Below are 143,643 nucleotides of genomic sequence, written 5' to 3'. Positions count from 1 at the left end.
AACTCTGCTACAGTCTCAGGTGCTTTGGGGTGACAGCCTGAGGACAGGAAGAAGTGGTTTGCTGAGTTCATCAGTATGTTCTGTTAGGAAAGTTTTGCCTGACAGACACAAAGCTGTTAAGTCAGGTTCAGAAACTGGTGCTAAGTGACTATTAAGGGGCTGAAGGCAGCCCAAGGCCACTTTGGCTCTCAATCTGTAGCGTTCTACCACCCCACATTCACAAAGTAAAATCAACAGTCTGCAGCATCTGTACCACAGAGGGGGGTCTTTTCAGAGAACCTCAGTCCACATCACTGAGGATAGCATTCCGGTGCCCCTGGAGGCTCTGTCTTGCTCAACTTGAGAATCGGTGCCTTCCCACCTCCCGCAGCCATGCTCTGGACTTCCGTCCTGCCCTCTTCTCCTCTTCCTTTATTGTTGTCATTGTGTGGCTTTGACTTCGGGGAGGTTTCCGGGAATTGAATCCCTTCCATTCTGCTCCCCATATCTGTTTGGCTCCAGAGGGCTTCCTGTGTGGACAGCGCTAAGGCTTGAGGACTGGAGTAGAAGTCGGGTTCTCTTCGGCCTGGGTTCTAAGCCTCCTTCAACCATTGTCACCCATGTCCCTAGCACTGGGTGCCTGTAAGCCTATCATCTATCTCCGAGGATCCATCCCTCCTGCTGGGACGCAGGGGCCAGAGGTTTGCCTTGCACAAAGATGAGGTGAGGGCTGAATGAGAGGATGTCTGCAAGGGGCACTTTGGAGGGCCTGCTCAGTAAAAGTCTCCCAGCATCGCTCCTGTTCTGATGAGACAGCAGTCCTTAATGAGTGGGCCCCACCGCCACGTTAGGTAGCCAGTCAGTGTTAACGTGGCCGAGAAGAGAATAGCTGTGGAAGGCAGGATGAGGGTGTTGGACATAGCTTGGGGTAAGAGGCTGCTCAGTGGACTGGACTTGGCCCCTGGTGACCACCCCTTTCTCGGGGGGGCTCTGAGCTATAGAATTGTGTTGCCTGCTTTCCTGCTCTTCTGGCTGGCAGCTGCTGAGAGGTGGCTGGCTGCAGAATGAAAGCTGATGAGCCTCCAGCAAGTGCTGGAGCCTCTTAGGAACAATCTGTATCACACCAGTGAGCGTGTGCGGGCACTTTGAGAGAGACGGGAGCAGGCTCAGCCCAGCCCGAGTCCCTAACTTGGAACCAGAGGTCTCCTGGGAAAACAAAAAGAACTGAGTTGGTGAACGTCACTGTTTCTTTGTGTGTCGGGACATTCCTAGAAGGGCAGTGGTTTGCAACCATCTGCAAAGAGCGCGAGGGGCAGGGCCTACCTTAGCCCTGCGCACCGCTCTAAGACCATGATCGCCTGATGAGGTAAAAAGAAAAAGAAGGTGCAAATGGCATTGTCAGGAAAGGGTATTGAATGGCTACTAATGGGCAGGGCCCAGCAGCCAGTGTGCTGACTCTTTTCCAACACAAGCTAAACAGAACAGACCATTTCTCTGGAATCCCAGAGAAGTGCAGATTTGACCCCAGGAGAGGACCACTGTGCAAGGCAGCGGGGTGTGGACACCACCCTGGCTGGCGCCGGAAGCCTTTTGCTTGCCAGCATCCCTGACAACAAGTGTGCTAGGACAACAAGCGTGTAGGGCCAACGTGGAAGGTAAGGGGCTTAAACTTGACTCCCTAAGACAGGGAACTGTTCAAAAGAAATGACTTAATCAGATCTTGAGACACAGGCCACACCACAGGCATGGAGGTGGAGTTGAGGAGCCCAGTGACTCACCGATGCAGTTTCCAGCGGGGTCATTTCTTAGAAACGCTCTAATGGGCTACAAATGGTGCCTGGTGAGCATTAGCCTCTGACCCGAAACACTGCAACGGACCTAAGCTGCCTTCATGCTTATTATGGCTGTGGCACGTTAGAACAGATGCAGGCCCAAGAAACTGCACTGTCCAGGTCCATAGCTGGTTCCACATTCAGCAAAGCAGCTCTTCCTACAGGGAGATGGAGCCATTTCTGTTTTCTTTCTTTTGTGTGTATGTGTTCACACAGGCTCACCCATGTGAGCAGGAGTGTACATGGATTCATGCGCATGTGAACAGAGGCTACAACACCTTGGGAATTGCTCAGGGTGCTATCTTTTTAGTTTTTATTCTTTTTTTATTATTTATTTATAAGATTCAGTCTCTCAGGCCAGCATGATAGCCCAGCCTGTAAGGGTATTTGCCACCAAGCCTGATGACCTGAGGCTGACCCCTGGCATCAACCCCTACCTAGTTGAAGAAGAGAACCGGCTTCCCCAAGTTACCCTCTGACCTCCTGTAACTGAATATGACCTTGAGATCCTGATCTTCCTGCCTCCCTCCTCCTGAGTTTGGGAGACCGCATGAGTACACCACCATGTCTGGTGTATACAGTGCTGAGGATTGAACCCAGGACTCCATGCATGCTGGGCAAGCACTCTACCAACTGAGCTATAGCCCCAGCATGGCAGCTTCCTATCTTTCCTTTTCAGCTTAAATAAAAATTTGAATACTGGGGCTGGAGAGATGCCTCAGAGGTTAAAAGCACTGGCTGTTCTTCCAAAGGTTATGAGTTCAATTCCCAGCAATCATATGGTGGCTCATAACCATCTATAATGAGATCTGGTGCCCTCTTCTGGCCTGCAGGCACACATGCAGGCGGAATACTGTATGAATAATAAATAAATCTTTAAAAAAATTTTAATACCATTAAGGAACATATTCTCTATTAAAAGTAGTATACTGACCCAACTCCTGTTGATAAATTTTGCTGAGCCAAGTAACACTGAATAAATATGAAAAAAATATGAAGCCCGGTGTGTTATATACTAAATTATTAAATTTTAATATGTATTTAAAACCATGAGTTTAATATGCTTTTTTAATGAACAGTGAGCCGTCTATGAAACACAAACCATTTGTGTCTGAACACATGAGGGAAAAAGGAGGATTCAGATGTGCGAATGGGACTTGTTCCAGAGGCAAAGAGCCCTGCCTTGATGTCGTCATCTCCTCATTTCTCCAGGGCGTCTCTCCTCTGGCATCCGGGTCCGCTACAAGAGTCATTTCTGGAACGCCATGTTGGCGTGGGGACTAGTCCCCCCCCCCGGTGTCTGTCACTGACTGTGTCATTTCTCCCCATAGGAGGATGTATGCACATGAAATGTCCACAGCCCCAGTGCAGGCTGGAGTGGTGCTGGAACTGCGGCTGTGAGTGGAACCGAGCCTGCATGGGTGACCACTGGTTCGACGTGTAGAGGGATGGCACCAGCACTGGCCACACATCCTCACGGGAGACACCGCAACTCCAACCCTGTTGACCCATCTCTTCTACGCAACGCACATACGCACATACATGCACAAGCACAAGCACAGGCTGCAGATTCCAGCAGCAGACCCTAGATCCTTTCCATGGGGCCCAGGGCAAACAGCAGCACCTGCTGCCCCCCGGCAGGAGGCACTTTCAGCCTCTGCCTCATGACAGTTATCAGAGCTGGGACGAGAGTGCAGCCCCTTGTTTTGGATTCTCATCCCAGAGAGAATTTGAGTCCACCTGGATCATCACATAGGCTTTCCAGGCTTAACTTCCTGCCTTCACCGTCACTAAATCCATGGGATGAGGTGGGAAGTGCTTTCCAGAGATGTTGCCTCGCTCCGTATGAGTTAGAGCGCCATGGATTCTCAGAAGCACACTTGAGATCTGAGGAACTCAGTTCTTATGTAACAATCATCTATTCCCAGAGGGCCCTCAGCAATAGTCAAAAATACTTGTTTATCCCCCAAATCCTATCTTTATAAATGGTGCTGATGAGAGTACAACCCCACTGTAGAGAAATCAGCTTATCAGCCAAGTGAGACACTAGGAAAGCTAATTGGATTGCCGACTGTTGAAATTACAGGGAGGGCATGGAAGCAGAATTTGCTTCCATTCGTTTAATTATCTGCAACTTTAGAAAGAAACGATTTTTTTTTTCCTCTGAAAATATTACAAAGTCTGTAATTTGGTTTGAAGTATTCCTGGTTCAGCCTGGAAGTTTAGCTCATGCATTTGGCTTCCCTGTGAATTTAATGGAGAAAGTGTCTATAAAGGGGATGTTTTTAGAAACAGTCCCATGACGCTATTCTAATGCTAACAACAAGGTCAGGAAACAGAATATTTATAGAAGAAACATTTCTACATCATCTCAATGAAAACATGCCTGACCTCTCCATCAGAAGTGGGGATACCTCCTCCTCAGCTGTTAAGGGAACCCCATGCACCCATTGGTCCTACAGGCAGGACCCCTTGCATGGGACAGTAAACATACAGAATATTCATCAGGGTAATATACATCACATTTGAATGTTAATTTTTCCATGTTTTCTTTTCTTTTTCCTGTTTCTGTTTTGTTTTGGTTTTGGTTTTGGTTTGGTTTGCTTTGTTTTTTTGGAGGGAGTCTACCAGACATGAGTCCTGAAGCCAAAAATCATATAGAAATGATGGCATTGGCATCTTGCGATGTGAGGACAGGCTAGCAGGGTGACATCCACTCCCGCATGCCAGTGGCCCAGGTTTCCACCCCAGGTCCTGACCGAGTGCCACATGCCGAGCCAAGGTGACAATGCCACCTGTCCTGCAGCATTCAGGGCTCTATGTCACCCATCACTGTTTCTTTCACAATGTTGCTTTTGCCACTGTCTCCTTCCATACCTGTGTGCTGTGGTGGTTTGGGGAAGCCAGGACAATGTTTGCTGTTCTGCTTTGGTTTCAGGGACTCCCTAAAGCTCTGTGGCTCTCCAGCATGGTCTTTTTTCCTTTCTGGGGATCACTGATGTTTTCTTCAGAATAGAATAGTGATTCTTAAAATAACTTAACAGAAAAACAACCACAGTGTGTGAACATGAATCATAGCTTCTGTTGTATGAGCACAAACAGTGAGGTAAAAAGTGGATGTCAAAAGAATGGAAATCAAACCTTTGCAAGGCAATCTTTCCTTAATACATTAAAAAATGTATTAAGAAATACCTGAAGACTGTGTCTATGGTGGTACACAGACTGTCAATAAAAGATTCAAAAGAACGTTTGAGCCTATCCTTGGGGATGCATTTTTGATAAATGTTGGAGATGTTGGGGAGAAGACAGGCCACATTTCTCTGTGACCTCTCACACTGCTTGGAAGCATCACACCCTGGAAAAAAGTGGCCCCTTTTCTTTCCATGATTAATTTTAGGGGTTCTGCTTTTTCAATTATCAAAATTTCAGAACAAGACCCCATTCTGAAATGTAATGGTTACTCTCTTGCCTTGCTCATAGACTGGCCAACTGAGTGTCCATAAGAGAAACTGGGCTGGAGAAATGCTCAGAGGCCGAGAGCAGTTGCTTCTTTTGCAGAGGACCTGAGTTCAGCTTCCTGCACCCATAGGGTGGCTCATAGCTGCCTCTCACTCCAGTTCCAGGGACTCTGATGTCCTCGTCTGATTTTTTGCCAGGTCCTTCAGGCACATGGTGCACATACATGCACTCAGGTAGACACACACACACACACACACACACACACACATGCACGCATGCATACACATTAGCTAGAAAGACAGGCAGGCAGGCAGGCAGATATTTTAAAGAGGAAAAAGAAGAAGCTTGGGAACAGGGAAGAAGATGGTCCTGTCCAGTAATATGCTTGCTACAAGAATATGAGGACCAGAGTTGAGGCCTCCAGAACCCACGTGAAAAAGCAGGATGCAGCAACACACACTTATAATCCTAGCACTAACAGGCTGAGACAGGAGGATCCTTGGGTCTCACTGGCCAGTCTCGTTGGTTGACGATCTCCAGGTTCAGCAAGAGACCCTGTCTCAAAAATAAAACCACAACAACAAAACCTTTGTAAACAATAGAAAATAATCAGCATTGACCTCCCCATGCAGGCGCATCTATGCATCACACGCATCTAAAATAAAACGTCAGGATTCTGTTGTGCTGCTCTGTGTGTTTATTAGGTACACCCCCTCGTTGCTGTGGTGAAAATACTTGGCAAAGGAACTCCCAGAAGGAAGAGTTTATTTGGGCTCATAGTTTGAGGAGTGTGATGATTAATGCCGAGTGTCGACTGCATGGGACTTAGCATCACCATGGCTTGACCCTGTGTGGGTCAGGGGGAGGGGATTCTAGATTGTGTTAACTAAAATGAGCAGACACTCTGTGCTGGAAAAAGTGAGCTGAACATGCCAGCATTCATCTCCCATTGCCTCCTAACTGCAGATACAATGGGACCAGCTGCCTCAGGCTCTTCATGCCAAGCCCCTCCCACCACAATGGGTGCACTCTCAAACTGTGAGCCAGAACAAGCCCCACTTCTTTAAGTTATTTTTGCTGGGTATTTTGTCACAACAATAAGAAAAGTAACCAACACAAAGCTAGGTCTCCTCACATCTGGGCAGATGAGCAGCAGACGGCAGCGAGTGTTTCCTGTCAGCCACCTTCCTCCTTTTCTTCTTTTCGTCTAGTGTGGAACTTCAGGTCCTGAGATGGTCTTGCCCACACCCAGGGTGCCTCTATTTTCCCTAGTTACTCACTTTGGAAACCCCCTCACAGACACAGCCTCCATTGAGATGACCGATCAAATCAAGCTGATAGTGGAGCTGAGTCTCAAAGGCAGGAGTGGGGACCCCTCATCTTCTCGAGACCAGCACAGTGGTTGTGCCTGTCTCGTTTCAGTGTCTTCTGAAACCCAAAGAGACCATCTCTGAGTAATCTTGTATATCTGCCAGGCCAGCAGCATGCTGAGGACCCCATTGGACCCCATTGGAGCCAGAATCCAGAATCTAAGCGCTAAGAAAATGAAAAGGTCAACTGGGCGTGGTGGTGCACACCTGTAATCCCAGCACTGGGGGAGGCAGAGGGAGGAAGATCGCTGTGAGTTAGAGGCCAGCCTGGTCTGCAAAGGAAGTCCAGGATAGCCAAGGTTCCACAGAGAAACACTGTCTAAAAAAAAAAAAAAAAAAAAGGAAAAGAAAGACAATGAAAAGGTGAGAGACCTATTCCCTACCCGGGGCATCCACAGAGCAGAGGCTGCAAAGAAAGCAATGTATATGTGTGAGCTCTGGGTTTCAGAGCTCAAACCCTGACTCAACCACCCACATGGGTGTGAGCTCTGGAAACGAAGACAGCATCTCCCTTGTTGGTCTGTTGTCGTGATTCACTGAATGGATTCCAATCCACACTTGGTCGCCACTATTAATACACGAAAAGTCAATGGAGTCCACAGAGAAAAGCACAATACCGTGGAGTGAATGCACAGAAATTACAACCGCGGGGTGTGCAAATGTTACCATCAGAGATGCGTGACTCCATGTGAGTTGCGGGTGATGGTGTGTGTTGGTTTTGAATGTGTTGGACCGCCTTCTTCATACTTCCAGAAATTTCTCTGTAAAGGTAAGTCTAGTTGTCGTTTCTAGCTGTGTGTGCTGGGCGTGCAGGTCGTATCCAAGGTATGGGTTAAGGAATTCCAAGTAGGAGTGGAAATAGTTGAGTAAAAGTAGTGAACACACATACAAAACATGGGAGAAACCAACTACCCTTTTGTTCCCCCATACCCTATCATACTATCATACCCTACATCATTTCTGATAGAGTAATATATATATACATATTATATATATAAAATATACATATAGATAGATAGTAAATATATGTATAAATATGTATGTACATAAATTTACACACACACAAATATCTGTAAGTATATATGTATAAAGGGGATTTTTTTAGAATGGCTTCCAGGCTGTGATCCAGCCAGTCCAGCAATGACTGTTTACAAATAGAATAACCTAGTAGTTGTTCAGGCATGAGGCTGGATGTCTCATCTGGTCTTCAGTATGTATTGGAACCCTGGAGAAGTAGGCTCTAATGCCAGTAAAGGAGTAGACTTACTAACCAAGGCAAGAGCAAATAGGCAACAAGAGAGCAAGCCTCCTCCTTCCCTGTCCTTTATATGGATGCCAGCAGAAAATGTCCAGATTGGAGGTGCATCTTCTCACCTCAAAAACCTAGATTAGAAGTGGTTCTCCCCGCTTCAAATGACTTAAAAAAAAAAAAATCCCTCACAGATGTGCCCAGCCATTAGGGTTTTAGTTAATTCCAGATGTGGTCAAGTTGATGACCAGGAACAGCCACTGTGCAGCGTAACACTGGACCTTCTTTGGATGAACACCTGTGGATAAACTGCCCAACCACAGCGTTTGAGAGCCGCTGTGGGCTTGGATAACCAGGCAAGGAGTGTGCATGGAAGGGACTGCTGGACCACACGGAACGGTGGCGCTGTCCCGAGGGATGTGCTGTGGTCCTGTCTCATTCTCAGCTCTCAGGCTAAGAAAATCAGTTGTCACTTTATGAAGGGGTAGCTGGGACCCGGAAGACTGACTCACATAAACCCAGCTCATAAGAGAGCTAGCTGTGAAAGTTAAAATGTCTGTGCTAGCAGCTTACCTCCTGGTCTCCATGCATGCTTTTCTGACTGGCTGTAATCCTGTAATCACCCCTAAGTGTAAGCCCAGCCTCTGGAGGACAGGCAGGAGAACAGAGCTGTGTACATGCCGTGGGGCACCCGGCCCTATAGTAGACAGGTTCCAACCACTGTTGCTATGGAATTTCATCTTTGAATTCTGAACAACTCAATGTAAAAAACCCCACTGTAGGGCTGGGCTTGCCTGTGGAGCCTGCCTGATGCTGTTGACTATGTCTAACCAGATGCAGCTATTCCCATTGCAAAGACAAGGCTGATTCGGGCTAGAAAACCTTGCTTTTAGATGTGTGGAACCTTTTCCCAAAGGTTCCCTGAGATATTTGGTCAAAGGTTTCTCTGCCTTTGACCCCTACCCCAACCAGATCAGAGAACCCAGGTACCCTCTTCTTCACAAAGCCTGCACACACAGGCTGCCCTGCTCTTTCCTCACAGCAGATGGCTTGTGTCCCCACAGTTCTTGGTTCTGAATTTCAAACTCCAGAATGATTCAGATGGCATTTTTGGAGAGATGCTTTTGGGCATCAAATTACTCAGTGTATCTCCATGTAAAGTTTTTACCTGTGTTGTTTTTATTTTAATTGTAAAAATAATCGTATTATTATATGCTCATCATAGAAACAAAAAGAAAAATATTTATTTTTCATTTGATTTTTACTTAGTGCCAGGCCAATGACATGGTTCAGTGCATAAAAGAGCTTGCCACCGACCTGATGACCTGAAATCAGTCCTGGGAAACCCACACGGTACAAGGAGAGAAGCAACTCCCAAAAGATGTCCCCTGACCCCCCCACAAATACCACGGGACACCTGCACCCATACATACACAAAATTAATTTAGAAAAAAAATGCAGTACCAATTGATTTATTCATTTGAGAATGTCCCCAGGCTTCATCATGCTCTAATATCACATGTGCGGATCAATCCCTGTTTGTTTTAAGTTTCTAGATCTGGTGTAACCATCTAAACATAACACAATTATCTGAAAGTTCGGATATAAAAGCTGTTATGTAACAAGGAAATTGGGGACACTAGGGCTGGAGCTGGAGCTCAGTATGACAGCACTCACCTAGCAAACTCAGGACCTGAGGTACCTTCCCAGCACCACACACACACAGGAGCAAAGAGCCAAACATGTTTACAATGTAACTTAACAGGAAAGGGGTTCACGAGCTTGAACCTACTACGATTACCATCTTGCAAGAGCAACGGAAGCTTGATGGGAAGACTCACGAAGTCTGATTGTTCGTGCCCTCCTACCCGATTTCACATCTTGAAATCCCAACTCCCAGTGGGAGGTGTAGACTAGGAGATGATTAGGATGAGATCATGCAGGTAGAGCCCTGGTAAGGAGACTGGTGTTGTAAGAAGCAAGCTCTGAGAGAGGCCTTTACTCCCTCCCACATGTGAAAAGGCACATGCATGCAACAGGAAGAGGACTTTCAGCAGACATGAAGTCTGCAGCATCTTCATCTTAGACATCCAGCCTCCAACACTGAATTGTGTGTAGGCAGCCCTCTGGGTGGGGTTTTGTTAATAGCAGCCCAAACGAACTGAGAGCAGGTATAGATTAAAATACACTATGTTAACAGTTGTATGAGATGTTTACTCATTTACACTTGTTTTGGGTAATAAGAGAATGTGATTTTATAATGAAAAATGGTTGGTTTTTGTTTGTTTGGGACGTTTTCAATTTTTAGTCATTACCTGTTGCGATGTAATAGCCCATAATAGTTTACGGTTTCTCTACTGTATGCAACTAAATAACAAAGATTTTCCAGTCACTCCATCTGTTCTTTGACTGACTAAACTTTGTTGCGGTGGTGGCAAGTATGTCTGATTACTATCTACAGCCTCCAGAGGGTTTTACCAAGTGACTTTGGACAACTTGGGGCAGGAAAAAAAATGAGTGAACTGAATTTCTGGGGTACTCAGTCAGACTCTCATCCCTGGCGCAAGCTTTATATTTCACAGACATCTCACCACAACCTGCAGTGAGGCCACCAACCTTCCTGATTTACCCAGGACTGTTTGGAGCAAAGCAGGATGAGTTAGTCAGCCCTGCCTGAGCTTTCGGGTTCCAACTAAACACTTCCAGGCTCCGGGCTGGGAATCAACTTTGGCCCTATGAAGGCCCTTGACAAGCTTGCAACTGCTCCTGTGACACCCCTCAATCCCTGGTGGCTCAGCTGACCAGGAGGTCCACGGCCCCAACACACTGATGCATCCTACAGGAGCTCACCCATTCGGAAAACATCCACAGCAGCCCTGGCAAGCCCCAGATTCTCCCCAGGGAGCTGCCACGTGGTGTCTGGGAATCTCTGAATCCCTGTGTGCTCTCCTCCATTAGCACCTGGCTTTGTCTCCAGGGCCATCTCTCACACTGAGGCATTAAGCTGTTCTGCTGTCAGAGAGGTTCGAAAGGATTTATTTCCAGCCTCTCCTCATCTGCTCCAGCCTGTCTGCCCCAGGTTTGGCACACTCACTGTCCCGACTTGCTGGCCTGCCTCCTGCCCTCCTGGATGCTTTCACTGACCCATTGTCTCCTCACTTCAGCAGCCATCCTGGCTCCCTTCACAATGCTCACCATCCCCTTTGTATGTAAACAAGGTCCACATTTGCTTGGCCTGTTTCTCTAGTGCTGTGAGGACCCAGCAGGGTGGTTGTGCTTGTGGTTTGGATAGGTGTCTAGAGCACACCTATGGCCCTAACACACACACACACACACACACACACGCACACACACACACTCTTTCTCTCTCTCTCTCTCTCTTTCTCTCTCTCTCTTGTTCACTCTCACCCACACTCTACCTACCTTGGGGCTATGCACAGTCCCGTGACACTTTGCCATAGCCTCCAGCTGTCCCCTCAAGCCCACCCTTAGAAAAACTGTCCTGTCCCTCTTCCCACCCAGTGTCCCAAGTGACATGTTTGTTCCTTCCCTTCGTCCTGCAGCCCACGCAGTTTCGGTCACTGTGGGTGTCCCAGCTGATCTGCGACCTTCACAAGGAAGCAGGCTGCACAGAGCCTTTCAACAGGTGCACTTCCCACCCCGAGCGCAGCCTAATGACAACAGGAGCAGAAGCGTGGGCCCCATATGCAGGTTCAGGAAGGCTCCATGGAAGGGGTCCCCAGCCTATTCACCACGCTCAGTCAGCATAGCGTGTATGGATGGCCTGCCTGTGCTGGTTGGGTCGTGTCCCTGATTCCTAGCTCAACGGGGAGGCTGTTATGGAATAATGCTCACGGAGCTTGCCACACTGTTGGGGAACCATGCTGGTCTGGAGAACCTCCAGAATGAGGGTTATCGAGTCAAGAAGCCTGGCGCTGTGCTGGATCCTGAAGACTTGGAGCCAGGTTGGCACACTGCTCCTGTAAAGTGCCAGAGAACAAATAGGTTGGGCTTTGTAAGGCCATAAAGCTCCGTTAAGCTGCTGTGCTCTGGCTGTAGTGTGCGTGATATGCTCGTGTGTGCAGGAGAGAGAGAGAGAGAGAGAGAGAGGCAGGTGCATGTGTTGCATGTGTGTGTGTGTGTGTGTGTGTGTGTGTGCATGGGGGGGAGTGTAGCAGGTACACCTGTGCATGTATGCCTGTGCTTGTGGAAGCCAGAGAACAACCTCACTCCTATCCCAGGCCCTGATTACCTTTCTTGAGACAGGGGCTCTCACTGGCCTGAAACTTACCAAGAAGAACTAAGTTGGCTGGCCGTTGAGCTGCCCAGTGCTGGGGCAACAGGGGCTTCCCACCAGACTCTGCTTCTCTTACATGCAGAGACTCTGCTTCTCTTACATTACATTCTGGAGCTCAAACTCAGGTCCTGATGTTTGTGAGAGATGAATTTTACTGATTGAGCCATCTCCCCTGAGGACTTGCTTAGCAAAACAAATAAATCATAGACAGTATACAAGATGTGTTTTCATGGCTCTGTCCCACTGAAAAGTTTTAAGAAGTGTAGGTGGTAGCCAAGGTGGCCCACAGGCTACCAGCCACTGGCCAGTCAACCCACATTCCAGCAACTGGAAATGGGGCTGGGTATGCTACTGCATGGTGGAGCCATATTGCTAGCCATACTGCTAGCCCAGGGAAAATGAAAATAATTAGACAGTAACTACAAAACTTAACAGAGTCAGATATGAAGTCATGAGAATAGGGAAATGCTAATGATCTTTTAACTTATGCTATCTAGAGAACAATGGTTACCGAGCACCATACAGGGCACAGGATAGAGCTATGAGAACAAAGACAGGAAGGCAGGGTTCCTCTGCTCAGGAGGCGCCTCTGCTCGCAGACCAGACAAAGCAGGAGAATGTTCCAGCAGAAGTGTGAAGAAGTATACAGGGGCATGTGCCAGAGGAAGGTGGAACAAGAACTAGGAAGAGCCTGCCAAGAGGCCTGGGTGAGGGGAGACACCCTGTACCCCAGAGCGCCAACACAGCCTACTGTCAGTGAGGGCTGGCACCAGGAGACATGTCAGATAAAGAACAGACATAAGTCTGGTGTTCTCCTCTTGTGGGTTATGGGAAGACATTGAGGGTACAGACAAGGAAGACGTGTGTGTGTACAAGGAGAGGGTGGCCATTGTAGAAGCTCCCTCTAAAGCTCTGGGAGAGGAACTCAGGCTAAACGCTGGGGAGTGACCCAAGAAGCAAGAGCCATTGTGTGCTTTGGCCTTGAGTCGCTGCCTTTGTGGGTCCTGGAACAGAACAGAAGCTGATAAAAAGGTGATAAAACCTCTCACTTGTGCCACACACGCCAGGCTGTGCTGGGTTGAGCAGCTGGGTGTACCTTACTACAATGCTCTCACCTTCCTCCCTGCATATCTGAGACAGCAAAGCAAAAGCCAAGAATTGGGGACCTGGCTTTCCTTTCAGTTCCATAGGGCAGCAGAGGTAGACAGTAAACACTAAAGCAATGTCTGGAAGAGGAGCACACTTAGCACACTCCATATCCATTTCTAGTCAAAATGTATAACCTCTATACAAGATATGCAAATAGATATGTACATTTCTATGCATTTTATTCACATTTTACAATAGCGTTCTAAAATGGCATCTTTTGCTTTCATCAAAGAGAAATAAGGTGATTTCTGTTACATTCATAGAAGTCTGCTTGTTTTCATTTAAACACTTTTTTATAAAAATTGGGTTGTTTTTTGTAAGATCTACTTATTTGTTTTATGTATGTGTGTGCTCTATCTGCACGTTCACCTGCTTGCCAGAAGAGGGCATCAGATCACATTATAGATGGTTGTGAGCCACCATGTGATTCCTGGGAATTATACTCAGTACCTCTGGAAGAGAAGTCAGTGCTCTTAACCTCTATCCCATCTCTCCAGCCCATAAAATTATTTTGTAATGACACATACATATATGTGTATAATATATATATATTCAAAAGAATATATACATTCAAAAGAAACAGTGTAGAACATTCTAGAGTTCATAGAGCTGATTTGGTAAGACACCATCATGGGCACGCATATCTCTACAAATGAGTGAACTGCCCAATGAGCTTCATTTAGGATCTTAACATCTCGAAAATGAGACCCTAAAATCACTGTTAACGAGCTGTATGTTGTTTCCAGGGTGCACTTCAACTCCCTGGATAAGGAGCAGAGGCACAAGAGAGAGCAGTGGTGGGAACCTGGAGGTAGAGTGGAGACTAGAAGATGGGAACCAAGCATGCAGGTGCTGCTGTCGCCGGGCAGAGTTCGCGAGCCGAGAATGGAAGGGAGAACAGAGCAGACGTCTCCACATCACCCACATCCTGGTGCGTATTCCCACTTGGTCCTTAGCAACCCTAAATATGACTTATTAATCCTATTGTATAGACAATAGGATTCAGAGATATGATGCTGACCCCAAGACCACATGTTATGGTCTGAATGGAAAATGTCCCCCTCTTACTCATGTGGACCACTCAATCCCCAGATGGCAGCACTATTTGGGGAGTAATGGAAACTTTAGGAGGCAAGGTCCAATTGAAACAGAATCCTGGGGCATATCTTTGCCTGTGCTCTCTCTCTCCCCCTCCCTCCCTACCTCCTTAACATCCTCCCTTCCTCTTTCTCTCCTTCCTTTCTGTCTAGTATGAAATTAATGTCTTCTGGCCCGTCAGCTCACCTCAGACTAAAAGTAGTGCATGGAGACTATAAGCGGTGCATCCGGACTGAAGACGGGAGCTAAAGCTAGCTTTCTCCTTTAAAATCCCCGGTTCTGTATATTGACTAAACACAGCTTTCTGTATGGAAAAAAAAAAAAGCAAACCTTGATAACCAGAGACATGGGTGACAAAGACAGAATCTAAGTATAAACATCACTGACAAAAATAATATGGGTAAAAGCACAAGACAGGGCTTAACTCAAATTCAACTCTACCACAGTGTATCACAGGTCCATGAGTCTGCCTATCCTACCCCAAGCAGGTCACCTGGAATTCTCCCCAAACACCCCAGTGTCCAGGCAAATCAGTGATGAAGGCTCTTCCACAGACCTGTGTAGCGCCTCGGGAATGCATGGTGTGCATGGAATGCACTTTCCATGGAGAGACCTTTCCCGTCCTTGTCAGCTTGTCTTCAGCCCTGCAGTTCTCCTCCGCCCTCCTCCACCAAGCTTATACTTGAATGATCCCAGAGCATCACTCTGCTCTGCCTCATTCCATAGTCCATCCTCTAAGAAGGCCCTCTGCCTCCGAAGTCAGACGGCAACCATGCCATCTAAAGACAATGTCAGACACAAACTGTGCATAGCCCCCAACATTTACACAGAGAATTTGACTGGTACAGAGCAGCTCTCGGATGTTCCAAAGTTTCTAAACTGAGGAGCTGATAGTGTCCTGGTAGCTGTTAGGTTTGTAGTATGTCATAAACAAAGGAATAAGAAAGCATGTTTTAGGGCTGGAGAGATGGCTCAGTGATTAAGAGCAGTGCCTGCTCTTCCAAAGGACCCGAGTTCAGTTCCCAGCACCCACATGGCAGCTCATGACTCTCTGTAACTCCTGTTCCAGGGGATCCAACCCCCTCACATAGACATACATGCAGTCAAACACCAATGTTTATTTAAAAAAATAAAATAAATAAACATTTTAAAAAAGAAAAGAAAGCATGTTTTAGGGCTGGAGAGATGGCTCTGCAGTTAAGAGCACTGGCGGCCTTTCAAGGGACCCAGATTGGATTCCTAGCACTCACATGGCGGCTCCCAAACATTGTAACTCTGGGAAACGTGAGGCCTTATTCTTCTCTGTTCTCTCCCTCCCTGCACGTGGCACACAGACACACAGGCAGGCAAGACACTCATACCTGTAAAATAAGATAAATAAATAAATCTGAAAAAATAAATTTTAAGAAAAATGTTTTGAAAACCATACAGGTTAAGCATGCCCAGGGTGGTGGCACACACCTGTAATCCCAGCACTCAGAGGCGAGAGGATCTCTGTGACGTTGAGGCCAGCCTGGTCTACAAAGAGAGTCCAGGACAGCCAAGGCCACACAGAAAAACTCTGTCTTGAAAAACAACAACAAACTCTAGAGGTTATAAAATGCCCAGGATAATTGAATTAAAATTTAAAAGGCTTCATTAAACTCATTAAGATTCCCTGTTGACAAGTCTAGGGACAGTGCATAGACGTCCAAAGGGGCATCGGTGGATCCCGCAGGAAGATGGACCTGGGTATGACACTTTGGACAAAGCCCCGGGTGCATTTGGGGGTGCCTGCCAGCTACCCCATGAACAGGAAACGGTGTCTCACGGCAAGTAAGCCCTGCAAGTCCAGTCAGTCTAACCCTGGCCCCAACGCACTGTGCTTTAGTGGGGACTAAGCATGCCCTGAAACGGAGACCCAGGATTCCACCGCTATAAGTGGTCATATTCACTCGTGATAAAACTGTGGTTTCTTAGGAAATGAACCCAGGCTGAGGGTCTCCTTTCCCTGGCAGAAATTTTCATTTCTGCACTCGGCCAGTCATTCCTAATCACTGCTATGATTTTCCGTAAATTAGGAAATGACTGAGAATATTTTTTGTAGAACTCCAAGGGTGCTGTCAGATCTGTGAACATTCCATACATCAAACCTCTTTTCTCCACACAAAACGATGGCCTTGGTGCCCAGCGCAACACCCGGGTCCTTTCGCCCTGCGTTATTCTCACAATGCCAAGTGCATTGCTTTTCTATTATTCAGGAGCGCCTCTCACTTTCCATACCTGGCAGGCACCCACAGCGTTTAATTTCCTGGTGTCACAGGCCTGCTTAACCACCTGTATCTTCCACTCCCTCCGAGTGTTGACATAGAAACCTCCCTCTGCTGAAGTCAGCAAGGGATTTTTCTCCAGATGTAACTCAGACTTGCCTCCCCAGGGTCTTTGGGTTGGTCGTCAGGAGATGGGCACCACAGTCAAATTTCCCCATTTAATACAAACTCAATACTTGACACTTGGCTAGAAAACAGAAGAGCAAACACCAACAAAAGCCACGTTCTGTTGGTTCTCCCCCACCCCCGCCCCACTCCACACAGATCTACGTACTTCAGGCAGCTGGAAACGAGCTTGGCACCTCGCCTCCCTCAATTACCTCCACTTACCTTCGCTCCGAGTGTGAGCCTACCATGTCATTCGCACACTGTGTCCCTGTGTCAGTTTTCTTGTCACTGTGACAGAATGCCTGTGAAAATACCCTCAGCCATGATTCCCCCGTGGGGGAAGACTGCTTCCGATCTTTGCATCCTTTATGCTTGCAGTTCTACGTCTACGGATGGAGACCCTATGAATTTCCTCTTCCACCTTACTATGTCTCTACGGTATTGTCCTTATTGTTGAAACGTGATGGGTGAAACCTCCCTGTCCTTCCCAGGAAACAGAATCTCATAGCAGACTTCCTGGTCCTCTAGCTCTCATACGGTTTTCTCTCTTTTCCCACAATGTTCCCTGAGCCTTAAATGCAAGGTTTGTTGTAGATGTATTGGGGCTGAGCACCCCATGATCACTTGTTCTTTGTATTTGGAGCAGTTGCGACTTCCTCTAGTAATTTGTGTCTTGTTGAAAAGGGAAGCTTCTTTGGTGAGGGTTGGGAGCTACCCTTAACTGTGGGTAACAGTGGAAGTGTTTAGAATGCAGCTAAGAACATACTGGTTTAGCGAAGTGTCGGTAGCAGATCTGTGACCACCCCATCCCGAAGCAGTTGGCTAGGTTTCCTGTACTCGGCATGATTTTGTGCCTGTTGATCAGCTCGTAAGTCCAATTAGACAACTGTTGGTCTCTGCCAAGATACAGTGCCACGACTGTACCTTTACCACGCAGGTCTGGTTCATAGGAGTGCCAGCTGGGTAGGAACGGTGGTTGCTTCCCTAGAGTGGCAGCTGCTTAGCACAGTCAGGTAAGGAGGCTCTCGGGTCAGATCTCCAGTCCTGTGTCCAGGTCTGTGGCATCTTCAGCCATAGGGACTTAGCTTCAACCTCTGGGAGGTATCCAAGGTCAACAGCCATATCCCATATTGTTTTCGCAGTCTTTTGGACACCCTCGACAACTCAACAAGGGGTTTCTCATGCTTGGGACTGGGGGTTTTGTTGGATACTCTATGGCTTGCGGAAAGTATTGTCGGCCCAAGTGGCTTAGCTTCATTTAAACTATGTATGCATGAGTAGACATATATACTCACACGTGTTACATATGATTTTAGGCAAATAAAAAGTAATATTATTCCTTATGGCTTTTTCAAACATCTGAGGAAACAACTTTTTAATTTTAGGTGAAGGAGCTTCACCAGAACCCTTTGGATTCTGCCTAGGATATCAGGACCTACCTTCAATGTCAAACATTAGAATTCAGGATCAAACTAAAGATTTGAGTTTTGGGTTGTTGTTGTTTTCATTTTTAATTTAATTTTTTTAATATCTTGGTTAAGAGAGAAGGAAAATGGAAAAATGAAAAATGGAAAAAAGAAAAGTTCTCAGAACTTTGAGCTCCTAGAGTGGAGCTTTGCTCATTTCATGTCCATAGAGCAATCAGCACAGGATGTGCTGTTTCTAGACCATTCTGGGATGATTGCTTTGCTGGCCCAAAGAACTTACTTGACAATAGCACCTTGGGATCTGTTTATACAAAACCCAAAAGGCAGAGAGTCTTAAAAGGACATATAGGAAGTGTTGGGATAAAAGGAGGAAGCTGAGCTGAGGCTGTAGCTCCGTTGGTAGGGAACTTTGCTAGCTGGCCTGAAGCCTTGGGCTCCTTCTCTGGTGCTGTATAAAGCCGGGCATGGTGGTACAGGCCCAATACTCAGAAGGTGAAGGTGAACAGGTGAGAGCGCCAAAAGTTTTATTTCCCTAAATGGTAAGCTCAAGGCCAGCCTACAGCAGCTACAGGAGACCCTGTTTCCAACAAATGAAAAATAGTAACTAGAATTAAAAAAATAACTAGAGTAGTCATGATTATAAAAGGGATTTCTCCAGTGGGCTGACTGTTCTGAGACACCAAACAAAGGTGTGGAAAAGAGGAGGCAGCTGAACTGTGAGCTCGGTTTCTATCTGCACAGCCACTTGTGTGCCTGTGATCTTATTTCAAGAGGGCTCCGAGTGGAATGTGTGCTGGAGGTCTTCATCAGCGAAGACGAGAGGAGGGATGGCGGGCTCTGTTTGCATGTGGCGCTGTGCCCCTACAGCCGTGGAGATGTTCTACACACACACACACACACACACACACACACACACACACACACACACAGCCTCTTTGTGTGGATCCCTCCCTGCTGTGCCCCCTTCTCCTGTGTTGCTCTGTGATAACTGGTTAGCATTCTCAGGCCTTGCCTGTGTTGTGCTGTGGGACTGTGGGCCCCTCTCAGCCCGAGAATGCACAACAGCAGGAGTTGCCATACTCCTGCACTCCTGTGCTCATACCACAGGGAACTAAAATTCTCATCACTTCATGACACACAAAGCCTCAGCCTCAGGCTGTTGTGGTCAGGTGTAAGGCTTTTGTCTCAACCATCGAGAACAGATTGGAGGCGGTTTGTTTGTTTTATTTTAAGTCTCTGTGTATGTCCGTTTGTGTGTGTGTATCTGTGTGAGTCTGTATAAGTGCAAGAGTGGAGGGGGAGTAGAGGCAGAAATTAGCCTTTGGTGTCATTTCCTCAGGACATTGCCTACCTGTTTTGACCTGTTTTTATTAATTTTTTTTTAAAAAATATTTATTGATTTTACACTTTTTGTTTTGTTTTGTGTTTGAGACAAGGCTTCTCTTGTAGCATATTGATTTTACTTTCTGTGTGACTATTTTGCCTGTGTGTGTGTGTATATGTACCACATGTATGCTTGGTGGCCGTGGATCTCAGAAGAGGGCATCAGATCCCCTCAAACTGGAGTTGCAAATGATGACTCGGGGACACCTCGTGACACTGGGCGTCAAATCCGGGATCTATGCCAGGCTAACAAGTGCTCTTATCGCCGAGACTCTGTCTAGCCTCTGTCTACCATGGTTTTTTTGAGGCAGGGTCTCTCACTAGCTAGCCAGTAACCCTGGGGATCTATCTGTCTCACCTCTCCAGGGCTGGTGTCATACATATGTGCCACTGCCACATCCACCTTTTTCCTTTTGCATCCTGGGGCTTGAACTCAGGTCCTCATGCTTGCACTTTACTGAGCCACCTCCCCAGGCCAGGGCAGTCACTCATCTTTTCTAGGCTGAAAACCCGTCCTTCTAGCCTTCATTATTCAAGTTAGTATTAATTAATTAAATTAATTAATTATTATTTTATATAATAAATATTATTACTTAATTAATAATTAATTGAATAATTATTATTTAATTAGGGTTCTGGCTGCATCACCTTGTTCCGATGATGACTGTGAGTGTGCAGTGTAGAAGGCCGTTTTTCTTGAGCTGTGTATATTTAAGGGTGACAAGCCATGATGACTACGACTATCAAATAGTTTTTCAGAATTTCCACATAGATGTGTGTATGTCAGTATGCACTCACAAATATGCACATATGTAGAACGGACCCACAGATATGCATAGATAGTATGCATATCTCTATAAAAAGAGAGCAAATGTATAAAATAAGAAAAACTGATGAATTTAGAAGAGTTTAGAGATATTCCTTGTCCTTATCAAATGCTTTGTCTGTAGTTTCGAGGTTTTTTTTCACATCACAAAAAGTCTATCATTATCATCTCCAACCTCAAGAATCTCGCACATTGTTGACAACGTGTGTGTCTCTCATAATACGGGAAAGGAGGGGTGAACCCAAAGGCTATAGCCTTTGATGAGAAGGATCTTGATTGGCCTATAGCTGCCATACCCACAAACTCCAGCATCAAGAAGAAAGCCCAAGCTGATCAGCAAGGCCTGCTGAACCCCAGCATCTCCATAGACATCCATGTTTTCCTGAGACCTGGGTTGACCCTGGGGGCAGAGGATGGCTTTGGGAAAGCCAACTCCCCAAGAATCCAAGGAGCTGATTGCAGGTCAGGCCTTGGACATAGACTGAGAAGTATGCCAATCACTGTATCTCAGTTATGACTGGAGGATGCAGGGAAAAGAAGGGGCCAGCAGAAGTCTGCGCTGAGATGGGTCACTCTCAGCTCTGTACCGACGCAGCCCTGGGTCTCAGCATTGCTCAGGGCTCGCAGTGCTTCTTCAGTTCACATGGCCTGGCACGAGCTTCACTGCTGGAGATACCCAAGATCACTGTTTCCTTATGACACGGGCACACACTCTCCTTCCCTCATTCTTTACCTCCCTCTCTACCTCGCCCATCATCACACTCGGGTATGGAGCAGCCCCAGCACACACCCCTACCTGAGAGACAGTATCCTTGTGCTGCTGTAACACGATACCGGAGATTAGGGAATTGACAAAGAGCAAACATTTATTTCTCACAATCCTGGAGGCTGGGACATATGAGGTCCAAGTGCCAGAAAGTGACTTCTAGGGGGGCCATGCTGCTGCGCCCTTGAGTGACAGAAGGTGGGAAGGCAACAGGGACAAACCGCTTCCACTTAGTCCATCGACAAAGACACCAGTCTCATTGACTAGAAAGCCCTGGTGGTCTTGCCACTTCTTAAGGGTTGGCTTCTTAATGTTATCAACCAGTGGTGAGACAGATGAGGGGGCACCCTGGGGAGGCCACTGGGCAGATGATAAATATTATTAAGCATTGTTAAAGTCTCTTAATGTTGATCAGTTCTGCAAGTTTATATTGTCAGCACGTACACCATGTCACTGAGAATGGTATAGTTTGACCACCGATTAGCAAGCAACCAGAGCCGCAAGGACCAGGGCTGTCCATACCCATCTCAGAAAACCACCTGCTGTGCCCTGTGGGGCAATGTGGGGAATCAAAACTCCTGGCAAGCATACCCACTGTTCAGGTAGGGAATACCTGGGGAATGTTCTCATGCCAAACTGGCCTCAAACAGATTAAAGGAACCAAAGAGGTGTCTGAGAACAGAGTCTAGGAGCCTGCCTAGGCCCGGGCCCTGGATTCTAGACTCTGCTTCTCTTGGCACCATTTGCCTCCTGTGCATTCTGTTGGGAGTGATCCCTTGGGGCAGTGATGCCTTTGAAAACACACATCCACAAATGTCACAAAAACAAGGGTGTGGCTGATTCGGCCATCATGGAAAGCTGGTATATCTGCAATTATTCTAAGTAATGGCAAAAAAAAAAATAATAATATTTTTTTCTTTTTTTCCTCCTCTCTTTATATGAAGGTGTTAGGGCAATCCTCTTTATGACTGAAAAATTTTCCGCATATAAACACAGTAATGATTTTCTCAAATGATCACTCAAAGCTATTGAATTATTTCAAAAAGATTTTCAATTTTCTCCCGTTCTTCTCTCAGGCTTGGGTGAACCACTGACATCATGAGTGGGTGTGCTCTCCTCTCAGTAAACAGGTCCTGTATACAAGACTTGATGTCCTTGATTGAAGCATTTGAGTCCAAGGAGCATGAGGAAATAAAAGCCTTTCAGGGCTGCAAGAAAAGCCACTTCTCACAGAAGGGAAAGAGAGAGATCCAGGAACGTGGTGGTAAAGGAAGCCAGAAAGAGGGAACAGTCAAACTTAGGAGTTAGAGAGATGGGAATGGGAGACTGGAAGAGAGGCGAGAGAAGGTGACAAGAGCTTGTGGGGTGGGGACATTCTCCCTTGGAGCATCCTTCTGACCCCCCTCTTAGCTCTTATGAGCTAAGAGTTAAGAGTGACTTAGCTCTCATCTCCACTGATCAAGCATGCATAGGAGGTCATTTAGATTTCAAAGTACCTTTCCCCTCTGCGTTTCCTCTTCTTGTGGTTTCTACAGGGGTGGCTGGTGACAGCCCACTTCCTGTTTTAAAAGCAGTAAATTTTAAAACGTTTTAAAGTGAAGTAGAATTACATCCCTCTCCCCCTCCCACTCCTCCCTCCAGCCTGCCCTCTCATGCCCTCACCCTCAAGTCCAGAGCTCCCCACACACTTGGCTAGATGTGCCATATACATGTGTGTACAGATATACATAAACAGAACCTGCTGAGTCTGTTTCTGTTGTGGTGGTGCATTTGGTCTCAAGGCTGACCGCTCTGCACTGGACATGGTTGCAGACTCATCCTTGGGGGAGGCTATTTCTGCTTCTTCCAGCAGCCAGTAGTTCTTTGTCTGTGGGGTGGGGTCCTCCCTTCCTTATGAGCATGTCCAATGAGAGTGCCATTGTTTCCGTCTTCTCTCTGCAGCCAGACTGTCTCACAGCAGACCTCCAGGTATTCTGCCTCTTACAGTCTTTCTTAAGCAGCAGTTCTGTGCCGGTAGAGGACTCCAGGGCAAAGGGAATCACGCAGTAGCATCTGTGGTTCCCCCGACCTCCTCTTAAAATTCAGGCAACACTGTTACTCTGAGCTCATTTGGCCTCAGGTGTTCCAGTGATCCTGGTAAGATAAATAAGAAAGCAGGAGTGGGTGGGCTTGAGGGGAGCTAGGAGTGAGAAAGGGGAAAGGAGAGCCAGCCTTGAGGACTGAGGGATAGGGATGCAAAGAAGTAGCTCTAGCCGCCAGCGCCAGCGTGGGCAGACAGCCTGGGAGGTGGAAAGGAGGAGGAGTCAGCAAGGACAAGAAAGGTAAGCACCCCTATTCTGGGCTGGGGAAGCAATGGCAAGTGCTAAGCATCCAGGAAGCCTTAAGGCGACACAGTCCCAGTTCAGTAGCCCCCGTTCCTTCAAGGACCTTTGTTCTCCTCAGGCATAGAGTGTGTGCCTTGCTCTATTGAGTTTTAATCACATCTTAATACCAGGTGACTGCCATGTTGTTGCTGAAGAAGGAGAGGCATGGCACTAGAGACAAGTTTGAGCACAGATGGTCACTGTCAACCCCAGGAGACCCCCTGAGTGGCCTTCTACTGCCCTGTGCTCCCTGCTCTGTGGCCTGGGGACCACCTACACAATTCTGCTCCTGCCCCTGCAGGCCTAATGGGCAATCTCTAGGGCTCTGGGCAGAGTCCATCACTTCCTTCCTTGCACTGATGTGGGAAGAGTGAGGACCGACCAAGCAGTCCTTATCCAGGGGCTAGCCTTGAGAACTGTCCAGAGATCCCATACAGACATATATATGTGCGCGCACACACACACATTGAAATTTTGCTCAACTGAAAAGAAAAATAAAATTATGAAATTTTCAGGAAAATGAGTAAGTCTGGAAAGTATTTTATTAAGTGAGGTAGTCCAGACTCAGAAAGATAAGAATTTATATTCTCCAGGAATCGATGGCACACACCTTTAATCCCAGCACTTGAGAGGCAGAGGCAGGAGGATCTCTATGGGCTCAAGGCCAGCCTGGTCTACAGATCAAGTTCCAGGACAGCCAAGGCTACACACACACACACACACACACACACACACACAAAAAAAAAAAAAAAAAAAAACATATTTTCTCATGTATGTGGATCCTAACTTTTATTGTTCTGTTTATGCAAAAAAGCATTGTGACAGTGGTTATAGACTATGGAAACAGCAAGGATCCCACAAGAGGGAAACAGGAAGTGTTAAGGAAGAAGAGGGAGGACAAAAAGTCACATGCAATGAAAGCAGGAAGTTACAAGGGGGAAGGAGGGTAGGGAGAGGAGAGGAGAAACAAAAATTTGTTTGGAAAGTGCCATAATTCAACTTAATATTTGTATGCTAGTAACAAGAAATTTTTTTGAGAAGTCAGTTGTCTGTAAAAGGGTCATTTGTACATTAAAAAAAAAAAAAGTCCTGGAACCCTCACCCTGTCTGCCTCCCCATCCTGATTCACTGTAAACTGAGCCATGAATGGGATTATTATGGATTTAGTGGTGTTCCAACCATCAGAGTCACTGTATTTGGGGAAATGGCCTTTGAAGAGGTAAATGAAAAGGGTGACATTAGGATGAGGCCTAAACATTATGACTGGTGTCCCAATAAGAAGAGGAGATTAAGCCAGGTGTGGTGCCACACTTATTTAATTCCAGCACGCAGGGAGGCAGAGGCAGGCAGATCTCTGTGAGCTCAAGGCCAGCCTGGTCTACAAAGGGAGTCCAGGACAGCCAAGGCTGCAACAGAGAAACCCTGTCTCACAAAACAAAAACATACAAACAAACAAAGAAAAAGATTAGAATGCTGACAGGCACAGAGGAGGGACCACGTGGTGACATAGGAGAGCAGTTTGTAAGCCAGGGGGTTGTCTAACCTGAAGCCACCTTGCTCTTGAGTTTCTTCCTTCAGGCCCTTGACAAATACATTTTGGTTATTTCAGGCCCCAGCTTGGTGGCCAGTCCTAAGTGTGAAATGGTAAGGGAGAGAACTTGGAGTTCTTACAAAGAAGGGTTCCATGGCTGTCCCAGAGGCTAGAGACAGCCAGGCAGGGCATAGAGCTGGAGTTCACATGGAAACGCTCCTTTGTGGTAATGGTAGCAGTTGGAAGCCCCAGCTCAGGAGACAGCAGGGAACACTCTTACTCCAGCCCTTCACTTCACACCCAGGGCTGATAAAACAGATAACCGCAGAGGCAGAGACAACAGCAGGGGCCGGAGCCCTGGGTGACAGCCCACACTGTCCAGTACCGTCCAGCCTGGCAGCATCCACGGCACATATGAATCACCAGGCTTCGGGTGTGGGAATCAGAACAATGACCAAAAGGTGAAATGGGGGCTCCACACCAGCCCCCTCCAACTTCACAGCCCATCTTATGTATGCTCCCCCACCACCCGTAGGCCTCTGGTGATGCTTGTGGAAAGCTGGAGGTAACTGGTCTACGGTTTTGATTCCTAGTGGTGATTCATGGTGACTCAATAAAGAAAAGGTTAGAGTATGTTCCGAAAATTCCGCTTAAGAAAACAGGCAAGCATGCGCTCAGTTGTACAAATGCTCCAGAGCTGAAAACCACTTTGTTGTTGAACCACCGGACACTGGGATACCGACAGAACTGACTTTAGCGGAGCTGTGCAATGCATACAGAATTCGCTGCAGGCAAGCTGCCTTTGCAGAGCCTTCTGCTCAGTGCAATGAGACCCTGAACTGTGGGCTCCCAGATAGGAGAATGCCACTGGTGTGAAAGAACAGATGGGGTTAGTGTGTGTAATAGCATTTAAGCTTGGCGTCTGTAGCACTTATTTTTCTCAAAAATGCCTGGAAAAAAAATGCAACTTCTGTGAAAGAATGGTTTACTTTGGCTCACAGTCTAGTGGTTCAGCCCCTTATGGTGGAGAAGGCAAGAGGGCAGGAGCGTGAGGCAGCTCCACAGTCCGGAAGCAGAAGGAAGACTGCTGGTGCCCAGCCTGCCTCCTCATTCCTATTCAGTCCGGGCCCCCGGCTCATGGGATAGAGCTGCCCACATTCAGGGCGTGTCCTGCCACCTCAGCCAACCCAATCTAAAGCATCCCTCCAGACACTGGCAACTTGGCCCCTAGGTGATCCTAGTTCTTGTTAGGTTGACGCAATATTAACCACACCGCATTCATATGTAGCCCCAGCTTCCCTTCAGAAATGGGGTTGTCTGTGAAAACAAGTTGTGAATCTGTAACGCAGCTGGCAGTGTCTTTCTTAAGAACTTGGTAGTTTCCAAGTATCAAGAATTGTGTCTTTAAAAATTATTTCAAAATTAGGACAACGTCATGGTTTGAATGTGAAATGCCTAGCATAAGACTCATGTATCTGCATACTGGATGCCCAGATGGTGGAAGTGTTTTGGAAAGTCTGTGGAAGCACAGAGACTGTGGCCTAGCTAGCAACAGTGAGTCTCTACAGCGAGGCCTTGAAGGTGACACCTGCCATTGCTGGTCCCCAAGATTTCTAATCTGCCATGATGTGAAAAGTAGCAGCAGCCATGGTGCTTGCAACCACCATGCTTTCTCCACCGTGATGAACTATATTCCCTGGAACGTAGACAAAATAACCCTTCCTTTTTAATTGCTTCTGTTGGAAAGTTACTTGTTTGTTTGTCTTATGTGTGATCAAAAGAGTCTGTTGCATTGGATAGAGGGATGGGTGTCTCATGGGTCAGGACACAAGCAACTATGTATAGTGGAAGTTAGGATCTTCTCAGGGCTGCTTAGCAGAGGCCCAAAATGTGAATGATGTTTACAAAAGTCTATTCCATTTCTCTATTTCTGATTATTGGGGAAAGGCAAGTGGAATGTTCACAATTTAAGCAAAATTTTTTAAATGACTCCCCTTTTGACTTAAATACAGGAAAGAAACTAATTAATACTTGCTGTCTAGGGCATATCAGTAGATAGAGTGGCAATGAGATGCTCTGTGGGCCTTGGGCCCACAGACTGAGCTCTGGTTCTGATTGGATGCTGAGAGTTATTTGTGTATACCATGGTTACCTCACTTGTGAAATGAGTGCAGAAGGTCCAGTGCTCCACGTGGCTTCCTTGTGGTGCTGTGTGTGCAACTCCGTAAGTATGGTCTAGGCCCGGGGAGTTGGCTCCTTTGTGAAACGCCATTGTAAGTATGAGAATCCCTAGAACCAATGTAAAATGCCAGGCACGTGCTTAGGATTCTAGTGCTGGGGAGAGAGAGACAGGGAGATCACTGGGCACTCAGTCTAGCCTAATTGGTGAGCTCCAGTGCAATGAGAAGCTCTGTCTGAAATGCGGTGGATGATGCCCCTAAAGATGGCATCAAACGTTGTCCTCTGGCTTCCACACTCATGCACACACGTGCTGGTGCATCTATATGAAGATGTATGTGTGTGCACATGTGCATACACACAGACACGCAGAACACACACACACACACATTCATAAGACAGAGGCACGTTCTAATATAGTCCTCCTCCGAGTACCTCGCCTGGGAATCTTCCAGAGAGCTAAATTCTCAGGTTCCACCCTCGCACTAAATCATGAGTCTTGGGGTGGGGCCCTGGGCTCTGTGAGCTGACAAGTCCCACAGGTGTTTCTAGTGTGCCTCGAAGTGTGAGAACTACTGCCTTTTTGGAAATGAAAAGGCTGAGTTTGTAGGGTGGTAGAATTCATTCTCGCCATTTTACCTCTGGGAAGGTGATAAAATTCAAATGGCATGTGTTCAAAAATTATTACATGTTGAAAAAAAAAGGCTCAACACACAGCTTCTGTGTCAGGCCGCACTGATTACATTCTCACAAATAATTTATAAGCATATTTTCCATTTATTGTAATACAGTAGAATACTTTATATTTCCTTTGAAAGAGCCAGTGGCATGGTTGACCAGTTATTCTCATTGGTTGAATTATGTCATGGTTGACTAATTATCTCCACTGATTGAATTATATCATAAATAAATATGGTCATGTCATAAGTAGCTTGTAGAGAGCCCAGAAATTATTGTTCAAGCCACACCATTGAAATTGTCAGGGAGATAACTTGGAAGAACCGTGTGAATAAGATGTAAGGCTGTGTATGCTCAGTCACAAGGTTGTGAGCGTGAGCAGTATTCTTTTAAGTCACAAAGAGTACCCCTACCAACTTTAAGCTTGTCATGAGCACAGGAGTCTGTGGGATGTTTCCAGCGTGACATGATTTAAGTGGACCACAAAGATGAGTTCTGGGTAATCAAGTGTGAGTGGGAATGTTCTGAGTTGCAGCCCTAGTTTGTTCTCATTGTGACAAACTGTCTTAATCTAGGCTGAAATTACACTGTGTGACAACTTCCCCCACACACCACTGTTTTCAAGATATGTATCGAATGTCTTTATCTTTTTAAAACTCTGGAGTGAAATCCTATTTGCCATAATAAGGTGACTTTCAAGTGAACATGGAATGCTGTTTTCCCTTCAACTGAGGAACTTCATGCTTGCGGCTACATTAAAAAGATATAAAGGACTTGAGTCATAGAACGTGAAGAACCAAGCTAGCATTTACCTGGAAGCTTCATCTTTACGGGCCAGCTTTCACAAAGTGGGAATGTGATTTGCATTTAATTGAAAGAGAAAATAATGACCGATCTTACCCGGCTATGAACCCAGCAAGCCACAACAGTGAGTAATCTGACAAGAGACGTCCATTGGTGCAATCCTAACAGGAATGTTACAATGGTACCCAGCCACCACATAATTGGATTTATGTCATACTGTACAAGCATAAGTCCATACCTGGCACTGATAATCATTACAAAGGATATCTATATTGCATCATGCAATACTTTTCATGTGTTGGTTTTGAGTGGTTTTTGGTTTTGCTGTTGTTGTTTTGTCCACTTGACACAAGCTAGAATCGTTTTGAAAGGGTCATTGTCAACTGGGGAATTAAATGCCTTTACCATACTGACTTCTAAGTAAGCTTGGTACATTTTCTTGATTAATGACTCATGCTTTAGGGTCCAGTACACTGTGGGTGATACCCGCTCTGGGCAAGTGGTCCTGGCTTGGATAAGAAAGCAGGCTGAGCAAGTCATGGAGAGAAAGCCTGTAAGCAGCATCTTCCATAACCTCTGCTTCAGTTCTTGTGCTGACTTCCCTTCACGATAACCTTTAACTCTAAGTTGAAATAAACTTATTCCTTAGCAAAAAAAAAAAAAAAAAAAAAAAAAAAGTAAAGGATTCAAGGGGCACCAGTGAGTCTCCTTTTCTAGAAAAATGTACTTGAAATCAGGCTGTGCAAAAGGTCTCAGTGTGCATTGCTGCAGGGCATTTCCAGGAGCGCACTGCTCTTAGGCACCATGCTCCATGGAAGGTTTTGCCTTCTTGCTGCTCCTGGTCTCAGGAGTAAAGCGCGGTGCACGTCCATGAAGCTCAGGATGATAGCTGCCTCCACCCTTTTCTTGTAGGTCAGCTCTCCTATCTTCCCTGTGCATGATGGCTCTTATCTTTGTGGCTTGATGGATGTGGTTAGGTTGCCCTTTCCTGAGGAAGGTCAGCAGTGAACATACAGAAACCTGTATCGTTTGTATTCTCTGGGGCAGCTTCAAGAAGGCAGGTGTGAACCACAGAATGAAATCCATCTTCAACACTTATAAAAAATGTATTTATCTATTCATATGTGTAAGTGGGGTTCAGTGTTCATGCCACAGTGGCAGAGAGCACTTACAGAAGTCAGTTCTCTCCTTCCACCATGTGGGTCATGGGAACTGAACTTAGGGCATGGCTAGGTGGCAAGCGCCTTTATTTTCTGAGCCATCTTGCCTATCTCCTCCCCAACATTCTTCTCAGTTGAGTGTGAATGAGAAGACCAAAACTCATCAATCATGGCTTTGCCAAATGTTTCTGGTGCCGTTAAGTCACCAATTGCTGTTGCATTGCCAGACACACATTAACTAAAGGCATTGTCCTGCTGGAGACCTGAGAGTCATAGCATCTTCTCTGGTGACATTTTTCCCTGGGGTGTTCCAGGCCACTGCACACAGGGTGTCCTTCCTGTCTTATTCACCTGTCAGTCTTTTTCATTTATTCCTTCTTTCGTTCCTAGACTCTTTTTAAAATGTATGGGTGCTTTGTCTGCATATATGTCTCTGCACCGTGCGCATGCAGGGCCCACAGAGGCAAGAAGAAGGCATTGAATGCTCTGGGCCTGAAGTTACGGATGATTGTGAGCCACGGTATGGCTTTCGGGAATTGAAGTCAGGTCCTCTGGAAGAGCAGCCAATTCTCTTAACCACTGAGCCATCTTTCTAGCCTTCCATCTGAAACTCTTATTGCAGTAGGACCCAGATTTTAGCCTTAGCCCTCTCTCTCATGCCCAGTGTTGCATGGCCACATTGGCTAAACAAAAGGACACAACTCCAGGTTAAATTTGAATTTCAGATACATGACTCATTTTATAGCTCAGGCATGTCTCAAACATCACACGGCCCCAAACATTTACCTGTCAACCAAGTGAATGTGTGCTTCATTGAGAGGTAAATATTGCATCAAACAGATTTCAGCTGGCGATTGTTCCTTGCTTATCTGATGGAAATGTAAGTAGGTGTGCTGTGCATCACCTGTCAAGCCTAAGGTCTCCTCTGCCACTGTTGTGCTGACTTCACAGAGATGCTTATCTCCAGCCTAGAGCTCGCCTACGTCTTAGACTCCTGCTGCCAGGCTCTGTCATCACTCAGGTAATTAATAGGTTCTTACTCTCATGGTGTTATAGCTGAATAAACTGAAGACATGACTGTTCCATGGTATGGTTAAAGGGAAGGTTCTCATTTTTAGGTATAAGAGAGGGAACAGCTAGAGGCATCTGGACTTCAGAACAGAGAGAGAGGGATAGACTGAATATGGCCCACAGACTGGCCCTGGCCAGGAGAGAAGCAGGAGGAGGAAGAGCATAGGGAGACTGAGAGATGGAGAGTGAGAAGGGGTGGAGGAGACAGGCAATGGGGGGCATCAAGAGAGGAAGACCAAGAGGTCATGGGCAAAAAGAGATTATAACCAAAATTGTGGGCTTATAAGGAGAACAAGTAGCCAAGGGGAGTGAAGCCCATGAGTTAGAGAAGTCTAGGGTAGGGGTGGAGGTGAGAAGGGCTAGGCACTTGATACCATGGAAACCTGGCGGCCAGCACGCACTTTGTTAGGCATTAGGCACCAGAGAGCCCCACGTCTCTTCTGCCACTGATAAGGGAAATGGCTTCACAAGTTTCTGAATGTCGGCTTTTGTCTAACTGCCAGAATTTGGGGAAATAGAGGGTGTGTGTGTGTGTGTGTTGTGTTTTGTTTTTTGGACATGACAATAATCAGTATTACCTTTCACTGGTGTCTTACTGTTTTTTATGGCTGTGATGAAACACCATGACCAAAGCAACTTGGGGAAGAAAGGGTTTATTTGTCTTCTGAATCCCAGTCCATGGCGGAAAGCCAAGGCAGAAAGACAAACTGATAAGGAACTTGGAAGCAGGACCTGATGCAATGGCCACGGAGGGGTGCTCCTTACTTGACTTTATCCCCATGGCTTGCTCAGCCTTTCTTTTGGAACCCAGGACCACCTGCCCAGGGAATGGCACCGTCCACAACAGGCTGGGTCCTCCCACTCCAATCACTAATTAAGAAAATGTCCTCCGTGCTTGTCTGCTTACACCTGATCTTCTGGAGGCCTTTTCTCAACTGAGGTTCCCTCCTCCGAGATGACTGTAGCTTGGGTCAGGTTGATAAAAAAACTAGCCAGCACATCTCAGATCTTTACAGGGAGTGTCCTCCATTTATGCCACCAAAAACCTCGGACTTTTCTATATTACGTTGGTTTTGTTGTTGTTGTTTTGCTTGTTTTTTTCCATGCCACAGGTCCAATGTCAGCCAGTCCTTTAGTCCCTAACCCAAACCAGCAGGCTGTCTTCCCTGGCTGGATCACTGTGGTCAGCTCTTGTCAATATCCATCAAATCAAACTATTTATTAGATCACTATTTATTAGAAGCTTGCCAGCACTGCAGAAAATAACAATAATTAAAAATACTAAGCTATGGAATGTGTCCTTGTTTTACAGCGAGGAGTCAAAACAAATGCCTGTGGGATAAAATAAACCCACAGGGTAACCACAAGAGTCTCTCTCAATAGATGCATTATAACGTGTGCCAATCATATCCAGCCATGCTTCCTGAAATGTGCTTCCCACAGCCCTGTGCGTAAGTCAAAGCTAAAATCAATGGTGTTTGAGCAAATAAAAATTTACTTTCAAATCAGCGTTGGGCTCTGAGAGACTAAAGTCCCCTGTGTTGGAGGAGAGGTCCAGAGTCTTCCTTTGAAGAGCAGAAGGAGAAGTTGGGTGTGTGTAGTTTTCTCTTTAGCTCTTTGTTTGCTTGTTTGTTGAGTATTTCGGATCAATCTTGGAGCCTCATCCATGTAAACCAAGCACTCTACCACCAAGCTGCGTCCCATTAACCCCCCTCTGACATGTTCTCCTCTAAAACAACGTGGACATGGAAAAGGACGAAAATCATAGGACTGCGTAGATCAGTTTATTTTCCCGAAGGGAATAAATCCATATGGTGACTGCTTGAAATGAGAAGCAAAATGTTATGGCGCCTCCTGAATTTTCTCTGTCCCCTCCCACTCTGTTCTCTTCTGTATTTCCAAAGCAGGACACTTGCCTGTTTCCTGACACCACAATTTTGAGCTAATCACTAAAACTTCAGAGTAGGTACTTTTTTTTTTTTTTAAGGCAGTCTTTCTCCAGAGATCTGCCTGCCTCTGCCTCCCAAGTGCTAGGACTAAAGGCCTTCTCTACCACATCTGCATGGAGTTGGTGCCTAGCCTTTTTGTCCTAAAAATTACATGTGTGACATTCTTTCCTGTCATTATATGTAGCTGAGTTCCATCTGTCTCCATGGCTGGATAATACAGCATAGACATGTCATAATGTATTTGTTTCTTCTGCTGTGCACAAGCATTTGGCTGTTTGCTGTCTCACTCTCCCCTGAAGACTACTGTGAATATTCTGATTCTCCCGGGCAGCCGTTTCCTCTGGGTAGATGCCTAAATGAGGCAAATGCTGAATCACAGGCTCTCTGTGTCTTGATGTTATTAAAACACATTCCACGACTCTCCAAACCGATTAGGGTACTTCATCTTTCTTTATCTCTCTCTTTCTCTCTGTTTCTGTCTCTCGGTCTATCTCTGTCTCTTGTTCTTTTTGTTTGTTTGTTTGTTGTTTTGTTGTGCTCTTTGTTTTGGGGTTGTTCATTTGAGACACGGTCTCTCTATTACATAGCTATGGCTGTCCTGGAACTCACTAGGTAGACCAAGTTATTCTCGAACTCACAGAGATACACCGGCCTCTGAATTCCGAGTGCTTGGATTAAAGGCATGGACCATCATGCCTGACCTCTTCATCTTTCTAAGCAGTGTGTCTATCGACTGTTCTGTGGTCTCAGCTCCTGCGAGCATGTTTTACCCTTTGTTGGACTGCCATTCTCATGGAAATGTTCCCCTGAAGGTGACTCTCTTGAATGTTTGTTAGTGAGTGAGATAATTCCTTCTGTAACGCGCCTTTCCGTGTATCTCACATTATTTATGGAGATGGCTGTTTCTTGCTTATTTGAAGGATGCTTAAATACCTTCTGGATAAGTGCTTTTAGTACCACAACTTTGTTCCTGGACTCTACAGTTTGCCTTGGGACTGTTGATGGCAGCTTTTAGAAATCAGAACTTCTTTATTTGAAGGTAACTCAGTTTCTCAAGTTTTTTGTTTATTTGTTTTGTTGTTGTTTTTTGTTTCTTTTTTCCTCCTTTATACTGAAGACTTCTTGAGTCTTGCTTAGGAAAAGCCTCCCAATGGTGATAAAGATAATTTCCCACTTTGTATTCAAGGTGTCTTATTTTAGCCTTTACCTTTGGATTCCAACTATCTAGGAGGAACTTTTGTAGGTAGTATGAGAAAGGATTCATGCTTTATTTTTTTCTGTGCAGTGATCCAGCTGACTTAGCACTGTTTATTTCTCTTTATTTTTTACTGCCTCTTAATTTCTCCACAGTACAGCTGCTCCCAACCTGCGGGTCTTGAACAACCTTTCACAGGAGTCACATAACAGATATCCTGTACCTCAGATAATTGCATTAAAGTAGCAGTAACAAAATTACAGTTTTAAAGTAGCATCCAAATAATTTTATGGTTGGGGATCACCGCATGAGGAACTGTGTTAAAGGGTCACAGCATTAAGGAAGGTTGAAAACCACAGCTGTAGTGACACTTGCATGATAAATCATGTCCCTATACGTACTTGATTTGGATTCTGTATAATAATATCTAATATAAGAATAAAACATATAATTTATTATTTATCAAATATATAAATTAATACTATTATTTAATACAGGGTTGCATATTATATAATCATAATTACTATGAAATGAGTTCAGCTCTGTAGCCTGGGCCAGCCTCAGTTTGCAATCCAGGTTGGTCCCAAACTCAAACTCCTCCCTTCACCTGTGAAGCAGCATTTAGTGACACACCCATCTCCCTTGGATTCTGAAGCAGGGGGAGTGCCGCCTAGTTCCTAGCTGTGCGTGGCTTTCTGCATTTCTACATAAGTATAAGAATCAGTGTGCACATTGTATGATTTCTTTAAATGTAATGCTTGAAAACTATCAACCAGTTTTGTGAAGATTTAGAACTTCACAAAAATATTTGACTGTGTGTTATTCTGTTATATTTCCTCACTCAAGAATATCTTCTTTATGGGATCAGGAGGGGACGAGGGAGGGGCTTATGGGGGGATACAAAGTGAATAAAGTGTAATTAATAAAAATTAAAAAAAGAAAAAAAAAGAATATCTTCTTTAATTTCTCTTAGTGGTACTTACTGGGTTTTTTGTTGTTGTTGTTGTTGTTGTTGTTTTCCAATCAGACACTCTTTTTGCTGGATTCATCCTCTGGCCCAGAGGCTTTTCATGTTATTATAATAATTTTTATTTTTTATTTCATTTTTCTGATTATCAGTACATGTTTTACTTGTTCAAAACTATATGATGAACGATTCTAAACTTGGGGGTTTGAAGTTCACAGAGGTCAGATGTGCAATTCAGATCAGAGAGGGATTGTGTCTGTTCCAGGTATCTAGGGCTGCAGCTGAGGTGAACAGCTGGACTGACTCCCAGAGTTTGGCCTGGAACACTCCAAAGGCTTCTTTGGTTACCTGTTGCACACCTGGGCTGGTCTGATACCCAGGCTGGACTCCACGCAGACTGTCCTTAAAGGCCCTCCACAAACCACTTTTGCATGTGGGCTCTGAGAGGGACAACACTCAGTGACTTTGGAGACCTAAGAACTTCAGAAGCCTCTGGAAGGTTGCCCAGGCTTTACAGACTCTGTAGCTATACAGTGATGTTGGCCCTGACATCTGGGCTACAGGCAGTCTGTGCAGTCATCTTGACTCTCAGGAGGAAAGGAAACCCCATCTCAATGGGGTGGTGTGTCCTGAGGGGGACAGGGAGGCTAGCAGGAGGAGCCTCAGCATCTTTGGAAATGAAGATCTCTCAGGGTTGACAGCCCACTGACTCAGTGTGTCCACCTTGCTAAGGTAACTTACTGATCTTATAAACTGCTGTGATTCATCTGGAGCTTTATGGATACAAACCTGTCTCAGGGAAATGGCCTCAAGTTTGGTACTTCTTTTTCATTCTTACACTTTGTGGTGCATGTTTTTCTCATTGGCCAGCAACTCTTAGACTCTGGAGGTTCCTTGTCTTCTTAGGGTATAATTGGCTGGATAATCTTCTTCTTCTTCTTCTTCTTCTTCTTCTTCTTCTTCTTCTTCTTCTCCTCCTCCTCCTCCTCCTCCTCCTCCTCCTCCTCCTCCTCCTCCTCCTTCTTCTTCTTCTTCCTCTTCTTCTTCTTCTCCTCCTCCTCCTCCTCCTCCTCCTCCTTCTTCTTCTTTAGTTTTTTGAGACAGGGTTTCTCTGTGTAGCCTAGGCTGTCCTGGAACTAATTCTCTCTGTTGACCAGGCTGGCCTCAAACTCACAGAGTTCCTCCTGCCTCTTGGAGAATATTTTATTAAAAATGAAAAACCAGAGAAAGATTTCAAAGAAAGGATGGGACAGAGAGGGTGGTGGATATTGAAGGTGTAGGGGAAGAGGAAGGAGGGAGAGGACAGGAAAAGGGGAGGGCATATTTTCTTCCTAAACTGAATGTTCAAACTCTCAGTTGATTTTTTTTTTTCTTTCTCACTAGGCCAAACTATAAAATTTGGAAAATTTTATTTTGGAAAAGTTTATTTCATAATTTAGATAATCTATGTGGTTAAGTTAAGAAATCCACTAAGGGGTTTCTCTGAGAAATAAATGGCTGAGACCTCTCTTTATTTGATTAAAAATTGCCTTTAGAGCACTCCCCACCTCCCTCTGCCAGGCCACTCAGTCTAGAGCCACCAGAGGGCCAGCTGGTGAGAATCTGCAGTTGGGGAACCCAGCAAAAAGGCAAATACCTCTAGGCCGAATGCCATAGCTCTGGGACTCCAGCCTGCAGCTCCCAGAACGTGGAGACACCCAGTGTTGAAAACAGATGATGAAGCCAAAGGGCGTTCCTCCCCAGTTCAGCAGGGTCCTTGCCCTGAGGAGGACTCACAAATGCACCAGGCAGAGCACCAGAAGCAAGGAAAGCATTCCAAAGGTCCCTACCCCCGGGGAGAGGCCAGGGAATGCATAGTTGGTGGGGTTCTCACCAGCTCTGCCAAGGGAGAAAGAGCAGAGCAGGCTGAGCAGTCAGGCGCTGCTGTCAGTGCTCATGGAGACAGCGGTGCTTTGCTTACTTTCTGTCTTTGTGTGCGCATGTGTAGGCATGAGAAGACAGCAGGTGGGAGTTGGCCTTCTCCTTCCACCATATACACCCAGGGAACAATCTTGCTTAGTCACAGGTCCTTTTCCCAACTGAGACATCTCCCTGGCCATATTTCCATTTATTTATTTATCTATCTATCTATCTATCTATCTATCTATCTATCTATCTATCTATCTATCTATCTATCTATCTATTTATTTGTGTGTGTGTGTGTATTTGCTTCTCTTCCATTTTGGTTTTATCAGGCATCATCGCTCACTTGCTTTTCTCCTCTAGAATGTTCCTGCTCGGCTGTCAGCCGCCTCACTGCTCTGGGCTCCTCAATCCTTAGAAGACATTTGGCTTTATTCTTGGCTTGAAGATTCAACCTGCAGGCATGCTTCTTTCTCAGGCTGGCTTCACTGGAGTGTGGAGTGAAGCTGGTGTGTGTGTGTGTGTGAAGGCTGCCATTTCCCTTTGTGTGTGTGTGTGTGTGTGTGTGTGTGTGTGTGTGTGTGTGTGTGTGTGAAGGCTGCCATTTCCCTTTGTTTTATATTCCTAAGCCCTGGAGGTGGGTCAGAGAGGTAAGGAAGTCTCCACAGCCAGGATCCTAAGAGCTGTTTGTCTCTAAAGCTCTGTACTTCCAGTGTTAGGGCAATTTGCCAGCATGTTCAAGGCCCTGGGTCCAATCACCACTACCTAAGGGGAAAAGAGTGATAACAAAAGATCCATTCTGACAGGATGGTGCTCTCTTATGTTGTATGGGTGCAGACAGAAGATTCATTTTGTATCTTGTCATGATAGCAGTTGGTACAAAGTTTAATCACGTTCTCTGTTTTTTTTTTCTCTCTGTCTCTCAAAACGCAAATGTGATAGAAAGTGGGGATATGATGTATGTGCCTCAGCAGTGAGTATTTGTCTAGTGTGTATGAGGCCTTCTTTTTTCATGCCAAGTATCAGCAAAGAAGGAAGAAACAAAGAAGGGAGGGAGGGAGAAAGAAAGGGAGCAAAGGGACAAAGGAAGGAAGGAAGGAAGGAAGGAAGGGAAGGAAATAGCCCATGCTAGCCTTGAAGTCAAAGCAGCCTTTCTGCCTAGGCTTCCTGAGTGCCAGGGTTACAAGCATGACTACCACACCTGGCTGTGATTTAGAATTTCTGTACCTAATCTGATGATAGCTAAAAAGATAAAATGTGGCTGTGATATTGGGAATGAATGCAGTGGCAGACAGAGGAGGAGATGATTTTATAGAGAGTAAAACCTCCTTCTTAAAAGTGCTATTGCCCCAGGGGTGGTAGATACCTGTGAACCCAGCACTAAGGATGCAAGGGCAAGAGGATCCTAAGTTCTAAGCCAGCCTTAACTGTGTAGCTAGTATGAAGCGAGCCTGGGTTACATGTCTTCCAAGAGTCCCGCTGCCAGTGGGCTAAATAAAAGACAAGAGATGGTTTATTCACTCAATTAATTATCATTTATGCAACTGTGCCAGGTCCATGAACATATGACTTCTGCCCTCACAGGCTAACATGGAGTAAAAGTGTACAAGAACCAGGTAGATTTTACTGCAGATATGTGCATTAACTGACATCATCCTAAGGTAACTCTGCCTTCTGAACAGTGAGCCTAGGCAAGGGTTGGACAGTGGGACAGCCCGTTGGTGAAGGTTGAGGGACAGGGGAGCCATTGAAGAGTATGGGAGAAAAAATGACTAGAGAAATGTGACGACATAATAAAGGGCCTTGCGTGTGAACCAGAGGAGTACAAGTTTTATGCAGAACTAAAAGGGTGAGGGATTTCGCAGTTACCTGGACCTGCACAAGAGTGTCAGAGTGAGGAGAGAATTGGTCATGAAAATCTTCAGAAGTGGCAGGATGGTCAGGAGAAAGAGAAGCAATGACTCACAGTAATAAATGCCACCAAAAAAAAGAGCTGGTACTTCAGAGACAGCTCTTCAGCTCATTAGCTAAGGTGGCGCTCAAAGATACTGTTTTAAACTTGCTCAGCTTGAGGCCTTTAGACTGTCTACATGAGAGCATCATGTTATTGAATAAACAGCCCTGGGATAAGGAACAGCTGTGTCAGCCAGAGGGACAAATCTACACGTGAGAGATTGGGGTGGGGAGGAGAGCAGAACCATCATTTGTTTGTGATTCCGTAGTGTCACTTGACTTTATGAACACTGTCCTATTGGGTTTTCCCACCCTCATAATTATGTGAACAAGCAAGGCAAGACGGAATTGGTTCTCTTGGCTGCAAGTAACAAAAACAGCTTAGTGATAGGACTCACCATAAGGACATGACATGACAAGTCATGACACTAAATGTTTATTATAGAAAAATAGCTTTACTTTTTGTTTATTAAAATATTAAAGATAGATAGATAGACAGGCAGGCAGGCCAGGGATCAAACCCAATGATAAAGCATTTCCCTAGTATAAATAGGGTAGGTTGAAATTTACAGTTATTAGTATAAGATTATACATTCCAACTTTCAAATTCACCCCATTAATTTACACATTTCCTTTGGCCCCTCTAGGCAGCCACAGTTTCTAAATGTATCTACAGTGAGATAATTACAATCGCAAATTTGCGCGTGCTTTATATTTGATAACAAGGGAAATTCCGAGCTGTGAATATATCTCTATGGATATCTGTATCAATGTTCCCAACAGCAAGCAAAGGGAAATGAAGAACTGTTCACGGAGGGCTCACACCTCATTAGACAATGAGTGGCTTGAAATAACACCATCAGTCACCCAGTGCAGCAGTTAAATATGTAGTATGTAAGTTAGCATTCTGTGTGAGTGGTGGGCTTCGCTTTAAGAACCGAAACCTAGCACAGAAAAGCGTTCCTGACACACAGACCTCTCCCTGCACTCGAGGCTGGGAGCACAGTTCCCTCTGAGATGCAATGCTCTGTAATCTGGCAAGTTTCCGCTTCTGTCCTAGCTTGCCCTAGAATACTTTAGAAATCCTAGACTATTAAAAGTCTTCATTTTAATTTTTAAGTTATGTGTATATTTGGATCTGTGCATATGTGAGTATAGGTGTTATCAGCATCCAGAAGAGGACGGGATAGCCTCTGGAACTGAAGTTGCAGGGAATGGTTGTGAGTACTGAGAATGACCTTGGGTCCTCCACAAGAGCAGTACATGAGACTAACCTCTAGAGCCGTTTCTCCGCCCCCAGGATTGTTGTTTTAGCAACAGTTTTCTTCTGATCAAAGTCATACCTGTGTATTGCGGAAAGCATACATGAGGCAATAAATATAAAACAGCAAATTAATGACTGCCGTTCCCTTTTCCGTGAGAGCTCATGTCATCTTGAGGGGTACAGCGGCCTTTGTATCTGGCAAGTTTGCTTCCCACGGCTCCCAAGGCAAATGATCATGTAACATGTGCCTTAGAATATCAACAGTTGGTGCTCTCAGTGGCCAGGGGACTGGACCTGCGGGGTCAACCGAGATCGCCCTCCTAAAAGTCCCAAAGAATGTTCCTAGCTTCTTCCCAGTTGTTAGCAGGACTTGATGTCTCTTAACTGATGATGTCAGCAGTCCAGTCTGCCTCTCTCTTTACTTGTACTAGGTTGTTGTTGTTGTTATTATTGTTATTATAAACTCATTGCTTCTATGGCCTATCCTAGTCCTTAGGACTCTTTCTGCTCCCTTAGGGTACAAATGATAGACCCCATAAGTACTATACCTCTGGGCTATCCCTCCAGCCTCATCAAAGCTGATCACATATACAGAGACCCTGTTTCTAAGTAAGGTCATATTTTGGGGTTCTTGGTAAAATGTGAATTCTGGGGGACACTTTCTGAGCTATGACACACAGTATATTTTATATTTGTATAATTGTTATAAAAAAGTCATGAGAGTTATTGATTGTCAACTTGACAGAACTAGAATCATGGGAAAGACAGCCTCTGGGCATGTGTGAGGGGTTTTCTAGATAAGGTTAACAAGATGTCCCTTTTGCAGTGATAGAATTCCCTGACATGGGCCTGGAGTGGTACTGTGGTGGTTTGAGTAAGGATGGCCTCCATAGACTCATATATTTGAATGTTTAGTCATTAGGAAGTAGCACTACTCGAGAAGGATTAGGAGGTGTGGCCTTGTTGGAAAAAGTTTGTCACTGGGGGTAGGCTTGAGGTTTCAAAAGTCCAAACCAGGCTTGGTGGGTGTCACCTTTTCCACCTATATGTAGACCAGGGTATAGTTCCCAGCTCCTGCTCCAGCACCACTCCTGCATGACACCATGCTTCCTGCCATGATGCTAATGGACTAAACCCCTGAAACTGTAAGCGAGTCCCAATTAAATGTTTTCTCTTGGTCATGGTCTCTTCAGAGCAATAGAACACTGACCAAGACTTAGTGGTTAGAAGCACTTGCTGCTCTTGCAGAAGGCCCAAGTTCAGTTCTAGCCCCCATGTCAGGCAATTTAAACCACCCACGCCTCTAGCTCCAGTGGAGCCTATGCTGTCCTGGGCACCTGCTGTATATGATATACACTCAACAGATACATTCACACACACACACACACACACACACACACACACACACACACAGACGCATGTAAACATTTTTTTTTTAAATCCTAACAAAAGCTACTTAAGAAAGAAGCATTTACTTTTAACAGTTCAAGGTTCTGTCCATTCTGAGAGGAAAAATCAGGGCAGCAGAAGCTTAAAGCAGCTGGTAGCATCACACCCATAATCAGAAAGCAGAGGGGCATGCATGGATGCTACTGCTTAGCCCCCTTTCTCCAACTTAGGTAATGACTCCACGCACAGCGGCAAGATCTTTTCACCTCCATTAATGCAGTCAAGGTACATGCCCCACCCCCAACCCCCTTTCTCCAACCCTAGGGAATGATTCCACCTGCAGTGGAGTTACACATATTTTGGTGTAACTGCAATTTTTATATTTTTTATTTGCTATTTGCATCATTTTTTTGAGTTACTACTTTTTGCCTTGTATCTCAGTCTAAATTTGTTTCTTCTTTCTCTATTGGATAGGTTGACTATTGCTAATCCAAAATGCTTATGATGAGAAGTGTTCCAGATTTTTTCCAGATTTCAGAATATTTGAGTATACATAGTGATTGTCGTGTTGTGAAGATGAGACCCAAATCTAAGCATGGAATTTTTATTTATTGATTTTCATGTGTGTTTGTGTGTGTGTGTGTGTGTGTATTTTGCTCACATGTATGAATGTGCCTGGTGCCCTCAAAGGCCAGAGGAGGGCTTTAGATCCCCTGGACTGGGGTTACAGACACTTGTGAACTGGCTTGTGGTGGTAAGGATCGAGCCCAGGTCCTCTTGAAGGGCAATTAGTGCTCTTGACTGCTGAGAAAGTCTTATTTTAATTTTATACGTACCTTATAAAGTAGCCTAAAGTCAATGTATACAATATTGAATAGTGTGCACTTTGACTTGAGGCCTAGGACAAGAGGTAGGTGTCACACAAAAGCTCTAGGAGTTTTGGATTTTGGAAGGATTGGGATTTTTAGGTTAAGGACTCTCATCCTGAATTGGCTTCTTTGCACCAATTATTTCTTACTGCTCTAATGATGGAGATGGTGCCTTTGCCCTTGGAGTTTGAAAGGAACTAAGAAACTTTGTTGAGGACCCTGCCCTCTTCCCTCTGCGCATTCTCTAACCACGGTGGATCTCCTACACACTTGAGTCATTGTGTCTATCTGCATTATAATTGTCCACATCTCCCTTCTGAGATGGAGCATTTATAATCATGTCTTGTTTTTTTTGTGGCATGAATCCCCAAGGGCTATCTGTTGAACTAGACTGTTAGAGTATGACAGAAATGCTTATAATCTGTTGTGAACATGGACATAGAAAGCAGATTCTAAATGGGACTCTAAATCAAATGCCCAGAACCCAATCCATTAACATTGTGATTCCAGTGACAATAGTCAGAAGCAGAGTTTTCCTTCCCTGCCCTCAGCTATGTTCCTAAGATCATGAGCTCTTCAGCAATGTTGGCTAACAGATAAGGCTTTAGCAATAGCAAGAGCCGTAACTGAATCATGCTGATGAAATAAACACATTAACTGTTGAGCTTGGGACAATCGACATTGACATTGCGATTGTCAATTTTTATTTTTATTTTGTTGATGACCAACTTTAATGATACATATTTTTTCTATCCTTTTTTTAGTATTTTTTAATATTAGTTAGAGTTTGTTAACTTTGTATCCCTGCTGTTTAATGATACATATTTAACTTTGAGAAACCTATGCAAACTGTCAACAACATTATCAGGGTTCCACTGTCCCAGGTGTTATTTCATTGGTACATTGTATTGGTATATACCAAGCCTTTCAAATTCAACAACACAAAACAAAACAGCTTAGTTTTTAGAAACTACAATGCTTAAAAAACTGTAAATAGTTCATTTTTACATTATTGTAAAAAAGAAGACTCACTCCTTAATGTGGCTTATTTTTAAGTGAGCAAAGCCTAGTGCTCATAGATAAAGAAAAGAATTCTTCTTTTTTTTTTCCAATTTTTCTTTATTTTATGTGTATCAGTGTGAAGGTGTCAAATCTCTTGGAACTGGAGTTACAGACAATTGTAAGCTGCCATGTGGGTGCTGGGAGTTGAACCCGGTCGTTTGGAAGAGCAGACAGTACTCTTAACCACCGAGCCATCTCTCCAGCCCAGAAAAGAATTCTTTATATGGAAACATTGTGCTCCAGTATGGCAAAGAAACACACATGCAAGGTAAAGAATAAATCAACAATTTAGATCACAAAAAAATCTTGTCCCCAAATTGAGAAGTTTATTAAAAAAAAAAAACTGTTTATATGTGGTTATTGACCTATTGAAAACCTAAATAAAAATTTCAAAACAATAATTCAGTCAAAAGTTACCATGTTTCTTAAAAACAAAATTTTGTGTAAAAAAAATTTTAGAGCTAGAAACAAGATTATCACCCAGTAGGAGGCCAAAAGAGCCACGAAAATAATCTGTTAGATTTAGTGCATGTAACCAAAAGGCACGCACACATGATTAATATATTAATATCTTTTCATGCAGAAACCTGTTTATTTTTATTTTATGTGAATTGATGTTTTGCCTGCATGCATGTCTGTGTGAGGGTGTCAGGTCCCCTAGAACTAGAGTTACAGACTGATGTGAGCTGTCATGTGGGTGCCAGGGTATGAAACTGGGTCCTCAGGAAGAATAGTCAGTGCTCTTAACCACTAAGCCATCTCTCCAGGCCCAAAATTGTCAAATTTTTAATTTCTTGTTGTTTCCATCAAAATCATTCACTTTACCTGTAATCAATATAGTGTATGCTTAGATAGTGTATGTCTTTGATAGGATCATTATCATCATCATTATTTGGCTTTTTGAGACACGGTTTTTCTATATTGTCCTGGCTGTTCTGGAATTAGCTTTGTAGATCAGGATGGTCTCATACCCCAGAGATCCACCGGTCTCTGCCTCCTGAGTGCTGACTAAAATTGTGTGCCACCATGCCTGGCAATAATTCTCAAATAGAAAAATTAAATTTCCATTCAAAATAAAACTATGAAAAAAAATCTAACTATCTGGAAAGTATTTGTAAAATTGGCTGATTTCCACCAACAATGAAATCACAAAATATATATCTTAAATATATATATATCTTAAAATAAATATATATCTTAAAATATCTTAAACAGTTATAAAAAGAGAGTTTTTTGGGGTGAGGATGTGTTGAGCCCATTATTCCTTGTGGCCCAGGCTGGCCTCAAACAGAGTTCCCAGAACCTTCTAAGAGTTTAGGTTTATAAAGGACTCTTAAGGATTGCATTGGGTGCAGAAAACGAAAATTTAGAGTAATTTATATCATTTATGTGAGCCTATGTGAGTTTACATGCACCACATTCGGTACATGTGTTGGATTGATTTCCTGAAGTTAAAGGTGGTGGTGAGCTGCCAGCGGAGACACAGGAGACTGAACCCTCTTCTTTTCAAGAGCAGTAAGCACTCTTAACCACTGAGCCATCTCATCTCTCCAGTCCTTATAGGAAACGTTTGCTAACATTTTATACAGCCTTTACTACCGTATCAAGGTCCTCCCAAAACCCAGCAAGGTTTCTCTGTGTAGCCTTGGCTTTGTAGAACAGGCTGGCCTCGCCTGCCTGCTTTTGCCTCCCAGGGTGCTGGGATTACAGGTGCGCGCCACGGAACCCGGCTTCAAGTTAATTTTTATACTCTACAAATAGGCTTTTGGTTTGGTTTCTTCCTTGATGCCTTCCCGCCCCCATCCCATTCTGCTTTCTTTCGCTCACATTCCTAATGATCTCCAGGATGTCAAAAGCCAAACCCTGTTTCCTGTTTCTTGAGAGCCTTCTCCCGCTTGGCCCCGGTCTGCTGCTTTTGCATTAGTTAGGGATTCCGCGATACCGTGAGCACATCGCGATAGAGCAGAGCAACCAGCAAGGCTTTCTTTCTGTAAATCAAAACATCCGTGGCAGCGACTGCATAGTGCACGTTTGAAGGACATCAAAAGCACCCTGCGATTCAAATCGTCTTTCTAGGGATGTCTAGACCTGGCCTTTGTGCACTTCCAACAGTCCGCCCTCCTTTAAAGTTTCACCACGCTATTCTGTTAAGATGGTCTGCTCAGATCCGTGCTAACTTAACCCGCGTATAAATGCCACGTGCACGTGCGTGTTGCCTGCGTGTGCGCACTCGCAGCGGTAGCCGGCCCTGGCGCCCAGCTTTGGAGGGAGAGCATCCATCCATCCGAGCTCCAGGCATCCCGAGCCTGCCCATCTTGGTCTCGGGAGCGCTGGATGTGATCTTGGAAGGGGCTTCAGGGCTCCTGTAGCGAAAGAGACACAGCCTCCTTCTAGGCGCAGAAAAGGTGAGGGTGTGCGAGCTAAAACCTTCTTCCTCTGTCTTCTTGATGAAGCAGGAGGGTGATTTCCCGGGCAGGAGGCCGAGCTTTCTCAGGCCATCTGCGCGGGGACGCAACAGGGTTCGCGAGTTGGGTAGGCTCGTCCAAGCCACTGGGCTGGCTTTGTTATTCACACCGGCGACTTCCAAGGCATCTGACTCCAACAGGAGGCCGAGCCGGACACTTCCTCACACTCATTGGAAGGGGAAGAGGGTGACTCATGTTACACGGGTCCGAGCTTCCCTCCCCTTAGCTGGTAGCTTTAAAAGGAAGTGACATGGGTGGGGAGAGACGTCAGCCGAGGACCACCTTTTTTTTTTCCCCTTCCCGAAGGGCCCACCCCTTTGGGTGGAGTCTGGCTTTTTCTTTCCAGTGTTGGCTGACTTACAGCTTCTGTAAAGTAGAGGCAGTTTCTGAACCCTAGGCTGCTGCCTCGCAGTTCTGGCTAGAGAGCGCCAATGCAAAAGGCTGCTGAGCTCGAGGTAGGTGTTCTTGCGGTTTCCAGGCACCTTCTCCTGGGGTGGGGCGTGCGATGGTCGGATGCCCTTCTCTGGAAGGCTTCCCTCTGCTCGGCTGCTTTTCCTAGGACTTTGGAAGGGATAAGCTCGGAGCGAGCCGGGAGGCTGGTGGGGTGGGGGAGAAAGATGCACGGGGAAGGAGGAACACAGGGCTTCGCCCAGGACCACTGCTTTGTGCCGGCCTGTGCGATGCCTTTTGGGGCTCATCAAGTAGCCCTCCCAGGGTGGAAGCGTTTTTTTCTTGACCACCAGTGAAACGGTAGAGAATCCTCCTATATTACACATACGGGCTCTCTTTTGTGTTCGTGCAACACGTTCTTCTGTCTCTGACGTTTCTATGGCAACCGCAAAAATATACCCCACAAAATACAGTCCCGATCTAAATTGATTTATTTGTATTTCTTTCCCGGGTTTGGCCTGGCTGGGCCTCGCTGGAGCGCGCGGCGTGACTCTGTAGACAACCCCCTCCTCGTTTTCATTTTGGTTTTTCCCTATCGCAGAAGGGCTGGGGGAGGGGAGTTGTCAAGGAAACAGGCATTTGTAATCACCGCTTTATTTACTTAAATGTAAGCTTCTGGGTTCTCCATCAGCTGTCGGAATTTTTTAAGGGAGTACTTTGATGTTTATGAAGCTCTCCAGCATTTCGGGCAGTTTTTTAAAAACTTAAATATTTCTTAAGACATGATATTGAACAAGCTAAGAGGGGAGGGAAGGTTTAACTCTTTCCCGGAGGATAAGGCTTTGAAATAAAGTTTCGGAAAGTGCCTGTTAATTCACATTGGTAAATAAGTTATCAACTGCTCAGCTTGCCCACAATTCTTAACAGGTATGAGATGAGTCTTGGCTCTGCTCTCAACTTCATTTAGCCACAAATCAAAGTTCGGTTAGTGAAAGAAATGCTAACTACCCAGCAGGGTCTAAGGTGGCCTTACCCTGCTCTCACCCGGATTCCCCAGTGTTTATTCTCCAGTCTTTCCAAACCTGGCCAGGACCTGCTCATCTGAAGTTACCAGTCCATATCTTCTAGGAAAAAAAGAAGTTATCTCAAGGGGAGGGAAACCACGTGGGGATGTGTGCCCGTGAGTCTCTGTGAATGGAGGATGGGGGGTGGGGAGTTCCTGTTTGAGAGAGAAAAAAAAAAATCAAGTTTCAAGTTAAAGGTCTGATATTCCCCTAATCCACATGGGGAGGGGAAAAAAAAAAAAAAAAACTTCAGAAGAAAATTGCCACCTACCAGGTGATAAGCAGAAGTGGCTAGAAGGAGAACAAAATAGCTCATTGCTTCCAGGGCAGCCCAGTCAGGCCCATTAGCAGGTGTGGCTTCAGGTGCTGGTGATACTCTGCACATCTGAAGAAAGCCTTATAATGGACCCTCTGCTTGTAAAGTGCTCTCTCAATACCAGAATTATCGCTTTAATGGTACTGCATTCCTGAGATTATCTATAGTAAGAATTGAAAAAGCCTCAGGCTATTAAAGCCCAAACCATAGCTTTGAACCCAAGTCCCTTGAGGAAGGGCCAGTAGTTTCTAGAATATTCCTTACCTAATTGATGTTATCTCTTAAAAACTGCCTTTAAAAACTGACTCTGGAGGTCTTAAGCATTTCAGATACAAAAGTTACCTGCAAATGGGTAAAGAGCACTGCACAAAATGGGGGGGCTGAGGCTGTTGCTTGGTGGTAGGAAACTTGCCCAACATCCCCAGAAACCCTCAAAACAAACACATCTAACTAGAGAAAAAAAAAAAAAACGGAGTTAAAGACCAGAGAACTAGGTGAAGGGCACAGAGCGTAAAAACTTATTCAAAAGACTGACTCGACTTTGCTTTTGCCAATCACACACCAAGCACATGTTAGCATGCTTGGAGACAAGCCAGTGGACTTTTAAAGCACAGTCAGACTTTTTAAAGCACATGAGTAGTTTGCAAGTCATGGTCTGTCACTCCTGTGTCCATTCACAGCAAAAACCCAAACCCAATCCAAAGAGAAAATAGCAGACAGCCAAATAGACAAAACCGCCCTCTGATATCCAGATAGAGTGACATGTTTGAGCTGTGGGAGATGGCTGGAGCTCTGTACCCCACGGTGACTCCCAGAAGGCCAGGCTCTGACATGGCCTTGGCTGTAAGAGGAGTTGGTGAAGGCAACACTTTATGTAGCAGCTGCTGTGTTCTGAAGGGAGGACTGGTGGGCAGGGGAAGAGGCGAGCTCACCAATGAGTGGCTCTTGATTTAGAGATGAAGTCCATGGCTAAGCCTGGCTTATTAAACCTCCAACGTTAGGGGAGCCTGGATGAGTCCAGTTCAGCGGTTTTAATCGACACGGAGTCAATTTGGAAAGCCAACATTAGCCTCTGAAACTTGGTTTCCAGTGAGTTCTGGGGATGGCAAGCGTTTCACCAGGGCTGCTGGAAAGAGGGTTCCCGCTAGGCCCGTTCTTGTGACTTGCAGTTACTGTGTGTCTACTGTGTGTCAGGGGCTATGGACACAACTCAGTTAAGCAGTTACAGTTTTAAACCAAGTGAAGGGTTGTTAAGAGAGTTCAAAGACCGGCCATCTGTGTTTTCCTTCTAACGGCAAAATAGAGAAAACATCGAAAGTGAGAGTGGTTTGTGTTGAACATGCTTCCTCCCCGCCCCCCCAGAATGTACTCTTGTATCACAAATATTTCTTGCCTGTTTGTTCACTCATTTCTTTTGTTCCAGTGTCTTCCTAGACTCTAAGGCCTGTTAGTGTCCATTTACTCATTGACTTTTGTGCATACTTTCATCTATCCTGGTTGTCCAGCATCTCCTCATTTATTCAAATTCATTCCTTGAACAGCATCAAGTACCATGTTGGTAGCTCTGTGTGCTGTGAATATACGCTACCGAAGCTTCTCAGGACCTGGCACGGAGACCATGGAAATACTGATAGAAGCAATTATTTGCAAATGGCCCTCAATGTTGTTTCTACAAACAAGTTTTTAATGTAGATGGCTCTGGCCAGTGGGGGAGGAAGTGGTTGACTGTAGACTCTCGTCCCACTTTAAGTTTTCTTGTGCTTTCTTTATCAGTTTCGTGTAAGTCTAGGAAACATCTGTTAATTAATAAAATGGGAGGAAATGGAATTCTGAGTGCTGGAGAATAAAGACTGTGTAGGGGGAGATTGGGTATTCTGCACTTCATGGGGACTGTGGCTTTTCTCGGAAGATAGAGAATATACGCTTCTTGTTTTGTTTTGCTTGCTTTTCATTTTAGTCAATGTTGATTGGTTCACTGAAGCTCTTTGGAGCTTTCTTTCCGTTACACAGTGATAGCCCATGTGGTGCCAAGAGAGACAAGCGTAGCAGTAGCAGCTCACCTCAGGACCACGGAGCATCCAATTACCTCTGTGCTACCTCAGTTTATATCCTGGTGCCAGGAAGTTCTCTCAGTAGACTGATTTAACCCTAGGTTACCTCTTCCTTCAGCCTGGATGTGACATGGCAGTATGACAAAGTTCACCAGGGAAAACAGCCTCCTCTGACTGGCTGACCTTGGGAGAGAACATTCAGCAAGTCCTCCGTTCTCTTTGTTATTTTAATCTCGGATGAGATTAGCCTCTGCTGGTCCCCTGCTGGCTTTAGACACAGCAGTCTTGTCCTGAGTGTTCCTCCTCTGGGTCTGTGAGGAAAGGAGTACCTTTGGGCTTCATGGTGCTTTGAAGCTGCCACTGACAGCCTTGCAGGAGATGATTCCTCCCTCAGCCTTGGGGGTGACTGGTGACTTGTAGACACCCTGATGGGCCTGGCCATCACGTAGGATCCATGAGCATGCCAGGGGCCCAGCTTTGCTGACGGCTTCCTGAACTGCACATGCACCAGTTTGATTTGTGCTCATAACAAACGTACACGCAAAAACCATTGTCACCGTCCGTTGTGCCACAAGGATTAGCAAAATGAAGGAGCTCAGTTGGGACCGTAAGAAGCAGCACTGAGGTTTGAACTCGTATTCCTGCTTCACAGAGCTTTCCCTCTGAGCAACAGACGACACCTCCCTTCCTGGTCTGGTGACTCCTCAGCCCCAGTCCCAAGCCAAGAGCCTAACGCAGTGGTTCTCAACCTTCCTAACACTGCAACCTGTAATCTAGTTCCTGATGTTGTGGTGTCCCCCAGTCATAAAATTGTTTCCATTGCTATTTCATAGCTGTAATTTGTAATGAATTGTAATGTAAATATTTTTGGAGATAGGGGGTTGCTGAAGGGGCTGTGACTTACAAGTTGAGAACCACTGGCCTAGAAGATGGTGGACATACAGGTTGTTTGTTTGGTTGGTTGGTTGTTTTGAGACAGGATTTCTCTGTGTAGCCTTGGCTGTCGGGAAACCCATTTTATTTATAGACCAGGCTGGCCTGGAACTCAGAGATTCGCCTGCCTCTGCCTTCTCAGTGCTGGGATTAAAGCTGTGGGCCACCGTTCCTGGCCCCAGTGATGTTCTTTTCATGCAGTGCTTAGAGATGGACTCCCCATCCCTGCTGTGTGCACCTAGGAAAAGCCAACTGAAATACATCCCGGCCAAAGGAAAAGAGGTGTTTATTTTGAAAACAAATCCCTATCCTATAGATCTCTCCTCACGCGTCTTTCATACTTATTTTTAAGTCCACAGAAATGCTGTGGGACGGAGCAGTGTTTTAGAAGTTGGAGAAACAGCGTGTGTAAGAAAAGCAACTGTCATTTCCAGAGTGTTGTAGGTTTCTGGGAGTTGGTGAGGGCAGGGAAAGGGATCCGTGATAAAAACAGCTGAAAGACCTGCTCTCAAGACCAGTGTTCACCCAAGGAGCAAGGCTCATGGAATGGCTTCTAATACAGACCCCCACTGCTGCCCTCATCCTGCAGTCCGTGCATGGATGGAGCTCAGCTTTCCTCCTTGTTTTCACTTTTGTCACCCAGTTTAAAAGGCAGATCATCATCCGTGAAGATGCTCCTGGGCTTCATCTCACACAAACTTTGGAACGAGAATGGGAGAAATGAATTGACCCAGGAGTGAAATCTGGTTTGCTTCGCATCTCTCAGGGCCTTGTGTGAGCAGTCAATTCCCCACGGGCAGGAGGTTAACCGAGACTGATGAAATTTTAAAGAACCAAGCGCATCTTCTTCCCAGGATGCAATAGCTCAACACACACAATCAATGCAACTGTCAAAACCATTGTCCTGAATCCTGGTTGGTTGTAAGTCACCCTAGCTCCTTCATTCCTTTCCGGCTGTGAGGAAGGGTAGGTGGGATAACGGATAGGTAGTCTGTGGATTCGTTTTTTTCTTGGTGCTGTGATAAAATGGCTGACTAAAGCAAAGTAAGGATGGAAAAGTTAATTTGGGCTCACAGTTTAAGGGGATGTCTATGGCAGCAAGCACAGGAGGTATTTGGCCATGTTACATTTGCATTCAGAAAGCAGAAAGAAGGAGAAAGAGAGAGTGAGAGAGCAAGAGAGAATGAGTTTCACCTTTTTATTCAGGCCAGACCTTGTGTCTGTGGACAGGAGCTGACCACATATAGGATAGGTCTTCACATCTCATCTAATCCCATGCGCTAGTGTCATGGATTTGTCTTCATCACAGCTTTCTTCATAGCCCTGATACCATCTTTCTCCTTTCCTGATAATCTCTATCCATCCTTCTTTCTCAAAAGAGTGTGGGCGCACAATTACGACGCACGGTTCCTTCTTTACTCCCTACCTTAGTTACCGTGCTGCATTCTTACGGACAGTGTGGGCTTCTCAAGGGAACCGCGCAGGTCATGGCAGCAGGTGTGAAACAGGTGTTCTTGGCTGGAGAAAAGATGGGCACAAGGCTGTCAGACTTCCCTGTCTGTGTGCCTCCCACCACGTGGTATTCATTAAAAGCAAGACCGTTAAAGGTGTCACTGTTGACGTTTGGGGCCAAATAACTCTTCCTTGTGGGGTTGCCTCATGCAAGGCAGGCTGATAACAGCATCCCTGGCCTTTGCCACAAGATGCCAGGAGTAAGTCCTCCCACTGTGCTCATAACAATCTAGAATGTTCCAGAAATTGCTAGATACATCCTTAAGGGGTAACATCTCCCCTCCAAAGCTCAGAGCTGCTGTGTAAGGGAATTTCTACCTGTGACTCCTATGCGCAGAAATTCATTACTTTGCCAATTTGCATAAGCCCAGCACACATAGATTTTGCCCAACTAAAGTGGCAATTGCCTAATTTAAATTCCTGGATATTTTGCTTAGAAATTGACAAATAATGGGCAACGTGAACAGCAGATGCATAGTCAACAAGCCTGTATTGAAACAGGTCACACCTTCTGTGCTGGTCACCTGCTTGAAGTATTAGGTGTCAGTCACTGGGCTTCTGGAAGAGCAGATGGGGCTGGGTGGTCAGACAAGGCCCTGCCAACTACCTGCAACTGCTTAGGTAGATTGCGCCGGTGCTGGAGCCAGGGACCCCCTCCCTCTGGTGAAACAGATGAGTGGCAGAGAATGTGGTGGGGGCTCTTCGCAAACTTGCCTCTGCTCCCTTCTGCTGAGCCGGGCTTACGTCTCCTTGAATGTACTGATAAGCTGCCAAGTCTATTCCACTGCCTACCCCAGCCACAAGCCTCTCCCTCTGGCTCTGACACCATGCTGCCCACACAAGGGCCTCCCTGCCTGCCTTCCAAGGCCAGACTTTGGGCACAGCCTCAGCCTCCAATCACTGAGAGATACTGAGCTTCTCGGAGTAGCTCTGATAGATGCTGGGTGCATGTCTTCGCACCTCCGCATCCCTCACTCCAGCCTTGAAGATTTATGGGAGAAGGGCAAGTCTTTTATTCTGATGCAATTCAATCTTCTTACAATGTTTCTGATCGAATCCTTGCACCCAGGCTGCCCTTTGCCTATCACAGGGGGCTCATGAAGGAAGCAGACATCAGCAGTGTTCCGGAGAAGGGCCTGTATAGATCATTGTAGTGCTTTAAGATAAGGAACAATCGCAGAGCTTTGTGGGGCTAGCGATGAGGCCTGCCTGTCCACCCCGCCCAGTTTGCTGTCTGGGAATTCTTCCTAGAGACCCCCATACTGTCTCCTCGTGTGTGTGCTCTTCCTGAAAGGTAGCTGATGTTAGTTGCTTTTCCATTACTGTGGTAAAATATCCTACTAATGCAACTTAGAGGAGAAATGATACTCATTATCTCACAGTTCAAAGTGTGGTCCCTTCATGGCAAGGAAGTCGAGGCAGCAGCCTGAAGTAAACGGTCGTAGGACATGTGCAGCCAGAGGAGGGGAAGGAATGTCCACCGTTGCTCAGGTTTCCTTGTGCATTCATACAGTCCCCCAGCCCAGCCAGGAAGAAGAGAGCAATGAAGGTAATTTGCTGCTCAGCCTCCTCTCCTCCATTCACAGTCTACTACCTCTGCAGTCAGGACACTCCCCCACAGGCGTGCCCATCTCCGAGGTAATTGTAGATCCTGTCAAATCTGTGACAGTTAACCCTAACCGTCATAGAAGCGCATTCAGATATGACACCGGAGAGGGACGTGGCCGGGTGGTAGGATTGAATTACAAAACCACTGCGTGCACTTATATCACACAGCCTCACCCTTTCCCAAGTCTACGTAGATTTTCTTCTGCTGTGAAAAAGACTTCTCTTAGATTCAAAATGGACAGAAACTTTTCCATCTCACCCCACTGAATCATGGGAGAGATGAAAAAAAAATCACAAGGACTAAAGCATATAATGAACGTTTTGAGATATAATTAAATCCCAATTTGGCCTCCTGCTATAGAGGGCTAACAGGTTAACATTTTAGTGAAGCTGGGAGAGAGGATGGTGGAGTGCTCTGAATATGCCGGTTGGTTGATTATTAGTTCCAATTTTTGCACCTTTGAGCCACCCTTCTCACCTTTTGAATGGCTAAACCATGCGCCCTGCTCCTCTAGAGCTCCCATCTTGCTTCCTTAGCCGGGTACTTTGTAAGGTCACATCTAGCTCTGTCCCGGGGGTTACCGAGCTGGCTCCCAGCTGAGCTGCTGGCTTCCACCTGCCAGTCAACTGTGCCACTATGTGCCACTGACCTTCCGTTAGAGAGAACCAATAGTGAGGCTTCCCTTTTAATTGGACCGCTCTTGGGGCAGGGTCCACATACACATGGAGCCTTTTAGAGACCGAGAAGGGGCAGCCAGAAGGCACAGAGGGAAGCAAGGCGGGGATGCGCAGTCTGGATTTGGCCTTATGAAATGGCTTTCATCTCACTGTCCATGAGACCTTGAATGTTCTGATCAGGAGCTGCTTCTTGGCCCGTGCTGCCACTGGCACAAGATACCCCTGTGAGTGTTGCCTTTGTTTCCTGTGTGGTCAGCAAGGAGTCCAGGGTCAATGCAAACTTTGTAACCAAGGCTGCTGGCTCTGGAGCCATCTGTGGTATGCAAAATGGACTTAGACCCCTCTCTAAGGCCTCATGTTGCTGAAAGATCTAAGGAAAAGACTTTGAAAGGTGAAAGCAGCCAGGTGTGGCTGTATTCCCAATACTCTGGAGGCAAAAACCGGAGGATCAGAAGTTCAAGGCCATCTCCAAGTGCATACAGCTTTTGAGGCCACCTTGGGCTCCGTGGTTCTCCTCCTCCTTAGGGGGCTGTTGCCACCAGCCCACAAAGGCAGGACGAGTAGAAGGGGAGTAGAAGGGGGCACAAGGGGAGGCGCAGGGCTTGGAAGGTTGAGAGCCTGATGGAAATGACCTCTGGGAACCGCTGCTGGGAGATAGTTCAACTTTAATTTGGGTAAACAATGGCTATGTACTCCCAGGGATTGGGTAAGGGGGGGCCTCCTAGGATAGGTGTACATAATTGGTTAAACTTTCAAGGATGCTTGATTTGCATTAAACAGTACGCTCCTATCATATGAATGAGAACAAAGTACCTAATTATCCTATAGGGGCAGGGAAGGGAGAACTAGCAGGAAACTGTGTCAAAGGCCAGAGATCAGGCATGGTTAGAGGCCTCTATGCCTAAAGACACTCTCCAGATGAGGTCAGGCAGAGAGTAGGAGGCTCTGCTGGGGAGAGGGAGTCCTCCATCCAGCACCGAGCTCAGAATGGCTCTCCAGACTGGGAGGACCACAGCCTCAAATAGCAGGGTCCTTCCGACAGGGTTCTGTGAGATCCTGACTCATACAACCACAAGCCGGTAAAGCTTCTTGCTACCAAGCCCTATGACCTGTGTTCCAAGTAGCTGAGGGTGGGAACCCCTCCTGCAGGCATGCTGAAGCATGCGTGCCCCTTCCCCACAAATAAATAAATGCTGGGGGGAAAGCAACAACCAATTAAAACAAGGCTAGCAGGTGCGCTTGGAACTCTGTTACGAGCCCCCGTGCTAGAGGAATATTTTTGGAAAACTGATAAGAAAGCCAGCAACTCTGGGAATAGAGGGATGTTTGCCTCCTGTGCCCATCTCTCTCCAGATGGCCAGTCTGAGTCTTAGAAGCGGCAGTGTGATTGCATGAGACAGTCACCTCAACACTGTTCTTGCCACGTCTGCTCTTCATTCCTGGTCTCTCCTGCCAGTGGCACATTTAGCAGAGGGTTGTTTTTGCCTTGTCTCGGGTCGCCTACTCTTCAGGATCTTCCTTGCTTCTGGAATGAACCCCTTCTGGGCTTTTTTTGGTTATACCCTGTTCTTTCTGAGTGCTGCTAATCCTGTCACCATGGACAGGGATTGCTAATATCATAATCGCAAGCTGCTTCTTGGCTCTATAGTCCTGCTCTGGAGTCAAGGTCAGTACCTTCACAGGACAGCCCCTTCAGGTACTGGATGCTCGGGGTTTCATGTTGTAAAAATGCAGAAACAGTCAAGGGTCCACTTGTAAGTAAAGAACAAAAAGGGGGAAGAAAAAAAACAAAACAAAACAGACTGGTGTCATCACAGGAGCACACCTCTTGCTCTGGTTTTGTTTTCTTGCTTGTTTCCTGGAGTATAGTTTTTTTGTTTGTTTGTTTGTTTTTTTAATAGAAATGTGTTTCTCTGAACAATATATATTCCCAGATAAAAGTAGAGTAATATTGCTGAGGTTTTTTTCATGTGAAAGACAGTTGATCCTCGTTGCGAGGTTGGCTGGTTTGGTGGGAGGTAGAGCATCTGCCTTCTGACCCCAGGTTTGTTGGTAAAGCTGCCTCCATCGGGTGGGTGAGCGCAGCTGCCGAGCTCTGCTATGCTCACACAGCTCAGGAGCTACAGCTGGGCCTCCCTCTAGAACAGCGGATGGAAGGGACAAGCCCCCACCTAGTTTTGAGTATTTACACAAGGCCTGAAAACTGCCTTCTCTCATTGAGTCCAGCTCTGTGGAAGGCAGGTGGATGGGAGGCAATGCTTCATCCTCATGTGTGAGGCCCCGGGCCGCCCTTCTTGTCATTGTAGAACTGCTTGAATCTGTAGCAGTGAACTTCATAGTGTAGAAGGGACCCACAGTATAGAAAAGACAGGCAAAGAGAGAGGGAGATGGCATCTAGGCTGTGCAGGATTGTGAGGGAAGAGCATGCATGCACTCAGTCAGTCAAAGTGCGGGGAAAGGAAGGCACAGGCAGACGGAACAGAGTCCACAGTGGCTCAGCAGCATGGGAGCGAAGACCGCTCAGGAACACGAGTGGAAAGACTCTCCTGACCTCCTTGCTGCCCTGCCTGGTCCCTGGTTTTTGTTTTTTTGTTTCATTCTGTTTTGTTTTTTTTGCTTGCTTGATTGTTTGGTTTTCAAGACAGGGTTTCTCTGTGTAGCCTTGGCTGTCCTGGACTCACTTTGTAGACCAAGCTGATCTCAAACTCAAAGCCATCCGTGTGCCTCTGCCTTTCTGAGCTCTGGGGTTACAGACATGCGTCACCACACCCAGCTCCAGCTTTGCTTTCAACACACACTCCAGGAGAGGAGCAGTCAGCCAGCCGTTGACTTTGTGACTTGAATTTCTCACTGTTCCTCTTTACAGTAGAGCAAGCTCTTTGGGAGGTTCAGTGCTCCACTCTCCAGAAGCATTTGTTGGAGGAGTGCAGGGCATCCTCTGAGAGGAGGATGAGGTGTGGCCGTTCCCCTACCCCAGGCACTCCTCTGAGCCCACATCATATCCCAGCCCCAACCTGCTAGAGCAGATGTAATGGGCCAGTTAAGGTCAGGGTGGCTTCACAGACTGGCCGGCTATACCATCCCCTTGTGGGACCCAGCCCTTTGGACGAAGCTCCGCACACTCCCAGTCCCGGCGTTCCTCACGGTCCTTGGGAAGGAGCCCCACCTTATTTGGGCTGGCCCTGAATCGTCACAGCCCACCCTGCAACTAAGAGTTGGGTGTATGGGTCAGTGGAGGGGACCCTCAGGCCTCCTGGAGTTCTGGGTAGCCTTGCCAGCTCATGACCCTGAAGCAGCTGGCTACCTAGGAGGTATCTGTAGTGTGGCTGGTTTTAGAGGCAGGGGCTCCCTATGTAACTCAGGCTAACCTTGAACCTGCCTTGCAGCCAGAGCGTAGTTTAAGAAACAGAGTCAAGCTAAGTTTCCGTTTTGAACCACCATCATCTGTCTTTGAGATTTTGTGGGGAGTTCAGCTCGGGTAGAGGTACAATTCCCTGGTCACACACACTTGGAGAGTAATGGGTAGCGCCTTTATTCTGGTTTATGGCTTAGACTCAGTATACGGCTGCCACCATGAGCAGCCAGATTGTATGGTGTCGTCTCAGTAGAGAAAGGACCCTGTGTTGTCAAATCTTGAGACCAGCTTCACTGCTACAATGGCTGATAGCACTACTCGCTGCCCGCTTGGGGAGTCTGCCAGTTCCATTAGCAGGAAATGTGTTTTCAGGCAGGAAAGGCTAGACCAGAGTGAAGGTGAATTCCTGCTGTCTTGAGTTGTTTCTGGTGTTCCCACAAAGACAAATCACTGTTTAAGGAACAGGAGAACCTAAGATTTTCATCTGGAGCCGCTGGGTCCTTAGTCTTTGGGATGACTTAGGGAAACTGGCAAAATGTCACAAGGCTGGAGATGAATAAAATGCCCGATTTCAAAAACTCAGGGATGTGAAGGCCAGAACTGTTATTCAGGTGTGCTAGAGTCTTCTGGACCAGCACTGCACATGCTGGAACTAAATCCCACTGAGTTAAGCTCATTTATGCCGTCGGGGCTGCTGTTGGTGAGTCATTTGAAAAGATGCCAAAGCAAGGATGTTGTTTCAGTACCAGCATTTGACAGACTGCGTCACCTCCTAACATCCTGTGCGTACGATGGAAAATGAGCTGCAGAGGCCAGGTGCAGCGCGAGCCAGGCTTTGGCTTCTTCTAAAAACCAGGCGAGGACACAGGTCATCTTGGTCTGTTTTTTATTTCCCATCGTTCCCTTCCTTCTGGTCCACATGCCTTTTATACCTAGGTGAAGAAAATTAAGTGGACTTCTCATATTCAAAGATTCCTTCTTGATGTTGAAATTTAATCATTTAAAATGTTTTCTTCCTTTCTTACACTGGTTCATGTATTTGTTACATTAGTTTTATTTTGCTGTGTGTGTGCGTATGTGTGTGTGCACATTTGTGCATTTGTGCATATGTGTGTACACATGCCATGGTGCATGTGTAGTCAGAGAACAACTTATGAAAATGGATTCTCTCCTTCACCGTGGGGGCTCCAGGGTCAAATTCGGGTTTTCAGGCCTAACAGCCAGTGTCCTCACCTTCTAAGTCAGCGGTTCTCAACCTTCCTAATTCTGGGTCCCTTTAATATAGTTCTTTATGTTGTGGTGTCTCCCAACCATAAATTATTTTCATTGCTACTTCATAACTGATTTAGCTACGGTTATGAATTGTAATGGAAACATCTGTGTTTTCCCATGGTCTTAGGTGACCCCTGTGTAACCATCACCAAAACCCAGCTAAGAACTTGCTGTTGCTCCCCAAGTTCCTTGTACCTCATCAGTTGATTCTCCCTCAGATCTCTGGGTCCAAACCACTGAGGGCCAGGTGCTAACTCTGTAGTTTATGAGCTATTGCATGTTAGTGGATCTACTCTGTCTTATTCTTGTTTTGGCTCAGCTCATGTAGCTTTGGGGTCCATTATATTTCTTAGAGAATGGTCCTTGCCATGCTTTCTTTGCCATGGCAAGAAGCACCACAATGGGGCTATTTTTTTTTTTTTATCTCATTCACTCATTCAGCAGATAATGTATATCGGAATTGTTTTAGTGTTCACCTAATTTTAATTTTACTGTCTCTATCTCTTATCAAGAATTATATTAGAAGCAAGTCCCATTAATCTTGCCGCTTTTCCTCTATCCCAGAAGCCTTTGCAGAAGACAAGCATTTCTTTCATGAGGCCTGAGAGGGACAGCTAGAGCAGCTTCATCTACAAAGCTGCTGTGGAGAGCATCAGACATGAGGAGCTTTAATAATTTGTTGTTGTTGTTCCTTTTTCTGTTTGTGAGTCGGTGCCTCATACAGTCCAGACTGGTCTTGAGCATTTTATATAGCTAGAGGTGACCTTGGACTATTGCTTCTCCTGCCTCTACTTCCTGGGCGCTGACATTACGTGTATGGAACCATGTCCAAATGTACAACAGCACGCTTTGAGTTTGATGCTATAGGCAGACTTCTGGGGACATGGGAAGTCTCCCAGACATAAAACTTGGAAAGTGGACGTGGGTTTTTACTCCTTTCGGATGGCCAGTTTAGTTCCTAGCCACAATGTAGGAACACATTCCTTCTCCATTGTTTACCTCCCCACTGACTCCACCAGAAGAAGGTGTGGCACCTCCCCACGCTTCCTCGGTGTCTACGGAGTGCCACCATCACTGCCCCAGGGAGCTGACTCCAGCGACACTGGCGATCAGAAGTCAGTTTCCTCCCCGTCTTTGCTGTCACATATTTGAGTCATGAAGTTCCTGTGTGCTACACCCTGGTGAGTCTGGTGGATACAGCCAGCCGCCGCATCCCCTGGTCAGCGCCGCTCTCACCGTGGCTGATGGCAGAGAACCTCATCTCAGCTTTCCAGGGTGGCTATGAAGGGGAGGAGCAGTTCTGGCAGCCTGTCCAGGTTGTCCTTTGAGACTTCACACCGAGCCTGTTTTTTCTCAATGGAGGCAATTGCCGCTTGGCACACAGGCCTCTGCTTGGCACACTCTTTGATAGACCATCCGCAGATTTCCTGCAATATTTCCAAGGCCTTTCCCACCTGCTGCCTGTGCTCGTGGTCAGGGTGATGTTGGTTCCCACTTTCGTTTCTGCTCCGGCTTCACAGAGGTTGTGTGAGTGTAGGAAGGTCCATTGTGCTGCCCAGAGTTGCTTTGAGAGAGCCAACATCCCCCAGGGCCCTTGCTATGCCATGGCTGAGGATGGACGCCTTCTTCCTGGTGATGGGAATTCCCTGAGTTTTCTGCTCAAGGTTTCATTCATTTCCTTTGCTTAACTAACACACTAACCCTTATCTGCCCATGTTTCCATGTGGGCCTAAACTGCTTAAACTTATGGCTTCTCTTCTATAAGACCAGTGTGGGGTATGTATATGTGTGTGTGTGTGTATACACGTGTGTATGTACAGGTCTGTGTGTGTGAGAGACATCCACAGGTTGACATCAGCCATGTCTTTGCTTGCTTCTCAACCTTCATTTCTTGAGACAGAGTCTCTCAGTGAAGCTGGGGCACATTCATTACACCAGGCTGGCTGGCCAGCAAGCTCTGAGGACCCATCTGCCTTCTCAGCACTGGGATTACAGGTAACATACCACTCTATCTGCCTCTTCTATGAGTGCAGGGCTGTGACCTCAGGTCCTCACCCCTAACAGGCTGGTACACTTCTGAGCTGTCTTCCCATTGCAGCCCTGGGCCATCTCCAGATCACATGTGACGTCAGCTGCTTTAGCGCCACCCCCCCCCCCCCGAAAACAAAAATGGCCTGTGGCATGCTCTGCCATTTGAGGGACTTGCTATATGGTGTGAGGTATAGTCATCTGTGTTTCTAGAGCCTTGAAGCTGCCAGAATTTGCTTTCTTAGAAATGGACTACCAAGAAGAGAGGGAACTACCACCCAAACAGTCTTGCTTTCCATGCTGAGTCCAGTGCTGCTTTCATTCTGGCTACTGGGCAATGATCATTAATAAAATTGCTATTAGCATAGGGCTTAGGGCCAAGGCTTAGGAGATGAAGTTCTAAGTCCTCTAGTAAACCTCAGGATTTGCTAAATCATGCCAGTGAGACAGGCCAAATGAAACAGTGCCCTGAGGTTCCGGAAGAGTCCTTTTTCCCTCTGTGCTTTGACCCTCAGTTAAGTTACTATGAGCAGAAGAGCACTGTCAAGCACACAGTAGGTATTGCATAAATTTTAGGTGAACGAATTGCATGTGGGTGCAGACACATAACTTTCGCCATCTGTGGCATTTCCACCAGTATTCTTATCCTATTTTCTCAGTGGTGTTGAGAGTCAGGTTGGGAGGAATGATGAAAGAGGAACAAAAGGTCTGAGAGGTTTAGGGATGTACAGAGCAAAGTAGTGGCTGAAGAAATCAAGTCAGAGAGCTTCCCTGGGCCCTTGTTCTTTACCTGTGAAATGTGCCCATAAGCAAATCCGGAATACATCACAAAGTGATGAAGTGATGGCTCTAAACTTTCTCATGAATTGTAAAGATGTACTGTGAGGGGTTGGAGAAATGAATGGGTCATCGGTGAGAGCACCGGCTACTCTTGCAGAGGACCCGGATTCGGTTCTAAGCACCCAGCTGGCAGCTTACAACCACCTATGACATCAGTTCCAGGGGATCCAGTGCCCTCTTCTTACTCCTGCGGGGACTGTATCTATATGGTGCATATGTGCGCGCGTACACATACACAAATTAAGTACATTTTTAAAAATAACTTATTGTAAAACCTTGAGCTTTAAAAAATTTAAATATGTTAACTAAGTTGTGGATAATCTTGGAAAATTAACTGGGGAACACAGCAAAGCATGAAGAAGGAAATAAATACTTCTCATGAGCTCACCAACATTACAAGATCCACAGGAATGTGGCTTTTCAAGAGAAAATTGTTAATCCATGATAAAGTTGGAGTGGCACATCAGAATGGCACCGTAATTCCAGTCCCAACACTCATTACTGCATTCCTTGTCCATGGCAGTGAGGAAAAAGAAAGAATGAAATATTCACCAAGATGGGAAGAGATTAAGTTTGCTGAAATTCTTCTAAAGAATATTATATTGTTGTTAAAATTCTAGAACTGAAACCAGGTGTAGTGGCGCACACCTGTAATCCCAGCACTCAGGAGGCAGAGGCAGGTGGATCTTTGTGAGTTTGAAGCCAGCCTTGTCTACAGAGTGAGTCCAGGACAGCCAAGGCTACACAGAGAAACCTTGTCTCTGAAAAACAAAACAAGCAAACAAATAAAAACTAGAATAGACCATGGAGATGGTTCAGTGGTTAATTCACTTCCTTTGTGAGAACCTCAGTTTGGATCCTCAGAATCCATGTCAATGGAGTGTGTGTGGTAACCCTTGTTAAGCTCCCCAAAGCCCCAAATAAAAGCTAACAAACAGAAAAAAAAAATTCACCTTTAATGTTACAGGTTTAACATACAAAACGTTTGTTTTGTTGTTTCATTTTTGTTTTTTGAAACAGAGTCTCTCTGTGTAGCTGTAGCCATTCTAGAACTCACTATGTAGACCAGGCTGGCCTTGAACTCACAGAGATCCTCCTGCCTCCCTGTGCTGGGGAGGCAAAAGATTAATGAGCATGATGATCCAGACTTCAAGGCCAGCCTGGCCTACATTTGGAGACCTTGTCTCAGAAAAGAACAAAAAGTAATTTAAAAACAAGATACAAGTTTTAAGGTATGAAGAAGTAGGGTATTCATGACTGTTGGCACTGGCCAACAGCCACGTTATCATAAAAAGCAACTCAGCAGTATTCACTGGGCGTGTTCACGTGATTGTTTCTCAAACCTGTATGTTCAAAACACACAGCCCAGAAGTCAGCGGGAAGAAAAGCTTTATGCTCACAATGTTGACTGCTTTAATTTATGTTTGGAAAAAAAAAAGAAAAGCTGGGTAGGGAGGTGTAGTCTTTTAGGTTCAGGACTGAAGCAGGAGGACTCCAGAGTTCAGGGCCAGCCTGGGTTACATAGTGAGTTCCAGGTCATCCTGGGCTATAAGGCAAAATTGTCTCATAAAAGAAAGGAAAAAGAGAAGAAAAGCTTATATATACAGAGACACAGCAATGAGGTAGTAATTCTGATAGCTTAGTGTGACTGCTACATGGACAGTTATATATTATGGTTAAAGAATGTTTGAATTGCTTAAACACAAGATTGTAACCATGTTTAAAAACAGAGTCTCCCCTGCAATGGGTTATTTAGTAAAGAGCAAAACATGATGTAGTAAAACCTAGAAGAAGAGAAGCCCAAATGTAGTGTGTTCCACGTAGATTTTGGTTCTCCATCTTAGAGCTTTACAGGTTTTCCTAGTAAGTGTGGATTACCATAATTATGGGGATAATTTCAAAACGTTCATGACTGCATGACTTGGTAAATGACTCACACAGATAGTACAAAATCCTTTGCTTTTACCAGCTCTATTTGTATTTTAATGAACAATTCTTTTAGAAAGGATGAGAGTGTCAGCTGTGAGCTCCTTCCATCCAGTCTCCCGGCCGGGGTTTAAGTAGCTCACTTGCTTTCATGTGTGTGGCGGTTGAGTACGTTTGATACAGGGCTTGGCGCCTTTGTGGCATTGCCATGAAGAGGCTCTTTACGCTACCTGTGCGGCGTGACGGGTTGGCGGACGGGCCTGTGGGTGTGTCTTCTGGTCTTCGGAAGCAGGCAGCGTGATGAAGCTCCTGCCCTGTGCGCACTGCAGCGGCAAAGGAACGGAGGGATCCATCTGTTCTTGCTGTCGCTTTCAGGTTCCCCCGGAATTCCGAGTGGTCAGCTTAGAAATTAGATTACATTAAATCATCTAGAAATTGAGACCCAATCCACATTTATCGAGGACCTGTGTGCCCGGTGAGAGACGGAAGCAGTGGGGGGTCGCTCCAGGCTGGGCGTATGACCCATAAACGGTCTAGTTCGTTGGATACCACACAGAGCCTCTGTAGACCTAGAGGTGATATGTGTGTAGAGCAGCCACTCAAGTCAGTTAAACATTTTTAAGTTACATTTGGTATGTGAATACGCTTCAGAGGAACACCATGTGGCATACGTAGAGGTCAGAGGACGCCTTGCAGAAGCGGTTTTTGCCTAGCACGTGGGTCCCCAGAAACAGGCTCAGGCTGTCTGGCTTGGTGTCAGGCTCCTTTACTGGTTACTCCACCTTTGGGGCTCAAAGCAGTGAATTTTGTCTGATTTGGTTTTACTGATTTTTTTTTTTTTAAAGTTAGCATACAAAATCATGCATTCCATCAGGATGTTTCATACATCTGTCTCAATGAAATTTCCAACTTAATGAATGAAACTCCAGAGGCGGACAACCTAATGAATGAATTGAACATATCAATGAATAAGTGAATGAATGTGTAACACATCCCCAGCTCCAACAGAAACTGGTACAACACCACCACTTCGGGAAATGTCTGTGTGGCTCCTGAACGGTAGGGGCTGGAGAAAAGACTGGGAATGTGAAGGCCCTGCTTCGTGCTTCGTCATTGCTACTGATATTAATGAAGCTTTTCGAGGAACAGCCAGTCCACAGTGACCCCAAAGCATCGTTCAGACCAGAGTGCTTTGATGCGCTTGTGGCTGTGTTTCAGAGCTATCTAGAAACAAGGGTACTGTAAGTCAACTTATTTCGGGCTCTCACAGCCAGCATTTCTGTCTCCAATAAATGATTCATGTCAGAGAAGCACCTAAGTGCATTTCTGTCCTGGTAAGACTCTCTTCACATCCATTATGCTTGAGTCTACTTGGGGAAATGGCCTGGGTTCATTTGACATCCCTGTATGAAAATCAAAGAAAAAAAATCTTTTTAAAAGGTAGTTATATTGATTTCCCCCCGACCCCGCTGTCCTTACCAGAAATTAAAGATTGGCAGTGGCAGTCTCTCTAAGAATTCAGGAGTCAAGGGCACCTCTTAACCAGGGACAAGAAGAGAGGAGTGCCCAGTTACTGCCATCTGAGATACAGAAGTAAAAGAAATGCCTATTCCTTCAAACTAGCCTTTCTCGGCAGAACATCCCCAGGTCACCCACTGAAGACAAGCCCCTGTGTCACTGTGGAGCCCTCACAGAACTTTCCTCAGAATCTTTGTCTGGGTATCCGCTGTTCTAGGTACTAATGCACGTTTACTTCTGCAAACCCCAACACGAGGTTTGGGGAGAGCACGTGCACAAGTGAACCTGTACGTCACTCTCTGAGCCATGAGACTAGGGCTGATAACAGGCATCTCAGTCTGCCCACAAAGCTGCTGCCCATCCTGGACCACCCTAGGGACATGGGGTGGTCATTATTTTCTGATGATGGTCAAGAGTCAAATTCACATGCCCTGACCCTAGGTGTTCACTCCTTCCTCTCTGCACAGATTTATCCACCATACGGAGCCCGTTTCTAGCCTCCCAGTGGCACGTGACAACCCATGTTAAGCCTCTTTCTTAATGGTTTCTGGGTCATTTTCACAAAGCTCACTGGTGTGCAGTGTTTCCCACCTGTGCAGCTTTCTTATTGATCTCTGACTGTGGCTTCTCTCACTCTGACAGAATTTATCTCTAACCCAGGATGTCCACAGGACTGGAAGTTGGGCCCATGTACAGATGGTTGACCCTCCTTGTAGGTTTCCAGAAATGCCATGTGGCCACAGATAGTTTTATCCTGTGTGACACGGCAAACCTAACAGAGCAGTTGGTCCCGATTGGTGGGTGGGACTGGCACCGTGGAAGGCAGCATGCAGTCCTGCCTGCTTTACAAGGTACAGAGAGGACTGGTTTGGCCACCTCTGGTGGCTGGGGTTGTCTCCTCTGGTGTCCACCTGCCTGTCCATCATAGAGCAGCAGGACATGTCTTTGCTTGGCCTTGCTGGAGTTCTGATGAAAAATCACAGAGAACCAAAAGGATTATGGTTAATGCCTTTCCCATAGTCATTAGAAATGGTGGTACTGGGCAAGAGACATGGCTCGGCATTTAAGAGCACTGGCTGCTCTTGCAGAAGACTCCGGTTCAAATCCCAGCACCCACATGGCCGCTCATAGCTGTCTGGAACTCCAGTTCCAAAAGCCTCTGAAGCCTTCTCTCTTCAGGCCTCTTTGGATATCAGACACACATGGCACACAGACATATATTCAGGCAAAATACCCGTACACATACAATAAAATAATCTTTAAAAATACTAAATGATAGATTCAAGGAAAATTCCAATAAAGTTTTGAATTTTGCCCTAAGTTCTAATTTGAGGACAAGCTGAGGAAAATTTTTACTAGGACAAACTGTTGACCAGAGACACAAGAGGAAAAATTAGTAAGAAATAGGCCCCAGAGCTGAGAATCCTTCAGCTGAAATGTTTGGGACTGCAAGAGTTTTGGATTTAAATTTTGTTTTTTGGACTTTAGAAGTAAGATGAGATGTCTCAGGAGTTGGACCCAAGTCTAAACTTGATCTTCTTGTGTGTCTCATGTTCTCTGCATACCTGAAGGTGATCTTAGACAATACAATCATAACTTTGTGTATGAAACAGTTTCCTGGAGAGATGCACCTTGTGTTTAGATTTTCAGAAGTCAAGTCATATGCAGAGCTGTAGAAAAGCAGAGATGAAGAAAGAGAGCAAGGCCGCCTACAGACAGAGGGCGAGGCTAGGGTGTGTCCTATGGTCGCACTGGGCCCTCTCTGTCACGAATGCTGAGGATTGTAACTCCATTACATTAACACAAGACCTGAGGCTGACCAGTGATTGGCTGTATGTTCAAGATCACAGTTAGCAGATGGGGCCCTCCACAGATGTGTCCATCTGCAGCTGTGTCGAGGACCATGTGGGAAGAATGGCAGTGGACCCCAGAAAGGCTGCAGGGCCAGCAGGGCTAGACCAGGAGGAATAAAGTGCTCTGTGTTCTGTGCCAAATGGTGATACCGTCTCCTTCATGCCTATCTCTCTAGCCCCAGCGATAGGATGGTCAGGCCATTTCCCCACGCTGGTGGCCCCGGTGGAAGGTGTGGCTACTTTTCCTGTTCCTCAGTCTCCTTCATGTTTCCACCATCACAGGCTTATAGCCTACTAAGGCCACTGCCACATGGTGGTTGTCATGACGACGAAGATCACAACAACATTCAGTTCAAGTTCAGCATTTGTGCTGTTCCTCTCCAGCGTATGAAATGTCTCATTTATTAACTGAAGTCTTGTCTCATGCAAAGCAGAAACAAGGAGATGGCCATCCACTTAGAAGGTGAATTTTCCTTTCTGCATTTTGGGCTTTGGTTTTATGTTATGAGAATTTATTAATTTTTCCAACCTTTTATGGACTCAACGTACTTAAAAAAAAAAATGAAATACACTGTCCAGGCTTGGGAGTTGACTCAGTGGGTAAAGAACCGGAGTCTGACACCTATATCAAAAGGTAGCCTATAACTGCTGAGCTTCAGGAGGATGAGGAAGGGGGAATCCCAGGGTCTTCTGGCCAGCCAGTTGAGCTAAGCGGGAGCTTCTGGGAGACCTTCAGAGGGAGACCTCTGACTTGGACCTCTGGCCTCCACACACCTCACATGTTTTATGCTTTCTATTGAGCATCTTTTAAAACAGCTGCTGGCAATGAAAGTGGCTCCCACAGGCTGGGTGTAAACATGTGGTCAGCACCCTCAAGCCCTTCGTGAGGTGGGGAAAGCAGGGTTGTGTTTGCAGACCATGAGCATCCTGCCTGAAAGAAGGGCATGGCTCAGGTGCTCTGGGAGCAGGTGGCAAAGGGAACCGAGTTCAAGAACTCACCAACATGCCACACCACCCTCAGACATGGAACCAATGATGGAAATCTGCAGTGGTCCTATGAGGCCTCTTGACTTACAGGGAGTGTTACAGTGATGAAAAGCATGAGGCCTGGTCCAAACTTGTCTCTGCATCTACCCTGCATCTAACCTTTGCACTTTAGCTGGGCTATGGGAATCTGTTCATATGCATTCACAGGATACCCCTCCCTTGGTGGGTTTGTGTGACAATGAGAGAGACCCAGAGAGAGAGAGAGAGAGAGAGAGAGAGAGAGAGAGAGAGACTCATTTGTTGTACCAATCTGACCCCACCAGCTCCTATTCAGAGCTGGAATGTTTCATTATGAGAGCTTTCATCTCATAGAAGTTGACCAGAGAATGTTTACATCTGTAGTGGCTCACAGATGTCATCATCCCTGCACAGCAAGGCTGAGACATGAAGATATTCTATACTTGAAGTCAGTCAGGGAGTATTTAGTGAGTTCTTGAACCGCAGCATGAGCCCTATCTTGAAAGGAAAAACAAAACAAAACAAAACAAACAAACAAAAAAACCAAAGGAAAGAAAGAAAAAAAGGAAGGAATGAAGGAAGGAAGAAAGAAAGGGTTTAGGTAGGTGGTAGTTAGCAGGTAGAGGTGATTGTTATACATATGTTATACATATGACCATTTAAAGAATTCATGTAAAGAATGGAGATTCACCCCCACAAACCTAGCCCCTAACCTACAAATTCATGGTTTCTCTCTCCTTATCCCCCTTTCTTTTTCTCCCCCCTCCCCCTTTCCCTCCTTCCCTTCTAGTCTTCCCTCCCCAACTTCTTCCTTTCCTCTCTCCCCGAATCCTCCCCATCCTGCCCCCACCATGTTTCCATAATAAAAAGAAAGGTAATCTTTCTGCCTCTATTTTTTTCTCCTGTTATTTATTTATGTTATTTATTCGTCTTTCTGAGTTTTCATTTCCTTGGATATAAAGCTCTGTATATTTGTTTTTTTCCTCTAAGCTACTCAGAACTATGAAATACAGATGTTTATTTTCTGTGTCTTATGTTTTCACCACCCCATAGTTAGATCCTGGAGAGGGATTAAGCGCTGTTCATTAGAGGACATAATGAAGTCCAGAGTGATTTATGGACTCCAGGGTTTGGCATTCTTAAATGGACATCATGTACCATACAGAGAACTTGGACAGAGTCCTATTCTATGAAATTTTAAAGTAAGCTAATTTTATATAAGCGTCTGCCAAACCATTAGACAATGATGGTATTTTAATTGAGGAATATTTTGGTTCAAGATGGTCCTGTGGACGGTTAAATTCAGTTTGGAACACTTTCTCTCTGGTTCTGTTTTGGGACTTAGGCCAACATCGCTGCAGAGACTCTAAAAACCTAAACTTAGCCTGTTAGGGCTCCGTGCTAAGTGGCTTGCTCGGGGTTGCACGCATTCCTTGCCATCTTTGTGAAGAATAGCGAAACTCATCCAGATGAAGTGCTTGCCGTCATCAGAATGTGCTATACCCCAAAACGACTTCACTCGCCCTCCCAGGATGACACGACTCCCCTTCCCATTGCCCCTAGCTGTCCTCTGCCCCACAGACCACAGATACTGGCCCAGAAACTGAATTTGTCAGCTGTCCCCTCTTTAGCTGCTACTGTCACTGCCAACCCCCAAAGCTGTGCGTGCTTTCATTTATCTAGTCTCTCCGGTCTTCTCGAGGACCTTCTCTGAAGGTGGGTGTTGGGGGAGGGTTTGGAAAGGATCTGGGAGCTTACCTTTGTTCCTTTCTTCCTGAGATGGTTTCCTCGGGCCGGGCTCCAGGCGGGCTGGCTTGCATGAGCATGGTGTGTCGGGGGTGAGTGTGCACATATGTGGGCTGTGAGGTGTGCGCGCACAGGTGTTGCATGTGAGTGTATGTATATGAGGTGCATTGTGTATCTATACAAAGATATCTGCTGTTAGTATTCTGGTAAGGCCTTCAGTGTTCTTTCTATATCTGATTTCAGAACTGTAGTTATGTATACTTCTGTATCCTTTCTCATTTAATATCATAGTGAAAATTGACCCTTTATGGATCACGAGTCGGTCTCACTGATCAAATGGTATGAAGAGGTGTAGGGTCCTACCATGTACTTAATTGCAAAAAAGACGAATGGGTTTGTACTCCCACGGAAGTCGTGAGTCCCACTGTGCCTCAGTTTCTTCAGAATGGAGCATTGTAGTTAAAAACAACCAGGCTTTGTTTGGAATGTGACCGTTGGTTTCTTTGTTTTCTCTGTGTGTGTTTTGTGCAGTGCTCTGGATTTGGAGACTAGATTCTCAGATGGTTTGCTGTTTAGGTTTTAATGCTGGTGCTAAGTTGGCATGGAAAGTTGAGCAATATATTTTATCTATCATCTATCTATCCATCCATCTATCTCTCTGTCTGTTTTTTGGTTTTTCAAGACAGGGTTTCTCTGTGTAACCCTGGCTGACCTAGAACTTGCTCAATAGACCATGCTGGCCTTGAACTCACAGAGAGCTTCCTGCTTCTGCCTTCCACATGCTGGGATTAAAGGCATGCACCATTATCACCCAGCCAAGTTCAGTGATTCTTAAGTTGATTTACTTAGAATATAGGAGGAGGCTTGGCCTCTCTACAGATGTGGCCTGGTTGGGTGATAACAACATGATCTTGGGCTATTGAGAACACAAATCCCACAATGTGCACTGGGTACCTTGGCACAAGGGTGAGAGTGGAAGGCACAATGGACCAATCCTGGCAGCTTAGACAAGTCCACTCCGTAAGTTTCACTCTGTGAAATCAGAATGGTACCATCTAGCCTAGGCAGTTATGAGGGTAAAGAGAATAACATATCTGAGATACTGGCTTGATGCCTACAACAAGGAAGTTTTCTCACTTCTCAGAATGTAAGCAGGCGAGTGGGGAGCAGCTAAGGTACAGTAGTGTAGTGTTCTGGGGGACTGTAGGTTATGGGTGCACTGTCTTCCTTCCTGTTTAGATGCTGGTGATACCTCCTCAGTGTGGCTCTAAGCATGTCATGGCACCGTTCTTCATGCTTTCTTTCTCATCTATGCTTCCTGGCAGGGACTTGGGATGGGAGATGATGTGCCTCAAAAACTCAAATGACAAAGCTGGTGAGATAGTCCAATGGATAAGAGCACTTGCTGTTCCCACAGAGGACCTGGGCTCAATTCCCAGCACAAACAAGGTGGCTCACAAGCATCTGCAACTCCTGTTCTGGAGACTTGGATGACCTCCTCTGGCCTCTTCAGGCACTGGGTGTGCATGTGTCCACATGCACACGCACACACAAAGAGAAAGAGAGAGAGAAAGAACACACATAAAAGAAAAATAAACATAATTTTGTAAAAGTCATATGACTTCATCACCTCCATGAGCTGCTAATCGTACATTAAAGTATAAACCAGCAGAAAGCACCAATTTATTGACTTCCTCAGGTAGCATGGATAACGTGGAGTTTATCGGCACTGAGCTACACAAGTACACACACACGCACACAGCCTTTATACTCTTGACATGATTTATGGATGTTAAAGCAGATGGTTCCATTTGCTGCTGGCCTACATTGATAGAAACGCAGGCAAATTCTACCAGGAGAGTCTGAACTGTACTTTCTCTCTCTCTCTTCTCATCTATCTATCTGTCCATATCTATCATCTATCATCTATGAATATATGTATGTATGTACCTACCTATCCATCCATCCACCTACCTACCTATCATCTATCTTTCTATCATCTATCTATCTATCTATCTATCTATCTATCTATCTATCTATCTATCTATCTATCTACCTGCCATCATCTATCATCTCTTCACAACTGTCTTATGCTGATTCACATATGGGAAAACTGATGGCTGAGCAGGTTAAGCCACTGTCACTATATTGAACACAATTGTCTTTATTTACAAAGTCAGAACTTAGCTACAGCTTCATAGTTACGTGTTGATCTCTACATCCCATGAGCTATTCTTGAATAGTCTCCGAAATAGCTCACAGTTTTATCATACCCTTGCCTCACATGACAATAGACTACCAAAGTGGCCTTGCTAGGGTAATTTTCTGCACAACATTCTAAGGACTTCCAAGCTGAAAGAAAAACAGGCAACGTATTTTAAAATGTTTTCTCTCTAGCTATTTTCTTCTCTGTTCAGATATTTATGTCATCTTTTCTCAACCTGGTGCAAAGTTGGCTAATGGCCATATTAGAAGAAAATTCTTAAAATACCTGGTCCTCATCTTTTCCCACCTGACACCGCTAAATAATTTAGCTTTCTCTCTCGTATGTGCCCTAAATCTAAAAATAAACCCAGGTACCTACTCTCACCTTGTCCTTCAGGTGAATCCCTGACTTATTTCACTTTTGTTTTACATTTAAGTTTGATAAACTCTGTATTAGCTTATTTTCCATGTCTATAGCCAAATACTAGAAGCTGGATTATGTGTCAAGAAAAGAGGTTTACTTAGTTTTCAGGTCTGGAAGTTCTAGTGTACGCTGTTTACTTCTCCTTGGCTTTTGGTTCTGGCCTTGCAGCAGCTAATCTCATGATGGCAGGAAATAGATCAAAGTCCAAAGTCAGGACAGGAGACCAGAGAGTGAGAAGTCTCCAGAGAACTCACCGGCTTCATGAGATCCGAGTTAATCTCTTCCAAGGGCAGTTCCCATGACCTTGCCACCTGCCACTAGACCCCATCTCTTAAAGGTTCTGCCACCTGAACGTCAGCACACCAAGGTCCAAGTGTCTAGAACATGAACCATTGTGGACAAATCTTATCCAGACTCTGGAAGTCAGCCTAAGTTCCACAGAGCCAAGCAAACAAACAAAACAAAACATTATCTTAAGAGTTTTGATTAACATGGAGTAGCCAAGGTTTATCACAGCTTCAAATCTAAGCTCTCAAGGAAACCCTTAAGTCTGTATATACCCTTGCACACGTAAGCACAAGTTTAAGAACATCTGTGGTGGTCAACAGCCCAACCAAAAAAAACCGAGGCCTCTCTGGATCCTCTTATGATTTGTCTACATATATGACGACCCTTCCATCACCGACACCATGTTAGACCCTTTTTCACACTCTGACGTTGAACAGGATAGTAAGGAAGGCAACATTTAATCTCCACAGATCACCTAGCAGCAGACATCCTTTTCTGAGTGTCCAGTCTGAAAGGCAAAAGATTTGTCAAATGTTCACAAATGTTAGACCCGGGAGCCCAAGGAAGAATTAAACTTGTGGCCAGGTTGTTTTGAAGCTATCTGTGGTTAGTTCAGGGACAGTGCCTAAGTTCCCAGAGTGTTCAGCATTAAACTGCCAGTGTCACCAGGCTGTAGGCAATGTAAGGCGCCCCTGTGCACAAGGCTACCAAAGCCAAGTTTAAGAAGAGCAAGCTGCCAGCTCCGTGCTGTAGTTACACACAGACACACAGAGACTGGGCACATTGAAACTACAGAGGGAGTTTTACAGGCTGGAACTGCCTTATTCCTCGCTCTGAAAAATGGCTCAGTTGGTAGCATGCTGAAAGCCCCAGGTTCAATCCCCAGAACTGCATATGTCTGGTGGCATATACCCATAATCTCAGCATTCAGGGGATGGAAATAGGAGGATCAGATGTTCAAGGTCATCATTCTTGGCCACACAGTAAGTTTAAGGCCAGCCTGGGGTACATGAGACCCTGCCTGAAAACAAAAGCCCCACGGGAGTCTAGGATAAGCCAACAGATTTGAATTTACACAGATCAGCCATTATTTATTTACTTATTTATTGCATTATAACAAATTATAATTCTAACCTCTGCCAGCTGTGAGGAAGTTTGTCCCAAAGTTTGCTGCTTTCCTCGGTAGTCTTCAGTTATCTTGGCTCCCAGGAGAAGGGAGCCTGCCTCCACCCTTTTTCCAAAGCCCTCTGCTGAACTATGAGGTCATTTCATTCTTTGTTCCAGATCAGGAGACTGGTTAGTGACACCGTGAGTCTGGCCTGTCTGTAGGCAGAGTTTCTTTCTGATTTAACAATGCTTAAGGGGTGGGTGTGCATATCTGGGGTATTTCAGGGTAGTTTTCTGGCCTTCATACTCTCATTCACTGATAATTTGAAGACTTCAGCCATTGACAACTCCCTTTATTAAGTCCTTTCACAAACAACAAATATATATTATATGTTACAAATATGATATATTCATGATATATAAATATTATGTCATGTCACTCAAGGTAAGCTTGAGTTCAGGGAAGCAGTGAGGAGTGTTGAGTTGAGGTTAGTAGGTCAGCAAGCGGAGGAGGATGGGGAAGGACTGGGTGAGGCTATGAGGCCTGAGGAGAAGGTCCCGAGCAGGGGCTGCTCAGTGTGGGTCTGAGAATCTATGCTACCTTGGCCGCTGTTTGAATGACAACTTGGATGACTTTGGTTCAGTTGCTTCACTTTTCCAGGCCTGGTTCCTTACCTGTTTGTTATAAAGGGGCCAATCCCAGAGGCAGCTGGAAGGATTAAGGGAAGATTATTTTAACAGGGCCTAGACTGTGCCCAACAGGAAGTAAGACCGACTGTATTGATGCCTACGAAATAAAATTTAGTCACCTTTAACCCCTGTACATATTCTTCTTTCTAAGTGTGTTCTCTCTAGCATAGAGCACACCATGATTTCACTAATGTACAGCTTTCGTGTGTTTCAGACGCTTTCCTGAGCCCCGGATCTTTCTCCCTTCTGGAAGTATTCCACCACGAATATTTACCAATTTTGAGACTCCCCTACATCATGGACCTCATCGGGCTGCTGAAGTCCCAGTTTCTGTGTCACCTGGTCTTCTGCTACGTGTTCATCGCCTCGGGGCTCATCGTCAATGCCATCCAGCTGTGCACGCTGGTCATCTGGCCTATCAACAAGCAGCTGTTCCGCAAGATCAACGGCAGACTCTGCTACTGCATCTCCAGCCGTAAGATCCGCTTGCTTCTTTCCCACAGTGCGGGGCTCCGTCTCTGGCCCCTCCACACACATTTGCTAGGCTGCCATGCCGAGCTGTCACCGTGGGCCGCTGGGTCTTACTCTTGTTTGCTTTAGTTTTGAAATGTCCATTTTGTCCCCACTCAACAGAAAATTATCCTGCCAGTGAGAAATGCCAATAGCACAAAGCTGAGTAGCCATGAAGGGTGAACTGGGAACAGTAAATATGTCTCCCATAGCTGCTTCTCCCACTATCGTTCTGCTTGGTTTTCCTGATGGTCTAAGGCTGGTGTATATCCCCAAGAGCAGTGGGCTCTGTCTGGGTCTGTGGATGGATGTATATAATTCACGCAGTTTTGTTTGATTTGGTTTGCAGTACTGGGAGTCAAGCATACACACATCTTTAAACACTGATGTTGCTTTCTTGTTTTTTTTCTTTCTTATTTTGTGATCATCATAGACATACATGGAATTGAAAGAGACAAAACAAAGAAGTCCCAAATTCCCTACAGGGTTATGTAAAGGGAAAAAGGATGGGCTTGGCTCAATGCCCAAGTACCCTGTATAGTTTCCATTAACTGCATGGTAGTTGTATTTGTCAGGGTTATATGTATACATCTCTCTCTCATATATATATGTTATCCAAGGTAACCTTGAGTTCAGGGAAGTCCAGCAGCAAGGAGTGGTGAGTTGAGGTCAGTAGAAGACCAAATATATATACAAAATATATATATATATTATGTATATATATATATATAATATATACATAATATATTATATACATATGTATGACTTATTAGAATGGCTTACAGTTTGTGGTCTAACTATTCCAATAATGCCTGTGTCTCTATTCAAGAATCTAATAGTTCAGTCCATGAGGCTGGCTGTCTCAGCTGGTCTTCAGTATATGACAGATTTCCGAAGAAACAGGCTCTAATGCCAGCGAAGACGTGCCTCAGCAGCAGGGTGGATGAACTTGCCAGTGAGAGTGAGGGCCAACAACAGGCAAAGAGCAAAAGCCTTCCTCTCCCATGTCCTGGGCAGCCTCGAGAAGGTGTGGTCCATCCAGGGTTAGGGTGGGTCTTCCTATCTCAAAAATCTGGATTTAACATGGGTCTTTCTATCTCAAAGATCCAAATAGCTAAAAATTTCTCACAGGTGTGTCAGCTGCTTGGGTTTTTAGTTAATTCTGGGTGTAGTCCAGGTGACAGCCACGATTTAGCCCTATTACAGTAAATCACTGGAGTTCAGTGTTCTAGCCTGGAAACTGATGACCTATCAAACCCGTTCATCTTGCTTCACTTGTGTGTGTGTATGTCCATATGTGTGCATACACTTGTATGTGTGTGTGCATGTGTGTGTGTGTTTATGCTAAGTTGTTTGGCCAGCACTTCCACAATCAAGGCATCAATGGGTTGCCACATCTTGTGTGAGCTTTGTTTTGATAAATGCCAAGCTTATAATTATTCCCTAAACTAGAAAAATACTCTGTTTCATTATCAGTTACACATATGGCTGCCAGGATATTCAAACTATAGCTTCTTTCATCCAAACTAAGCAATGAAAATATCTTTCTAACTTATATTGTGGTCAAGCAACAAACATATCCTCTTTCTGAAACAAAGAGCATGGAAGTTAAGCGTGCTGTTTAAAACAGTAAGTTCTCTTCTGATTTTTTTGTTTTGTTTTAATTTTCAAGACATGTATAGTTCACACTAGCTTTGAACTTAGCAAGCGTCCCTCCCTGGCTCTCGAATGCTGGGATTCCAGCCATGTGTTACCGTGCCCAGCTTTATATTTTCAACTTTATTATTTTTCAGTGTGTGTGTGTGTGTGTGTGTGTGTGTGTGTGTGTGTGTGTGTGTCTACTCCTTTGGTCTGGGAACATTTCAGATCCTCTCTACACACCAAACAGTCACACAACACACAATCTTCGTGCTTATCCTGCTGTGCTGTCAAACACTGGCCACTGCTCTGCCTCTACAGACACACCCATGTGCGGAAGCTTTTCACTCGGCACAGTGCCGTTGCCAAATTCTCCCTTTGATGTGTATGTTCTTCACCTGGAGACTCATGTCGCACAACTTCTCCTCTCTGCTTTCTTCTACGAGGTTTATAGTCTCTGCTCTCACGTTTAAGCCACCGCTCTGAGCCGATTTCTCACACGGGGAGAAATGTGCCAGTTTCACTTTCCTGCAGTTTTCTCAACACCACATATCTGGGAGCCTGTTTCTCTGACGTCTGCCTTTGTTGCCTGTCACTGGCTGTAAATAAGTTCTTATTCTCGGGTTCTCTACTCTGTTCTCTTGGTGTGTAGGTCTATGTTACGACAGTACCATATGGCTTTCGTTCCAGTGGCTTCGTAGAGTTGTTTATACCTCAGGCTGGGTTCCTTTGTTCACAATTGCTTTGGCTACCGAGAGTCTCTTGTGGTTCCATATCAATTTTAACAGTGGGTTTTTGTTTGTTTTCTATTTCTAAGAATGGCAGTGGCATTTGTTAGGGATTATATTAAGTCTGTAGATTCCATTTGTGAGGTATGGAGATTTTAGCAATATATTTTTTTTTCAGGAACAATATAATGCCTGTCTTTGTGTGTGCACTCAAGTGTGTGTGTGTGTGTGTGTGTGTGTGTGTGTGTGTCTGTCCCATCCCCCCCCCTTTTTTTTTTTTTTTTTGAGACGGAATTTTTCTGTGAAATCTTGGCTGTCCTAGATTCGCTTTGTGGAACAGCCTGGTGTCAAACAGAGTTTGCCTGCCTCTGTCTCCCTGAGTGCTGGGGTAAAAAGGCGAATGCTACTGTGCCAGGCTCCTATCCACTCTTTAAGGGTTATTTTCTTTGTGGTAGTGGAATGAAAGTTTCAGGCATGCCACATAAACTCTGTGCCACTGAGCTGCGCCCTCAGTACCTGCCCTCCTTCAGTTTCTTTTTATCAGTGTTTTGTGGGTTTCATTGTAGAGATCACAAAATTCCTTGGTTGTTTGTTCTGAAGTACTTGATGACTTTTGGCTCTTTTGAATGATATCTCTCCCAGCACTTTCGCTACTGATGTAAAATGCTGCCGATTTTTGTGTGCTGATTTCGATCTTACAACCTTATTGAATTTCTTTATCAGTCTAATGGGGTGTTTTGTTTGCTTTTGGTGGAGCCTTTAGTTTTTCTCTAAAATCATAATATCTAATATCATGTCATAAAAATCATAACATCTAAAAATCACATTGTCTGTGACCAGGGATAACTAGCCCCCCCCCCTTTCTAGCCCTTTACCCCTTATCTTGATGCCCCAGGTAAGATTTCTAATACCCAGTTGAAGCCGTGAATGTAGACTGTTACTGTTCTTGACCTAGAGGATAGAACTTCAGCCTTAAATAAGTTGTTGGCTGTGGGTTATTTGTTTTGCTGAGGAATATTCCTGTTATGTATAATTGGTTTGGAGGTAGTATAATAACAAAATGATATTGGATTTTACCAAATGCTTTTTTTGTACCTGTTTGAGATGACCATAAGTTATTTTGACTTTCATTCTATCAATGTGACATATTATGTTTATAGATTTACGTATGTTAAACCATTCTGCATTTCTGAGGTAAATCTCATTTGAGCAAGAAACATAATTTTTTGGATCTTATACTGATTTTTTTTTTTGTTGGGTATTATTGTTATCAAGAATTTTCATGGGAGATATTGGTCTGTTGTTTTTCTCTTTCTTCATTTCTGTCTTTTGGGTTCCCCCCCCCCCCTTTCTGTTTCTTTCTTTCCTTCTTTCCTGTAGTATCTAATGTCATTGTCTGGCTTGGTATTGCAATATTTTGGCCTGAAAGAATAAGTTTGGAAGGATTCCTTCTATTTCTGTTGCCCCCCCCACACCTTTGTAATCTGAGGAAAAAAAAAAAGTTAGTTCTTTAAATGCTTGCTTGGTAAATTTCCACAGTGAAGCATTTGGGCCCAAGTTTTTTTTTTTTTTCCCCTCCGGAGACTTTGTGTCACTGGTATTCTCTTGAAATTCATTGTGCTTTTTCAGATTTTCCATGTTCTTATGGTTCACTCTTGGTAGGTTACATGCACCAGAAATTCAGCATTTCTTCTTGGTCATTCTAGTTGTTGGATCTAGTTCTTCCTAACAGTCTCTAATGACCTTTTGTATCAGTGACATTGATTTTTTTCCTTCCTGCTTTTAATTATTTTGGTCTTTTCTCTGTTTTGCTCAGTTAGTGTAGCTAAACATTGTTTTGTTTTGTAAAACAAAAAACAAACCCAGTTTTGTTTCAGTAATTTTTCATATCTATATTGTGTTATTTTTTCTTTGATCTTTGTTACATCTCTTCTGCTAAGTTTTGTTCTTGTTTTTGTAGCTACTTGATTTGCATCATTGAGTTGTTTATCTGAAGTTTTTCTCAATTTTTGATACAGATGCTAAGATTTCTCTCTCTCTTTTTTTTTTAAAGAGAACCTTTATTATTTTTTTAACTTTTTTATTTTCTTGTATGTGCACTTGTGTTTTGCCTGCATGTATGTCTGTGTGAGGGTTGGCAGATCTTGAAGGTAAAGACAGTGGGTGCTGGGAATTGAACCCAAGTCCTTTGGATGAGCAGTCAGTGCTCTTAACTGCTGAGCCAACTCTCCAGCCCCAAGTTTTCTCTCTTAGTTCAGCTTTTGATTTATCTCAGAGGGTTTAGTATTTCCATTTTTATTTCTTTCAAGCAACTTAAAATTTTCTTTTTGGTTTCTTGATTGACCTATTGCTTGTTTAAGGGTATGCTTTAAAAAAGTGTTTATTTATTATTATCGGTTGATTGGGTGTGCCCAGCTATGGTGGATGTTTTTGGTGTCACAGCTGTCCCAAAGGATTTCTTCTTTTTTTGTCTAACTGGGTTATATTAGAAGATCTTTTTAGGAAAACAAATTATTCTACTTGGTCTTGTCTGCTCTCTACTATTTTTTTTCATTTGCTTCTTTTGCTAATTTTGCTTGCTTGTTTGCTTTTTTTGTTTTGCTTGTTTGACTGAATTCCTCGATGCCAAAGTTTAGAAGATCCCAACCCCTCCTGAAATTGTCATTCAGATTACAAGTTGTGATTCTTATTTCATGTGTTGTCTGTGTTCTCTTGTACTTCATTGAGTTTCTTTGTAACTTTTTTTTTTTTTAATTCTTTTTAGACAGCTCAGCACTTTTTCTTTCTGATCTACTGGAAGAAGAGTTGCCATGTTTCTTGTGAGGCATCATGGGCTATCTTGTTTTTCCTGTCTCTACGTTGCCGTTTGCACATCTGGTAGATCAGTTACCTGTGCCACCTTTGCAGGATGGCTTCCATAGTGAAAGACTCTCTTGCAGCTATGTGTCTGGGATGTAGTTCAAGTAGGCTATGTTGGCCTTGTTTTGAGGTTGGCACAGTAGTTGCTTATGTAGCTTCATCATGTAATCAATGTTGCAATGTGGGTGAGTGACATAGGACCAAGGGGCTTTGTGGAATTTCTCTAGGGTGCAGTGTGTAAATGGAACAGGTTCACTGACTACCCTGGCTGTAGTGTTGCTTAGCATTGCGGTCAGTAAACACATGTAGGTAGTGTGTCGCTATCGGAGTTGGGAGGGTGTGTACATTTTAGCGTGTGAGGACTACACTAATGACCGATGGTTTCTTGTCTTTGTCTGAGCTGTGAAGATGTCTCTGCAGAACCTTTGAGAGGGGGTAGGGGTGTATGTGGAGGGATTGGCAGCCTGCTCAGAGAGGGCTTCCTAGCTGCTTCCTGGCATCTAGGTCAGACAAGAAGCCCAGGGAAGGCTAGATAACTTCTAGGCAATGGGACAGTACGTGGCACGTCTTGGCTATACTCCCAGGACACATGGTAGTAAATCTGGCGGGCTTTTCCTGGCAGGCTGACTAGCTGTCTACAGGCTTCAAAGCTGGAGGAGTAGGACCACCTGTCTGCTCCCGAGGTGTGTCCGTGGGCTGAGCCGCTTAGGAGTCATCTCCGTTGCTTCCTGTGGGGAACTGTGTGGGCAGACACAAGCACCTGTCTGCTTCCCAGGGGGCCCTGTGGCCTGAGCCACTCAGAACAGCAGCAGGCCGCTTCCTGTGGTGTGAGAGTGTAGCAGGGCCATCTGGCTGGTTAAAGGGTCAAGATGAAATAAGTAGTTGCTGGAGACAGATGCCTGGTGGCTTCATGGGACCCCTGCTGGGCAGGTCTCAAGGTGGCGTTTTGCAGCATGAATCTGGGTCGAGGGGCATGATGTCTGGCTGGCCATCCTGTAGAGCTGTGCAGCAGTGTGGCCGCTGAGCAGTTGCCGCACAGGGTACAGGGCCTGCAAAGGCTGTATGCCCCTCTCTGTCTTGAGGCTGCTTCCCAAATGAGTAAAGTCCCTCTCGCTTTAGGGATAATCTCTTGGATATATGAAAGAAGGGTGTCATGGGACTCAGAACCTTTATAAGAGAATTGTGTGTTCCCGTTCTTTGCTCTCCTATTTACCCACAGGACTCTGGTTCTGCCTGAAACACTTCAGTGGGAACAGCTATTTGTTCTTTGTCTCCCTCCTTTTGCTGTAGAGAGAATCACTTCCAGCACTTCTGCTCAGCCATCCTGCCATCCCACCATCCTCTACCTGCTTTACTTTGTAAATTTCAAAAATACTTATGAGGGGAAAAAAAATGTGACTTCAACATCCTTATTCCTTTACTGACTCAGAATTTTCAGATACTTCTGATGTTATTTCTGATGTTTGATGTTTGTATGAGAGGGATATGGCGAGAATGTTCACTAAAGACTAGAACTTAAGACTAGAACTCTTGAATCCATTGTCTATGGTTTATTGGAATCAAACACCCATTTAGTCCAGGATTACAGAGTGTGCCTCCCAATGTCATCTGCTTCGCTTTGCTGTGGTTCGAGTACAGAGGCATCGATGGTGGGATAGAAAAAGCAAATACTTGTCAGAGCTAGGCACAGAAAGCAGGAAGTGGGACCATAGCTGTGTGAAGAGGGAAGGGTTTGCATAATTAAGGAAGAGAAGACAGCTGACTGAGGTGAACATTACATTTTTTTAAAATGCTTTTCCACACCACAGCAGGGGGAGAGCTATCTATATAAAAGCAGGTTTAGCGAACAGTGCTGGTTGTACTTTTTTTATTTTTAAATCCCATCTAGTGGACTTGCCTGTTCCTCATGCTATTCCAAAATCTGTCAGCTTGAAATCTGAGATCATATCTGTTTGCACTGCCACAAGCCCTATCCAAATTTCAAACAGATCGCAAGGGGTCAGGTTTTCATTTGGAGTTAGGTCGGCAATGAGGTTCAGGCATGGCGAACCTGAAAAGTGGGATGGCGGTGTCTTGCTAGTGGAAATATTTGGAGGGTACTTTTCACCTACTTGTTTCTGGTGGAAATTAAAAGGAATAACAATTTTAAAAAAGAAAGATGAACTGTTTTATTATTATAAATAAATTAAAACATTCAGAACAAATTTCAGAGCAAACTCCAGAATTAACTATTTGAGATAATTGGCATTTCAGAGCTGAGTGAAGCGAAGGGTGAGCAGCTTCCCTATACCAAAAGACTTGCTGTCTTGGTATGTCCCACAGGCTGTGTCCCCATTTCTCTGAGGATACTGCTCCTGGTCAAGCAGTATAGAGTCATTTCTGCAGTGGTGAGAATAGAGAGGGGATGAGCTTTCTGAGCAGCCAGCATGGTTCCTAGGGAAAGACTGTGGTAGCCAGGGTGTGTGTGATCCATGCTGAGCATGGCTCATGGCTTCCATGTGGTGCATCTGATTAGGAATTGTTCCTGGCCCCATCTCCACAGCGCCCCCATGTCTGGTATCCCAGCAAGTGTAAGGGAGCAAAGCCAGTTTTTTATTAGTTAGTTTGTTTGTTTTTAATTCACTTTACATCCTGGTTGTGGCCCCTCCCCTCCCCATTCCTCAGAAAAGGGGAGCTTCCCACTTCCCATCCACCCTGGCTCATCAAATCGCATCAGGACTGAGTGTATCCCCTTCTCCTGTGCCTGGCAAGGCAGTCAGTCCCACAGGGGCAAGTGTCACATGCAGTCCCTGCTTCCCTTACAGAGGATCCACATGAAGCCTAAGCTGACCATCAGCCACATATATGTAGAGGACTTAGGTCCAGTTCATGTGTGGTCCTTGGTTGGTGCTTCAGTCTCAGCAAACTCCTCTGAGACCTGGTTAGTTGGCTCTGTTGGTCTTCTTGTGGCGCTCCTGTCATCTCCAGGTCTGTTTCTCTTTCCTCTCACTTTTCCATAATGCTTGGCTGTGAGTCTCAGCATCTGTTTTGAGGCACTGCTGGGTAGAGTCTCTTGGAGGACAACTCTGGCAGGCTCCTGTCCGCAAGCTTAGCAGTGTCATTCATAGTGTCAGCGGTTGGCACTCTCCCACAGGATGGGTCTTTGGTTGGGCTAGACAGTCCCTCAGTCTCTGCTCTGTCTGCTCTGTGTTTATCCCTGCACACCCAGAGCCAGGTTTTAACCCATCTGCACCACGTTGGTTTGACCCACGTTGCCATATTCTCTCCAAGTTAAGATCAAAACCTGTTCTTGGGGTTTAATGGTTTCTTCTGGCCTATGGATCACTCTGAGCAGTGTCCGTCATTTGCAGCTGATCCTCAAAGAGAAAGAATGAATTGTTTCCTGGAGTTACACCCTGGTCACATTTCACTAACAAAGCTTTGTCATCTTCCTTTCTTCTGTTAAGTATTTGAGCTCCTTTGTTGTCACAGTGGGTCCAGGGCAGCATGCTGCTCTGAGGAAGCTCACATACCAAAGAACACAATGGCATCAGAGACAGTTAGAACACAGTGCGGACACTACTCAGCAGCAGGTCGCAGGGGGACAGAGAATGCTGCTCCAGTGGCCAGAGCCAAGCGAGTAATTGCCTTGGGAGTGGGGCTGGTAGCTAAGGGATGCTCTGCCTTACTTTTCCTTGATTGCTTCACTATGTAGATAGAAAACCTAAATCAAGACCAACGCCGTTGCCCCCTGTATTAGGGTGTCAGATCCCCTGGAACTGGAGTTGTGAGCCCCCATATGGGTGGTGGGGATTGAACCTGGGTCCTTTGGAAGAGCCTCTAGTGCTCTTCACTGCTGAGCCATCTCTCTGGTCCCCATGGGACCTGGTCTTTTTAATCTCTAGGGAAAGGAGGCTGAGATAGGCTAGTCTGAGATTTTATTGTCATTTTTTTTTCTTCCTGACACTAGACAACAAAACCAGAAAACTTAGCAGTCTATTAATGTCGTGGGGCAGAGGAGCAAGCCCCAGATATCACTTAAAGGCCTTGCCTGGGTCCTGATGGAGACAGGCATTTCTCCTGCCTCACAAGTAATGAACACATATGGTGTATCTGAGGGAGGTGTAGCAGGCCCTTGAGAAGCTGCCTTCTTCCTGTCTGAAAGAGGTGGTCAGTGCTTGGTGCCTTGTCAACGGCAGCATTAGTAAGGGCTGTCTGTACAGACAGAGGGAAAGGTTCCTCTGATGTCTAAAGACACTGGGCCAGTTTTTAGTATTGATGTATGTGTGAGGATGTGGGATGGGGTCATCCGAAATAGATGACCTTAGGAACTAGGAGTCAGTTCTTGTCCTCCTGAGGTAAGTAGGTTTTTTCACCTAGCCCAAGCCCCAACTGCAGTTTTGTTTTGTTTGTTTTTAAGATTTATTTAGCTATTTAATATTTATACAGTATTCTGCCTGCAGGCCAGAAGAGGGCACCAGATCTTATTATAGATGGTTGTAAGCCACCATGTGGTTGCTGGGAATTGAACTAAAGCCCTTTGGAAGAAGAGCCAATGCTCTTAACCTCTGAGCCATCTCTCCAGCCCGCCAAGTGCAGTTTTGAAAGCAATCCCATCTTTAGGCTGGGTGGAGCCTGGTGACCTGTGCCCTCCCTGAGGATGGCTCCCAGGTCATGCTCATCTTTATGGTGAGGAGTCAGTGGGAACTTCTGGAGGCATCACAGGATGGGGAATCTGGACGAGAAGCAGCCTTGGCCAATGCATCAAAATATGGGGGGACGAGCTCAGTTCCTGTACCCCCGGAGACAGCTGTGGTGGCTGCTGTTTCTAGCTGTTCTGTTTTTTTCCCCCTCCTCACTTCCGAAGCATAGCCATGTACAGCCCTCCCACCCCAAGACCAGCAGGCCTTCCGTGTTCTGCCATGTTGGAAAGTATGTCCGGGTGTGGCTGCCGAGGTCCTGCTCAGTAGACCCTATGCGCTTCCTCTTCCTTGCTGACTAATGGCCCCTTGTGTGTTACATTGAACACAGCAAACTGCAAAGTAAAACTTTTTTAAAGCAAGGTTTTCACTTCCCGCTTCATCTAGGAAACTTTTGTCAGCAAGGGTGTGCAGGCTCATGGTCTGTGTTCCAGGGCCATGCAGGTAGACACAGGACCAGGATGATGTGGTGGTTGAAAGTCCTGTGCTTCATCCATGTTGCTGATGTGTGAATTCTGGGCATGCCTAGTGCTCACAAAACTAATGCAGATCCCAGCACCCTCCTGCTTCCCTGATCTGGGGAAGTGGGAGTCAACTAAAGGTGGTCGCTTCCTCAAGCTTGTCGCCTGAGCCAGGCTAAGTGTCACCAGAAAAACAGTAGCCCTATGAGGCCAGGCCCGTGCCCGTCCCTTGCGTAAGCAGACAATAGTGTTGCTGAAGGGAGGCTCAGGCGCTAGAAGTGTGTGGGGTTAATGACAAAGGGATCATCCAGACACCAGCTTAGTTGGAAGCAAGGGAGACCTGGGAACAAGCAGCAATGGTCAGTGTGGAGAGATGAGAGGGCCACATGGGAGAGGAGAGGAGGACTGGAGCATCTGCTTGCTCTATCCTCAGGATTCTAGACTTGCTTTCCAGAGACTCAGCTGGAGCCCTACCACCTGTGGAGTCCTGAGCAGCATATACAGAGGCTGGAGATAGACTTACCTGGGTCCCAGAGAGGGCAGACCTGTGAGAGGGAAGCTCTGGAGAGGCCTACAGGGAACTAGAGAAAGGAGTCTGTGCTGAACTCCAAGAGAAAGAGCTAGGGAGAAGCCACATTGGCGGACACCTCCAGGAATGAATGGACACCCTGTTCCCTGTTGCAACCCGGCTGTGCACCACGTCAGGCAGCCAGGCTCAGTTAAGGTCTGCTTAGGGCTTCAAGCCTAACCCCTTTCCCTAGACACTGTTGTCTGGACTGCCATGTGATCCATGGCGGCCAGCTGAACATGTGGAATGTGTTATCTGCACTCAGAATAGGCCGTAGGAAAGTGTTTCTCAACCTTCCTAATGCTACGAACCTGTAAATACAGTTCCTCATCTTGCGGAGACCCCCAACCATAAGATTATTTTCGTTGCTACTTCAACTGTAATTTTGATACTGTTATGAATTATATTGTAAATATATATGTCTTCCAGCTGTTTGACCCCCCTCCAAAGGGGTCACAACCCACATGCTGAGAAACCCTGCCCTAGGACAAAGCACTCCTGTGTCAGAGAGTGTTCTCATAGTCAGGGCCCCTGAGGCCAAATGGCTAAAGGGATCTTCCTGCTCTGGGATCTTCCAGATCTTCCTGATCTTCCACCTAAGGGATATTTGTCACCAGGTGACAGATGGATAGTGGGTGGAAAGACACAGCTATGGAAGGCACGGTCCCTTCCTTCCCAGAAATCCCATCAGGGACCCCCAGACTCTACCAGAGATCCTCAACTGGTGTTGAGGAATGCTTGCAAGGTACCTCTGGGGCACCCCGCCCATCACTATTGAATCCAATTTGCCAGATTATAGGCTGGTTCTGGGACAGGTTGCCTGATTGGCATTGTGATGGCAATTCTTGGGTCTTCCCACCTCAAGTGACATAGATCAAAAGTGGGTCTTTCTTCCTCACAGGATCCAGTTAACTAAACATCCCTCATAGGTGTACCTGAAAGCTAGCGGGTTTTAGTAACTTCTAGATGTAGTCAAGCTGACAGAGAGAAAGGCTACCAGTGCTGGATACATGGCATTATGGGCCAAGTGGATGCTGAATGCCTGCATCTCACCTTGTTTGGGAACAGCAGCTTCACAGGCGGTGAAGTTGGGGTGGGCCCTAATCCCATGTGGCTTGTGTTCTTTTAGAAGAGAAATCTGGACACAGAGAAAGATGGTATGGGGAACAAGGGAATGTCATTATGAGCAAAGTGACTTCCGAGGCCCCCAGAAGTCTGGGCAGGGACGTGCAGCAGATTCATCCCAGGACCTCAGATCTTAAACCTCTGGACTCCAGAGTCCGGAGGCAGTACCTTTTTGTTGTTAGTCCCCTAGCCCATGGCCCGCTGTAAGGCAGTCCCAGAGAGCGAAGAGGTGCTTGCTAGGTTGCTTCTTGTCTAATTCTCTTGCCTCTCCTCTGCTGATGTCCCATCTCCTTGTTATCTTCCTGGTTGTACAGGAAACAAGAGATTATAATAAAATGTTTTGCTTTTCCTTTTGACACAGCCAAGGAATCCAGCCCTCTCTTTAAGAGAGTGAAATGGGCTGGGATGTGAAGGAGAGCAGCTGTATAGAGGCAGTATATGGAGACCCAAGCCTTGCTCTGGTCCAGCCAGGGATGGCTTGCAAGAAGGCAGTTCTGAGGGCCTTAAGGAACTGAGCCTTCTCTTCCATCTTGCCTCCAGTGTGTCATCGACAGGCATTTTAATCTACCCTACCCCTCCAAACATGCTGCTCAAGCCTTCAGGTCTGCTTTGGCTATCCCTGCCCTACCACCACCACCACCACCACCACCACACACACAATCAGTCTTTCTGCTTGGTGAAACAGAATGAAGCTGCCCTCCAGACCTGGAGATCGCTCTCCATGGTGACAGGAGAGGGTACCCAGGCTGAATCAAATGAGGGCATTGCCCCCAGGTGGCGTGGAGTTCTGTGCAGGCGTAGTGACAGAGGGAAGCAAACCTTTTCTCCCTGTATTTTTGCATACGGAAGTCCTGGAAGGTGAAGTCCTCTAACCAGGCGGCATGCAGTGTTGTCCCAGATGCTCCTGAATTTTGTATTCTGAATCTCACCCCAGCTCAGGTCAGCTGTGGTGGTGTTGTTCCTTCCCAGTCACTATGACGCCTCCAGTGAAATGATTTTATTCAACACTGAGCTAATTGCAAAAGTACCCCTCTGGGCTAACACCCTTCTGTCCATTTCAGGGAAAGGATGGACTGGGCTTGATGTTGGTGATACGGTCTATGCGTTGTTGCTTAGCTTAGTCTATCAAGTGGTAGTGCACTCTGTGGGGTGATAGGTCTGGCTGGCAATTGACAGCGAATTGAGATGTCCATAGCTTCATACTGGGATGCTAATTCACAGAGAAGGGGGGCAGGGAAGGATCTTGAATTTTAAAGTTGTTTTGTATGTGTTCATGTTTGTGTGTGGTTGGGTGTGCATGTTTGTGTGAAGGACAAAAGCCGACACCACGTGTCTTTCCTCCGTCACTCTCCATTTTCCTTTTGTTGGGGCGGCGTCTCACTGAACCTGCTGACTTGGCTAAGCTGGCTAGCTAGCCAGCCTTTGGATCCCCTAGTCTCTTCCCCTTCTAGCTGACACCTCCCATTACAGGTGCTTGCTGCCCTGCCCAGATTCATTTATTTATTTATCTATTTATTTATTTATTTATTTATTTATTTATTTATTTTCCCAGACAGGGTTTCTCTGTGTAGCCTTGGCTGTCCTGGACTCACTTTGTAGACCAGGCTGGCCTCGAACTCACAGAGATCTGCCTGCCTCTGCCTCCCCAAGTGCTGGGATTACAGGCGTGTGCCACTGCTCCTACCCAGATTTTTATATGTGGGTTCTGTGTATCTAACTCAGGTCCTCTTTTTGTACAATAAACACGTGTAGGGTTTTTAAGTTTTTTAAAAAGAATAATATAATTACACCTAGCCTGTTTATTTTGAATAATAATCCATTTGCTCCTACCCTCACCCCAACCCTGTTTGCGCGCGCACGTGTGTGTGTGTGTGTGTGTGTACATACATGTGTGGGGTGTGTATGTGAGGGTATGGGTGCATGTGTGTTTGCATGAGCATGTATTTCTCCTATGAATCTCTGATCCTTGGTAAAAGATGACTTTACATTCTAAGGAGAGAAATTTACAATGTAAAGTTTACAATGAGGTCCACAGAAAAGCCAGCACATCTGGGAATACAGCCTCCAGAGTAACTAGTAAGAGCTGATGCCTGGCTCGAGCAAATTGCCTCAGTGTTGCTATGGTTTGGAAAGAGAGTGCCCCTGTGCGCATTTGTTTTGGGCAGTGTTATGCTCCACTGCTGGCTTCGGTTACAGCTTTCAGTTTGGTGTCTTTGGCATAGTCTTGGGAGGCTGATGTTATGTTGCCAGAAAAGAAACCTTAGGGTTTCTACTTACATGGTTTTTTGTTTTTTTGGTTTTTTTTTTGGTCGTATCAGTCTTCAACTTCAACTCAGAGTTGGAGCAAATAGTTTAATATATTTTATAAATTATGTAAAGTACACTGTACGTTTATAAAATTTGCATATGCTAGTGATACATACTTAATTTTTTAAAGAATGAAAATTATTTAAAGAGCACTGTGCTTAGCCTGTAGCATTTTGTTTTAATACCAGAGATGGAAATTAAATGACTTAATTTGGAGCTAAGTAGAGTAGGTGGAGAGTTCTCATCAGGCCCTGCTCCCTCATAGCAAAAACACATTTTTCTGCTTTCCTCCAGTTCACTCTGGCTTGGGTCCTGAGGGCATAGGAGGCATTTCCAACCCTTCCAAGGAGGCTTTCCTCTCTGGACTGACGCCAGGTTTCCGGGAAGGAAAGGGTTGTTGGTGGCAAGAATTCTCCATCTCTCTCATCTTAGGGATGCACATCTTCCTGCTGACTTAACTTGCGCGCTGCAGCAGTCCCCATCCTAGATAGAGTTCATGGCGTGGGACACGCTGAGCGGAATAAGTGTGTCCAGTGTGTGTGGGGGTCCCTTTGGAGGCTGCATGCTGTGGGCTTCCCAGGAGTAGGGGTTGTTAGTATGGAGTTAAGGAAGCCCTATTCTAAACCCTGTGACTCAGTTGCTTACCCTGGGCCTTTGGTTTTGTTTTGTTTTGTTTTTATTTTTCATTGTGAAACAGGAAAACACATTTCAACATGCTCTAAAACCAAAAGGGAAGGTGAAGGTGGGCTCAAGATATTTCCCACCCGGTCAGACAAGCACGCTATAAGATGGCATGGATCACACAGGCTTTTCAGAGGGCCTTGAGAACCAGGCATGTGTACAGAGAAAGCTTTTTTTGGCAGGGGCGTGGGGCTGGGGAAAGGGAGTGTGGGGGGTGCGGTGTGCTGAAGGAATGTGGGAGGAGACCGATGCTGCAGAGCCCCGGGCAGATGACCTGGGAGTTGTCAGAGCTGTGTTCCTCTGTTGAAGGACATTCTATGGGAGAAGTACTCCCTCGAAGCATTCTTCTAATCTCCTAATCTCTCCTGGAGAAGGCTCCCCCAAAAAGATGAACTCAGAGGTCTAGTGATAGAGTCCACCAGGATGAAGCAAAGACCCACAGTTCCTTCTCCCTTGCATTCAATGTAGCCTGGCATGAACATGAAAGGGTTCTTCAACATGGACGCCTTATTCCTAGGCCCTCAAGCCATAAAAATCAGCCTAAGCATGCTTGCAGGATCGAAGGTTGTACCTGCTGCTGCTGTGTCCAAAGGATCCCATTGACTCCTTGAAGGTATTCTCATGATATGTGTAACATGTAGCGTGTAACCAAGGAGTCAGGCTTAGTTCAGATGTCTAGGGAATAAAGAGGTTAGGGTAGGAAAGACCCAGGGAGAAAGGTGCTTTGCTTGTGATGGAGGGATGGACACAGCAAATTACAGCAATGATGTTAAAACTTTGGGTAAAAACAAAGAAGCCCCGAGGCTGTGGCCACTTAACCAAGGCTGCTCTTAGCCTCAGGGGGATGGGCAGGGTGTAGGAAGTAGGCTAAGGCTGTCGAGCTCAACGTACCTTTCTCCGGTTGTGTCATGTTTGCCCAGAGGGACTGTGGGTTATCCCACCTTGCTCATCTTACTCTCCCTTTGAATATAGAATCTTCTATGAGTTTGACAATACCCAATATTGACTGGCAATACCCAGTCAAACCAGTTAAGGTCGGTCACGTTAACTTTGTTCAGAGTGCAGATCTCTACACTTGAACCACTGTCTGCAACTGGACCAAGCTCGGACCATCCTCTGGCCTTGGTGGGTGCTCTTAAGACAAGGACAAGCCATGCTCTGGTAACACAGGCTCTCCAGTGTTAACCTTTCCTCTCCTATTCCTTTTATCGTGTTATGAGATTCTGCCACTGTTCATTCTCTAGAAAGTGGTTTTAGAGGAATTCTCAAGTGATGCTTTTGGTGGGAATGCTCAGAGTGAACACCGAGGCCAGTCATGCCATGCTTTATAAATATGGCCCTTGTGGGTGTTGCATCAGCCATCAGCTAGGACAAGCAGAAGGAAAAGAGTCACACAAGTTCCACAGCAATTAATAAAAACCAGGTTTCTGTTTCCAGCTCAGTACGGCTGAGTGTTCTGTTTGGAGGGCACTATGTGGTGTTCTTCATCCTGCAGGCTTCGGGTGTGGAAAATTAGTGGTGGGCCCGTGAAGGTGGAAAACCACTTTCACATAATTTGCATGAGAATAACGTGCATGTCACCCTTGGGATTCTTTTCTTAGAATGAGATGATGGTCTGAGAAATAAGGTTCTTCCACCAAAGGCGGTTCCTTCCTTCCACAGGTGTGTAACACCGCCATCTGGGTACGATCTCACTAGAGGACCTGGTTCCTTAACTTCTGGGGTCTCTCTCTGACATTAAACCACTGCCCCTGAGACTTCTGAAACCCAGTGGTGGTGGATGAAGCATTTCCCTGCTCTTTCCTGCTTACCTCTGAGGATGCTCATCTACATCTGAAAATGCACACTCCAGGGACAGTAGGTTAGGTTAGGGGTGAGGTCCAGACTTGGCAGCTAGTGCTATCCTGGCCCTGGACAGGATCCCCTTTCCTGTGTGGCTGAGTGAATGAGCAAAGGCCGCCCACTACCTCAGGGACCGAGGAAGTGCCCCCATACCGCACACTAACTTTAACCCTGAAGGTGTGCTTTTACTTAAGCCTTTGGGGTATGGGAAGACCAGGATTATTTTATTGAATCCCACTGCCTGCAAGTGATCATGATTTAACGAACTCAAAGCTGTATGGTGAGAACTCATCCAGCTGTAGCCATGAAACCAATTGTAACACATAGGAAGAAAACACAGAGTTGCATTGTTAATTTCTTCATATCAGAGGCATGAGATTAGGAAGTCCCACAGAAAGAAAAATGACTAGGGTTGGGTCTGTGACTCATTTGACAGAGTACTTGCCTAATGTGCCCCCCAAACCCTGGGTTTGATCCCTAATGCCACAAAGACCACATGTGGTAACCCACAACTATACTCTGTGTGAGGGAGGAAGACAGAAGTTCAGGGTCATCCTGGCTGCTTTGGAAGTTTGAGGCAAGCTAAGACCCAGTCTTAAGAGGAAAAAATAAGCAAGTGACCAGGCTGGACAAGGCAGAGAAAGCTTCAAGAGGGGCATGTCCTTGGCCAGCCTTGAGAGAGGAAGGCAAAAGTAGGTTGTCCATGTGTTAGTGGTGTGGGCCTGAAAGCCAGCTAAGTCCAACCAAAATCAGGGACTTATAAACCCTCCCTATAGGCAGAGCCAGTCTATAGCATTCCTTGGTCACAGGAACAGGGCCCTGGCAGATGTCACATACTATGAGACTGTGCTAGGTAGGTGCTCTGGATTCTGTCCTCTAAAGATGGCCTCTCTTTCGGAAGCCTGGCTGCCAGCACCTCCCTGCTTTCTGTGACTTCTTTTCTGCTACCAGCAAGGTCAAGGCCCCCAACTCAAATACCTGGACTGGTCTGTATAGCAGCCCTGACTTCACATCGTAATGTGAAGTCAGACCGGCTGCTAAAATGTCAGGGATTTTCGAGGTCAGTTATCAGACATTACAGACACATGATAAGCTATGTCATAAAACCACATCACTACCCAGGTAGTTGACTAGGTTGTGCTACCGTCTGCATGCTAAAAGTTAGCCGTCTTTTCCCAACTTCCCAATCAGTGATTTCCTTTTGGTAGTTGGCTATCTACCATGATGGAAAATATGGAAATTGGCAAAGTTATTTTGATGGCGAACATTGATTGTCAACTTGAGGGAAATCTAGAATTGCCTGGGAGACACACCTTTAAGCATGTGTGTTAGGGGGTTTCTAAATTGGGTTCACGGAGACGGGAAGGCCCACTCAGGGCAGCACCACCCTAGAGGCAAGGGTCCTAGACCGAGAAGAAAGGAAAAGCAAGCTCAATATCACCGCTTATCAGTATGGATGCAATGCCTCTGATGGACAACGCCCTCAAACTATGAGTAGAAATAAACTCTTCCTTAAGTTACTTTTGGGCACTGGAGAGGGAGCTCAGTGGTTAAGAGTGCCAGCTACTCTTCCAAAGGACCTGGGTTCGATTCCTAGCACCCACATGGCAGCTCACAGCTGTCTGCAGCACCAACTCTAAAAGACCTGACAGTCTTGCACGGACAGGCAGGCAGAACCCAGCATGGAAAGTAAATAAATTTTAAAAAATTAGGTTGCTTTTGTCAGATATGTATCACATGATGAAAAAAGTAACTAATATAGTTAGGAATCAGGTGCCTTTCGCCTTTGGCCAAGTCTCCCCAGCCAGAGATTGAGCGATTCCCGTCGAGTTCTGTGTGCTGGCCTAGTGAGAAGCTTCAGCCCCATGGTAATCTGGACATGCGGTTCTCCTACAAAAAACAAAGGGTCTAGAACTGGTCTGAGACCCCAGCCATCACAGAGCAGAGCTGAGGCGAGAGAGGGGACACACGGGTGCCTTTGCAGATCTCAGCAGAACATGGTGCTCTGTACAAGAAGTGGGTTGGAAGCAGAGGACCCAAGATGATGCAGGGACCCTGCCCTCAACCCAGCTGTGGTCTGGTGGGAGAGCAGTCCCCTGACTGAGGGGCTATGACTGTGAGCACCACTCGAGCATTTGAGGACTGTGGCAGAGCCGACCACAGAGGCCCCTATTGTGTGCATCCGCAGAGCAGCCGTGGAGAAGGCTGGGCTGTCTTAATTTTATCCCAGGACTTAGGTCTCGGGTGTTTAAATGAGTCATTTTGCTTTCTGGATAATGCCTTCACCGAGATGCTTATGACGGTCCTGGGCATGTGACTGTGCTGTGCAACTTCCCCCTCGACAGCCAGCCCCTTAAACAGAAGGTGAACATTATATACCCCTGTTCCAACTAGAAGAGACCATGGTCAGTGGGACAAACCACCACGATAATATCCACACCTTTCAGCTGGGTTGCCGTACGCAGAGCTGGACCTCAGGGTGAAGGAAACGGCGCTTAACAACACAGCCATTGGCTTTGATCCATCCTGCGCTGGATCTTCACCTGATGACCAAGCATGCCCAAACAATGGAATGACCTTGCAATCCTTTCCGTAGACACAGGATGAGCACCCGCCGTCAGCACGTATGGGCATCGTGATTAAGTGCTGGACCCAGAGATGACTGGGGCCATGTCTGTCTTGTGGCTGCAATTCCCAGTCTCGACATTAGGCCTTGGCTTGCAAACAGGAGGGCCACCTTGTCTTGTCTTTCCATATCCCACACCTGATCCTAGTCCGTATCTCCTGACACCATTCGTCATTATTTTCTCTGCTCTCTGCGATGTCACATGGCAGAGACAGACCAGAGTGAGGACTTGCCTTAAAAGAAACAGTGCAAGGGGTGGACAAGTCTGAAGAATAAGCGCAACATGGGAAGGGTGTCAGCAGGAGGGAAGGAAGAGGTGAAGCAAAGCCTCGTGTAGGAAGGAAGACAGTACTAGGTAGTAAGAGCACTGGGCTACAGGAAAATAAACATGGGAGAGCATCATGCCGCATGTTTATTTTGGAGCTTCCCTACCTGAAGCGTTAGGGAAGGGATGACAGTGTGTGCATGCCATTCCTTACGCTGATGGAGCTCAGGGTAGGAACTGGAGAAGGCAGAGCGGAGCTTGCTGCTAAGGAGCCCGGGGATGCTGCCTCGAGAGCACTGGCCCCTTGCATCAGTCATCTGTTCATTTATTCCCATCCAGCCCCACGGTGAATTCAGGACTCTGAAAAAGAGACATCGCCAACTTGTATTTGTGTCTAAACTTGTCACAGCCTTCTTTGTTAGGCCATGAAGGAGCCGCCTTGTCAAGTTAAGAGGGAGGGAGCCCTTGGCAGCCTCTGGAGTTTGGCCCTTGTTGAATGGAAATTTTTGTTTGTTTTCTTTAATCTCTTTCAACTGGCTGCAGAGCAGCAGAAAGAGGCACGCGTGTCTGGGCCCAAGCAGCTTCCAGCTCCTGGGCAGAGAACATCCAGTGGCCCTTCAAGGGTGGTGGTGGTGGAGAAATGTGAAAAAGCTTTGCTTGTGAACACAGGCTGATGAGATCTGTTCACTCAGTGTGTCGTTTGGCTCAGCAAACACTGCTTAGGTAGGCCTCTCTGTTTAGAAAGGAGAAATGATTGTAGCCTGGGGACTCTGCTGGGACTTGAGTCATGGGGTTTGTCTTATTTTAATATTTGGAGCTGAAGTTTTAGTATGTAGTCTTACAGTGATGGACTCAAATGTGCCATCCTCCTATCTCAGCCCTCCTCACCCCAAATTGCTGGGAGTAGAGGCATGTGCCGCCACCTCAGGCTTGTTTTTTGGTTGTTGTTGTTGGTGGTGGTTTTTTTGTTGTTTTGTTGTTTTTTTGAATACTAGTAGAGACCACTGTATCAGGTGGTTCAAGCCAGCAGACCTTAGATGTAAAGGAATCTTGGTATTCCAGGATGAACAGACTGGAATGTCTGCAAGTTTAAAGCACACATAGAGTAATCAGAGATGCGCCAGGGCAGTGCTCACGCTGAGCAACTGTGAGAGCCAGAGCTTGCACTCACAGGTGTGAACACGAGCTGAGCCACCTCAGGACTGAAGGCAGCAGAGATGGAGCAGGCTGAGGGTTCTGGGAGCCTGAGGTCCAGCTTAAATTGCCCACTGGGTTTTGGCAAGCTCTGCAACCCGCAGAAAGGCAGAAGCCCGCATCTGCAAACTGACCAACTTTAGAAACTTGGTAAGCGGTTGTAAGTGGGAGCGGGGTCATCAGTTAAATAGAATAATTAGCATCTCTTGTCACCTTGGGAAGAGTCGTTGCGTAATGGGCATTAGAACTGTACTCCAGCCTATGGAGATGAGAAGTGGCTGGCCAGTCCCTTTGGAGGATTTAATCAGTATTTAAGTATCGTAGGAGCAGGCAGGAAACAGTGTCCAGCTTGTCTTCCTTTTTTGGAAACTAGGGACCTTGTCGCTGTTATCTGAGCCCCGCCCAGCTACTGCTGCAGGACAGGTGGAGAGGCCACCCTGTGTTCTGAAGCGCCCCTTTCAGGCACTGCTGGTCTGTGTGTGCCTGTGCTTCTCTAGGTAGACATGCTGCAGGCAGGCAGCTCCCAGCTGATGCCCAGGGAGGCACGGGAGACCGAGGGAGAGAGCTCAGGATTCAGCTTTCTGCAGGCAGATGGAACTGACGACTGGAAGGGCCCAGACCAGACCAGACGGGCTCTACCCTTCTTCATGCTGTGTTGACCCAACCACAACAAACTTTATTTTGTCGTTACTTCTTAACTATAATTTTGCTACTGTTGTAGATCATAATGTGAATATCTGATACACAGGATATCTGATAGGCAGCCCCCAAAGGCGTCTGTAACCACAGGTTGAGAACCCCTTTCCTATAGGCTGCGGAACTGCTAGCTTATTAGGCTCGGACACGGACTTTCTCTTAATTTACATGGCCAAAATAAACTAGGCAGAGCTCCCTGGCTGTGGCCTGCCCTGCCTTGCTTTAACTCTTCCTAGCCCTGAGCTTTCAATCTCAGTTCTGCTGGTTGCAAGTGCCCCCACCCACGTGTGCCCCCTTCCCTCGTGTGTCCCAGCCTTGGTGCAGATGCAGAGTGATCTGAGAGGAAACCAGAGCCTCAGCTTCGATCTGTGTTAGCTGCATGGGTGAAACCTGTCCCTGGGGCTGGGATCTTTACTCTGTAAGGAGTGGTACCTAAGCTCTTTCGCTAGCCCACATTGCATCACAGGCCTCAGCAGAGGAGGAAGCAGACCTTGGGGGCAGTCTTTGGGTTACTATTCCTCTTTTTTGGGGGGGAGGGAGGGGGCAATATAACTCATGAGTGCTGGGATTACAAGTGTGAGTGCCAAATCTCTGGGATTCTGCTTGCATAGCTCCTTGCACATGGCTGAGTCCTACTTTGATAAAAGAATGTGTCCCATCCAGGGGCCAGGGCAGCCTCTCGCTTGTCTACTGGGTAGAAGCCCAGCTTTCCCTGTTTGGGCTATATTTCCATCTGTTGTCTTGAGTCACTTCCCCTCCATCACAGGAGGCCATGTTATGGTCTGGGGATTCCCTCAAGGGTGTGTCCATCCTGTACTCAGATTGGCCAGTGGTGGGGATGACAGCATCATTCCTCCTGTCATGAACAGTTCCTTCCTGTTGGCTGGCTACACATTTCATCCTATCTCCTGCCTCAGTGGTTACAAATTGTGAATGAATGAATGAATCACAAATTACATTTTATTGTGCCTTATGTAAATATTTGGGAAAGTATTATTTAAGGATTCTTTAAAAATATTATTTACTTGGCTTCCTTTTGAACACATTTACTTTTCCATTTCTTTTTCTTAATTTTATTTTTCTGCATCTGGATCAATAAATAGGCCCTGAAAATATAAGTTCTGAATTATATTTATTTTCTTTTTTTTCAACTAAGGAACTCACCGCAAACATTTTGTATGTGTGTGTGTTGTTGTTTTAAGTGAATTCATAATGGACCTAGGGAGATGGGGTAGTCACGTGACTCACTGAGTTTGTCTTAAGTTTAAGCCTGGAGGTGTTGATAGTGTCTAGTGACTGTGTGTGGCCCCTGTGCTCCTTAATATCATATTTAACAAGAAAGGACCGAAGACAAAGGAATGGGTTTATCTTAGTGCCTACACTGGCATTATTACCGTGATTTTCAACTTTTTATTTATTTTTTTTAAATTTTATTGCGAGACAGTGATTGCGTATGTGCATGCATATATGTTTATGTGTCTCTGTGTATGTATCCGTATGAGTGTGTGTGTGAGTGTGTGTGTGTGTGTGTGTGTGTGTGTGTGTGTGTGTGTGTGTGTGTACTCATACCAGACTGTGTACATGGGGGTCAGACGGCAGCTTGAAGTCACTTCTACCTTTTGGGCAGTAGGGCAGGAACTCAGGTCTCTGGGCTTGTTGGCAAGCTCCCTTATCTGCTGAGCCATCTTGAGAGCCTGTCAGTTTCTTCAACTCTTACAATGGCCTTTTCCCTTTAATCCTTTTTTATTTGTTTGTTTGTTTGTTTGTTTGTTTTTGTTTTTCAAGATAGGGCTTCCCTGTGTAACAGAGCCCTTGGCTGTCTTGGACTTACTCTGTAGACCAGGCTGGCCTCGAACTCAGAGATTTACCTGTCTCTGCCTCCTGAGAACTGGGACTAAAGGTGTGCACTCTAGTGTCCGGCTCTTTAATCTGATTTTTTGTTTGTTTGATTGTGTGTGTGTGTGTGTGTGTGTGTGTGTGTGTTTAATTAATTTCCCTTCAATTTGATGGTATAACCTATCAGTAGGGTATTTTATGCTGTCTTGTCTTTTTCTCTCTCTCTCTTTTTCTTTTCCTTTTACCATAAAAGTTCTGTTGCTACCTAAAGCTGTGTTTTGCTTGTTTGTCAACGCTGTAGAGAGAGACTCCCTTAGTACATTCACAGGCTGAGCCAGCACCCTACTCAGCTATGTCCAAGTAGGTATCTGTCTAGCTGCTCTTCCAATAGCTGGCTGTTCTGAGGAGAGGCAAGTGCTACTTTTGAAACTGTACCTGGAGGCGGGCTTGCTGTTGGCTGTGTACTCCCGGAGGTGTTACTCTTCCTGGGTATGATGGTTAGTGAGGTACTAACTGACTAGAGTATTGGACTGAATGAAAAAGGAAAAGCAAGCTGAGCATGCACAACCACCTCTTTCTACTTCCTGACCGTAGATGCAATGATTCTGATGCCATGACTTCCCCACCACCATGGACAATCACCTAGAACTGTGAGCCAGAAGAAGCCCCTCCTCGCTCAAGTTACTTTTGTTCGGTTGTTTGTCACAGCGACGGGATGATACAGTGATTGCCTTAGCTCTGTGAGGTACTGGTGAGCTGCGGTACTGCTCAGGTCTGATGCAGGGAGAGAGTAGAGTGTTCTAAGCTCAGTGTCAGTGCAGGCACTCTGGGCTCCACTGTTGACTTCTCTGTCAAGCTTGGCACAGGGCCCAAGCTCAGCAGGACACACATCTCAGCGCCTGCAATAGGGTGACCAGGAGGTACCGGGGTGGAGGTGCAGAGCATGGGTTTGGAATTAGTTTTGCCCACGGGGTTCTGAGTCCTGTGATTCTGGCCAAGCCAGTATTGCTATGCCTCTGAAGCTTTGCAGAGGGAGTGGCACAGAGGGGCTGTCGACTTCCTCTGCCCTGTCACCACTGGTGACCTGAGGTCCTGTTTATTTGTGGTTTGAGGGCTGCTTAATCCATGGTGCCACCAAGTTGTTTTTAATGCAGTCACCTTGCTAACTTGATAGTAATTCTGATTTCTCCTTTTTAAACCACAATTGGAATTACCCTCATAGTTGACCTAAGAAATCAGTGGGCCAAAGGGGTCAGAACTATCTAAGCTTTGATTTCCCCAGCACTTGCTGCGTTAGCCACTTCTTGTTGCAAGAAAGTGCCTGCCAGATACAGCTTCAGGAAGGAAAGGTATATATTGGCCCCCAGGTCAAGGGCGTAGTGGACCATGGAGGAGAAGTCGTGGCAGCAGGAGCTGAGGTAGCTTGTCACATGGCATCCACAGTCAGGAATAAAGGAGGCATGGATGTTCAGCTCACTGCCTCTTTGCTCATTTGTTGAGGAGTCCAGCCCATGCAACTGGGCTGTCCATATTCATGCTGGGTCTTTCCACACCAGTGGAAACCAGAAACTGCCTCAGTGGTGTGTATGCCCAGAGGTTTGTGTCCAAGGCAATTGCTGATCCTGTCAAGCTGATCATTGCTAATGGCCATCGCCTGTGTTTAGGCTGGAAGGGGGACATGCTTCTTGCCTCTGTTAGCTACTCATTGGGGAGTGGTTCCTCCACACTTCGCACCAGGGCATATGAGTTTCGCCCTGCTTCTGATGACAGACAACTGTAGATCAGTCTTGATTGACACTTTGTTTTTCCTTTTAAGATTTAATTAGCATTTATAAACTTTCAGGGAGTTCAACTTAATCATGAGATAATGGGATAATGAGAAAGCGAGCCCTTTTTAGATAATTGTCTTCAGCTGAAGGACAGATGTCAGACTTCGAGGGGGGCAGTTAAGTAGGAACTGAATTATTTATTTACCTTCAAAGGAGGAACTGGTTATACAGTAAGTGGTATGAATACTACCTGGAATATTATCAAAACCCCCAAAATAACAAGTCACTAAGCAAATTGAAAAGCATTTTGAAAGCTCACTGATGAAGAGCAAGGTGTTTTGAAAGTCCACTGATGAAGAATTTTTATCCAGACCAACTCCAGGACCGTCTCTCCAAATCTCAGACATGTTTGATGTATGCACTACACTTAAACACAAAGATAAGCCAGTGATGAATGGACACATAATCTCTTAAGTATTTAATGCCTGGAGATTTAATGTATTCCATTTGTCTGAATGTAAGTTAAGATTTGCAAACATGTTCCTGACTGTGTGTTTAGACTTTCGAAGGTCAAGTCCACTCAAGAGGCCGATGTTGTAACAACCTAGAGTCAGCATTAATCCCAAGTGTCTCTGGCTGGAGGTCACAGCCACTTTTATAATCACTGTGACTATTTGTTTATGCTAATGTTATGCAAGTGCTTCTGTTGCAGCAGCAGAGTCCCTGATAAATGTTTTCCTTGTGAGTTTAGAAGGTCTAAAGAGGGTCGGGGTGAAATAAAGCAGCTCTTCAGAGGGTGTGGAGATGGGTGCTACCAGTGGTCAGTAGTTAACTCTACTACAGAGCTTCAAACTAGTAGGCCTCAAGAGCTGTAGCCAAAGAAAACCTAGGCAGCCAAAATCCCACCAAATCTGATGCATTCATTATTCATTCAGTGAACATGGTAAGAATAGCGCAAAGCCCTGAGCTATTCATTGGCTTTGGTACTGAGTAAGGTACTGCAGAATGTCCTGACAACTCATTATCTAACAATTTAAAATGTGTGTTGGGGTCAAGGCAGGCAAGGGCATGAATAGACAATGGAGAATGTGTTCCAGTCATTAACTGCTATGTAACAAATTATCTTTGCACCTGAGTTGCTGAAAGCAAGCATTCATTCTGTCCTTGGATTCTATGAGCCTGGGGGAGTATGGCCCTCTGGAGTCTTCTCTGGTTTTCACTGGCAGATTCTACAGCTGGGGAGCAGGAATCAAGGGAGATGTCTTTATTCACATGCCTGGCAACTGATGATGGCTGCCTGTTGGGGCCTCACCTGGCCTCTTAAGAGAACACTTTCTCTGTGACGCACCATCAAGGCGGTGGGCTTTTTAGTGCCGGTGTCTGAGCTCAGGGGGCAGAGGAACCTTATGGCCTGTCTTGAAAGTAGACCTTCAGGAGTCAAAGGGATGGCTCAGCAGGCCACGTGCTCGGTGCCCAGGCACCCATGTTAAATGCAGACACAGCAGTACGAGTGTATAAAAGCAGAACTGCTGGGACCAAGACAGGTGCCTCCCAGGGCCTCCCTGATAAGCCAGGCTAGGTTCATTGGAGACATTGTCCAAAAAATAAGGTGGAGGCGATAGATGCAGATCCTGGACGTCCACCTCTGGCTTCCAGTCATGCTGCACATCAAATCTCCATCCCCCACTACATACCTACACACACACACATTACATATACACGCACATACACACACATACACACCCACGGCCATGTATCACTTCCACCACTTCCTCCTGGTTACAGGCAAATTAGTTGTCCTCCCAGGTTAAATCTCTCTCTTGATGAAGGAATGGCTGTGTGCTAGAGAAGCACAGGGAATCTACAATGCTACTACCAACATTGTTGTAAAGTGTAATGTATTGAGGACGATCATTTAAAAGTATCTCTGATAGTTTTTCTTGTAATAAATATAACCTATTGGTTATAGTAAGGACTTAGTGTCTTCCATTCAGTTAAGTGGATTGAGGGTGAGTTCCAAGGGAGAGCCATTAAAGCATAGCTTCTGTCTCCCACTTCTCTTTCATCTTTCTCTCTCTCACTTATTTTATGTGTCCGTTTGTCTGCATGTATGTGTGTGCACTGTGTGTGTGCCTGGGGAAGCAGGGGAAGGCCTTAGATCTCCCGGAACTGGAGTTACAGACATTGAGGCACCGTGTGGCTGCTGGGACCTGAACCTGGGTCCTCTTGAAGAACAAGTGCTCTTAACCACTGAGCCACCCTCCTGCCCCTTTCTCTTTCATTCTTGAGGAAACCCTACTAGCAAGACTTTCACTTCCAAGCAGCCTTCAGAGAAGCCTTGAGAGGAAGGGGGTATTAAGATATACAGCTGGCCATCGGCCTCAGTCAACCGCAGCTGCCATCTCTGAGCACATTGTCCCAGGAGACCCCATGCCAGAATCCCAGTGCTGAGCCATGCCACATCTGAGTTCTTGACCTTTAGCTGCTGTCAGGGGTATCTGGTGCTCACTGTTGCTCTGAGGCATATATGTTCAGCAGTAGGCAGCAGATGTGTGGCATTATAGTGGCATTACAGCATGGAGGAGTGTGTCCATTCACACATAAGATGCACATAAGAGCATCAGAACATGAGAACATCACAAGTAGAAAAATAATCAGGGAGGAATAATGGCCAAAGCCTAGATCATTGCCCATTTGATGGGGCTTCCTCCTGGTTAGGTTGGAGACTGACTAGACTCATTTAAAAGATGAGGCTTTGTCCTGTCCTTTGGGACACAGTGATCCCCACCCTACAGCTGCCCTTTAGGTCAGCCTGGCCATCACCATGGAACTACATTAAAAAATGGAGAGTCAGGGGGGGAGATGGCCTAGCTGGTCAACTGCTTGGACCTAATTTGGTCTGTGGAACCCGCATGAAGAATCTGGATGTTGGTATGTGACTGAAACGCATCACTGAGGAGGTGGAGATAGGTGGATCCCCAGGGCGTGCTGGGCAGCTAGCAAACCCCAGGTTCCGGTGAGAGACCCTATCTCAAGTAGTAAGGGAGATAGTGCCCTGAGGACAGCCTCTGACCACCGTATGCACAGGCACATGTACCTGCATACACACGTACCTGCATAGACTCACATGTCTGTATAATACACACCAACACAAAATGCAGAGTCTCAGGCCATTGCCCCTGACCCAAGGCTCTGCTCGCTAGCATGGTCCATGCCTACAGGGCATGTTCTGGTTTGAAAAGCCCCCTCTGAGGGCAGAGTTCCAGGTACCTTCCAAGAAGTTCCTGCTTGGGGAATTGAGATGACAGCCTTAAAGCCAGAGGTGACTAATAAAAGAGGCAGAAAACCCAGCATTTCTCCTGGTTTTTATAAATGACTTTCTTTCTTCTGCATTCTATTTTTAACCTGAGGTGTTCTTTGAATGAAAATAAGACTTAAAAAAAAAAAGTCAGTCAGCTCTGTAATTTCCTTTTCTTCAGATACTTTTAACATTTCCCCAGGGACCGTAGCACTCATTAATCCAGTCCCAGGGAAAATTGTTATTTGTCATTAATGACATCTTAACCTTTGCCTTATCTAATTAGGTGCAGAATTAAGACTGTTAGACAAGCCTCAGTCCCCACCCCCAACCCAGCCCATTTTCTCCAGAAAGGACCTGTATCATCAATACCATCAAGTCAGAGCAGATCAATGGAGTGAGATTTCCTTGTCACACAGCTCAATTGTGATGACTTTGTCTCTAGCTGCTGGCCAGGTAGCCGGAAGCTTGACGCTTCCTGCAGCAGCTGATAGAGAAATCTCTCAACTCAGTCTGGGCTCACTCCTGCTGGCTGTGTAGTCTCCAGCATCCTGGGCACAAACGTATTGTTTTGGTGCCTTTTGTAAGCTGTACTGTGGCAGGGAGTGGCTGTTCTGTGCTTGTGAGTCTAGACAATCAGAAAGTATAGGATGTGAAGGTATGGAATAGTGGTAGAGCGCTTGTCTAGCATGCACAAAGCCATGGGTTCAATCCTAAGCACCAAAAGGGCCAGAAAAAAATAACCCTCTAAGAGGTTAGAGCTGTCTGATGACCATGTGCCAAATGGACCAGATTGCTTCAGGAATGCCTAGATCCTCCTTGGATGAAAACACAGAGTCTGTGCTTGGCCCATTACCTGGAACAAGTGAAGGACGTATTCCTGTGGTCCAAGCCACCATCCACATGTTTGGGTTCTCCAGTATTTGGGCCAGATTGGTTAGACACTGGGCCAAACCTCTCACTGATAATTAGGGCCTTGCCACAGATATCTGGAGATAAAATGGTATGTTGTTTAAGATAAAACTCTTTAAGTCTAGACAGCCTACTCCGTTATCTTTTGGCTTGTAAGCCCCTTTCTGTAGGGTTGTTTGGCACACAGAGTTTTACTTAAAATATTAATAACACCCATTGAATGCATTCAGTACCAGCGGTCAGTATGTCAGCATTTGCTCTCTCTGCTTGTCTCCAGGCTTCCCATCAAAGGAGCACATGGCTTCGCTCATCTGCCTGGGTCCTTACCGAAGGACTGGAGTGGGCTTTACGTTTTCCCATTTGCCTTCTACCCTTCCTTCTCTCCTTCTGCCCCTCCCCCCCCCATTCATCCTCATGCTGGATTTACTTTTCGAGAAATATGCTTCAGCATCTTTTCCTGTTCCCCATTCTCCATCCTTCTCTTGCTATGGCCATGCTGAAGGGAGACTTTTAAAATGTAAACTAGCATTGTTCCGGAAGTCCAAAGACTATAAAGTCTTTAGCGTTAGTGCTCTAGTGGGATAGGGTAAGGGAAGTGAGGAGGCAGGAATGCAACTCAGACAATTTCTCTAGCTGGGATGACGGACCTGGCCCTCATTCCCTACCTCCCTCTCAGCCTGCTGCTCAAGTGAGCTCTCTATCATCCAGGCTTTTAAAAGGATCAGTGTTGTGTGTTTATTGGTGTGCACAAATAGACCCCTTTGTAGCAGCACCCACGTTAGCATTTGGTTTAGTCACTGGGTACTGTAGCCCAGCCAATTAGAAGTCTCAGTCAGTTGTCATTGCACCAACCAGAAAGAAAGAAAGAGAGGAAGAAAGAGAGAAAAAGAGAAAGAGAAAGAGAGAGAAAAGAAAAGAAAAAGAAAGAAGAAAGAAAGAACTTTGTAGTTCTAGAAACTACAAGAAACCACTTGTAGTTTCTACCCTGACCATTGGCCACACTGGCCTATGCTTTGGCCAAAGAAAGAACTAATAGTTCATACCCTGGAGGGGAGGGTGTGATCTGGAGAGGTGCTGGTGAGGTAAGGGTGTGTGCTTGCTGAGCATATTCACGGGGCTGTGCAGCAGCTCTTCTGTACCTCTGGAAGCCAGAACAACGTTGCATTATGTCATCTATCTAGGAAAGACCAAGAGGCCAGTCATTGCTCTGTAATTAGCAAGCTGGAGTCCTTTGAAAGCCTGTGTTAGGCTTGCCTGTTTCATGCAGATGTTTTCTAATAGACCAGTGACTAATGCTTGGACTTAATGGAGATAATCTTTCCCAAGGGCACACTGTGGCATGGATTTCTCTTAGGCTATCAGGATAGGGTTCTGAATTAGTGGCAATTCTGGTGTATGTTCCTTTAAGGGTTTTCTAGAGAGAGTTCAAATATGGAATCCTGGATAACAGAAGCAAGTTATTTTTCCCTTCAAGCTATGTTCTCGTATTCATTAGAATAAAAACAACCAAGGTTAGTCCCCAGCTTAACATTTATACACTTGGCTAAAGAGAAGGGGTGAAATGGAGTCCATAAAGCAGAAGATGTTTTAGGCACTATCCCATGACAGATGGAGAGATGGAGGCAGCATGGGGTTAAGTAACTCCTTAGAGGTATCACAAGTAGTAGATGGGGGGGGGCAGTACACAAGCGAAGAGTGAGGGTGCAGCTAACTGAACCCTAGTGTGAGGGTTGCCCTGTCTCATCCTTGTGGTGGCCGGTAGCTATAAGGCAGGTTTACTATGGCAGCATGACTGACATTTGATGCCTGATGACTGCAGTAAGAGCATTGTAGGATACTTAGCTGCATCCTGCTGGTTCCAGCAACACCCCTCCCCAGGTGTGACAACTTAAAATAGCTCTAGACATTGCCTGAATGTCCCCAGGGAAGGGATATCATGAGGCAAAGGATACCTCTTGGCCGAGAGCTTTTTCCCAGACAAAAGCCACTTGCTGACTGCAACAGATTTAGAGTGTTTTATTTTTAAGAAACAAAATATAAATTGTTTTTCTTATCCACTTTCAAACTAAGAACAAGAAACACAAAACTCTTCGATAGAAAAGCCTGTTCCAGTTCCTTTATTTTTAAATAGAAGAGTTAAGAGAAATATTTTAAAATGCAAGCAAAAGAATCACGCTATGTTGTGATTGAGAAATGTTCCCTGCAGGCTCCAGGACCGGGGGTTGGTTGCCTGGTGATGGATGTCTTACTTAATCAGGAAGTTCCCCCTTGGCGAATTCATACCATGACGTTATTGGGAGATGGTGCTTGAGAAAGCAATGTCAATGGAGGAAATATGTTGTCTCTCACCCTTTGCCTTTCTGTCTCTTCTGCTTCCTGGCTGTGCCAGCGTGAACAGTCTCCTGTATCTCTTGTGTGGACTCTTCCTCTAGACCAGGGTTCTCAAACCTGTAATGCTGCAACCCTTTAACACAGCTCATCATCCTATGGTGACCCCAACCATAAACTTACTTTTCTGCTACTTTATAGCTGTAATATTTCTGATGTTATGAGTTCTAATATAAATATCTGATACGCTACCCCCAAAGAAATTGTGAGCATTGTCTTCCTGGGTGGTCCCCCGCTCTATCTCTATCCCCCTCCTGACTAGAATTCTCTAAGAACAGGCCAAATCATTCAACGGAGGTGCGAGATTCACCTTCCAGTTTTGTAATGGTGACGTCACAGCCCATTACGTTGTTAGTTCTCAAATTCTAACCCATTCAGAGGTTCTCGAGTGCCAAGTGCCACACAGCTCATGTGTGTGTCAGCCATACAGCTTTCTGAGGAGAAGCTGCCAGGTGATTAGGCAAGGGAGCGAGGCCGGTGCCAGCAGCATCACGGCACCGTGAGAAGAGAAGCCTAATGCCAGAGTCTCACCTGAGTCCTTAAGCTTAGAGGGTTGACCTGCCATCCAAAGGCCAGAAAGTCAGGGCAAGGCATAGTGTTTGTGGGACGTCATCTTCTGTCTGAGGTGTCTAGGTATGCATGGTTTGGGGTCTGAGAGAAGAAGCTTTCCTACCTAGTCCCATGCTGGAATTTTCTCCTCCTCAGGGCAGCTGAGGCAACCGCCCCCTCCTCCACCCCCAGCACACTTACACACACACTCCTCCCCCCCCCCACTCTCTTAGCCTGTATCATCCACATCCTCAGGTGTCTCTCTCAGGACGCTTGGTGAGTTTTGAGTCTGCTTTCATTGCACACTCCACAAACATATACCTGGTGACGGGTCCTATCCAGTGCACTTCAGGAAATCCTTCCAGCTCTTCCAGAGGTCCTTCTGCCGTGCAGGACGCCGCATCTCCCAGGCACAGGGTCGCCTTGTTTCCAGATGGTTTGAATAACCTAACTTCACCACATAGCTCAGCTTCAGTGAATGTTTGCTTAGGTGTTTGGAGTCCAGCGTGCATTCCTGTGTGCTGGCCTTTTCAGAACATTTGCGTCTGTCTGTTCTGCAAACGGGAAGTTAGAGTTGCCCTGAAGATGGAAGACACTTTCTTATCTTAAAAGCTTCTGATAGGATTACTCTACATTATTTTGTCTTAATGTTAACACTGTTAATTATACTATTATAAATTATAAGTAATACACATAACACAAATATTATAAATATAATTATATTAATATACTAACATGATATATCATTTCATATGAGAGATAAAAGACTATACCTTTTACTGCTGGTTGAGCCTGAAAGGTCACAGCTTTGGGTAAAAGCCAAGCACCCTGGTAGCCAGACCCTGGGCTAGGCAGAGGGCCGCCAGGCATGCCAGGATGCCCAGGGCAGCCCTTAGAGGTCAAGGAGAGAAGATCATGACACAGTAGGTTGCACGTGTGAAAAATCAGAACACCAAGTCCAGAATGTCCATTTTATCTTTCTGGAGAGAACATTCATTCCAGGGAAGAGTCCAGAGTGCTGGGATTTGCCGGAGAAAGGTCCTGCCACCATGGGGAAGGAGAGGATGTGGTCTTGTAAGGGCACATGTATTGAGGTAAGGACACGTGGCATCCTCTCATGTCTAGGTCCGAGTCCAGGGACAGAAATGAGTGAAGCAAGCGTCTTCCCGAGGAAGCATGCCTGTGCACATGCACCGGTACCATACATGCATCCAATCACACATACAGTCACAGGGCAGAGCCATGGGTCTTTGGGGGGAGAGGAGTAACGGCAGGCACGTCTAGCAAGCAGGCTGACAGAGGGGCCAGCGACAGCTCACAAAGGGTCCCTGTGAGCTTTATACTTGTATCTTTTTATTAGACTTAACATGTTTATATATGAGCATCTTGCCTGTGTGTACCACACATGTTCCTGTGGAGGTCAGAAGGAGTCAGATCTCCCGGAGTTAGGGAACTGGAGCTAGGGAAGGTTATGGACCATCATGGGGGTGCTGGGAACCACATTCGGATCATCTGGAAGGGCAGCCAGTGCTCTTGACCCCTGGCCCATCTCTCCATACCCTATTTTTGAATCTTATCTGTTTGGACCATCCACGTGGGACAGCTGGGGACTGTGGCGGCAAATCCTTTTGCATGGGGAAGTCAAGGCTCCTTACCTCGAGGTAGGTGGGCTTACCTATCTTAAAGTAGGACAGACTCACCTTTCCAATGCGTGACACCTTAGGGTATTTTGCCCTTCATCTATAAACCACTTGAGACACTGGGTAACATACATTTCAAATTCTTTTTAAAAGAATCAGAGCTGTCAAGATACTAAGGATATTCAGGTAAAATTCAGGGACTCGGGAACCTAGAGGCAAAGCACACTCCCATCTTCCAACTATGTTTTGTACTCCAGGCTGGTTGGCCTGTGAGCTTTTAGGAAATTCCCTTGTTTCTGCCTCCCATCTCTATAGGAGAGTTGGGGTCTTGGGTGCACACACTGCATTTGGCATTTTTTTTTAAGTATGGTTTCCATGATTGAAAGTTCGTCAGGCTTGTTTAGCACAAATTACCTTCTGAGTCATCTCACCATCTTCTAGGAAGGTGTTTTGGTTTTGTTTCTATGAACCAAAAAAACCTGTAGAAAATTTTTTAAAAATTACAAAATTAAGAAAATTCAATGTATAGTTTTGGTTTTTGAGACAGGGTTTCTCTGTATAGCCCCCTGTGTCCTGGACTCATGTTGTGTACCAGCTGGCCTCAAACTCACAGAGATCCGCTTGCCTCTGCCTCTGTGCTGGGAATAAAGGCGTGTGCCACCACACCTGGCAAGTGACTGATGATGCAACTTTGATATGTGAGGAAAGATGAGGATGTGCAATTTGGACCTGATAGTTCTAAGCCCATCAGTGTATGACCCAGCACACTAGCCCTGGCCCTAATCAGGAGAGAGATGTGAATCAGTTGTTAAAGTAACATTGGAATAACAACAGCTTCTCTAGTGTAGCTCAGTTGGTAAGGCACCTGCCCAGCATGCAGGTGTTTGAACCTGCATTGAACCCAAGGCCCTGGGTTCAATCCCCAGTACCACATAATCTAGTCATAGCACATCCTTACACATGTGTATAACAGCACCCGTGTATACGTACAGTATACCTATGTATACTCTGTACTCCAGGATTAGAAGTTCAAAGTAATCCTCAGATATGTAGGGGGTTCAGAGCCTTGGCTACATGGGACCTTGTCAAGGAAGGAAGGGAAGGAAAGGACAGAAGACTAAAGACCAGCTAATTTGCCTGTGATCATCTGGAAATGCAGCACCTTAACTACAGAGTCCGCCCAGTCAACAGCGACCCGAGGCTTCGTTCTGCAGCTTTGGGAGCTCTCTCCTACACTTACATATCTACAGATGTGACGGCTGGGGGTGGACTCACACAGCCTACAGCTGACAAAATCTTTGCCGCTGACACTTTAAGAATCAGTCTACAAAAGCCACCGAGCTTTAACTTCATCTTGACTGTGTTTTTAATTACTCAATCAATGTCTCCAGGGCTGGGACGGGTGAAGGGAAGGTGTGTGCATCTCAAACCTCTAGTGCGGTTCCTTGTTTCCTCCTATCCAGAGCTTCGGGGAGGGGGTATCTAAGAGGTTGGATCCTTTTCTTGATTCTAGTTTAAGGGGCCAGGGAGGGGGGGAGAGCAGTTGGCCTGGCTGCCCTAACCTGGCATTCAGAGTGGCTTCTGTAGTGGTGTTTATAGCACAACCTGTTTTAATTTTAGCACTGTTGGGGGGGGGTAAGGGAAGTTAGAGATGAGGCTCTGTGGGAAGGTCCTTAGAGAAAATGGAGGGGCTCCATGAGGCGAGGAGTGTGTTCCTTACTACCTGTTCCCACGGTGACTCAGAGTCCAGGCAGTGGGTGGGAGGAAGTAAAACAGGAGTGGGTTGGTAAGGGCATGGATTTGGCCACAGGGTGCAGAAGGTAGGCGCACCACCCTGGCTGAGGCCCCTTGTGAGAAGGGCACAGATAGCAGAAGTCTTGGCTTTCTGTAGCCTGTGACAAGCCACTCACACTGTGCCTGTTTCTTTACCTATTAGAGGAACATGAACCCTGACAGGTGACCATCCAGCTGAAGAAATGAGTTTCTGTGTGACTTAAGCCTCCTCTACTGTTTACAGTGTGTGAGCCAGAATCTTTGCTCTGTTCCCTTGACTCCTCATCACCTTCCTTGCGCCTTTATCCCATTAGTGCCTTTACCTGGTCCTGGATGTCACTCTGAGCTGTATGAGCCCCGCCTCCAGTGTCATTGCTGTACTAACCCTGAATGTCTGAGCTCCCATAGCCTTATATTCAACACTGGTTGTTCTCCATACCAAAGGCCAGGAGGGATGACCGAGAAAAGTTCACATCCTGACTCCTGATATCTCAGGGCTTGGGAGGCAATAAGGGGTTTTAGATAGTCACTTGTAACTTCACTGGCAAGCTCAGACTAAACACTGGGAGCATTGTTTTTCAGGGGCCCCTAAAAAGGTAGGGGTATAACTAGAGCTCAGAATTATTAGTTTTCTGAGAAACACGGATCCTACCTTCTCATGAGGCCAGGAAGAGGCCTGGATTCTCAGTGGGGAGATGCTCAGAGCTCTCAGCAGCTCAGGACAGAACCGTGGGAAAGCCTCATAGGTAGTTCGAGGTGTGGCTATCCGCCTGGTCAGGCGCTAGTGGCCTGTGGAAGCCTTGCACCCCCATTGGAGGCTGTTCACCCCTGAGAGGTTACATTCCCCATCCTCCCAAGCTGTATCCATGAGTTGCATCAGGGCTTGTTGCCATGGATACTGCTGGGCTGATAAGGGCTCAGATTACTAGACTTAACAAATAGAAATTTCAGACAAACGATGAATGATGTTTTAGTATTTGGCTCCAGTGCTGCATGGCTCATAATTTATTACTAATATGTCTTCCATCTGATGGTTCATGGTCATGTTTATGTGAGCAAATGATATGCAGTTTATGGGAAATTAAAACTTAGTTGTATACCTTCTGTTTTACCCAGTGACCTCAGTAGGGACAGAATATCACTTTTATCAGAGTGGAGGGTTTCCCTGGCAACATTGGACTCTCAGTGGGCAGAGGACCAGTAGGGGAGAACCCCAGAGCTGGGTGAGGATATGTCTCGGAGTTGTGTGTGAGGAAAGGACCAAAGAGCTGTGCTGGAGGAGGAACCCAGAGATGTGGGAGGTCAGGGGAAGGACCTCAGAGCTATGTCAGGGGAAGACCACAGAACTATATGGAAACTTCACTGGTCCCCAGTCTTGGAGAACATACAATTTATACCTTTTCCTTCATAACTAAAAATTTTATTGTATTTATTTGTTTGTGCATATGTTTTATTTGTTTGTGTGTTTGTTTGTATATGTGTCTGGATGTGTTCATGTCTTGCATGTGTGAAGGTCACAGGACAATTTGTGGACCTCAGCTCTTGCCTTTTACCATGTGAATCCCAGGGGTGGGATTCATGTTGTCAGGTTTGGTGACAAGTATGTGCCCAGCCCTTTCACTGATCCTTCCTACATAATTAACTAGCTCTATTAAAGGTCCTGTATTCCAAAAGAGACAGAATTAGATATCCCGAGGTCCCAGCCTAAAGGAAGATGTCTCTTGTGAAGAAATGCTTTTCAAAAACAGTTTTATATTTCTTTCCTAACTAGTTTAGTAGTTGTATACATTTTAGCATCTTCTTTACCCCTTTCAAAATTCTGATAAAGCTGTTTTGGGTGTGTGTACATTCCTATTCTCTGTGAGTAATGAATTTGCATTTTGAAAATAAGCCTTGTTCTATTCCAGTATCAAGAAAGAAAAAATAATGAAAAATTAAAGCAGTTGCTTCTTGTGTAGATTTAAGTTTTAATTTACGCACCCCTTAAATGATACTTAGTGGAGTGAGAGAAATAGCTCAGAGGTTAAGAGAATTTACTGTTTTATTTCCAGAGGACCTGGGTTTGATTCCTAGCATCCACATGGCAGCTCACAAACCCTCTGTAACTCCAGTTTCAGGGGATCTGGTGCACTCTTCTGGCTGCTATAGGCTCCAGGCACATACATTGTGAACATTTAGATGCATTTGTTTTTAATTGAAAGATTAGTAACTTATTTTTGTTGTTGCATTGAGAGAGAGTCTCACTCTACAGCCCAGGCTGAGCTCAAACTCATGGCAACCTTCCTACCTCAGCCTTCTAAGTACTGGGATTACTAGTGTGAGCTACCGTACTTAGCAAAACTGGTAACTTCTTGTGTTGTTTTTAGAATATCATCTAAAGGCTTCAGGAATGAATCATTTGTAGTTTTGTTGTTGATAATTCGTTTTGTCTGATTGAAGGTCTCGATCTTTAGCCAGGCTGCCTTCAAACTTGCTGTCCACCTGCCTGAGCGCTGGGGTTACAGATACATACCCTCATGCCTGGTTTAAAACATTTTAAAAGTCTATATTGTAGTCTAGGCTAGATTGTAGTCTGTGTAGCTTACTACATAGCTAGGGATAACCTTGAATTCCTTACTCTCCAGGCTCCATCTCCCCAATTCTGGGATCACAAGTGTGCACCATGTCTGGCTCCCTAGGTGACCTTTGATGTGACCCTGGACCCAGGTTGTTGGTTTTCAGGGCTAAGGAATTTGCTATGCTCCCAGGAACAGCCTTAGCCGAGACCCATGGTAGCTGAGGAGTTTGTACTGTGCCTCGGCAAGTATTGTAAGGAGCCAGTGAAAGCGTGTGACAGGATTCAGGTAGCAGCGCAGTGTGAGAACCCGGTAACATGGAGACAGAGACTATAGGCATCAAGAGACAGTGAGGGCTACGTGAGGATGGAAGGGAAAGCGGGTGGTGGGAGAGGTATGGGCAGGGCTGAGTGGGTAGCAAGGGCCGTGGCTAGGTGAGCAGGTTACTGTAGAGCTTGTCATAAGTTAACTGGTGCAGAAATGTCTCACATGGCTGTGTGTAGAACAATGAAGGAGAGAACAGGGTGGTGAATGGAGTTTCCTGGGGACAGCAGGTTTTTTTTTTTGTTTTGTTTTGTTTTTTTCTAAGAATCATTTCCTTTTGGAGCACAGAACCTCAAACTTAATTCAAGGATGACCTTGAATTTCTGATCCTCCTGCCTCTCTCCACCTGGTTTTATGTAGTGCTGGAGACTAAATCCAGGGCTTCATGCAAGTTAGGCAGAGATTGTCACAGAGCTACTTACACAGCTGGCAGGCTGAGAATTTGATTGTCATTTTAACCTTCCTTTGATTGGCTCCTATTGAGCGATCTTAGGAAATAACTGAGGTTTGAGGATGGAAGGGCAGTGGAGTCATGGCTCAGCAGAAGTACTGAGATGGGTGGAGTCTAAACCACAGTTACGGTCTAACCGCGTCCTGGCGGCTGAGCAGAATAAGCTTGGAGTCTTGGCCGAGGGAGAGGGATGTGCTAGGCCTCACTTGTGACTCGAGAGAGCAGGGCAGGAGCGGCAATGCTGGGTCTCTGTGCCCGTGGACCATTCAGGGTGTTGTTATGTCCCACTGCCCAAGAGTGAGAAGGGCTGTGGCTCTCTGGTAGCCAGTGTGCCTTTCCGTTTATGGAATCTTCCTACAAATGTACCCACTTCTTTCAATTGGCATCTGAACCTTGTCAGGGAACCATTTGTGTCTCCCCTCCACTACCCTTACCCACCCATGCTTTGATCAGAACATCTTATATCTCCCTTTAACCCCCTTTCACTGCTATAATGAAATACCTGAACTTAGAAACTCATAAAGAAAAAATAGTTTATTGAGCCCACATTTCTAAAGCTTCAAGGTCATAGTTCTGATATCAGTTTGATTCTAGTGGGGACCTCCTGATGATGGCATCTCAAGAGCAGGTGCTGTGTGACAGAGAAAGATCTTGTGGCCACATCGAAAGCTAAGACGTGAGTGGGAGGAGCCACCCTTGCTACCTCCCTTAAGGTCATATCTTGAAGGTTGTCACTGCCTCAGTACCACCACACAGAGGACCAAACCTCCAACATGAGAGTCCCTGGTAGACTGTGGGGGTGCCCCATCTCCAGTGCCGTGGTGGAAACAGTGTTGGAGGTATGCTTCTGTCTTCAGGAAGTATGTCACTTCTCTAAAGGATACAGAGAATGGCCCTTGCCTTCTGATGGCAAGTCCAACCTTTTGTAAATGACATGATGTGATATTGTCATTTATAGAGTTCACACTCAAAAATCATGCAAACAAAAAAAAATTCTCAATGTTTTAAGTAAGTTGATTTTGCACTGGGCTCATTCATGAGCATCCTTGGGCAAATGTTTCCTGTGGCCTGCAGGTTTTACATACCAAGTGTCATGAACACCTCAGAACATGACTGTGGCTTCAGAAAAACCTTTCAGCCTTCCTGAGGGATGGTAGAGGTCTTGGTATCCGGTACTCAGACCTATCAGAATCTTATTTAACTTAAGTCACCCAGAATTCCTGCAGCCCCGGAGTGTCAAGGCACACACCCCCTCCCCCCATAGCTAATGAGACAGCACAGGGAAGGACATTTGGGAAGTTGAGGGCTCTTCCGAACTGAAACCTGGAGTAGCTTGCCAAAGCGCATTTGAGCCCTGAGCTCATGGGATATGGGGCAGATAAGAAGAGGGCCTGGACTGAGTTCTCCGTAGAGTTGTTTGGACCAAGGTACTTGCAGGTCTCTGGGAGGGACCTGAAGGAAGCTGTGTGGCTTCAGCGTACCTCAGATTGTCCCTTAGAGGGGTGACTGAAAAACATCTTCATCCATAGCAACTCATAAGGGTCCCTGGAGTATTCCTGGGGAAGGAGTAAAGGGGATATTCTCACACATGAGCCCTGAATGAGCCCTGAATTCTTTCCTCTCTCCCCTTTTATGAATCCTTGAAGATGCTGGAAGCATGGGGACATGGGTGGCAGTAGAGCCACCACTATGGCTTGTGTCTCTGTGACAGGGACTTCACAACCTGCTGTTGCACTTTTAGTTAACTTGGGTGTCAGTGGCCTTGGTTCTGTAGAACAGACTGGAAGCTTAACAGTCAGCTACCTTTTCTCTGCAAGACAGCCCAGGGGCCTGACAGAAAATGACCCTCATTGAGCAATCCTTGCACCCTCTTCTCAAGATAGAAAGAGGTGAGGCCTCCCTCTGTGCCATAGCAGCAGGTACCTGTGCCTTGTCCCATACCCTGTGCTGGCATTAGCACCCGGTCGCAGCCCAGGAGAAGGACGTTACACAGTGTCCACGTCAGACAGCAGGAGCCAAAAGCCTAGGCATGTTGGCTTCCTCCTTAAAGCTGCTTAGGGAGCCTTAGTCCATTCAAAGGCTTCACATTTAAGGGCATGGAAATGCAAATTTTCTACCTGTAATCTTCATCTTCAGAAATGAAAAGGATAGAGGTCTGTCTGGGAAGGGTCTTGTTCTGCATTTTGCAGTGTGTTGCTCCCCCCCCCCCCCCAGGGAAGTGGTGGGGGTGAGGGATCCCTGCTGAGGGGCTTAGAGAATGCATGTGTCACGGGCTCATTGATTTCCTAAGTCTTAAGTACAAGTGGCACCTTGCTTGCTCTAACTTTGTTATTATGACAATTTATGTATTATACACATGAAAAGGAATGAGCCCATGACATACATGGTTTACACACACACAAGGATTCTCTGTGTTTACCTGGATTTAACTTTATGTATCTCATCCTGTCTGTGGTTATGGAATTATTAATCAACTGACAGACATTTTTGAAGTGATTTCCAGGCACTGTAAGTCATGAACTGTCACTCAAATTATAAGACAGGTTTTTATAAAGAAAAAGAACTTCTTACCAGATGTGGTGCATGCCTTTATTCCTGTCCTGACCTCAGGAGGCAGAGGCAGGTAGATCTCTGAGAGTCCAAGGCCAGCCAGGACTATGTAGTAAGACCATGTCTGGGGAAAAAAAAAAAAAAATCTTAATATGTAACTGCTGGCTAGGGCGGTGTTCAGTGAGTGAGGGGCTGCTGTACAATATCAGAACTTGAATTTGGATCCCAGCACCCACGTCCAAATGCCAGATACGGCATCCTCTGCCTGTAACCTCAGTGCCTCAGGACAGAGATCCGTGGATTACAAGGGCTCACTGTGCAGCTAGCTCACTGGCCAGCCTGCTGAGCCCAGACTCTGAGCTACAGCCTCAGTGAGAGACGACACCCTGCTTGCAATCCTTCCTGTGTGTCTTCTTACTATTTTGTTAATATCCTGCTGTTGGCTTCTCCAGTTCTTTCTGAAATGTCTTTAAAAAAAAAAATAATTGGAGTGTTTTCAAATCAGGCTGTAAGTAGGAGCCCCCACACCTCATTTAGTCAGTGTCTTTGAAGTGTCTCTTAATTTAGAAGAGATTTCTGGCCTTTTTTCTTGTCGTGGACTTGTGGCCAGCATCGTGGCCAGCATCGTCCCTCTGCCAATGTTCCTAGGAACCAGAAGTTAGATGTGAGTCCTTGGCAGAGCCAAGCATTCTAACAAGGCAGTTTGGCCTCCCTGCGAGCAGTGTGCATCTTGATAAAAACCCGGGTGGAACCAGCAATCGAAGGACTAAATCCCATGTCCTTGAGCTTGCCGGACCCCAGTCCTCTCCTGTGTCTAGACCAGCAGGGCCCTAGCATCTGCGGCTTCACCCCTCTCACATCCAGCTACCTCCATCAGCCACAGATCAAAAGTCCTAATTGGAAAATTCCTGAAATGAGTAATTAGGTAACTTGGAAGCCAGATGCCTTTCTAAGTATATTGATTGGCATGAAGTCTAGCTACCCACTGGCCAGTTACCTAATAGTTGGCTTAGTTATCTGATAGACTGCTGGAATCTCTCTCAGTGGGTAGTTGGAGATTCGAGGGATGTGGAAGTCCAAATGTCAGGATGCCGGAGAGGAGGTGGTGAGCACTCCGGGTCTGCCTGCTCCCCGGCTTCTCTCCCCGTGTGCGCTGGAAACCCGGAGTACCGGGCCTTGCTCTGCTTTTACGCATAGCGCTCAAGCCTTTGACCTCCTGACATTGCCTCTGTCTGAGAACCAGCCCGGCCATGCCAGGCATAGAGGTCATTGCCGTAAGACTCACCCACAGTCTGAACCGCGCACATCTATAGACACAGGCCCAGCTCGAGAGAGGTCAGCGTTTTTAATCATTCGGTTCAGCTCATTTTAACAAGCACACAGTTGCATAGGAGCTTACGTGCCGCCTGTGGCGCAGTGTGCACATTAACTATGTGTATATGTCTTAGTTAGAATAATAATTTAGGTTAGAAATTCAATCTCTCTTCCTCAAAAGCCTCCAAAAGACAAAAGCCCATCTGGAAAGGTCCTGGTGCAGGGCTATTGTCTCCCAGTGTTAGAGACAGGTGTGTCTATGTCTCGTCCCCCCCCTTCCCTCTTCCCATGCATCTCCCTATAGTCAAGAAGAGCCAAAGAGTAGATGGTGTGTGTGTGTGTCTGTATGTGTGCGTGTGTCCATGCGTGTGTGTACAGAGCCACACCATCAGCTCACAAATCCCACACTGGCTCCAAGCCCAGCCTAAACCTGAAATCAAAAGACAAATTCAGTTGGCAGAACCTGAGTAAAGAGAAAGCCCTGACTGAGGCTTGGCCGTGCTTGCTCAGAAAGCCTGTCCTGAGTGAGCCCCAGAGTGGGGCTGGAGCAAGAGCCGTCTCTTTGTGTGTCTCGGCAGTGCGGGCAGCAGTCTGGGATTTCCCATCTAAGGTGGGGTGAAACCTACACGCTGTGTATCAGCAGTTCTCAGCCCGTGGGCTGTGACCTCCGGGGAGGGGTGGGGGTGGCGAACAGGCCTTTCACAGGGATTGCAAGTCAGATATGCTGCACATCAGATATTTACGTTGTGATTCCTAACAGTAGCAAGATCACAGTTATGAGGTGATCAAATAATTTTATGGTTGGGGGTCACCAACATATGAGGAACTGTACAAAAGGGTCGCAGCATTAGGAGGATTGAGAACCACTGCTGTCTGTGAAATCACAGGTCCCCCATGCTTGCATTTTGCAGTGCCCAGGCAGCTCTGTGGGCCTGGAATCACCCCCATCTGCCGTGTCCCAGGCACCCATCTTCTCAGCCAAGCACGAACCCTCTCTCTCAGGATCCGTATAGGCTCACATTTCCCAGGAACCTCATGTGAATCTCAGGCCTTAGGATGCCATCTCCTCCTGGTATCGAGGGCTGTATTTACCAGGCACTTCCTGTTACTGTATTTTTTAATATTTTTAGTTAATTCAGTAACATTAGTTACTGGGTTAATTAATTAGTTACTGAATTTAGTTAATTCATGACTACATTTCTGTAGGCACCAGACTGGGAGCAGAATATCACTGGTGCCTGTGACATTCCTGGTCCCATTCTGGGATCTCTTGAGTATCTACATTTCCCAGGTGCTGGGACCACCAGGTGAAGCTGAGGCAAGATGCCTGGGAACTAAAAGGACAGTGGCCATTGGGAGGAAACCACTGAGGAAGCTGGGCCCTTGCTCTGCAGGTGATGGGGTTTCCCACCCTGAATTTTCCACTCTGACTTCTCTGTTGAATCATTTTCCATGTTCCTGAACCTCCCCAGGCTCTATGTGTCCTGATATGTCAAGTATTTGTGATCGGGTGGTGTTGTTTCCAAAGGTCCAGAAAATGGTTGAGGAGGGAAGATAGAGAAAAATCTTACGTTTTTCCTTGTGTCAATGTAAATACCTAGCTCTTATCACAATATATATATATATGTTTATAATATACACACAGACATACACAAGACACACACACACATTATCCTGGAGCTAAAGATGACTAACTGTAGCCTGAGAATTCTGATTTAGGCTCCTCCATACACCATGCTCCAAATCAGAAATCAGTAATGGCTACATTTTAAAAATAGATTTATTACATATACGTTTATGTGTGGGGTGGTATTTTGCCTGCATGTGTGTGCCCACAGAGTCCAGAGAAGGCATCAGATCCTTAGGAACTGAAGTTATAAATGGTTGTGAGCTGCCATGTGGGTTCTGGGAACTGAACTCAGCAAGAACAGCCAATGCTCTTAAAGGCAGTGCCATCTCTCCAACCTTTTTATGAAACTTTTTAATAATAAACGAAGAAAGAAAAATCATAGATCAGGGTACTTTAAAGTGAACTGGGGGGAATATCAAGTGAGCGGGAAGCAGCAACGGTAGGAAGCCTCTGCTATAGGCTCCCGGTCCTATCTGATGACATTTTTAGCCTTTGAGTCAGGGAAGGCCAGGGGTCTGTTTTCCCCAGAAGAATTTTAATTGATAGTCACACACCAAGGAGGCTAACAGATTATCAAGGGAGTTAAAGATAGGCTAAGGTGACGTTGCTGCCTGCAACATTCCAACTCCCTCCAATCACGGGAGTTTTGATCAGTGATTTGAAGTCAGTCTTGGAGAATGCTTACCGTAAATGTAACTGCCTAGAAGTGGCCACTGGGCCCACCGTTCTTCCCTGCCGCTTGCCGACTTTGTGTTCATTGTTCTCCTCCATGATGATAGTACCATGGAGAAAGCCCCAGTGTGGTAGGCGGATGCTGATGTTTTGAGGGTATTAACAGTTAACAATTTTGGTCTTTATGTGGTAGATAAGGTGGCCACACATTTGCCTAGGTTAAGATGTGGTCCTGCTCTTGTCTCCCCTTTACCCAATCATGGCTTTTAAATATTCAGGATCTTGGAGATTCACACTGGGCTCTAGGAGCCCTCCCCGGGTTCAACATGTCTATACTATGGCATTGTGAGCCATAGTCTCCCCTCTCTGTGATTCAGTATCATTATTTACAAAATGATTCTTATGGGATGTGCATGCCTCCCTTTCCCCTTTCTGCTTTCCCTTGTGCCTTCCTATCCCTACCTGTAATTCCTTTAAAGAGATTGGCACAAGAGCAAACAGAACAAAACCAACTTCTTCGGCAGGCCAGACATCAACAGCCAGAGTTTAAAGATTGCATCCTTCAGTTAGTTCCAAAAGGCAGTTTTGGATTTTTTCCAATGATGTCACTTCCTGTAAACACATCCCTTCCTGGTATCAAGTGCCCAAGGCCCACTCCAGGAATTTGAAGAAACATAGCAGCCAAGAACGAGGGCCAGGGCCGGACACCAGGTGCAGCTGCTCTGAGTAGAGGCAGCTGTCACTGTTCCTGGGAACAGCCTGGAGAAAATTGACGTAGGCAGCATCGGGCAAACTGAAGCATGAGAAATGAGAGAGAGGCTTTGAGAACTGCTGCTGGCTGCTAAGAGACCCACGTATGCCTCCTTCTCCCATTTGTTTCCTGTGCATCTTCCCCCATCCTCTGATTTCACAAGTGCTGACCTTCCTCTGTTGGTTTATTACAAAGTAATAAAGTATTTTTATTTTATATAATATTTTATATAATACTTTATTAATAAAGTATTAATCAAAGTAGCTTGTGGATAGAAGTGGGGTCCACAAAACAAGGTCTGTGCCTTGTTTCCCAGTAATCTGGGAGAGCGACTTAGGATGGACACACACATGGTTACAGGCAGCCAGTTGGGATGGTTGTGTGTCTGGATGTGTTTGGTGAGGCTCGGGGCTGCCTGGAGGCTCTGGATAATGATCCTCAGGCTGCAGCCTCGGTTACGTCATCCGGAGGGCTGCTGTGGAACACAGAGCATTCGCACCTTGGAGCAGTGCGTGGTGGAGTGCCTGAGCCTGAGAATCTGAGGGTTGTTGGTCATGGAAGGATACTATCCTAGGAGGAGGAACAGGGAGAGAGATGGAACCCAGATTCCTTCATGGACTTCGGAAAAATACTTTCCTTGTATAATAACCAAGTCCTGGTCTAGAGGCACAACTCTGGGATCCCAAACATCTCAAGTTTAGTCTTGTCTCAGAGATAGCAAACTGTTGAAATGGTGGAAAAGGCTTGTTGTTATCATTTTGGCCCATCCAGGGTACTAGTAGGAGCTGTAGGGATTAATTGCCAGCAAGCGGGGCAGGAGCCTGAGATCTGCACAATTATGTGACCTGGATCAGACAGTGATCTTGTTGCTTGGCATCTCAGAGCTGGTTCTGCAAGGTGGACCTGGAAAGGTCGTATTGCTTGAAGGGACAGTCTTACTCCCCTGAAATGATTGTTCCTGCTTGGGGTCATGGAGTGGTCTGTAAGATTCTGTGTTTCTGGAATCTAAGGCGGCTACACGGTTAGTCTCTGGCTAGAGACTTTCAGGCACTTTGAGAGCAGAATCCTGTCCAGGATGTTGTGAAAGAGGACCGTGACATGTCAGTCTTATCTACGCCTTCATGCTTGAAGGGATGAGATAGCTGAGGTAGCATTGTATTTAGACTGATATACCTTCAGTGATGGACAGGCCTACCTGCAGAGTTAGGCAGGTCTGCACCAATGATTTAAAACAAGGCAGACAGATAACAGAATGAAGAGACAGGTTCCAGGCTTTTATCCTGCTTTTAGTTTCCTTTTGAGATGGCGTTTTCCAGCACAAGCAGTTTCTAAATGCTGGAAGTATTAAGAAACTCTGCGCGTCGTCTCCTCAAATGAGATTTATTGGAAGGACAATTGGTGACTCCCACCAAGTGTCTAGTCAGAAGAGCCAACGTGAGACTACAAAGAAGGTGAACTAGGATGGTCTCTCACCTGTGTGTGACACACCTGACATTGTCCCATGCCTGACTCCTGGTTCCAGAACAGACTAACTGGCTACGATGGAGCCATAAGCCTAAACCACTTGAAGGGCTCAATCCTACCCACAAGCCCATGGGAATGTGTCAGATGATTCCTGTGTCTATAGCTTTTGCAGAGTCAGGCTTTTGTCAGGCTTTTGACCTGCATTTAAATAGGACAAAGGCCCAGAGAGACTCTCAACAGTCAAGGTGACTTGGTGGCTATTGGTGTCATTCACAATGCTAGACTCACAAACTGAGCAGAGGAGAAATGTCTGGCTCACTTCAGTAGAGTCACTCCATGGGGATGACCAAAGGTGACAACAGCTGCCTCTCCATTGCACAGTACGTCTATTTAGTCTATTTAGTCTTATCTCTACCTTTTTTTTTCTTTAGTGGACTTGAGGACAGCGGGTCCCCAACCTCAGTGACTCAGCCTCCGGGCACAGGGGCATTCCCTTGGCTGTGATCACAGGTATAGCACGGAGGTCAACAGGATCAGTGACATTCTCCTTACCTGGCAGCCTCTGCCACTTTCCAAGAGGGCTCCCAGGAGGGAACCAATGTGGTCCTGACTACCAGTTGTTTTCACAAGACCCCCCTGAGGCATCTGCACCCCAAAGACAAAGACATGACTGAACTGTAGGATTGGTTATGGAAAACCTATAGGGCCACTGCTGAGAAATTAGTCCTTGGGGCCTTGTAGATGGTTCTCATGCTTCATATTTAACGTCCCGTCTGGAAGAGAAAGGTGTGTCCAGGGCAACCAAGGTCAGGCCCACTTGACTTGTGTGTGTGCATGTGGGACGTTGGAGCCCTCTATAGAATGTGTAACCCCCCCAAAGCACCAAGCACCACAACCTTCACAGAGAACTCTGTCAGACAGCACACGCCTGCCTGCCAACACCTCTCTCAAAGTTCTCCTCAGGGGGCTGTGCTGTTATTCCCATTCAACTCCATGTCTAGAGTTTCTACCACGCACTCTTTTCTTGAGACTCCCAGCCTTAGAAAGTTAGCCGCCTTGAATAAAGGCGCCATCCAAGAATACGTTTGGATTGAGTGTCACCTGAACACAACTCTTCGTTTTCACCAGCCTCTGCAAAGACTATGGTAATAATTTTGTTGCAGCCTACAGAATGACAACTCTGAGTTTCTCGTGCCATTGAGATGAAGAGTTGTGAGCTCCCCTTCACCACGGTTGGGTTATTCTTGGCGTCATCAGGTGTCATAGTGGGGGAAAAGGAGTTGGTTCTTTGATAGAATATAGAAGCATATCAGCTAGTCATTTTCCAGAACATATATCAACTCAAGCAGTCAGCCCAGAGACACAGATGTAGGCGAATCTAGACTCTGATTTTATTTCTCTTAGTTTACCCAATCAGGAGGTAAGAAATGGCCACCTAGAAGTGTCCTTTCTTTCCCTGCAGGCTGTTGCAGGGTCTTGCTTATCTAGAACCCTTCACTTCGAAGCCCTTTCAGCCTGTGGAGTCTGGGCCACAATGCTCTGCGACTTTAGTCTTAGAAGGAGCTTTGCCTCATAGCATGGCCCAAGAGTAGCAGACCCAGGACTCCAGGATGGTGCAGTAAATGTGTGTGTGTGTCCTTGTGGTTTGTTGCAGAGCTGGTGATGCTTCTGGAGTGGTGGTCAGGCACGGAGTGCACCATCTACACCGACCCAAAGGCCTCCCCCCACTACGGGAAGGAAAACGCCATCGTGGTTCTCAATCACAAGTTTGAGATTGACTTTCTGTGCGGCTGGAGTCTGGCTGAGCGCCTTGGGATCCTGGGGGTAAGTGGGACATGCCTTCACCTTTCACACTTTCCTCTGCCTCTGCCGTTCACTTTGCTGTTTGTTCCGAGTCTCTCAGAACTTCTAGAATTAACGGGGTTTGTTGTTGTTGTTTGTATTTAGGGGGCAGAGGGGACATAGGATCTTGCTGTAGAGCTGGGCTGTTCTAAAATTTGTCTTGCTACCTACTCTCCCAGAGCCAGGATTAAAGGCACAAGCTACCATGCCCAACGTTGGCAGTGTGTTTTATTTTATTGGGGTGGTGGGGTGGTGGGTGGTGATAGTGTGAAATGCTCTCAGAAGCTGTTTCTATTGGCTATTTTTCACCTTGCTGTGACAAAACACCGGACAAGAGCAGCTTGAAGGAGGTAAAGGCTGATTGTGGCTAGCCGGAGGGCAGAGCCCATCCTGGTGGGGAAGACTGGCAGCGAGAGCTTAAGGCAGCCAGTCAGTCCATGTCCTCTGCAGTCAAGAAGCAGAACGATGAATGCTTTTGTTTAGTTTGCTCTTACCTATTTATTTATTTATTTATTTATTTATTTATTTATTTATTTATCCCTGCAATTCATTCCAGGGCCCTGGGCCACGGAGTGGCGCTACCCACAGTAAAGGTGGGTCACTCTAACTCAGCGCAGTCTAGATAACCTCCCACAAGTGTGCCTGGAAGCATGAGTCTAGAGCAGTAGTTTCCAACCTGTGGGTCATGACCCCTTTGGGGGTCAAGTGACCCTTCCACAGGAGTCGCCTAAGACCATCACAGTTATGAAGTAATAATGAAAATACTTTTATGGTTGGGGGTCACCACGACATGAGCAACTGTATTGAAGGGTCGCAGCATTAGGAGGGTTGAGGGCCCCTGCAGTGGAGCCAGTCAGGTTGACAACATTAACCATCACGATGCTTCTAGTCGTAGCTTAGAATCGGGATTAACATCTTATATGCTTTAAGTAGGTTTAACAACTGTGATTATTTTTAATCCTTACAGAAGCATTTGTGAGTGGATATACTATCATTCCTTTAAAAAAAATACCCCCCAAAAAAGACCAAAAAACCAAAACCCTCAATTAGAGTTTCCGTAGTCAGGGCCACCCAACTGTAATTGGATTTGGACTGGAACTTGTCTAGTTTGGCCCTAGTTCCTATCCTTAATTGCCTTAGCCTAAAAGCAGAATTCACCCAACTTTGAATCGCCTCAGGCTTAAGAATGTTGAATCTCTGAGTGTCAAAATTTCAAGAGCAGAATTTGGAATTATTCCTAAATTCTGCTTCCCTCAAATTAGTTTGACTTCTTGTGTGCAGCTTTCTTGCTTTTATGCCTGGGCCTCTTCAGTCAGCTTTCATCATCCTTAACAGTGTGTCATGCTTGAGCCTGTAGCATATTAAAGACTCAGTGTCACCAACGGCCTTCAGAGAGTGCAATGGAACAAATGGCCCCAGGGTGGAAAATGCTCCAGAGGTTTTCATGAGAACTTAGAGGTGAAGTTTTGCATTTGGAATGATGGTCCACAGATAGGCAGGGGGCTGCTCATGGCACACGTGGTTTTGGTAGCTTATGTACATAGGACCATGATGTTCTGAGTACAGAACTGTGACTGTGGAGTATGGGAGGGACTAGAGAATTGTGGCTCTGCTTCCTTCAAGAGGTGAAGAACCTTCTGTCAACAGCATCAGTCAACAGCATCTCTTTTATTTTTCCATTTGTTTCATTTTAGTGACTAGTGATGTTTTCAGAACAAAAATAAAAGTTCTAGTACAGAGGTTCCCGCTCTATGCCCCATCATGGACATATTCCAAGGCATGCCAAGGAAAACTGGCTCTGTGGGTAATATCAGATCTTACATGTGCTGTGTGATGGATTTTTGGTTTTTGGTGTTGTGTGTGTGTGCATGTGTGTTCCGACCTAAGACTCCAATTTGCTGATAAGGATGGCGAGGGGTGAATAATAATTTTAACAGAGCAGTTTTTGTCATGATCTTCAGTAGCAGAGTATTTGAACTTTATAAACTTTACATGTGGCTTTGGAATGTTCCATTTACCATCTCGAGACCACATCGCCCCTGGGTACCTGAAGCCATGGGTGAGGTCAGATCTTGTGTTTGGAGGCAGCTGGGGATCTCCTGGATGTTCCAGGTGGCTTTAGTGGCTTTTCTATTTGGAATGTGTTGGCTTTTCCATAAGTAAGGAGTCCCTGTGGTAGGGGGCTGTGAGGCCCTGTTGGCTTCCTGCCCTACCCAGGGAAGTGGTATAACCCTGAACCCCACATCTTACATACTGTGCTGGCTTGGATAAGAATGGCCCCCATAGGCCCTAATAGATTTGCACGCTTGGTCACCAGGGAGCAGCAGCATTAGGAGGTGTGTCCTTGTTGGAGCAAGTGTGTCACTAGGAATGGGCTTTCAAGTGTTCAAGCCAAGTCCAGTGTCCACCACTCTTTCTGCTACTTGCCGATCCAGATGTAGAAATGTCAGCTTCCTGTCCAGCACCATGTCTGCCTGTGTGCCTCCATGCTTCTGCCATGACAGTAATGGCCTAAACCTCTAAATGTAAGCCAGCCCCATTTAAATGTTTTCCTTTATAAGAGTTGCCATGGTCATGGTGTCTCTCCACAGCCATAGACTACTGACTAAGACCCTTACTTATCTGTACTTCTGAGTAAACTCCACAGCCCCAGTTACTGTCCAGTTTGCAAGGAAGCAACGGGTGAGTTCGATTCCAAAGCCTCCCCTTTCCTTGGAAGAAGCAGGGTCAGAGTTGGAGCCCTGTTCTGGGAACTTGAAAACACAGGCCGCCTGCTAGCAGAACCAACTTCATGGATAACTGTAGCACTCCTTATGAGGAGCAGGAGTCACTGGTACCTTTATGAGGTCGGAGATGGGGCTACAGGACACTGAAGTTCAGAGAAGCTTGCACATGGCCCAGAATCCAGGGAGAGGCCTGTGGCTAAGCGTCCACAGCCAGGGGGAAGGAGGCAGACATTCAAGAGAAAGCGAATGATGCAATGCACATTGAGAAGTGACACAGAAAGGGACTTGGGGCCAGAGGAGTGACCCTGGGCCAGACAGGGAACCCATGAGAAGAACATGGATCTAGAACTAGAGAATGGGCCCAGGGCTGGAGAAAGATCTAGGCCTGGAGGGCATACAAGGTCCAGACCTTCATGAAGCAGAGACACTGTCTCAGCAGTCTGGGGTTTCCCCAAAGGCTTTGAGCCCTGGGAAGGCTTTCCAGCTCTGAGTGCTGGGTAAGACACAGATGTGCAGAAGCAGAACACGGCCCTTCCTGCCAGCCACAGACTTCAGATCCAGACTGTGGCTTATTAGGTGAATATTAGATGCAGAGGTTTTCATTTTTTATCATTTTTAAACCTGGCCAGCCTAGGTTGGAAGTGAATGGGTAATGTACCGGGTTTGGACACTCCCACTGGTGTGGTGGTAGCTGGAGCTTAGGCATTGGGGAGACCCCACCAAGAGGTTCAGCCAGCAGGTTTTGAATCTTAAGCCAGGGCAGGCAGTATCCCCTAAAGAAGCAAGGAGAGAGGAGGCGAGTCACCTGCCCCTTCTCTCCCAACACCAGAGAAGTAGCCAGCACCATCATTACACAGACTTCAAGGCTTTGGGAGAAGAGGAGGAGAAGGAAGATGAGTGGAGGAGGAAGAAAAGGAAAAGTGGAAGGAAGAGGCGGTAGAAGGGAGAGTGGGAGGAAGATGATGATGATGATAAGGGCTGGCCATCACTGCTGGATGGGAGCAGGGGTCAAAGGCCATACATGAAGTCTCTCAGACTTTTTCCTCTCTGACCTTTTCCTCTCAGGGCCGAGTGTGACCTAGGGATAGCTAGGGAGTATGCCACCTCGGGGCACAATGAACCAAAAGCTTCAAGTCCTATTTGCTTACCGCTTTGCCTCAGTGAAGCAGGAATGTGCCAAGGTCAAGACTGGAGTCCCAGGGCGGTCCCAGGCCTAGTACTCCATCATTGATGTGCTAACCTGCTGCCATTCTCAGTGCTCATCTGCCACCCAGAGCGTGGCAGGCAGGCTAACTCTGAGGCCAGCTGGGAGGTTTTGCTTCAGAGCCTTAATGAAGCTGTGTGTCTTAGTCATCTGTGGCAGCTTGTGGTCTCCACAGTGAGCAGGGTAAAGCAGGGGCATGCAGACTATTGACTGCCTGCTTTGCTGGCAAGGCAGGCACCAATCGGCCAGGCTTCTAGCAGGGAGCTGGCAAGGCTCTGGTCACGTGCTTGCCAGAGTGATGGTCTCAACTGAAAGTTTGGCATGTACTGGCTAGCCTCCAAGCTTAGCCACTGGCATATTGTCCATGCCTCAATCCCCAACACATGGGCCTGTTGGAGGTTTTCCCTGGATGCGGTAGTAGCCCCTTCTCCCAGGGTATATGCAGTGCCAAAGAGAGCGGGCACAAGCACCCAGGGCCAACAAAAGCCACAGCATTGTGTGGTGGAACCTTCTGTGAGATTCCATTTGAGAGGGGTGAACTCGGAGCACAGCCCACATCCAGGGAAACCTCTACGTCATGGGACCATCTCAGAGGCCACCCACCATGGCATTTTGTTTGAGACCCTCACTTCCGCCTCTCTGTGAATATCACTCAGCTAATTTAAGGAAGCCTGCCCCTCACCCCAACAGGTTAGAATTTGTTATATTTCTCTGTGTAAAGAACAGGGAAAAGAGAAGAATTGGGATTCCTTTTCAAGTTAATTTTTTTCAGACAATATATTTTATCATGTTTTTTTTTTCTCTCTCTCCCAGCTCCTTCCCACCTTCCTACCTACTAACTTTATGTTCTTTCCCTGTCTCTCTCTCTCTAAAAAAATAATCAAAACAAATGGTTATTATCCTAGGGTTTGAGGTTGTTGCCTCTTCTGATGGTGGGCTCAGTCATGCAGCAGATGCTTGCCTCTTCCTGGCCACCAGCCACCAGCTAGGGGAGAGGGGCCTAGCACCTCCTGCTTATCTTTGACCTCTCTGATGAGCTCTGAGTACACCTATTGAAAATGGGCCCTGATAATTCATTTCTTACAACATCTTAGCCAAGATTAATTAGCACCCTATCTCCAGATTTTGGCAAGCCCCACCGTGACAGCCGGAGTGGACAGATGTGCCACCTCAGGCCCTGACCGTTCGTTTACTGAGCCGGGTGGGGTAGGGGGGTAGAAGGACCTGGTGTTACACAGGTAAGGAACCCAAGTAAATGGTCCCTCTAAGGTGACCAAGTGAGTCCTGGGTAGAGAAAGCCCCAGGCAGCTCACAGAAGCACAGCCTTTGACCCCCAAAGTCCAGTCCCAGGCTAGGTGTGGCAGGGCCTCCTCTTTTATGGAACCAACTCCTCCCGGCAAGCCAGTTAATGTATCCTGTACGAGCCTGGAGCGAGCCAGCCAGAGATTAGGCTGACCAGCAGGACTGGCTACTCCCTCTTCTCTAAACCTCCACAGCCAGGGACACCTGCTCAGAACAGCTCTGCTCCGCACTAACTACCCTCACAAACCTCCAGCCATGCCCGCCCAGGGCCCCACACACCTGCCACTTGAACTCCTTCAGTTGGCCACACCACCCAGGACACCTGTCAGAGCAAGGCATCCCCTTATCTCCTGCCTGTAAGGAGTTCTGTGTGTGTCTGCCTGTTTACACTCACCACACCCCCATTCTCTCTCAGCTCATCTTCCCAGACACTCTGGCCTAAGGCCATTCTAGGAATATCTGGGCCAGCCTTTCAGAAAAGTTAAGGGGGTGGGGTGATGTGGGGTGGGGGTGGGAGGGTGGTGAAGACAGGAACTTTTATCTGTTTTCTTCTGGCCACCACAACTCCACAGAGAAGATCTGGGTTGACAGACCCCCTTGCTGGTTTCAGCACACTTCTTGGCCACCAAACACCCCTCCTCTCCTCACTACACTTTGCACACCTGTCAATTCTAGAAAAGTCTGGGGACTTTTGCCAAGGGGAGGAAGTCACTGGGTTGAGGAGACCGTTATTGGGTGCTGAAGGACCTTGCACAATGGGCTGGGTTTTGATGAACGATACTCGGTTATTACCAGCCTGAGGGAGAGAAATTCTTAGAGAGTGCTTTGTTTCACATTTGGTCTGTGCATTTCCCCGGTGGCTGTGACTAATTGTGAACAGGCTTCATTTTGTTTGGACAGGCTCTTGGGACTTTCTGGTAGGAAGCCATCCACAGCATTTCACAGCATTCCCGTGTGTGAGGCCCTGGAAAGCTAGAGCAGGGCCAGCACCGTAACAAAGAAATGGCCTCTATTTCTCAAACTTTCGATGCCCACTGCCACTCCCAGTTCATCATTTTTTAAGCTCTGCTCTCCTCCTCCATCCTCCCCCCCCCCCCACCCCCAGCTTCCTTGTGCACTTCCCTCTCACAGAAGGCCAGTTGCTTAATCTGTGCTCAGGGGAAGGGACCAATCAAATCTCCAGTGTGCCACTACTGTTTGTCTCTAAACTTTGCCTACCTTCACGTTCACAGGAAGCCCTGCCCACCTTTGTGTCCCCAGCACTGGGACAATCCCTGGCCTAAAGGGGGTCCTTGCATGGACTCGTAAGTTTGAGAGTAACATTTCCAGGAGATAAATTCTCATGTCATGAGTGGGAACCAAGGCTGAACTGTTGGTTGCCTTGCTCATGCTCTGTTGAGATCAGCTAGACCTGACCCCACGGTGGGCAGGATCCCATCAGACTTGCTACTTGTTTTCAGTTGGTACGCAAGGAACAAGAAGACTGAAGTGTGTCCTTTTGACCTGCTTCCTTTTAACAAACATCTCATTCATCCATTTCAAAGTTTCACTTAAATGACCTAATATATTTATTTTTAATTGAAATTTTAAAAGAAACTTTAAGAACAAAATGATGAGTGACAAGTGATAGGTATTCTCCGCTGATGAAATGAATGAGCCAATTCAAGCCAAATTAAAGTACAGAAAAACAGGTTTACTGGGACAGCTCTCAGGCGCGGTCACTGGATAGTCAAAGGAGGGAGGTGGTCAGAGAAGTAGCCATGCAGACTGGGAGACAGAAAAGCGGAGGTCGGGGGAGGGGGTGAGAGAGAAAGCGTGCAGGGAAAAAGAAAGAGAACCAAAACGTCTGGGTTATATGCTGAAGAGCCTCTGGGGGATAGGAAGCCCAGCTGTAGCCTGGAAAGTTCAGGCAGGGACGGAGGGATGCTGGGAGAACCTGGAGGTCAGGTCCAATTTGGTTGTTAAATCGGCACCTCAGCCACTTGAATCCTAACAACAAGCTCATGACATCACTAAACTTCAGAAATTAGCAGTTTTTAATTGGATTTATTTGTAGTGTGTGTGTGTGGGTAATGCACAAGGATTCCATTCTCTCTTTCCCTGCGTGGGTCTGGGAGTTCTAACTCAGGCCGCCAAGCATCTTTTCCTGCTTAGAAATCTTGTCAGCTTGAATTTTTATATATTTAGTGGAAATAACCAACCATGGCTCAACCCAAGAACTAACTCATAAACCTTCAGGAGTGGTTTCATCTTTGAAACCTAGTAAGCTATTAGTGTAAACACAGCCTTGAGCAGGAACCATCCTGCTGAGTGACCTCAGCCCTGAGCAGATTTCTACCAGACCCTAGGGGTTAGAGGACAGGAAACATGCTGGCCATTTGTCTTAACCTGCAAGCCAGGCGATGGTTTGCATCTTCCATTTGGCAGGCTGCTGTCCTGGACCTAGAAGGGGTCTCATTTGCAGTGTGGTAGTGAGGTGAGTTAAAAGTCACCAAATTTGAGGGTTCAGGTGCTCGGAGCCCCGATGCTATTTAAAGCACTTCTTTCTATGGCTGTCTGGTCACGAGCTGAGCTGTCTTAGCTGGAGATGCTAAATTCATGCTTGGAGAATGGCTGTGTTCCCTGAGAGGTGGGTGCTATCCTTCTTGGCTGGGTAGGACACCCATGGTAACATTCTCAACCTTCATCCCCCCCATCCCCCAGCCTTTACATCCCCCATTCCTTTCTCCCATCTCCATGAACTTTCCAGTTGTAGGATGTATGGTCATCTAAAAACCTGGCTAAGGAAGATACTTCAGCACCTGGTGGGTATAGGTTACCCTTAGTAATTTTAGGCTTTCCTAGACATATTTACGTCTTACTGTCTTGAGAGTTTCCAGAATGTCAGGCATAAATGAGTTAACTTGTATCTTAGCCTAGTGCACCCCTCCCCAACTAACTATCCATCTTCTATTTAGCATAACATGAGATTTTAATATGGAGTGAATATTAGTGGCTGCAAATTAATGGTTGACTAATCTGATTTGTAGTTGGCCAGCCAGAGCGAGTGCTTCAGCTCTGTGGACCACATCGTCTCTCTGACTGATCTTTAGCCCATGGTAGCAGCTGTGTCGCCCCTACATTCAGGTGAATGCTGGCCCTTGTGCCAAAAAAAAACTGCATTGACACAGACTGGTCCTTGGGCTCTGCTTTGTGGCCTTAAACTGCACTATTGGGTATTACATTACCTGATGTATAGTATGCGCTGTAGTCAATGAATGGCTTTACTGTGGGATTAAAGTGATGCTTGGTGATAGAAAAACGAGATGGGAATACAGACCCTTGAGTCATCACCTCTGGTTGAACCCCTAGATCCCACAATCCACCAGGTACATACACACACACAGAGAGAGAGAGAAATATGAATCCTGCAAGGTAAAAGTAATTTTTCATCTCTCTGACCTCTTGCCCCATTAGATCGCTAGTTCCCCATCCCACCCCTGGTGCCCACAAAGTGTGTCCATGGGATAGTTGCTGGGAGGGCAGCTCCAGTTGCTCTGGCCTGAGGTGTTGGCCTATTTCCAGTTTCAGAGATGAGTGGCGGAGACGAGTAAGAACATCCATTTGACCTAAGTTGATCTCCCAGCCTCCCCTGCTTCCATGCCAGCTATGGAGCCCCTCAAACTCTGCTGGCCTTGCCTGTAAGAACTCAGTGGCTTTGCTGATGGGTTGATCGGCGTTATACAGACTTACTAGACAGAGCTTCAGGATGAACTTGGTGAACACACACATGCCAATCATCTAGGAAGGCTATGATCCCTTATACTTTTAGTTGATAGCTGGCACTTTCACAGACCCCTATCCATGGAGTGTCCTCCTCCAGTGATGAGTATGACCTTGACCTCAGGTCAAAGAATGCAGTGGGAAGGGCTCCAAAATCAAAGATTTGCAGCTTTTGTTTTGACAGGCCACTCCTTTCCCCCCTAAGATCTCCTAAGGTGCAAGGTAACTTCTGTCTCCTTCACAGACACCCTGAGGTTCTTCCTCTATTTCAGAACTCGAAAGTCCTGGCCAAGAAAGAACTGGCTTATGTCCCCATCATTGGCTGGATGTGGTACTTCGTGGAAATGATCTTCTGCACGCGCAAGTGGGAACAAGATCGGCAGACAGTCGCCAAGAGCCTGACGCACCTCCGGGACTACCCAGAGAAGTATCTGGTGTGTAGGCTAGGGGGCAGTGTGCTGTCTGGCTCCTGGGGAACTAAATTCGTCACCACAGGAACATGTGTGGACTCTGTGTAATGTGAGGACACTTTGGGACTGACCTGGGGTCAGGTGTGACTATGAACCTCTTTGGGACCTGTGGCCTCTGGATGAGCATGGGGTTGTGTGACTGTGGGATCCTGTGTGACCAGCGTCCTTTGCTTTCCAGTTCCTGATTCACTGCGAGGGCACACGGTTCACGGAGAAGAAGCACCAGATCAGCATGCAGGTGGCCAAAGCCAAGGGGCTGCCCAGCCTCAAGCACCACCTGCTGCCACGTACCAAGGGCTTTGCCATCACCGTGAAGTGCTTGCGAGATGTAGGTAAGGATGTTGGCGAAACAGGGGGTTTTCGAGGCTAGGTGGAACCTGGGCCAAGAGGAAGGTGCCAGTCTGGCTGGGCCCCTCGAACTTCTGCATCCCAGTGAATACTTCCCTCTGCTGGTCAGTGGCGTCATTGCAGCGTGGCCTGATCTCAGAGCTGCAGAGTCCTTGAGGCCAATTCTGGCTTGTCTGATGCTGTCAACCATCTGCAAATGACCTGACCTGTATACTATAGAGCCTCAAGCCACTATAGATTAAAAGCCCCTGGCGTCTTGCCATAACTTGCCCCCATTTCCTTTTTAACCCTCCTGTTCAGTTCAAAATGTTTTCTTGTTCTTCTGTATAAACCCTCTCACATCCCTAATCCCTGGTCCTTGGGCTGGACAGGACTTGACATAGCTTCAAGTGTGAAGGCACCCAGAGATGGCCAGGCCTTCCTAGAACTTCATATGCTAGGCACGCCAAGAAAATGCTTTGTCCCGCAGGCCCAAGCTGGCCCTATTCTGTTGCCAGAGGCAGGTCAGATGTGGCTTCTGAATCCATGCTACTAGCTTCTATAGCCTTGTCATCTTAGCCCCATGTCAAAGATGTCGTCAGGGCACCAAGGACAAGAAGTTACATATCTTCTGGGCTAGTGCCCACTGGTAGGCAATAAAGCCCACCAGTGACAGGGAGAGTGGTGGGTTGTTGAGAACACTGCCTCTGGGCACTCTTCTGTAAGACAGCATGGGGACCTTCTCCCATCAACAAAGACAGTGGACCTACCTACCTGTGGAGGGGGGGAATCAGGCATCAGGGGAAGGAAAATGGATGGTGATTTTATAACAGCTGAATCCTTTCTTCATATGATCCCCTCCCCCGCTACTTGTACTAGCAGTAAGCACATTCGTGTAAAGCTTTCAGCACAGGCTCACGATCATATCATTGTGAGTACAGTGGGCGTGACCAGCAGCTGTGACTGGCATCTATCACCCCAGCCACTGTGATGAGGTGACTCGTGAGTCCACTCTTTAGAACACCTAGGTTTGGAAGATTGAGTGATGGGTCTAAGCAAACTGCCCACTTCGAGGAAGAAGTGGTAGTGGCTACCACGCTCATCCACACTCTCAGGCTCCTCCCCTTTTTCTCCTTCCTCTGCTGCCTACCACAGTAAAGAGAGGCCATTTTCCCGAATTCTATTCACTTGCTTCTTTGACATTAAATCACCCATTGAGGACTCCTTGAGCCTCGCCAGGTCCCAGGCAGGGCTCCAGAAGCAAGCTTGGATGAAATGTAGAATATGCTGACAGGATAACTTACCATTGAATAGAACCATTAACACACAAGCTACCTTTCCCCTCCAGGGTTTAGATGTCATATCCTGGCTTGGTGGCTGCTCTGTTGGGGTGGGTGGGGGAGCACAAAAATGCTCATAGAAAGGGTTACAATGGGGTTGGAGAGATAGTTTAGTGAGCTTGCAGAAGACTGGAATTCAGTTTCTATCACTATTCTCTGGCACCTCACAACTGCCTATAAATCCAGCAACAGGGGATCGGATGCCCTCTTCTGGTCTCATGTGCATGTACACACACAGACAAGCATTCACATAGTTAAAAATAAATCTTTTCTAAAAAAGAAAATGGTATTTGATAATTTTACATTTAAAAAATAATAGTTCTATAACAGACTCATCCATTGAATGAATCTAATTCCTCTTCTACCCCTATTTAATCAACGATCAGCGTTTGCAACTATGCGAAGCTCTGATTATTATCGCCACCATCATCAGTATAGATCTGATAGTCATCGCTGCTTCAAAGCCCACGGACCACAGCAGTTACCGTTTCTATGACTCACTTTTTGATCACAAGAGATGACACATGTTCTATCTAGAGCAAGTGACCAATCTAGGGAAACCTGAGGAAGAGATCATTGCCACGTGTGTCATTGGTAGACGGTTTATGGTGTGCTATGTCTTCCAGTGTGTGCGACTATCAAACAGAACTGGCCTCACCTGCTATGTATTGCCTTGTGTTTGTCTTGTCTTATAGTCCCAGCTGTATATGACTGTACACTCAATTTCAGAAACAATGAAAATCCAACACTGCTGGGAGTCTTAAATGGAAAGAAATATCATGCTGATTGCTATGTTAGGTAAGTTGGCCCTGGTTCCTTCCTAGCAAAGGGAGGGCTTGTTTCTGAGTGCTAACTAACAAGGAGGCTGCCTTCCCAAAGTTTCTGGTTAGCATCTTGATTGAAGTCTGCCTCCCATTCAACTTCCAGTCTTTTATTTATATTATTGACTTACACGATGTACCTAACTCTTGATCTCCAGCATGTCACCAAGACTAGTTGAATCACAATGGGAAGATGCAGCAGACAGGAAGCCACAGGGTGATTTATGACGTACTCTTAGAATCCAATCTGAGTTGGGTCAGGTGGCACTGGTGTCCTCTGCTGTAGGTCATCCTTGAGAGCTGTCAAGAGGCCCTAAAATGTCCACACAGAAGTCAAATGGTATAGGCCCTTTGGATGCCAAATCCTAGCACAACATGATGAAAACCCAATGGCTAAGCACTCCGCCATCCCACTCAAACTGTTCAAATACACAAATGCTTTTGTGGCCTGACAGCCCATGTTAACTCCCTGGAATGCGTCCAGCTCTTCCACAAAATAAGGAAGAAGCAGAGGATTTACTTTATTAGTTTCCTTTTCTGATGATGCTGGCCCAGGCTGCCATATTGCTCAGTATATGGCGGACATAAAGGCGCCATCATCACCCGATAAGACCGACACTCCCTCCACAACATCCACCACCACCAGAGACAGAGTGGGTCCTTCCTGGAGTTCCTTTGACACTTGGCAAAGAGCTCCACTCAGCTGGACCCTGGTAGGGTACAAGATAGGTTGTTTGACCCTCACAGGGGCAGGGATGGGGGATTTTCTTAGTAACTGCAGTTCTTTGGAGCATATGTAGGAATTGGAATAGAATACACAGGCAACCATGATCCTTTCAAGTTCACCCACCAAAGCCAGCAAGTGTTCATGGCCCCTGAGGAAGGGTCTGCAGCTACCTCACATACTTGTCCGTGTGCAGTAACCCACTTAAGGGGACGACTGGGACATTCTCCAGTATATACCACAATGCCATGTACAGTATTAACACATCTGGGACACTACTGTCCAATACATGATTAAAAAAGAGTAGGTCTGTGGAGTCTCCAGCTATGCAAGTGAAGAAATGCTTTGCAAGGCCTTGCTAACCGTTTTACTGAGGCATATTTAATGACCTCATTTGCAATCAGGTCACAAAGAAGAAAGAAAAAGTGTCAATTTCATGGAAACATGTAGGGACCAAAAAGGTCAAGGAAAGCTTGCAGGGATTTTTAATATCAGGAAGAATTTACTGATGGAGACTACTGCCCCACAAGGAAGCCATCAACCTAACAGAGGCAAAATGAAATCCCAGATTCTTCTCTGAGTCCCTATTGATGTGATGGGCTAATCTCTCTTTAAAAAGTCTATCCTTACTAAGATATTTCTGGGTACACTGGGGTGTGAAATGTCCCATGGCAAACTGTGACAAATCCACTTGTTCATGGACCAAAGCAGTTGAGCTTGAGATCCCAAGAGCCAGTAGGCTGAGATCATAGGGACCAGAAAACCTGGAAGTTACTTCCTGTTTAAGTAAAAACAGGAAGTTACTTCCTGTTTTAAGATGGGCTCTTTGCTAATACATGAGTCCTGCCAACCTTTGCCAGTCCCAGCCTGCAGCCAGTCAGGGACATAGTAACTCAGAGGTCCCTATTCTGTCCAGATGCCCCGCTTTCTCATATGTGTTGCGGCAGGGGGTGAGGGCTGAGCCTCTGCCTCAATGTAGGTGTGCCCCAGCGGAGACCTGGGGCAGTATTGTGTGAAGTAGTCCGCCCATTCCTGCTGCTCCTTGGCTGAAGAGCGAGCGAGCGAGCGTGTTGCCCCACATGCATGGGTTCTGCTGTTGCTGGACGGCACAAGGAAAACGAGGCAGCACTGTCCTCTTGGGCAGAAGCCAGATGATGCCCACTGCTGGCATCTCTGTCATTGATTCTGCGCGGCCACGGCTACATTTGGGGATTTCCACCCATGGACTGCCCCCTCGCCCCCTCCACATGGTTTAGTCTGCATAGGCAAAGGGCCCACGAAGCCAAAACTGTCCCTCAGAAATGTGGCCTGGGACCTCGGTGTGGTTCTTTCTCTGCAAGCTCTTCTCTGCTCTTGCAGGAGAATCCCCATGGAAGGCATCCCAGAGGATGAGGACAAATGCTCGGCCTGGCTACACAAGCTCTACCAGGAGAAGGTGGGTGCACTGGGGTCAAGGTGGGTGGACCTATGGGATTTAGAGTCCAAGATGCCACTCCGAAGGGTGGGCACCGGGAGCCAGGTCTTGGTGCCCCTAATGATCTACATGTCAAGCTGTGATAGAACATAGCAACACACATTGCTAGGTGGCCTCACAGGTAGTAAAACCATCATGTGTGTGCAGTGGACCAAGAGAAGGTAATGGCTGTTCCGTGCCGTCCAAAGTTTAAGTGACAATCACTGAACTTTCAGTTTCAAGTGAGCAAGTTTTTTTTAACAGGCAGCAAGCAAAAGGAAGGGAATAGCAAGACGTAGAAAGACCAACAGCAAACATCCTCAGTTGGGGACTTAAGAGCTTCCAGGAGGAAACAATCACCTGAATGGCAGTCACGCTGGAGTTCTCAACTGAGCTTTCTGCCCATGGATAAGCTTCGGGCTTCCTCTTCCCGTTCACGCATTTTTATCCCATGGGCAAACAACTGTCATTTCTGTTGGAAATGGTTCATTTTCCAGATGTTCTCAGGGGCTCGATGTTTTTCATTCTCTTAGCTGCTTGCTCTTTTCCTTTCTCCCTGTCACAGAGTCAGAGGCCAGCCATCCCCAGCACAGTTATGGAGGACACTTGAAATAACAAGCTCAGTGAGATGAGAGCCTCCTTGTTCCCAGAGACCCCTTCAACAAGGTTAAACAGTACATGACTACTTACCGATACAATCTATCACAGTGGTCTGGCCACCCCGGACCACTCCTTTTCATGCAGCTGGTCTCTCGGGCGCATTTCCCAATGGGAGAGCTCACTTTAGTAATAGACGTAGACTTTACTGCTCCTGGGCAGACTATTTGGTGCCCATGTCACTTCAAAGTGTGACTCAAGAAGTCATCCCTGAAGGGTCACCATAGCTTTCCTGGCCCAGCTCCCCAGCTTGTTCTTCCTCTGGGCACAGCCTTGCTTTTTCACAGGCTCCTCAGAACATAATCCTCACTGCCCTGACTTGACCCCATGGAATTCATCCGAAGCAATAGCTACCACCCGAGCAGTGCCTTGCAGATCCCCAGCCCTTTCTCTTCCAAGCTCCAAGGCTTCAAACCGGCTGATGGGAAGCTGCATCTTGAGAGGTCAGAGTGACAGTGTACAGTGGGTCCTTGGTTGAGTGTGGGTGGAGCTCACGTGGCCTTTCACCTTCTTTTCAACCCAGCCCACTGTCCTGTTGTGCTTCCTCAGTGCCTGGGATATGATGAACATGACTGAGGCTGCCAGCCCCAAGCTTGAGCTCCTTCCTCCTGCACACAGGAAGGCTAGTGGCAGCTGTCTCTCCATTTGACACTGGAGGAAGGGGACACCATGTAACATTGAAAGTCTCCAGTGCCTGCCCACAGAGCACTTTTCATAAAGTTTTGCCAGAGGTCTGGGAAGTACCACGTCGAAGGCAGCATGGTGTCTGAGGCACTTTCTCCTTCCTGTCCCCCCAGGATGCCTTTCAGGAGGAATACTACAGGACAGGGGTCTTCCCAGAGACTCCCTGGGTTCCCCCACGGCGGCCCTGGGCTCTGGTCAACTGGTTGTTCTGGGCGTCGCTGCTGCTCTATCCCTTCTTTCAGTTCCTCATTAGCATGGTCAGCAGTGGTTCCTCGGTGACACTGGCCAGCCTGGTCCTCATCTTCTGTATGGGTGAGTGCAGAGCCAGAGGCTCAGAGCAGAGCCAGCATGTTTGGCAGGTACCAGACTTGTGGGAGTGGGGTGGATGGGGAGTGCTCCTTGCAGGCTGAACAGCACCCTCAAGGGCTAGGCTCCTAGTGCTCCCTGCAGTCTACAGGTGTGCCTGGAGAACTGCGCCGCCAGATGGAGCTGGAATTCCCTGACCCCAGACAGCTGGGGAAGCAACTCTTTAAACACCCCCCCCCCCCCGTCGGCAGATAGCTCTTCTGGCTCTCTCTCTTCTCCAGAGGAAGGCACGACAAAGGTCTTGAGGGTCCTAGTTGCAGGCTCTTTGCCTTAAAAGCAGACAGCTGACCCTCCCTAGGGGACTCCTCTCCAGTAGCCAGCTGATGGGGTTTGAGTGAGGGAGCTTAGAAAGAGCTTTCTTCATTCTTCACAAAGGTTTACTTACCCAGGGGGTCCTCTTACACCAAGCCTGTGTGCACCAGCCAAGGAGACTGGTATGCACGTCCTGAACAAACAGGCTGGCTATTTCTGTGAAACAAAAATACTGTGGTCTCCAGCCAATGCAAGGGGCTTGAGCAGGAAGTGTCTCAGGATGGACTCCCACTTGGTGCTGACAGCCTGGTGCTTGACAGCATCTCTTAAGGATCAAGGCACAACCCACTACGCCCACCTGGGTCCTACATTTCCCCGAACTGCTCTGAGCCAGCACTCCTCCCCTTCCTGAGGCCTCTGGAGCAGAGTCCACATCTCTTACCATTTCCTCTATGTCACTGTCCGTCCTGCTGCTGCTGAGACGCTCCACCCAAGTACCGAAACTGGGACAGGGCTTGTCTCAACTTCCCTAGAAGGCGTCCCAGTAGACACCTCTTTTTGTGCATAGGCTGGCCTCCCTGTCCGCTGCATGGCCTCGAGCAGTTCCTACACAAAGAACGTGATGCTCCAGCTTTGTGCCACACACACTGCAGCTACTCCCCTACCCACTGTAGCATACACAGTGTCTGCAGGCTGTGTGCTCAGTGATTACGAGGGGCCTAGCACACAAGGCGCTCACCAGGCCCCGCCTCCGGACGTACTGCTTACATGGCAGTGTCCAGGTACGCTTCCCACCTTCTGTGACAGCCTCGGCTTTACAGGGGCCAGTGACTTTTGCTCCCTGTCGTCAGCCCGACTAGTGGTGGAGTTTGTGAGGACGCTGTGCCTGCTTCCTCACAACGAAGCCCCACTCCCAAGCCACTGCCTCACAGCCTCCAAAGAACCACCTTTGCCTTGGAAATCGGTGCAGAAAGCAGAGAATTGTGTGAACCCTGAGGACACTATGTGCTGCTTACCCAATTCTGTTTCCCTCTACCGTGCAAGGGTGACCCTCCCCACAGCACAGCCCTGCTCTTTTACTTTTAATGTCATTTTGGCGTGCAGAGGAAGGCCCCGAAGCTGGAGTCAAATGGTACACCAGATTCACTTGCGTTTCGCAGCCACTGTCCTCCTCGGGGCTCCCACTGGCGAGGGCCCCTGGAGTGTGTTGGGACGCTAACTGCTCTTCCCTGCCTCCGCAGCCTCCGTGGGAGTTCGATGGATGATTGGCGTGACGGAAATCGATAAGGGCTCTGCGTATGGCAACAGTGACAACAAACAGAAACACACAGACTGACTTCGGAATGTCACCTCCAAAGGGAACCTTGGGGAACTGTTGGCCTCTGCCTAGCCTTTGTAGCAGGGTTCAGTGATGGAGACAGGGAAGCCTGGCTGGGATGAATGGAAACCACAGCCTCTCAGCGCCTGATGGGAAAAGAAGACGTTCTTAAACCTTTTTTCCCCACCACAACCCCCACCCAACCATGTGAATTAGTGGGTTTGGTTATCTTTCTTTTCAGTTTCGTGTGTGTGTGTGTGTGTGAGAGAGAGAGAGAGAGATGTGGAGGGGAGAATGGGTGCGCCGTTGCGTGTGTACTTGTGACCCTGTGACACAGGGTCTGTGAGGTTGCAGGGAAGGGCGGGGCTGGGGTGGAAGGGAAGGTGTCCATGTCATCCTGTGGTGCTGCGTCTTCTCAGACTCTCGATTGCCAGAGACAGAGTGAAAAGTGCTTTAGGTAAGATCACTAAATTATGCCTCCAAATAAGAAAAAGAATTAAAGTGTTTGTCTGGGTTGTCTGTGGCATGCGTTTACATGAATCTGCTCTCCACTCTGCCCTGGATGTGGTATTCCAGATGGCAGCCACTCGGCAGCTGTACTCCCTGGAGAGAGATGCTGGAGCTTGTGTTAAGTTCATACACTGACTGACCATTTGGGTGTGTACAAGTCTTGTAACAAAATCCTGAACCATCTCCCTGTCGCAAGGGTGTGTTTGGCTCACAGTTCAAGGGTACAGTCCATCTTTCCGGGGGAAGTCATGGCAGCAGGAATGTGAGGAACCTGGTTAAAGCCAGAAAGCAGAAGAGATGAAAGCCGGTACTTGCTCGCTCGCTCGCTCTCTTGCTCAGTTCAGAAACCCCCCCCCCCCAGCCGTGGAATAGTGGAGCCTGGGGCTAAGGTGGGCCTGTCCCTCCATTAGTCAATCAGTCTCATCTAATGACCTGCTCGGGCCCAACCAGAGTCTCGTTCATCTCCCAGCGACCCTAGGTCCTATCAAATTGACAAGCAGCATGCATTAACCACCACAATATCCCAATGCAGTGACGGTACCTGCAAGAGATGTGGGCATGGGAGCCCCGCTGAGCTGAGCAAGGGTGAAGACAAGGGCACTGGTAGACCAACTGAGTGCTCCCTTGAGACACACGGAGGATGGTGTGGAACAGCTTTGGTTTCCCGCTTTTGCTGAAAAGGCATCCACTAGTCTTGAATTTTAAGCTGATTTTTGAAACCAGCTGATTATGAAGACATCAAAAACAGTCACAGGAGTGGGGGAAGCCCTCGAAACAAGGGCAGGGTCATGTACAAGACGACACCATAGTCCTTTTCAGCTTGTCTGTGGGTGCCAAGGAGTCTGGTGCTGTCTAGAACATATCCCACAGGTGAGGTGGGCCCAACCTAGGGCTCTGCTTTCCCCGCTGAGCTTTCGGTTGGCTCCTGTTATAACATGAGAGGGTCCTGCTCTCCTCAGCAGTCTTTGG

The 143,643-nt window shown here is 46.4% G+C and overlaps 2 protein-coding genes across 3 annotated transcripts in view; both read left to right on the top strand.

Moving 5' to 3' along the window:
* The window catches only part of Prkn (parkin RBR E3 ubiquitin protein ligase), a 1,244,902-nt gene extending 1,239,841 nt beyond the window's left edge, over positions 1-5,061 (top strand). Inside the window, exon 12 of the mRNA XM_055615985.1 lies at positions 3,143-5,061. Coding sequence (XP_055471960.1) covers positions 3,143-3,255 — 113 coding nt within the window. The 3' untranslated portion in view covers positions 3,256-5,061. The remainder of the gene's footprint in view (positions 1-3,142) is intronic.
* Positions 5,062-45,846: 40,785 nt separating this feature from the next.
* On the top strand, positions 45,847-142,750 carry Agpat4 (1-acylglycerol-3-phosphate O-acyltransferase 4). Of its 2 annotated transcripts, none has more exons than XM_055615989.1 (9): positions 45,847-45,992; positions 75,076-75,336; positions 124,571-124,740; positions 134,025-134,186; positions 134,401-134,554; positions 136,585-136,687; positions 138,794-138,869; positions 140,342-140,540; positions 142,088-142,750. In XM_055615989.1, exons 2-9 carry the CDS (start codon positions 75,159-75,161, stop codon positions 142,180-142,182), a joined length of 1,137 nt encoding a protein of 378 aa, XP_055471964.1. In that variant the 5' UTR covers positions 45,847-45,992; positions 75,076-75,158; the 3' UTR covers positions 142,183-142,750. The 2 variants fall into 2 exon arrangements, with proteins under 2 accessions (XP_055471964.1, XP_055471963.1); XM_055615988.1 differs by lacking the exon at positions 45,847-45,992 and adding an exon at positions 46,360-46,507.
* The last annotated feature ends 893 nt before the right edge of the window (positions 142,751-143,643 follow it).

The sequence above is a fragment of the Psammomys obesus genome, unplaced genomic scaffold, assembly GCF_907164565.1.
Source record: "Psammomys obesus unplaced genomic scaffold, mPsaObe1.curated_primary_1811, whole genome shotgun sequence".
NCBI lineage: Eukaryota > Metazoa > Chordata > Mammalia > Rodentia > Muridae > Psammomys > Psammomys obesus.
The sequence above is the reverse complement of the archived record's forward strand: the minus strand, read 5'-3'. Positions and strand labels throughout refer to the sequence as shown.

Excerpts from the sequence above, each read along its gene's own strand:
- Agpat4 (XM_055615989.1), top strand. The coding sequence starts at position 75,159 with ATGGACCTCATCGGGCTGCTGAAGTCCCAGTTTCTGTGTCACCTGGTC. Across the intron at positions 136,688-138,793 it reads CATGCTGATTGCTATGTTAG|GAGAATCCCCATGGAAGGCA; the intron begins GTAAGTTGGCCC and ends CTGCTCTTGCAG. Across the intron at positions 140,541-142,087 it reads GGTCCTCATCTTCTGTATGG|CCTCCGTGGGAGTTCGATGG; the intron begins GTGAGTGCAGAG and ends CTGCCTCCGCAG.